Below are 101,454 nucleotides of genomic sequence, written 5' to 3'. Positions count from 1 at the left end.
GATACCTTGGAAAAGTTAACTTCTCTGAACCTCATTTTCTTTATTTGTAAAATGGAGATAACAGTAGTAATGTTATGAAAATTAAATTAGGTAATTCAAGTAAATCGTGTCGGATGCCTTAAAAAATGTTAACGCATTATGTTCTCATTGCCCAGTCTAGCTGAATCAGACCTAGGGCAGGAGACTCTAGTCTGCAGCTTCAGGAGAATTTGCCCTTCCTGTCAGTCTCCAGTCTGCAGAAGAGTGGGATCCTCAGTGGCTTCTGGCTGGATGCCCTCCTTTTGGAATATAAATGCTAACTGACAGGGAAGTGACAGCCTTGGCAAAGAGTTCCCTATTGCCCAGAGCTGCTCTAAAACAGGTTGGCTGGTTTCATTGTCCCAGCTGGAGCTTCAGCCTAGACTTCCCTGAGAGCACCCACCTGGACTAAGGAAATGCCCACTAGCCTTCCAATAGGTATAGGTGGTGAACTAAAAAGAAATTTCAGTAAACACCCTACAAATCCAATGCAAGCAAAAGTCCTACCCTCAATTCCCCTAGAGACCACATTTAACTTGAGGAGTTGTGTCTCAGTGGAAACAATGCAGGTATCACCCTCGCAGTGACAGAGCAGTTGACTTTGTAATAAAACAGCCATCGGGGCACCTGGGTGGCTCAGTTGGTTAAGCGTCTGCCTTCAGCTCAGCTCAGGATCCTAGGGTCCTAGGATGGAGCCCCGTGTGGGACTCTCTGCTCAGCAGGGAGGCTGCTTCTCCCTCTCCCTCTGCCTGCTGCTCTACCTGCTTGTGCTCTCTGTGTCAAATAAATAAAATCTTAAGAAAAAACAGCAATCAAAAGAGGACAGTGGACACCTAGACTTCAATTGTGCTCTAAGCAAGATCCTCTGCCCCCAAAGAACTTAAAACTGAGTCTGTGGGTGTTGCTTTTGCTTTTCTTTTTTTTTTTTTTTTTTTGCTTTTCATGAGCGTTTGCTGCATAGATATTTGAGGTAAGAAAGACTGGGAGTGGGGCGCCTGGGTGGCTCAGTCGTTACGCGTCTGCCTTCGGCTCAGGTCATGATCCCGGGGTCCTGGGATCGAGCCCCGCATTGGGCTCCCTGCTCGGCGGGAAGCCTGCTTCTCCCTGTCCCACTCCCCTGCTTGTGTTCCTGCTCTCACTATCTCTCTCTCTGTCAAATAAATAAATAAAATCTTAAAAAAGAAAAAAAAGACTGGGAGGGAGAGCGGCCTCAAAATCTAGTTGTTGTTTTTTTAAGCAACTGTTACAATAGTAAGACAGAAGAAACATTCCTCAGAAAACCAATTAGCAGTCTCCCCCAGGGTTGCTGCCCCACATAGAGTTAGACCATGGTGCTGGCTCCTCATAAACAATGTAGTTTCCCAACTCATTGGTGCTAAGGATGCTGGAAATTAAACTAGTTACTTGGGAAGACAATATGGCATTTGGCATTCTTACTTCCGTAGCATAGGGCATACTTCTGTGCATGCCTTCTGCTTCAATGAGTGGTTAAGAGTTGAGAAAACATTCTAAACCCCTCACAAACACTTTTTACAGTACAAATTGTTACTACCTGTATTTTTAAAAATTTGTTTTTTTCATTGCATTGCCTTGTAACCAATACTCCAATTAAGATACAGAACATTAAAAAAATAAAAAAGATACAGAATATTTTCATCACCCCTGAAAGTTCTCTTTTGTCCTTTCAACCAGTCCTACTCACCCCAGCCCATTCCCCAGCAACCACTGTTCTGATTTCTATCATTAGAGATTGGATATACATACCTATTTTTCTTTTTTAAAGATTTTTATTTGACAGAGAGAGACACAGTGAGAGAGGGAACACAAGCAGGGGGAGTAGGAGACGGAGAAGTAGGCTTCCCACAAAGCAGGGAGCCCGATGCGGGGCTTGAACCCAGGACCCTGGGATCATGACCTGAGCCAAAGGCAGACGCTTAATGACTGAGCCACCCAGGCGCCCCTACATACCTATTTTGAACTTACATAAACAGAAACGTGTTATGCACTCTGTTTCTGATTCTTTTGCTCAACATAATGTCTATAAGACGGCAAAGCTCTCATTTCTGTTGCTGTATTTATCAGTACTTCATTCCTTTTTTTGCTTTTTAAATCAATGTTATTGGGAAGTATAATTTATATACATTAAAATGGCTTTTTAAATATACAGTTCCACTAGTTTGTTTTGTTTTTAAAGATTTCACTTATTTATTTGAGAGACCGAGAGAGCACAAGCAGGGGGGAAGGGGCAGAGGAAGAGGGAGAAGCAGACTCCCCACTCAGTGGGGAGCCCAACGACAGGCTGGAATCAACTGAGTCACCCAAGTGCCCCCAGTTTCACGAGTTTTGACAAATTTATACATCTACGTAACCAAGACCCCAATCAAGATATAGAACATTTTGGAATGCCTGGCTGGCTCAGTCGGTGGAGCAGATGACTCTTGATATCAGGGTTGTGAGTTCCAGCCCCACGCTGGGTGTAGAGATTACTTAAAAATAAAATTTAGGGGCACCTGGGTGGCTCAGTCGGTTAAGTGTCTGACTTCGGCTCAGGTCATGATCCTGGGGTCCTGGGATCGAGCCCCACATCAGGCTCCCTGCTCGGTGGGGAGCCTACTTCTCCCTCTCCCTCTACTGCTCCCCCTGCTTGTGCTCTGTCAAATGAATAAATTTTATTTATTCATTTGACAGAGAGATAGAAAGCACAAGTAGGCAGAGTGGCAGGCAGAGGGAGCGGGAGGAGCAGGCTCCCCACTGAGCAGGGAGCCCGATGCGGGGCTCGATCCCAGGACTCTGGGATCATGACCCGAGCTGAAAGCAGATGCTTAACCAACTGAGCCACCCAGGCGCCCCAGAATAAATAAAATCTTTAAAAAAAAAGATATTTCTATCACCCAGGAAGTTCCCTTGTGTCCTGCTCAACCTTCCTTCATCCAGATGCATTGCCCCCAGATGATTGTTCTCACTAGAGATTTCCCTTTTCCTATTTTTGACTTGCATATACATGGATCCTACAGTATTGCATCTCTTGTCTGACATCTTTCCTTCAATACAATGTCTCTAAGATTCACCTACTTCATCATGAATAGTTTATTCCTTTTTATTGCTGAGTAGTAATTCAATGAATAAACATACCATAATGTGTTTGTGTTGTTTTTTTTTTAAGATTTTATTTATTTATTTGACAGAGAGAGACAGCGAGAGAGGGAACACAAGCAGGGGGAGTGGGAGAGGGAGAAGCAGGCTTCCCGCCGAGCAGGGAGCCCAATGCGGGGCTCGATGTGGGGCTCGATGTGGGGCTCAATCCCAGGACCCTGGGGTCATGACCTGAGCCGAAGGCAGACGCTTAACGACTAAGCCACCAGGCGCCCCTACCATAATGTGTTTATCCGTTCTCCTGTTGATGGACATTTGGGTTTCTAGTCTGGGGCTATTTTGACGAAGTTTGCTATAAACATTTGTGTACAAGTCTTTCCGTGGACGTATGTTTCATTTCTCTTGGATAGTAACTAGGAGTAGATTTGCTGGGTCACAGAGTAGGTGTAGGTTTAACTTCGTGAAAAACTGCCAAACATACAAAACCACTGTGCCATTTTACATTCTCTGCAGAAGCTTATGGGAGTTCCAGTTGTTTCTGACAAAGTTTCCTTGCTTGACCAAACTTTAGTCAGGTTCTTGAACCTTCTACTAAGCCTATCTGTGCAGTTCCTAAAATCCAATTTTAGCAAGAACCACCCCCCCCACACACACTTGGTATCTGGTCACCCTCAATATCTGATAGGTTCTTCATCTTTGCACCATCCCCCAGGTGATGTCTGATGTCTTACCCTTCATCAGCAAGAATCCTATTAGGTTAGCTTAACCAGAATTCCCCTACACCTTTATGTTTCCTCTTAGTAATTTTCCAGCCACTGACCACTCCCCACCACCACCACCCTGCGCCTGGGCTATAAATTCCCTCTCATTCATGCTGTGTCTCACCCTCACTGAAAAATCCCATTGTAGCAGTCCCTATATCTATCTCGTGTGCCTTACCATCTCTACCATGTCGTTGAATAATTTTTTAACATTCCACATTCTTACCAACACATGGTAGGTTAATTTTTAATTTTAGCCATTCTAGCAGTGTGCAGTGGTATCTCATTGTGGCTTTGATTTGCATTTCCTTAATAACCAGTGATTTCCAGCTCTTTTTCATGTGCTTACTAACCACCTTATCCTCTTTTGCAAAGTGTTCAAGTCATTCATACGTTTTGACATAAATGTTGCAATTAAAAATGTCCTAAAGTAATACATTTTGAACTAAAATCTCTATTAAATCTATTCATCCACACATTAAAAAATATCGAGAGGCTACTATATGTCATGAATTTTTCTAAGTTCACAAATTCGCTGTGACTAAGAGATAAAATTTTGCTCTTGCTTGAAGAGTTCATATTCTGGGGTGGGATACGAGAGATAGAAGGCAAACCGAAAGCAAACAAGATGATTTTTGATGGTATGGAGATGCTCACTGAATATTAATGATAAAACGTTGAAAACAACCTATATCCCCAAGGTGACAGAGGTAGGGGAGTTAGGTAATTTATGCGATATGGGTTTGATGTACTATTACAATGCCATGAAATCGATAATTATAACACGAAAAAATACTTAGCCACATAATAAAAAGGTCAAATTTAAAATTATATGTGTACGTTCAGGTCTATGTAAAGCACCCGTGCTTTGATGCATATGGATGAAGACTGGAAGGACCCAGAAGAAAAATATAACGCTGCTGTGTGTATTCGGAGTGGTGGAATTACGGGGGTCTAAGGGCTCTTGGTTTCGTTTTGATTTTTGTTGTCTTACATGCTACCGCGTTCTTAACAGCAGAAACCGGCCATCTACAGCATTCTCATGGGACTTACCTTAAGTCTTTAGAATTCACAAAGACACGTGACAGGCTTAAAATAAAACATGGGTTACTTCGTGCGAAGTAAGGCAATAAAGTGAGGACTAAGAGTTTGACTTCGCAGAGCTTGGGGACTTCAAGGCGCGAAGACGGTGCTCCCGGGCAAGTCCGAGGTAGACTCGCGTCGGCGGCGTACGACCAAAAGAGGCGACGCGGCAGTGCACGCCCGGCGCGCCGCGGAATAGTGACGCCTCCGCCGGGCGGGAACTGACGTCACTTTCGGCACCGTCGCTTCCGGTCCGTGTGGGGGAGGTTCTCGCGCAGGCCGGGGACGCAGGGCAGGTGTTGGCACGCGTGCGGTGAATTTTTTCGCGAGTCGGCCTCCCTTCCCGTCAGATCATGGCCACCGACTCGTGGGCCCTGGCAGTGGACGAGCAGGAAGCGGCTGTCAAGTCGGTCAGTGGCTTCAGCTCACGCGGGGCGAACGTAGCAGGGGCCCGAGCGGACCCTAATAGGAGCCCAGGGAGCTACCCGGGTTGGGCAGGCTTGTGGCCCACATCTCCGTAGAGTTTGCCGCGGGGAATCACGTAGCCCCGATTTGTGCCGGGGGCGAAAGAGACTAACGTCGGCCTTGTTCTTTTCATCTGGGCTAGTTAAAGACTTTTTTTTGCCCTGTAGCAAATTTGTTCCCACTTTGTATGTTTTTTTCTGTTGCACCGCCTTCTCGAGGGGGGGAGGGTTGTGGGGAAATTTAGATGGTGATTCTCTTGTGTGTTTTCTGAGTGATTTGTGCTAAACATTTTTAGGTTTGTGCTTAACATGGTTGGCAGTTTGTAGATCTTTGAAGAGTAAGAGATTCAGGTTTAGATTTAGTGTTTCAATCTACTGCAAATGTCGGCGGGAGGTCCTACAAATTGTTTCGTTATGTTTGAAGTGATGTTTAATTTCATATACTGGTTCTTTGATTAATGAAGATGCATTCAACTGGAAGGTAATTAGAGTGTAAACTGGTTTTCTGTTCTTATATCTTAGTTTAGGTTTGTTTAGTGATAATGCACTATTGATTTTAATAGTTTGTGTTAGTTTGATAGTCTGAAGTCTTATAACTTTTTAATGGCTAAGTTACATTTCTTTTCCAGTCATCCTTGATTACTTTGGGAGGATTGTCAGTTTGTCAGCAAATGTTACGGGCTAAATCCAGTGGAGTATAGGAAGAATCTTTACAGTCTAGATGGGAAGGTGAGAATGTGGGAAGTGCTGTGAAAATGGTAAGAATAATGTGGTAAGTGATCTCTGAGTGGGGAGAGGACGTTTATGAGTAGGAAATAGGGAAATTCCTTGTGAAGTTTACATTTCAAATGGATGTTAGAGGATGAATCATTTAAGATAGAGGTGAATGGCATTTTAGGAGAAAATGAACAAAGGGGCTGGACTTGTCTAGAGAGCAAGAATCAACTCATTTTTGCTGCAGCCTACGTTTATAGGTTGTAATAGCTGTACAGAAAATATCGTATAGAGTGTACTTTGCAACGTTAACTGAAAACTTAGGAGAGACTTAACTTGGTCGATCTGGGGATTTTTTGGGAGGATATGGGACAAGATTAGATCTGAGAGCTGGGAAGATTTATCAAACTACAGAGAATATTAGAAGGAGTGATGTCCGAAGGAAAGGCAATCAGTGTGGCAGTTCCTCTAGCCCAGAGAGGGCGTATGTTGTTGGGTGGTGGAAGTGACAATGAAGAGACGGATTTAGGAGAATTATGGCAGTATAAAGAGTAGGATTTAAGAAAAAGGCAAAGGTTGCTGTTTGCAGTCAGGAGCCCACAGGTGGTATTAGTAAAATGCTAATAACAGGACTAGGGAAGTGGGAGGAAGGGCAGATTTGACATGGAGGATTGGCTCTTCTGATTTTGAGGTAAGGAGGACATCTTGGTAAGTACCTGTGTTGAGAATCCCCAAGAATAGTCCAAGTTCAGTGATTTCCTGGGAAAACTCACAGGACCTAGCATAAAATTGTACTCGCAGCTATGATTTATTACAATGAAAAGATACAAAGCAACATTTGCAAAAGGAAAAGGCACATCTAGCAGAGTCCAGAGGAAATCAGCTTTCGAGAGTCCTCTCCTAGTGGACTTACATACTCAGCTTGATTAAGTCCTGCAGCAGCTAATTGTAACAGCACATGTGAAGTGTTGTCAGGGAAGCTCATTAGAGACTCAGTTCTCAGGGTTCTTATTGGGGGGGCGGGACAAAGTCACCCTCTGCCTAGCGTGTACCAAAATTCCAGGCTTGCAGAAGGAAAGCAGGTGTTTAACATAAGTCACATGTTTTTCAAACAGTTTAGGCATAGCAAACCCCCTCAGCAGTTCTAGGAATGGTGGGAACCCTTAGGAAGTCCAAGTCCCCAGATGCAGGACAGCGGCCAACCTTGCAAGCTGGCTTTTCTAAGGATAGGAAACTGTTAGCTGTGTTAACTGTTTTCTGCACAGCACCTATCTTGCATTTGGAAATGTGGCATTGGAGTTCAGGAGAAGAATCAGGGCAGGTAATAAAACTGGCTGTTACCCACAAAGAAATCAAAGAGTATTACAAAGGATAAGGTTCTGGCACAGTAGGATTTAAGATCCGCTGTTTCGCACCAGATCTTTCCTAAAAGTTACTGAGACTTGGTTTCAAATCTTTTTAAGCCTATGACTCTAATCTAGCTATGATATTATGGATATTGTAAATATCCATACTTGGTATCTGCTTTTAATCACTCTGCTTCTCAGGAGGCTGGTATAAATAAATGTGTTAAGGCACTGCTTCCTAGGAGCATCCAGGTGGCTCAGTCGGTTGAGCATGCGACTCTTAGTTTTGGCTCAGGTCATAATCTTGGGGTCATTCGATCTAGCCCTGAGTCGGGCTCCCTGCTCAGAGCAGAGTCAGCTTAGGATTCCCTCTCTTTCCCTCCCCCCTGCTCACGCAAGCTCTCTCTCTCTCTCTCTCAAGTAATAAAATTTTTAAAAACAAAACATTGCTTCCTAATAGTTGGGGAAGACCACCCCCCCTTTTTTTTATTTTACCATGTAGACTTGTGTAACTTAGCTTAAAAATAATTTATGATGTTAGGTTATCATGTGACCATGCTCTCAAGTGTACAGGTAGTGAATGAAAATGACAGAGAAGATGACAGAGTACGCACAATGATAAAGATCTTATGGGACGCCTGGGTGGCTCAGCTGGTTAAGTGTCTGCCTTCGCCTCGGGTCATAATCCCAGCGTCCTGGGGTGTAGTCCTGCAGGGAGCCTGCTTCTCCCTCTGCTTGCCGCTCCCCCTGCTTGTGTGCACTCTCTGTCTCTCTCTGACAAATAAATAAAATCTTAAAAAAGATCTTAACTTACACACAGTGAGGATTTTTGTTTGGTTTAAGCTTATGTAGTCAAGGATGTACCTTGAGTCTTCCCTGCATATAAAAACGAGTTTGGAGGGGAAGGAGTGGTATGTCCAGCAGTTTAGTTTGGATGCATTTTTAGGAACCCTGATAAAAGATTCTGAGAGTTTGAATTACTAGAAAGAACCTGATGCCAATTCACTTGTCACTTTTCATCTCTTCCAACACAAATGGCTTCCTTTGCTACCTCTTTCTGGCCATATCACCAGTTTAATTCCTTCCCTTTCCCTGATCAGCCAAAAACAAAAACCCAAAGGCAACCCTAAGAATTTTTTAGAGACATAATCTGACCCTTTTGCAATTAGAGTTGTCCTAGAGGTAGATCTTGAAGCCTTGTTGAAGTGTCTTTGAGTGCCTGAGTTCACCCCTTCATGGATCAGGGACTCTGAGACTGACGGAAATTTAGCCACCCTTCAGAGCTACTCTGTTAATTTGGATAGAGGAAGGATGCTTTTATCATAACTGAAAACCTGTGTCCAGTGTCAAGGACACTGCCTTCTGTGAGAGGCATGATTAATAATCAGAAGGTTCCTCACTGAAGATGAATACAGAATGAAGGAGAATGAGAGTTGATTGGCCTGCCTCTTTCCCATGGTGGAGTTAAGTCTCTCAAGATAGGAATACTCATCTGCCGGTAATTCTCCCCTTGAATGCAGCCAAATAAATGCTGACAAGTTCTTAGATCTTTCTAGCTTCTAAACACGTCATCTTTTGTTAGCACATGTATTTGTCAAATTATAATACAATAGATTTGGTTATGGTTTCATAACCATATTTTCATCAGGCAGGCTTTGAGACTAATCAACTTGGTTGGTTTGGGGACTCCAGACTGTCTCATTTGCATTTTCAGCCCATCCCAAGATTAGTTGGCTTCTGTGGATCCCTGTGTATTAGCCTAAAAATGAGGGTTCATCAGTGGATAAGTTCTGGTATAAAATACCTTCTCTGTTATGTGCCAACCTTCCTACTGGCCTTGGGAAAGGGTGTCCATCTCCAGTAGTGTGTTGATTTGATTTTTCTCTGGAAGACCTGGTTTTCAAAAGAGATGCGATGAATATCCCCACTGTGTGAGGGTGGACTTCTCCCAAAGACCAAGAGCAGGGTCAGTTGAGGGGTGGGGGAAGGGAGGAGGAAATATTTCTAAATACCCTCAGGAAACAATGGTGGTTATCATAAGGATAATGAATGATTGCATCAATTGAAGGATCATTTTGGGGGCAGGGCTTGGGGTCTAGTGCTTGATTTGGGGTGCTTCTCAGAACCTGACAACATAGCTTTATAATACCCTTTCTGTATCACACCCTTACTCTTTTTTTTTTCTAAGATTTTTTTATTTTTTTTTTTATTTTAAAGATTTTTGTTTATTTGACAGAGACATAGCGAGAGAGGGAACACAAGCAGGAGGAGTGGGAGAGGGAGAAGCAGGCTCCCCGATGAGTAGGGAGCCCAATGCGGGGCTCAATCCCAGAACCCTGGGATTATGACCTGAGCCGAAGGCAGACGCTTAATGACTGAGCTACCCAGGCTCTCCCTCACACCCTTACTCTTAACAATACCTTGAATATGGAAAAATAGGTCTCATGAGATTGGAGACTTCATTACAAATGTATAAATTATTGCTCTGCTTGCACTTTAATTTGCAGCTTAGTAAGCAAGTTTGCATTGACCAGGACTAGTGACCAAAATAAATAAATAAAAACCTTCCATTCACGTTTCCAAAATATTCTAAATCAGGAGTATGAATTTGTCGATTTTTTCATCGTAATAACTTTTTTACCTAACTCATAGTGGAGGTGGTTGATAAGGCAGGAAAGAAGGCTATAATTTATTTGCTAAGTGTTGCATTAATACAGTGTGGGTTTCAGGACTAAAAAGAAGGGAACAGTGAGTGTGTGTGCCATTGAAAGGCTATCATAGGTATTTAATGAAGGTAGATGTTCTAGAAAGAGCGTAAGTTGGAAGAAAAGTAGAGGTTTGAGATTGCTGTCAAACTTTTTTCCCATCTGCTCTGTTTAGTCCACCCCTGCCCGCCCCACCCCTTTAAGGTTCTTGAAGATATGAAATGATGTCTTCACCCAAGCCTGTAGGAATTCTGCTTGAGCAGGACAGCTCCCTGAATATAGGTGCTGCTAGACTTTCACTAGGGAACTTCTCTTTGCTCAAGGGACTTCCTTTGATTGGGTCATCTGCTTAACTGTGTTTCCTTTTATGGGTCATCTGCTTAACTGTGTTTCCTTTTATTCCCATTCAGATGAGTAATTTGCAAATCAAGGAAGAAAAAGTCAAACCAGATACCAATGGTGAGTCACTTGTAACTACTAGCTGGATACAAGCTATGCATGTGCTCTTCTGCTTTCCCTTAGGAGCTCCTGTGTGGAAAGGCACTTTGATTCAGCATAATGTTTGTCTCAAATACAGCACTGTATTTGAGAGCCAGTAAATTCGGTTGCATTACTGAAAAGGACACATTCGTTTTCCAGATTTTATCTAGTCTCTGACTCCTGCCACTGTTCATTTGATAGTGTTTCTTTAAATTTTTTATTTAATTTTTTGAAAAGTTACTCTGGGTTCAAAACTCAAAGTATAAACAGGTGAAAGGCTTCCTTTTTGTCCCGGATTGTCATTTAGCCAGTTCTTACTCTCTATTAGTTTGCTAGGGCTGCCATGCCAGGTCACAAACTGAGTGGTTTAAACAGTCAAAGTTTATTGTCTTGTAGTTCTTGAGGCCAGATATCTGAGATCAAGGTGTCAGTAGGGTTGGTTCCTTCTGAAGGTTTCAGAACTTACGTTCAAGTCTTTAATCCATTTTGAGTTAATTTTTGTGTGTGGTTAAGATAGTGGTTCAGTTCTGTTCTTTTACATATAGCTGTCCATTTTTCCCAACACCATTTACTGAAGAGACTGCCCTTTCTCTGTTGTGTATTCTTGGCTCCTTTGTCATAAATTAGTTGACCATATATGCATGGGTTTATTTCTGGGTTCTCTGCTCTGTTCCATTGGTCAATGTGTCTGTTGTTATGCAAGTACCATACTGTTTTAATTATATAGCTTTGTAATATAGTTTGAAATCAGGGAGCATGATGCCTCCAGCTTTGTTTTACTTTCTCAAGATTGCTTTGGGGGGGGGGTTGCTTTGGTTTTTCAGGATTTTTGTGGTTCCATACAAATTTTTAAGTTGTTCTATTTCTGTGAAGAATGCCATTGGAATTTTGATAGGGCTTGCATTGATTCTGTGTATTGCTTTTGATATATAGACATTTTAACAGTATTCTTCCAATCCAGGAGTAAGGAAAATATTCCTATTTATTTGTGTCTTCAGTTTCTTTCATTAGTGTCTTACAGTGTTTAGTATAAAGGTCTTTCACCTCCTTGGTTAAATCAATTCCTAGGGGGCACCTGGGTGGCTCAGTTGGTTGAGCGACTGCCTTCGGCTCAGGTCATGATCCCGGAGTCCTGGGATGGAGTCCCACATCGGGCTCCCGGCTCGACGGGGAGCCTGCTTCTCCCTCTGACCCTCTCCCCTCTCATGCTGTTTCTCTCTCTCTCTCTCTCAAATAAATAAATAAAATCTTAAAAAAAAAATTGATTCCTAGGTATTTAATTATTTTTAACCCAATTGTAAATGGAATTGTTTTCTTAATTTCTCTTTCCAATAGTTCATTATTAGTGTATAGAAACACACCAGATTTTTGTGTTTTTGATTTTTGTATCCTGCAACTTTACTAAATTCATTGATTGGTTCTAACACTATTTTGATGGCATCTTTAGGCTTTTTATTTTATTTATTTATTTATTTTTAAAGATTTTATTTATTTATTTGACAGAGACAGAGTGAGAGAAGGAACACAAGCAGGGGGAGTGAGAGAGGGAGAAGCAGGCTTCCTGCCGAGCAGGGAGCCCGATGCGGGGCTCGATGTGGGGCTTGATGTGGGGCTCAATCCCAGGACCCTGGGACCATGACCTGAGCCGAAGGCAGATGCTTAATGACTGAGCCACCCAGGCGCCCCTAGGCTTTTTATATATAATACCATGTCATCTGGAAATATTGACAGTTTTACTTCTTCCTTTCCAGTTTGGACGCCTTTTGTATCCATTTACATTTAATATAAATGGTGGGTTAAAATTGATATGGTGGGTTTAGTTAAGCAGTTTTACTATTTGATTTGTTTGTCTCTCATAGTTTCTCTACCTCTTTTCCTGCCTTTTGGGTTAATTGAATATCTTAGAATTCCACTTTAATTTATCTGTTGGCATTTTAGCTATACTTTTTGCATTATTTTATGAATGTTTTAAAGATTTCTCCATATAGGGGTACCTGGGTGGCTCAGTTGGTTAAGCGACTGCCTTTGGCTCAGGTCTTGATCCCAGGGTCCTGGGATCGAGCCCCACATCGGGCTCCCTGCTCCTCAGAGACCTGCTTCTCCCTCTCCTTGTGCCTGCTGCTCCCCCTGCTTGTGCGCTCTCTCTCTGTCAAATAAATAAATAAAATCTTAAAAAAAAAAAAGATTTCTCTATATAAGTCTTGCATATTTTTTGTTAACTTCATTAATCTGGGAGCAGGATTTCATCTTTTTAGTTGCTATTATAAGTAGTATTTTTTCAGTTATATTTCTGTATTTATGAAAGCTACTGATTTCTATTTATTTATTTTGTACCTAGCATTTTTATCTTTTGCTGAGATATGTTATTTTGTAGTCATTTTTAAGTTAATACTTAGTCCTGCAGGCTTATAATCCTGTAATCCACAAAAAGTGATCATTTTATCTCTTCCTTTTAATTTTTAATATTTTTATTTTCTTCTCATGTCTGATTGTGTTTGCTAAAATAATAGTATATTTTCAAATAGGATAAGCAAGTTAGAGGTGACATATTCTGAGCCCTGTGAAGTTAGCCAACATATCTAGAAAGTTGAAATTTTCTTATGTGCTTTCTAGGAATAAAAACCCACTAAATATAAAGAAATGCCAAATATTTATATTTTCATCACTTACCTAAGATTTAGTATTTCTGTTGTCACACCTTTTGGGTGGGTTTGAAATTTGCCTTTTGCATGATGACACCTGTTTTCTTGTGTAGGTGTTATTAAAACCAATGCCACTGCAGAGAAAACAGAAGAAGAAGAGAAAGGTAATTACTTTTTAAAACTCTGTAGCAAGAAACGGCGTATGACCCAGGATTTGCCTTTCTGGAGCCCGAGGCACTAGATCGAAGAGATGAGGAGGAATCACAAAGGAGATTGAGAAATAGATAGAAGGAGAACTAAAAGAGAGGGGTATCCAGAAACCAGAAGAAGGAAGTGTTTCAAAAGTAGGTAGTCAAATATAGGTAATAAATTGATTAAGAAGATATAAAAATGGACTGTTCACTTGATTTAGCCGTGTAGAAGCCATTGGTGTGCTCAACAAGGGCCTTTGAGGTCAAGTGCAGAGGCTAAATACAAGAGCCTATTCAGTGTATATTCAGCAGAAGGGGAGGACAGGAAGTGGGGACAATGAGTGTAGACAGCCTTTTCAGGGACTGTCCTATAAAGGGGAATAGAGAAATGGGGCAGCAACTGGTTGGGGGAAAAAGGAGGAAGCAGGTTTATAACGAGATGTTAAAATGTGTGCACATGCGATGGGGGAGTGTTCCAGTGTAGGGGGAAACTGATAATGCAAGGAGTTAGCGTGGGGAGAAATATCCTTATAGGCAAGAGGGGCGGGGACCTGTTGTACCAGTGCAGGGATTAGCCTTGAGCACAGGCTGTTCATCCCAGGTTACCGGAGCGGACGTAGAGAGCCTGCGCACAAATGCAGGTGGGTGTGTAGGTGTGTCACCGCAGTGTGTGGAGGTGCTTCTGATCACTCGTACTTCTCTGTGAAGGAAGACGCAGGTTCATCAGATCAGTGAGAATGTGGAGGGCTGAGAAGAGAGGTGGAGGTGGAGATCTGAGAAGAGTGAATGAGTGGAGAATAGAAACATGAAGACTTACAGGGCAGGGCAGCCCATTTGAGTCTAGTGGTCAAGAATCTGAAGTGAGACCTGTCAGTGTGATTGTTTTTCTCCAGCCATGCTCGGCTGCCCTGGTGCTGGTACAGAGCCAGGGAGAAAGAGATTTCACGAGGGTGGGTTTGCCAAATGAGTATGAAGACAACCTGCTGGTTTCTTCCTGACAGAGGACAGAGCTGCCCAGTCCTTACTCAACAAGCTGATCAGAAGCAACCTTGTGGATAACACAAACCAGGTGGAAGTCCTGCAGCGGGACCCAAACTCCCCGCTCTACTCAGTGAAGTCCTTTGAGGAGCTTCGGCTGTGAGTGTCTGTTCCCTGAACAGCTGTTCCTTGTTGGTCCCGCCTTTCTAAAACTTAGCATCTCAGAGCTCTTTTGGGAGTTTTACTTTCTATCTGTATTTTTAAGAATTTTAATGTATTTGCTTCTTTGACTAGTTAATAATTCACATGATTCGAAAGTGAGAAAGTATGGAAAAGTTTACGGTGATGGTTTCCCTCCCACCCTTGTCTCTTGGCTACCCAGTTCTCCTCCTCTTGGGAGGGATTTTTAAATGCCACAAATTTATTCATCATAGCTGAAAGTCTTTTTTCTTTTATGCTCTTAGAACTTTCAATAAAATATTGGCTGACAGGTGATTTCTGGATGTCAGGAACATTTCTTATTAGGTAAGCCCTTTTGTTAGACTACAGGGTTTACGGTCTTGAGAACACTTTATCTGCTTTTACATAATCGATCAAAAGAGTCTATGCAGGATTCCCAGTACCTACAGCGGAAAGCAGCCTTCAATATTCTGGAATTTAAAAAAAAAAAAAATTCAGAACCTGGAATTAAGCCACAAGGGAGCACATTTACGGCACTGTGCTAAGAATTACTTCTAACATCTCTTTATTTTAAAGGCAGAATTACGGAAGGTCATACCAAGTTTTTTGTTTCCCTCAGCATATTTAGTAAAGAAGTGTTTGTGAATCCCTGGTTTATGTAAATGCTACTGTGCTGGGTGTCATGAGTAACATAAGACATAACTACCGTTCTTGCTGCCTGCCAGGACCGGAATCATAGAAAATAGCTGGTGAATAAGAAAGTGGTGGAATTAATAGATTCTTTGCCTTATCAGTAAAATCTTTAGTATGCCCACTGTGGGCAAATAGGCGCTACATTCTTGCCAACTTATTACCACTGCTTTAGAGTAAGAGACATTTAAAATATGAGAGCTAACTAAAACCAAATCAAGTCATTAATGAAGTGATAGCTAAGAAAAAGTTTTTTAAAGCACGGCTTTTTTTTTTAATGTTCTCAGGAAATTATATTTTTCTATGTGTATTTCCTCTATCAGGGGCTTCATTCAGTGAATCTGTCATCTCTGCTTCTGTTTATAAACTATATCAGGGCAGTGAGATGTGCTCTTTTGTTTCCTGAAGTGACAGTTTGCTTTTCCAAGTATTGATGGTTTTTAAACCCCTTTTCATTTAAAGGACTTGAGCTCTCAGTCCAACCAGTGAGGAACTGTCTTCTCTGAAAAGTCAAGTTCTCTCTGATTTAGTAGTCGTTGGCTAGAGGAAACAAAGAATGAAATCTAAGTTGCCTTGGTTTGTTTTGTACTTAAAATTTTTGAGTTAATCTGCAAAATAAGAGAAAAATAATGAACCACTGGAAGCTCTTGGATCATTTGGATCTTCATTCAGTTGTGACTTTGTTTCCTTAGCAATCAAATCAAAATCTGCTGAGCTTCATAGCCTTTTCTTCCAAACAGAAGACACCAAAGGTTATGCTTTCAGAGGTCTTTGTATCTGAGAACCAACATATGCCAGAAGAATTTGCCACTTAGAGAGCCTGTTTACTCCAAGGAAGGTTCAGAGAACAGAAGTCTTGACTTGGTTTGACTCTTCTTTACAATCTGGTGGGATTTTTGTTGAACACCCTGTCAATGTGGAGGTAGCAGGGAGCTTATTGTAAATGCGATGGAAGAACAACTTTAGTTGATATTTGTTGTGCAGCTACTTACATAAGCTGGTGCTTTCCTGTTCTTGATTTTTGACTAGACATAATAAATAATAGCATTTGGAAAGTTCAGTATGGTATTTGAACACTCCTACCTATTTACTGTAAATCAGGTACTAGAAACTGGTTGAATCAATTTTCTTATTTCTTGATTGTCCTGAGTATTTGCACAGCTGGCTTTGGAAGGACCATGGAATACAAAATGACTGTGGTTCAATTTAACATCTACCCAAGAAATTAAAACTGAATCTTGTTCCTTAAAGGGACTTCTATATCTCAGTGGTATAGTAAGCAGTATATTTTTAGATATGCCTTTTATAATTCATTTTATGCAAATTATAAAATTTATATGAATTAATACATACCATTCTTGCGATATCCAGGGAACATTTGTCCTTCAAGGCCAGTCATATTTGTGGGTCTGCTGAAAGCATGAATTTCTCCAGGAACAGAAACTAGTCTGTATTTTCGGAATTGCACAACAGTTGCAGATTAAGGGGCACCTGGGTGGCTCAGTCAGTTAAGCGTCTGCCATCGGCTCAGGTCATGATACTAGGGTTCTGGGATCGAGCCCTGCATCAGGCTCTCTGCTCAGCAGGGAGTCTGCTTCTCCCTCTCCTGCTGCTCCCCCTGTTTATGCTGTCAAATATAAATAAAATCTTTAAAAAAAAAAAAAAGTTGCAGATTAAGATTTAGTAGGGAAAGATGGTGGCTTGGTTTCATTTTAGATATTTTTTAAGGCATTAGAAAAATATGTCTGACAAAGATAGGAAGCTTTATACTGTGTTAGATTTAGGGAAAGATAAAATTCTAGGCTTTTAAAACAACTTGAACAACTAGGAATCCATCCTCTCTCTCCCTGGACTTCTAGGAAACCACAGCTTCTCCAGGGAGTCTATGCCATGGGCTTCAATCGACCATCCAAGATACAAGAGAACGCATTACCCATGATGCTTGCTGAGCCGTGAGTATGCAGACCTCAAGTGTAGTTCTTCAGGATTTGGTTTAATGTTTTACACCAATAACTGTTACTGTTCTTGAGAACAAGATGGGATGTTTGGGACAGCATGTTTCTTCAGGGAAACCACTTGAGCAAGTGCAGAGAGTCAGTTGGAATTTGGTACAGCGTCTCCCTTTCCCACTTAACCATAAAAACTGATGGGGCACCTGGGTGGCTCAGTCAGTTGAGCGTCCAACTCTTGGTTTCAGCTCAGATTATGATCTCAGGGTTGTGAGATCGAGCTCCACATAGGGCTCCACACTTAGCATGGAGTCTGCTTGAGATTCTCTCCCTTTCCCTCTCCTTCCCCCTCTGCTCCACTCCCCACTCACACGCCCACTCGCATGCACATGCTCTCTTTCTCTCTCTCTCAAATAAATAAATAAAATCTTTTTAAAAATTAAAAAAAAATTTAGAAACCTGATAGAGAAGAGGGCACCTGGCTAGCTCAGTTGGTAGAGCATGTGACTGTTGATGTTGGGGTTGTAGGTTCAAGCTCCATATTGGGTGTAGAAGTTGCTTTAAAAAATAAATAAAAATCTTTAAAACGGGTGCTTGGGTGGCTCAGTCAGTTAAGCGTCTGCCTTCGGCTCAGGTCATGATCCCAGGGTCCTGGGATGGAGCCCCGCATCGGGCTCCCGCCTGCTTCTCCCTCTGCCCCTGCTCATGTGTGTGCACTCTCTCTCCCTCTCTCTCTCAAATAAATAAAATCTTTTAAAAAAATCTTTAAAACAAAACTGATAGAGAAAGCCAATGTTGTTATTCTGTGCAATTTTAAAAATCGGGTTTTTTTAAAAAAAGCTTTATTTGAGAGTGCACATGAGTGAGTGCCGGGAGTGGCAGAAAAGGAGAGAAACTCTAGCCGACTCCTAAACTGTAGATAATTGGCATCCTACTTTATGTAGTAACCTTTTCCATTCAACTCTTTTTCTTATTTAATGACAAAAATTGAGGCGCCTGGGTGGCTCAGTCGGTTAAGCGTCTGCCTTCAGCTCAGGTCATAATCCCGGGGTCCTAGGATCGAGCCCCGCATCGGGCTCCTTGCTCTGCGGGGAGCCCGCTTCTCCCTCTCCTCCCCACTTGTACTCTCTCACTGTCTCTCCTCTCTCGCTCAAAAAAATAAAACCTTTAAAAAAAAAAAAAATGACAAAAATTGTACCTATTTCCCTGACTGGGTTATGTGAAGTAAAATGTGAAAGTTCCCTCTAAAGCATCTGTTTGACTTGGTGTCTTGCATTTTCATAAAGAAGGGAAAGGGAACACACAGAGGGAGCCAAGTCTTGGAGACACATTATAGCTTCGCAGAAAATGTCTTCGGGGATTTGCTTTGGCACAGATTTAACTCTGCAGTGTTAATTTCCATGGGGCCCCTAGGGTACAAAATTAGGACACTCTACCTGTGCTGGAGTCTAGAGTGAAGATTTCTTGGTGTGAACCCATCTAAATCACTATGTCCCTTAATATTTAAGCAGTTTTTTGACAACATATAAAAAATTTATCATTGTGCTCAGTGCAGAAAACCTGGATTAAAGGGAGAAAGCTCCGTATGCCTACCACCCAGAAAGAACTTTTTGACACTGTATTGTGTTTATTAACGAATATTATTTTCATTTCTATTCTTCCTTGATCTAGCCCACAGAACCTGATTGCGCAGTCTCAGTCAGGTACTGGTAAAACAGCTGCCTTCGTCCTGGCCATGCTCAGCCGAGTGGAACCAGCAGAGAGATACCCCCAGGTGAGGGCTAGGGGATCCTGAGGGCCCTGGCTTGCCTGCCCTGGTAAAGGCAGTGCCATCTGGTGGGCGGTTAATGAGGGTGCCCCTAAAGGGGTCTGAATGTTTCCTGTGGCTCAGGCACAGCACTGAGCACTAGGCCACAATCTGGGTAGAATTCATTCGGAAGCAGCGGTCTTAAACAGTGGCTTCCGAAGGCATCCACCCAGCCAGGGCTCGCTGCTAAAGGCAACCTGGTTGGAGAGGATGTGGCTCCCTGAACTTTTGAGTAGTGATTAGATCAGCATATTGTTGCTTTAGGGCCTGTTGTCTAGTAATAGACAGAGGCTCTAATAAACTCAACCTTTATGATCTCCCTGCCAGTGTTTGTGCCTCTCCCCAACGTATGAGCTGGCTCTTCAAACAGGAAAAGTGATTGAGCAGATGGGCAAATTTCATCCAGAACTAAAGCTTGCTTATGCTGTTCGAGGCAATAAATGTGAGTATAAAGGGGTGAGACCTAAGCAGTGAGCAGGATAGGGCGGTTGGGTGTTTGAATTTTGAAGGTGTGATGATATTAAACTTTCTGGTTCAGTTGACCTTAGGGCCTACTGCATTATTTTCAGCAAATCTGTTTTAAACTTGCTATTTAACAGTCGTTTGTACTCTTAAAAGAAGATTTTGAGTTGTAAAAATCTTTGTATGGGTCATGGATTTCTTAAAGTCTGGCATTCTTCACTGAGAAAACAGGATTTTGAATTCAGCATGCAGAGTTCTGGAAGCTGCTTATTCCTAACAAGGGATTAGTAGGTGTGAGGATGGTAGGTTGGAGTCATATCCCTTTGTTTAAAAACAAGCACAGCTTTAGTAAGAGTAAACTAGGAGCACATACAGATACTTGGTGTTATCAAAACCAGAAATCCTTCCACCAGTTTTTTCTCCCTTGTGTTCTACAGAATGTAATGTAGAGAACATGGACTAAAGTGGAGGGGGGGGGGGCAGGTAGAAAACAGTTCATTAGAAAAGTTATCACAGTGTATAAAACTACAACTCAGTAAGGAAAAAGTAAGCAGTCTAAATAGGAAAAGAGGCCCAGTTGAACAGACACTTCACAAAAGAAGGGATTCAGATGTCCAGTAAATATGAAGAGATGATAAATAAGCCTCATTTGTCATCAGAGAAATCTAAGTTAACACCACTATATGCCTCTCAGGTGGACAGAAATGATGAAGTCTGATAATATTAAGTATTGATGAAGACGTCCAAGGATGAATGCCCATACACTCCTGGTGGGGGGTATACACTGGTACAGTTACTTTCTGGAAGCAGTTTCGCATTCCTTAGAAAAAGTACAGACAGACCTTTCTTTGACACAGTTTATAATTGCCTGGAGCAGTGATTCTCAAACTTTTTGGTTTCTTATACTCTTAAACATTACTGAGGACTCCAAAGCGTTTTTGTTTATACAGGTTTTATCTGTTGATATTTGCCATATTAGAAGCTAAAATTAAGAAATTTTTAAAGAACTTACTTTTGAAGAATATGAAGATAATCTGGCCTTTCAAATAATTTTTTTTTTAAAGATTTTATTTATTTATTTGAGAGAGAGAGAGAGAGAGAGAAACAGCATGAGAGGGGAGAGGGTCAGAGGGAGAAGCAGACGCCCTGCCGAGCCGGGAGCCCGATGTGGGACTCGATCCCAGGATTCCAGGATCATGACCTGAGCCGAAGGCAGTCGCTTAACCAACTGAGCCACCCAGGCGCCCCTCAAATAATTTTAGATACCCTTTTTGGAGGCTACACCAAAACTTACCAAGTGGTAATTACTTAAGAGTTAGTTCCAGTCTGGAAACTGAAATCCTGTTACTGAATTTTTCGTACTGTTAACATTAAAATACCTTGGTCTCGGGGCACCTGGGTGGCTCAGTCGCTGAGCGTCTGCCTTCGGCTCAGGTCATGATCCCAGGGTTCTGGGATCGAGCCCCGCATCGGGCTCCGTGCTCCGCGGGAAGCCTGCTTCTCCCTCTCCCACTCCCCATGCTTGTGTTCCTGCTCTCGCCGTGTCTCTCTCTGTCAAATAAATAAATAAAATCTTTAAAAAAAATAAATAAATACCTTGGTCTCTTGGAAAATACTGTCTTACTGAGTTACACAGTTCTAAATGTTGAGACATCTTATCATACAAACTTTTTAAATTGCTTGCCCTAATATTACCACCAAACTCATCAGAGGACTTTATGTACCTCAAGAAACTCAAACTTAGTGGCACATACAAGTCTTCCAAAACGCTAATTTTCTCTTGAAAGCTTAAATGTTATTGTGGCAGCAAATACAGTGGATTGTTTTCACTGAAGAGACAGCCTGTTCATTTTCAAGAAAGTGGATATCAAATTCCTGGCTTCGTTTTCTATAGTTTGTCAGTCCACAGAGAGAAATGGCTAGTTCAGCTCACCACATGATCACAGAGCTTTTCCTGGAGAAAACCATCATGCTTTGGCATGCAGCAAAACTACCTTACCCAAAAGTTATTAGGTTGATTATGTAATTTGTGTGTTTATTTGATGCCTCACACTGGTGGGTACATCTAAGTGAAGTTACCGGAATCTTGTAACAACATATGTCTTCTCTAGATTGTTTTGTAATAAATGGGACTTCACTATGTGTGAAGGGCTAATATATTAACTGTACTTACTTCTTATACTTATTTCTTAAAAGTTCAGTTTGGACTTACGGGCAGTGGAAGTTGAGAACTACAATGTGTTTGAGTTAATTCACAATTTTTCCAGTGGGTAGTTGATGAATTTCTAACCAAAGACCCTTCTTCTCAAATTTTAAATTCTGTTTTTAAAATAGTTAACACATTCGCATGTTTAAATTGAAAGGCCATGTGGTAGAAACTTCTTTCTCCCATACCCCCAACCAACTAGTTCTCCTTCCTACAGGCCCTCAGTACTAACCAGTTTCTCATGTGGCACACCAGAGGTATTCTGTGTGGCTCCAGGCACATAGTATGTATAAATATGTTAACATGTGTACACTCACACATGGACATGTGTTACATGTATTCTTTTTTGCCTCTTTTGGTATGCAAACTGCTCTGCAACTTTTTTTCACATTTAATAATGTATTTTGGAGATTGTTCCATATCAGTTCCTAAGCAGTTTTTTACTTTTACTGGATCATCCATTTGGCGTATCATATTTTGCTTCATTAGTTACCTTCTGATGCTTGCATAGCCTTGCATATGTGTTACTTCACGTGTTAATATACACACAGGGTTAATTCTTAATCATGGAGTATTGGTCACAGGCTGTGTGCATTAGTAATTTTGATAGATGGTTGTGCCAGTTTCAGCTCCCACCAGCTATAATTCGAGAGTAACATGTTTTTTAAACCAGAGAATTTATACTTAGAAAAACTGTCTACACATTAGAATGTCTAACAAAGCAAAATTTACTCATTGGGCCAGGATCCTGGGACTCAAAACTACAATTGAAGAAAAATCTGTGAACCGTGAGTGAATGTATGATGTGAAATGAGTAAGAATGGCACTGAGGAGAATGAGTGCGATGCTGTTGAATCACAGGAGGAAGCAGGAAGGGGACTTGGTGCTTATTGAGGGTTCACTCCAGAGGATTGAATCCTGACCACGATGCAGTGAGATGGGTGCCATTGTGCCTACTTTACAGTAGAAGAACCCAAGACTTTTGGATAACACTCCTGTGTGTATGTTTTGACATCTGGAATTAACTTGTTTTACTAACTCTGGAAGGATGGGCAAGGCTTTGATTTCCAAAGCTGGTTTTGCCATGGAAATACCCACAGAAAACATCTTGTCTCCACAGTGGAAAGAGGTCAGAAGATCAGTGAGCACATTGTCATTGGCACCCCTGGGACTGTTCTGGACTGGTGCGCCAAGCTCAAGTTCATTGACCCCAAGAAGATCAAGGTGTTTGTTCTGGATGAGGCTGACGTGATGATAGCTACTCAGGGCCACCAAGATCAGAGCATCCGCATCCAGAGGTAGGAACTCTTGAGCCAAGAGGAACAGCCTCCTGATCTGTAGCATCTTCATCTTTTCCTTTTACTTCAAACACTTCTTCTTGCTCCTATCAGGTTCTTTACTTTAGTACTTCCAGAAGCATTTGTTCGATGGGCCATTTCCTCATCAGCACTGACCGTGGGTTGAGGAAGGAGACTTAGGGAATCTAACAACAGCCCCATTCCTGCCCCATGGCTGCTCTCACCTCCTCCTTGCTGTTCTCCTCCCCCTTATGCCACTTTCCTGGGCATGTAGACCATGCAAGCTGGGGCGGCTTTTTCTGTTCCTTCCAGGGAAAGACTCGGGATCATGCCACATACCTGGGTCTTCCCTTGCAGGATGCTGCCCCGGAACTGCCAGATGCTGCTTTTCTCAGCCACCTTCGAAGACTCCGTATGGAAGTTTGCCCAGAAAGTGGTCCCAGACCCAAACATTATCAAACTGAAGCGCGAGGAGGAGACATTGGACACCATCAAGCAGTATTACGTCCTGTGCAATAACAGAGATGAGAAGTTCCAGGCCTTGTGTAACCTCTACGGGGCCATCACCATTGCTCAGGCCATGATCTTCTGCCATGTGAGTAGCAGTGGAGGCCCTGCCGGGGGAGGCGCTGCACCGGAGGGGGTGCCTGCCCCTCCTCTCAGCCCGCTCCTCGTCAGTGCTGAGGAGGACCAGGTGCCCTGTGTGGCCAGAAAGGAATGGTTTGTGAAGATGCAACATAGTTTCATCTTAGTATCCTGAGGTATAAGTGGCTTCAAAATCGAGTCCCTAGGGGTGCCTGGCTGGCTTAGTAGAGCATGCACGTCTTGATCTTGGGGTCATAAGTTTAAGCCCCACATTTGATCTAGAGCTTACTTAAAAAAAAAAAAAAATAGGGGCGCCTGGGTGGCTCAGATGGTTAAGCACCTGCGTGTGGCTCAGGTCATGATCCCAGGGTCCTGGGATCGGGCCCCACATCGGGCTCCCTGCTCGGCAGGGAGCCTGTTTCTCCCTCTCCCTCTACTGTTCCCCCTGCCTGTGCTCTATCGCTCTCTGTCAAATAAATAAATAAAATCTTGGGAAAAAAAAAGAAAAAGAAAAACTGATATATTACAAAAAAAAATAGAGCCCCTATTATTTGTAGGTGATACGATATTAGAAAACCCGAGAGAATCAACTGATATTTGTAGGAAAAATAAGAAACTAAACAAGACAGCTGGTTACAAAATTAATATAAGTTGTTTTCCAGTCTCAAACGGCAAATACTTAAAAAATAGAAGGTTAGTAACTGATCATTTGTTCACTTACTTATAATTCAAGAATGTGAAGTGAGAATGCACAAACAGATCAGTCCCTGTACTTTTTATTCTGCATACAACAACATAGTAGATTAACAATAAAAAACTTACTGTGTTTGTGCCAAAAAAAAAACCAAAAAGGAAGGCTAGGTTTCCACTGATAATAGCAAAAAAAAAATCAGGGATAAATATTTAAGATACTTGAAGAACACTTCAGAAATGTTAAGGGATACTAGAATGAGACAATTCTTACTCTATTATTGGAAGACTTGTAATTGAAAACTTTTTTAGAGTGTTACCCTCAGACTGAAAATTACAAACCTCCAGAAAAGATGAAAAAAGGAAAATGAACACTTTTATGCCTTTCACCTATTGTTAACATTTTGCCAGTTTGCTTTTATCCATGTGCTTGTGTGTGTGACACATCCATACTTTTTGGTTTTGGTGAAGTATTTTTTTTTAAAGATTTTATTTATTTATTTGACAGAGCGAGAGAGCACAAGCAGGGGGAACAGTAGAGGGAGAGGGAGAAGCAAGCTCCCCGCCAAGCAGGGAGCCCGATGCGGGGCTCGATCCCAGGACCCTGAGATCATGACCTGAGCCAAAGGCAGATGCTTAACCATCTGAGCCACCCAGGCGCCCTTGATGAAGTATTTTAAAGTTAGTTGTAGACATCAGGACAGTTCACACCTAAGTACTTCCCAAGAATGAGACGTGCTCCTACAGAAGCCCAACGCCACTGTCACTCCTTTAACAGTGACATAATAATATTATCCCCTGTCTAGTCCATCCATATTCCATTTTCCCCACTTGTACCAAAAATGTTCTTTATTGCTTCTGCCTGGTGTTGTTAAGCCTAAGAGCCAGTCAGAGATTGTTGCACTTAGTTGTCATGTCTCTCCAGACTCCTTTAACCTGGACCAGTTTCCCCACCTTTCATGACATAAACATCTTGAAGAGTCTAAGCTAGTACGCAGTCTTGAGAATTTCTCTCATTTCTCCCCCTCATGATTATATTCAGGTTAAATATTTCTGTGAGATAATATCCAGGTGACAGTGTTATTTCCTGTCACAACATATCACGTTAACAATTTTAGGAATTTTAATCCTCAGCTACTAAGTTTCAGGTAGAGTCTTCCAGATCAAAAATACTCTCTTCAGGGGCGCCTGGGTGACTCAGTTGGTTGGGCAACTGCCTTCAGCTCAGGTCATGATCCCGGGGTCCTGGGATCGAGCCCCACATCAGCCTCCTTGCTCCTCAAGGAGCCTGCCTCTCCCTCTGCCTGCTGCTCCCCCTGCTCATGCTCTCTGTCAAATAAATAAATAAAACGTTAAAAAAAAAAAAAACCCCTCTTCAGATACCTTCATTTCTCAAATGTTTCCTTCTCTCCAGACCCGCAAAACAGCGAGCTGGCTGGCAGCAGAGCTCTCAAAAGAAGGCCACCAGGTGGCCCTGCTGAGTGGCGAAATGATGGTGGAGCAGAGGGCTGCGGTGATCGAGCGCTTCCGAGAGGGCAAAGAGAAGGTGCTGGTGACCACCAACGTGTGTGCCCGCGGTGAGCAGGGAATGCGTCTGTCCGCCAGGCCCCGGGTCGCCAGGGAAGTCGTCCTGTACAGGGCACTCCGCTGGTTTGAGGGAGTCCACGTGGGGTTGGTGCTGGAGAGACTGGATTCCCCCGGCAGATAAGAACTGTCACAGAAGCCAGGGGCCCCGATGCTGGAAGGACACGGACCAGCGTCTCACTGGTTCAGGACAGTGCCTGCTCTCTCTGGGGCCCCCACTGAGGTTCTGGCCGCATCTCCAGGTACTGGTGTCTAGCAGAGGCTCGCTCACTGGCAGTGTAATTTTGTTAGCACCTGCCCAAGTTCTGTTTTTCCCTCTGGGTTCTGCTGCGTGCCCCCGTCCCCGAATCCCAGGGCCGGCCTGCCCCAGACTCGTCCTTCCACCTGAAGCTGGTGCGTGTCAGCCTCGCTTGGTTGGCGGTGGTTTTCGTCTCCCGTCCTGACTCCTCTCCACCTGTCTTTCATGCAGGTATTGATGTCGAACAGGTTTCTGTCGTCATCAACTTTGACCTCCCCGTGGACAAGGATGGGAACCCGGACAACGAGACCTACCTGCACCGGATCGGGCGCACGGGCCGCTTTGGCAAGAGGGGCCTGGCAGTGAACATGGTTGACAGCAAGCACAGCATGAACATCCTCAACAGAATCCAGGAGCATTTTAGTGAGTGGCTGGGAGTGGCCCCCGCCAGGGCCCTTCCTCACAGGGGGAGTCCAAAGGAGGGGGGAAGGGTGGGTTCTCCCGTGGCCCCGAGAGAAGCCTGTGTCCCTGTAACAGTCCCCTCCTTTCCTACAGTGTGGAAGTCTCAAAGAGCACACCTGGCGAGTTTTCAGGGCCAGGGACTCGAATGACAGTGCCCCCTGGCCAGGCCGAAGGGCCTAGGGTTGTCCCTCGCTCAGGCACCGGGAGTCTTTGGGGTCAAGGGAAAGATGGCTGTGGCCAGAGGCATGGCCCTGTTCCTAGGCCGGGCAGAACCCTGTGTGTTTCCTCTCTCCCTGCCGTGCTGTCCCTTCCCTAGGTGTGTGTCTCCATGGGAGCCCCGCGTTGATTTCTCTCCGAATTCTCATTTTTCTCCCCAGATAAGAAAATAGAAAGATTGGACACGGATGATTTGGACGAGATTGAGAAGATAGCCAACTGAGATGCTCCACCAGTCGCCAGTGTCCACCCCCGGCACTCCGCCTGCACGGGAGACCGGTGCTTTCATGGCACAGGCCTCGACAGTCCCACAAAGACAAAGGCAGAGGAGAGAGAAACTACCTACCTCATTTTAAATTACGTTTGGACTAGACAAAAATTGTGCAACTGATGGGGGAAGGTAGAAGGAAAATTTTGCATTTCGGAAAATGTAGTCCTCCCCTGCTCCCACCCTTAAGCCATGGTTTTTCCCCATCTTTATAATAATCTGGTCGCTATGGATAATCGCTGAGCCTAGGATCCCCTGCTTGTTTTGTTGCTGGGATGATAGGACCAACCTCCAGCCCCTGCAGAAATGGTAGATGTAGAGTGTGGGAGAGGCTTCACAGCACAGGCGTGTGAGCCCCACTGCACGGATGGAATGTGGGGAGCAGCGGCAGAGAGACCCTTGAGCTCTCCCCCTTCTCGGTCCCTGACCGGAGACCTGCCACCAATGTCTCCTGCCCTTGGGGCCATCTTCCTTCTCCTAAATCCAGAGATGTTCCAGCTGATCCCTTTTACCTCTGTTCTCTGTGCCAGAGGATGTCCCTGTTTCTCTCTGGGTGAGCATCTTGGGTACTTTTGTAAACCTCCGATTTAGAGAGAAACATGGAAGTCAGTGCATCTTCAGAGGGATTGGTCTGGCAAGGGTAGATGAATCCTTTGAGAATCTGGGCCTTCCTGTTCCTGCAGTTCTGTGTTTGCTCAGGCACTGGGAGTCAGTCGTGGCGGCCGGGAGACACTGGGTGAGTTTCTGACACACCTGGCCACGTCAGTGGGTTCTTATCCATGGGGTGTCACACTATGCCTGGAGGCAATCAGCAGAGTTTGGAAAGGAAGTTATGACCAAGTGAAAACTCCGATAGTGCTCTTTATCTGTAATAGTGGACCTGTTGGTTACTTTAATTCAGAGGTCATCTATATGAATAAGGACAGATAAATTTGAGCTATACCCATCATTCATTATGTTCAGAAATTTTAAAGTAATTATGAAAGGCTTTACTAATCATGACTCATTTTTATTTGTATTTTTCTGCTAATTAGACTAATATATGCTCATTAAAAAGGTGTGTGTGTATGTATATATACATATATAAGGTGCAAGTGCTCTCTATCCCCACCTCTCTGGAATCACCATTAGCATTTTGGTGAACATTTGATATATTTCCTTCTGTTTACATATCCACTTTTTTTACAAAAACGGTAATATTCTATTCAGGCTTTTGTGCACCCTGCCTCTTTACTTAGCAGCGTATCTTGGACATGTGACATGTCCTGCACACAGGCCCACCTCACTCTTGGCAATGGCATTGCTCTAGCATTAGCTGCCCCAGCATTTAGTTCATGGCCCCTCTAGCGACAGGCATGGAAGGTGGGCATGGTGCCACAGCGCGCAGCCTCACTCACCTCTGCCCTGTGAAAGTCGCTGTAGGATCTATTCCTGGAGGTACAGGTGCTGGGTCAGACAGTGGAGACCTTTATGATTTTAATCCGTTCCCAGTTTACCCTGCCAAAAAGTTTTTACCAATTTACATTATTATAGTGACACAAAAATACCTATTTTCTTTCCTGCTTGCCAATCCTCTATATTATCAATTTTTACAAATTTGCCAGTTTGAGTAGCAAAAAATAAATGGCATCATTGCATTTTGTATTTAGTGAGCGTTGGCAAATTTTCAGTTTATTGGATATTTGTATTTTGTCTTTCGGGGTGCTGCCCATTCTTGCCTCATCATTTTACTATTGGATTATCAGTCCTTAATGATTTTAAGCCACCACTATTTTAAGGAAATTAGACTTTATCTTAAGTGGTGGATGTTTTCCTAGTTTGTCTTTACAAATTCATTTTTCATAACATTACACGAAAGTTTAATTTTAATGTTACTCGGATTTCATTTTTAAGAAATCTGGATTTATGTCATGGCTAGAAAAGTTTTCCTCATCCCAGTGTCATAAACCCCAATTTATCCTGTACTCATTCCAGTATTATAAATTAATTATTCATGTTTCCTGTAGTGGCAATTCTTGGGGAGTAAATTATCTAAATTCTTGTAGATCTTTAAATGTTTTTCCCTGCTTACTTGCTGCAAGTGATTATTATGGTTGTGTCAAGAGTGAGTGGGTGGCAGAGCTGTGGGTGTGGGCTGGAGTCCATGCCCCCCAGGGAGTGAGGATACAAAGGGTCCATTGGGAACGGATGTGAGTGAATGAAAGGCTGGGTGTCCCCGCAGGTGTGGCCAGGTGCAAGAGAGTGCCTGCAAGCGTGTGAGGGGTGGATGCAAGCTCAAGGTGGAGAGGGGTTTGGAGAAGAAAGGTGGGCAAGAAGGGGAGCCAGATTGCAGAGAGATGGGGGACAAGAAGAGGGGAGAAGAAGTACTCAAGGGAGACAGGGCAAGGGGAGGAGATGGAGGAGGCCAGGTGGGGCACTAGCATTCCAGTTCAGTGATACCCACTTTGTCCCCAAAACAACAGTGATACAGGAAAGGTAAAAACCAGAAACACCCGCCTGACCCAAAAACAAGGTGGATGTTTCTGTGGACCAGCAATGGGGTAAAAATGCCAAGTGCTGAGGCAGGGCTGAAGCCAAAAGCTTGCTGGGCTCCGGTCCAGAAACAGAGTAGCTACCGGCTGTTGGGTCCTGTGGAGTAGAGGACACTGGAAGCACCGCATACAAGACCGGAACCAAAGCCAGGCGTGCTGCTGGGAGGGAGCTGGACTGGAACTTGACCTGCACGCTGGCTTGCTGGGAGACTTCTATTAAGACCCAGACCCATGAAGGCGGTGGAAGGACTTGGACTACCCACCCCCTCTTAGAACAGGCAGTTGACACAATCCTGTTGACTCTGCTTGTTCTGTGATATCCCCAGATTACTGAATGTCAGCAGACCTGGTTCTAGAATAAAAGTCAAAAGGGCAGGAGCTGGATGGAGCCAACTGCTAAACCCACCTGTGGATTGTCAGGGGGAAGAAATCTATGCTAAGAAAGAGTGCAAACAAGATCAAATTCACCCCAGATAAAACTACTTTTATGGAATGGCCTGATAAAAGGCTTTAAGTATGTTTGAATGTTTAAAGAAAAAAAATGCATTTCACTAGAAAAGAGCACAAAACTATTGAGTAGATTTAGACAAAAGCAGTGGCGTGCTGAAACTCAACACAGGCTGGCTGTTAAGTCACGGGTGCTGGGAGTGTTTACCACCGAAGTCAGCAAACTACCAATCAGGGTTCTGTTTTTAGACAATTCACCAGCATAAAACAAAACTAAACATTATTAGAAATTTTAGAAAAGAGGAAGGCAGTCATTGAGATAAAGTCAAATGGGAATCCTAGATTAAAATCCTAATTAGGGGCACCTGGGTGGTTCAGTTGGTTAAGTGTCTGCCTTCGGCTCAGGTCATGATCCTGGGGTCCTGGGATCGAGCCCCGCGTCGGGCTCTGTGCTCAGTGGGGAGTCTGCTTCTCTCTCTGCTGCTCCCCCCTTTGTGCTCTCTTGTTTGCTCTCTCTCTCTGAAATAAATAAAATCTTTTAAAAAATAAAACCAAATAAAATCCTAATTATACTCTTGAGGGTGCCTGGCTGGCTCAGTCAGTGGACTACATGACTCTTGGTCTCAGGATCATGAGTTCAAGCCCCATGTTGGGTGTAGAGATTACTTAAATATAAAACCTTAAATAAATCCTAATTATATTCTCATTTTAAAGACAAGAATAAAAACAATCCAAATTTCAGTAGATTCATATAATGAATATTTCTTAGGGCACCTGGGTGGCTCAGTCAGTTGAGCATCCAACTTTTGATCTCAGCTCAGGTCTTGATCTCACAGTTGTGAGTTCGAGCCCTGAGTTGGGCTCCATGCTCAGAGTGGAGCTTACTTTTTTTTTTTCTTTTTTTTAAATTTTATTTTATTATGTTATGTTAATCACCGAGTGGAGCTTACTTAAAAACAACAACAACAACCTATTTCTTACTTTAAAGTCTAACATGGAAGTCTAAAGGAAGACCACAGGGGTGCCTGAGTTCGAGCCCCATGTTGGATGTAGGGATTACTTAAAAATAAAACCCTTAAAAAATAAATCGGGGCACCTGGGTGACTCCGTCATTTGGGCGTCCAGTTCTTGGTTTTGACTCAGGTCATGATCTCAGTGTCCTGGGATGGAGCCCTTCGTCTAGCACCGTATCCCGTCGGGCTCCAGGCTCTGCGGGGAGTCTGAGGATATCTCTCCCTCTCTCTCTCTGCCTCCCTTCTCTTTCAAATAAATAAATAAAAATAAAGACCAACAGAGGTAAATTTTCATTTTCATCACATCATACCAAAGGCACATATAATCAACATGACATCAGTCATGACCTGGCAAGAGGTAGTGTTTGTCAGGTTTTTCCACTGTAATATTACTTTCTCCCTTTCCATACCTTCCTCTTTGAAAGGAAGTCACTACACACATCTAAGGTGTGGGGAGCCATGCTCCCCACTCCTTGAGGGCAGAGTAGTTACGTAAATTATTTGGAATTTTTCTATGTGGGAGATTTGTCTCTTTCCCATTTATTAGTTTATCCAATCATGTATTTACATAAGTATACACTGGTGATGTTAATTTTGATCACTTGGTTAAGGTGACTTTGATATTTAAAAAGTTTTTTAGGTATGCTCAAGTCTTAAAGTTTAGTCATCCTTCATAGCAAAGAAAGCTGAGAACTTCCCCTGAATGGTCTTCAGTGTGGTGGTTCATGGAAACAGGTTTCACAGGAAGAGCTGTGGAGACAAAGCCTGGGAGACAAGAAAAGTGGTCCAAAGGGGGCAGGTTTCCTTCTATGATCCCTTTACCCATTTTATGACAAGTTATAAATACAAATGAGATATTGCAGGAAGACCTTCCATGTTGTACTTTATATATTTATGAATTGTTTGAATTATTTTTGTAATGAATATTATATTTTTAATGTAAAAAAAAAAGATGAAGTTAGCAGAGTATAGCAAAGAGAGGATTAAACCCAGATCCCTCTGATTGTCGACACCATATGTTCGCTCTACCTCACCAAGCCCTCTCCCTGGAGAGAAGCCAAACTGCCAGAAAGAGCCTGTATTATTCTCCAGAACAGAAACAGTTGTTAGATGAAAGGTGTTAATTCTATATTCTTAGAGGAACAGGCTGGTCCTGATACCCATGGTTCAGCAAGAGTGAGGGGAGGGGGCATCTTCTTGCAATTTTGTGGGTTAGTTGTCATCCAGGCATAGACTTGCTGCAGAAGCTGTGATTTTTCTGGAAGGGTAGTGAGAAGGGGCACTGATTCTAAAATCACACTAAGAAAAGAATATTTTAATTTTTAAAAATACAGGCTTAGGATCTGATCTTTTCCCTCACCTGGCAAGGAAAGATGTTTCCTAACCTGGCCAAACATGTCACAGGAAGCAGCTCCTCGCCTGCTGAATGGCAGCCTGCAGCTGTTCCTGTGATGGGAAAAACCTTTAACCCCTTCCTTCCCTTCCCCAGATCCATCACAGATGGTACCACTACCAGTCTGGGTCCTTGAGTGACCATGATAAGCAGAGAGCCCTGGGGTGGAAATGCGGCTTGAGTGAGAAATAAACATTGCTGTTTTGAGCCACTAGGAGTTTCAGGGTGTTTGTTACTGTAACATAACCTAGCTCATCCTTACCCCTCCATGCCATGGAATGGCTGGTTCCCTGTCCAGCCACCCTAATGCCAACCCGAATAGCAGTAAACCCCATCCATGTACACAAAGTTCCCAATCAGTTTCTTGATCCATTATTTCAGAAGAGAAAACAATCTTCAATTCCCAATTATTTAAAAAGCCAGAGAGTTGTTCAATAAGCAACTACAATAAACCTACTCTGTGGAGACAGAGGGAAGCCAAGGAAGGAAAAGGTGTCTACTAAGTACATGAGTAAACATCACACATACCGAACTTTCCTTCCCACAACCCCTGTAACCTACAAGGAAGAAATGAAAAAGGGATCAACTCCCATGGACAAATGGGGGCAATTAATCAGTAGAAAAGGAATTTAACAAAATGTTTGGAACATACAAACAGGATGAAAAAGCTCCCATTTTTAGCAATACAGGGTACTATATAGAGCATGAAAAAAAAATCCCAATCCAAAAACCAGCTACAAAGCTGAGATATATATATATTTATATATATAATCTGTCTGAATATATCAAAGAGCTACCACTTCTGGGTTTTATTTTTTACATTTAGTTCTGATTCACTTGGCATTTTGGTGAATGGTTTAAGGTATGGATGCAATTTTATCTTTTCCAAATGGTTATCTAGTTGTCCCAATAAAATTTATTTAAACCTCCCTCTTTTCCTAAGTGATTCGAGACACCATCTTTATTGTTAACCACATTTTCATATGGACTCAGGTCTAGGCAACCAGGCTTATGAAACAGAGTAGAGTATCCAGAAATACTCAAGTGACCATGGGAACATCAGGGTAGTGGTCACCCTCAGAGGAAAGAAGGGGTTTGTGCTTGGCAGGGAAGATGGAGTCTGGACTACTCCCACAGCTTGGGTGGCAGCTAGGAGCATTCATTGGAACATAACTCGGTTAAGGAGCTCCACAGTTTTCCATACTGGCTGCACCCATTGACATTCCCACCAAGAGGGCTCCCTTTCCTCCTCATCCTTACCAGCACTTCTCTCTCGGTTTTTTTTTTTTTTTTTTTTCAGATTTATTTATTTATTTTGGGGGCGGGGCAGAGGGAGAGAATCTCCAAGCTGACTCCCCGCTGAGTGGGGAGCCTGACTGACACAGATGCCGGGCTCAATCTCACGACCCATGAGATCATGACCTGAGCTGAAACCAAGAGTTGCACGCTTAACCGACCAAGCCACCCAGGCGTCCCTCTCTCATCTTTTTGATAACAGCCACCCTAACAGGTGTGAAGTGATAACTCATTGTGGTTTTGATTTGCATTTCCCTGAGGATTAGTGGTGTTGAGCACCTTTTTTTTAAAGATTTATTCATCTATTTATTTGAGAGAGGGAGAGAGACACAGAGAGAGAGGAGGGCCAGAGGGAGAAGGAGAGAGAGAATCTCAAGCTGACTCCCCACTGAGCATGGAGCCCGATGTGGGACTCTATCTCACAACCCTGAGATCATGACCTGAGCCGAAACCAAGAATCGGCTGCTCAACCGACTGAGCCACCCAGGTGCCCCATGTTGAGCACCTTTTTATATACCTGTTAGCCATGTGAACATCTTCTTTGGAAAAATGTCTATTCAGATCCTCTGCCCACTTTTTAAATAGTCTATCTATCTATTTATCTATCTATCTATCTATCTATCTATCTATCTATCTATCTATCTATCTATCATCTATCTCTATTTACTATCGAGTTGTAGGCATTCCTTATATATTTTGGTTATTAGCCCCTTATCAGATATGTGGTTTGCAAATATTTTCTTACATTCTGGAGGTTGCCTTTTCATCTTGCAGATTTCTTGTTGTTGTTTTGTTTTGGGTGGGGGGGTTGCTGTGCAGAAGCTTTGTAGTTTGATGTGCTTTTGTTGCTTGTGCTTTCAGTATCATATCCATAAAATCATTGCCAAGATCAATGTCAAGGAGCTTTTTCCCTATGTTTTCTTCTAGGAGTTTTATGGTTTCAGGTCTTACATTTAAGTCCTTAATCTATTTGGAGTTAATTTTCATGAGTGATAGAAGACAGGGATCGAGTTTCATTCTTTTGCATGTGAATAAAGAACTATTCTATAGGGCGCCTGGGTGGCTCAGTTGGTTAAGTGACTGCCTTCCGCTCAGATCATGATCCAGGAGGCTCAGATCATGATCCAGGAATGTAGGCATGGGGGTTGAGGGGGGTCCCCCGCTCAGGAGGGAGTCTGCTTCTCCCTCTGACCCTCCCCTATTTCGTGCTCTCTCACTCTCTCAAATAAATAAATAAAATCTTAAAAAAAAAAAAACTATTCTATAACTCAATAATTCTATTTCTGGGTATTTATCTGAAGGAAATGAAGTCACGGTCTCAAAGAGATATCTCCACCTTCATGTTCAATGCAGCACTATTTACAATAGCCAAGACATGGAAACAACCGAAATGTCCATCAATGGATAAAGAAAATGTGTTGTGGTGTGTGGGTATGGGTATATACAGTAGAGTATCATTTAGTCATAAAAAAGGAAATTGTGCCATTTGTAATGATGGAACCTGAGGGCATTATGCTAAGTGAAATAAGACAGAGAAATAGTGTATGATCTCACTTTGGGTGGGTTTTTTTTTTTTTTTTTTAATAGGTGGAATCTTAAGAAAACAAACTCATAGAAACAGCAGATTGATGGTTGCTGGGTATGGGGGTGGGGGTGGGGGTGAAGGTGGTCAAAAGCTACAAACTTCTAGTTATAAGATAAATAAGTTGTGGGGATGTAATGTACAGTATGGTGACTATAGCTGACAATATTGTATGTCTGAAAATTGCTAAGAGTAGATTTTAAAAGTTCTCACAACACACACGAAAAATTTTAGCTATATAAAATGGTTAACTAACCTTATTCTGGTAATCATTTTGTAATATATACACATATAAAAGCACTATGGTGTATACCTTACATACTTACACAATGTTATATGTCGGTTATATCTCCATGAACCTGGAAAAATAAACAATATTCTACTTTTTCTAATTCTTCCATATAACATGCTCAACCACCTCTTTTCTCCTTTTCTTTAGTCCATTTCAATAACCAAATGGCAGTGGGAATTGCTTTTCCTTTACCACAGAAATCTATCTATATATCTATAAATATATTTATTATAAATAATATTATCCTATCTTTGCTTTGCCAAATAAATTTCCATTATGGAGCTTTTAAAAAATAATAATTCATGATCTATTTTTGCACATTTATCTTTACGCTCTTTATGCTCTTTTCTGCATATGTATTATATTCCACGACAAAAATAGTTTAAAAATTTAATTTAAAAAATTCATTTAGTGATTGGTACACCAACATCTTTGAGGAACTCTGTGGTGGCTGTCATGTGTAAGTCATAGAGTAATGTGATCCCAACATGATAAAGGCCAGAAAGACATGCCTAAGCAGTGCCTAACTGCTTGAGATGGGAGGCACATTTACCACAACACAACCACAGGATGGGGACTGGAGGTTTGACCTACAAGGATTTGGGACAAGTTAATGGACCATTAGGGTCTCTAGAAATGACATAGATGCTGGGCAGCCTACTAAGGTTCTGCTTAATGTGCATGGGAGGACAAATTCGAGGAGCACTGAGAAAACTGAGTCACAGTGATGGGGATTCACAGCTTCTCACCCAGTTCCTGGACCTAATTCAGGTCACACATGGAACCTCTTTTTCAAGGGGATCCCAGGGTCCTTTGAGGAGTGACTGACATAGCTCAGGTGTGTAGAATAAATCTTCCCCAAGCCTTTCCAGAGGGACCCATTTTCCGAGTGACAGCGCACTAGGGAAAGGGAAATACCCAGAGCTTCGGGAGTTATCAGATACTAGCTCTGACATCTGAATACCAAAGTTGTCCACCACTGAGAGGCTTATTATGGCAAATGACAGATGGAGCTCTGATCCAAGTCCATTTAATGGACTTGGTGGATTCAAGGAGATCACAGACCCATTTTAGGTACAAGCATACTTGGGGTGCCTGGGTGGCTCAGCAGGTTAAGCATCTGACCCTTGATCTCAGCTCAGGTCTCGATCTCCTGGTCATGAGTTCAAGCCCCACACTGGGCTCCATGCTGGGTGTGGAGCCTACCTTAAAAAAAAAAAAATGGGCACAGGCATACTTCTGAAATATTGCAGGTTGGGTTCCAGACCACACCAATAAAGTGAATAGCACAATAAAGCAAGCCTGAAGAATTTTTTGGTTTCTTAGTGAATATGTTATGCTTACACTATAGTTTATTAAGTGTGCAATAGTACTATGTATAAAAATGTTATATACCTTAACTAAAAATACTTTATTGCTAAAAAATGCTAACCATCTTCCGAGGTTTCAGCAAGCTATAATAATTGATCACTGATTACTATACCAAATAAATGAAAAAGTTTGAAATACTGTGAGAATTGCCAAAATGTGACACAGAGACACAAAGTGAGCAAACACTGTTGGAAAAATGGCACGGACAGACTTGCTTGCCACAAATCTTCAATTTGTAAAAAACACCACCACCAAAAAACCCCTATCTGCAAAGTGCAAAAATATTAGTCATGCCTGTAATTTCCTCAGTCCCAAAAGGAAAGAGAGACATTTACTACCAAGCAAAATCCCCATATTGGTAACCTAACCCATGGAATGAGGGTGATTATGAAGTATGGGCCAAACAGAAGTCCCTGGAACTACCTCCAAGATAGTAAGCCAAAAGTCAAACAAACAAACAAAAAACCCACACTCTGGCAGGATCTGTAGATTGGTGCTGCCATCAAACTTGAGTTATACAGGGGTGGATGATTTCTTCCTCATCCCATTTACTCACCATTTTGAGTCTTAGAAATTGATAGTAGTTTGGGTGCCTGGGTGGCTCAGTTGGTTAAGCGACTGCCTTCTGCTCAGGTCATGATCCCGGAGTCCTGGAATCAAGTCCCACGTCGGGCTCCCTGCTCAGCAGAGAGTCTGCTTCTCCCTCTGACCCTACCCCCTCTTGGGCTCGCTCTCTCTCACTCTCTCTCTCTCAAATAAATAAAATCTTTAAAAAAAAATAAGAAATTGATAGTAGTTTATTACAAATGCAATCAAATGGTACTGCTAAACCGTGGTTCCAGATGTGGTATCTTTGTGGGATCAAAGCAACACAGTTCTTGGCCAACATGGAAAAAAAAAAAAGGATACACAATTTGGTGGGACTCTTGATTCCGGAGCCAACAGGTACAGTTTTTAGGAGTTCTGCTTCAACCAATTACAGTGACCTGTAAGGCAGCTGAGTGGGATCCAGACAGGAAACGGTTCTCAGCAGCCCAGGCTATGTGTGCACTGTCCTGCCACCAGGCCTTAGGACTCAGCCAACCAAAAGCTATTAGAGCGTCTGTGGTAGGCGAAGATGTATGGGAGTCTCTGAAAACTCCAAATAAGAGAATTATAGCCCCAAGTTCTAGGGTTTTTGTAAAAGACCAATACCCCCCTCCACCAAAAAGTATTCTCCATCTGAAAAGCAACCCCTGGCTTGCTCTTGGGCATTGGCACAAACTGAATTCCAGGACACCAAGTGACTTTAGACTCTAAGCTATCCGTTGTGAGATCTGTATTATTTGATCCACTGAACTATAAAACTGGATGTTCAGTGGCATTACCTAGCATGATGGAAGTAGGCTGAAGGGGTCCAGATGGTCCAAGGAAAGGGTATGAGGAGGTGCCTCAGATGCCTGTGGCACTGGCTCCTACCATTCTGTCGATTTCCTGCCAACCCACACCTACAGCATCCGCAGAACCTGGAAATGTAGAGGAAAAGCCCCATCCTGGTGCCTGCTGGGTGTACATGCTATGGGGCCCCTGCCCTGCTGATCCACTCAGATGCCCCAAAAGACAGCGGTGAATAACCACCATTTCAGAGGGCACCTCTGGTAGTCCTGGGTTGGGAGGCCTCGTGTAGAAGGGGCGGGTGTCTGGGAGTCATTCTCTTCCTCCTTCATACATTCCACCCGATGTTCTTAGTCATTACTCAGTGACAGCCCCCCAGTGACAGATATGCCTTCTTTCCACAATCAGACCCATTTCAGAATAGACAAGTGACTATACAGTTTTTTTGTTCTTTTTAATTCAGAAAGAGAGAGAAAGGGAAGAAAATAAAAAACATCTGTTTAAATAACTATTGCAGAAAAGGAGATCTGGGCTGGATGCTGGGACCTACCTCTTCCAGAAAGGGGATTTATTAATGTTTTAAACAAAACAAAACAAAAAGAAGAAAAAGGAACAAAAGGAAATAAATTATTCTGCTCAATACTGTTTGGCATAATTGCATTGTTTTTTCATCTTCTAAACACTCCGAACAGCCTCTTCAGGAAGCACTGAGATGAGACTGGCAAGAATGGCTGGTGCCTTGACTTTCTAAAATGGTGGGGGAGACCCTGAGAGAGGCATTCCACTATAGGCCCCCCCAAATCCACCCCCACTCTTTACTCCTACTTTTGGAATTGGGAAGGAACAGACTCAAACTAAGTTCTCAATATATTAACTTTCGGCGTGCCCACTGCCCTGCCCCAATCCTCCTCTAATATACTCCCCTGCGTTACTGTTCCCCCAGCCAGCTGCAGGAACTACACCAATGGCCAGGAGGCTGCTTGGTGGTATCAACTCACTAAGATAAAGGGTGGTATTTGTGTACCTCACTGTTGGGAAGGGGGATCCTATTAGTGGTTTGGAAGCTTCACAGAAGCCCTTCCCCCCCCTCCGAAACTTCCTCAACCTCAAAGGGTGAGAATACCATCAGCAGCTTCCTCTAGGGACTTAAGCTGGGTTCAGTCATGCAAGTAACTTCCAGTTGTAACCCCTGTTAGCATCCCTGCCCTTCTAGAGCTGGAAATGGAAAATGGGTTAGAGCGAGGAGGTAGGAAGTGAGCATGGGGGAGGGGATGCATGGGCAGGAGAGGAGGCATGCAGGTGGGCAAGTCTACTCCTCCCCAGCTAGGATCCCAGCTATTTGCATGGCCAGCTTAGAATTTTAAAAGAATCTTTGTTGGTCAGCCATCCCTGGTAACCTCAAGTTAATTAAATTAGGAGACCAAAGCAAATTTCACCCCCAAGCAAGAGGTTTCCTACTCCTCTTTGGGGTGATGGGTGAAGGAAAAAGGTGCATGCACCAGGCAGCTGGGCTCCCCATCTCCAGGCTTCTTTCCCACGTGTTGCTTTCTCTCCCTAGAGCCGGCCGAAGACGCGCGAGTGGGGGTAGGGGGTGGAGAAGCAGCACTGCCCCCGCCCCCGCCCCATCCCAGGGCAAGTTTTGATTTTTTTTTCCCCCCAGGACAAATAGGCTGGTGAGGAGGCCCAGGGCCAAGGGGGAAACACTAAAAAAAGTTGTGCGTGAACAGTAAGGGGCCGAGAGTACACGAGAGTGAGAAGCACCTTACATCTCAAGTGACGGGGCTTCCTTGTCCCCTGCCTTGTTCCTTACACCTGTTCCAGAGTTAAGCCCTGGGCGAATTCCGCCCCCTAGCAAGGGGCTGAATACAGTTCTAGTTTTCTGGTGAGATGCTCAATGCCCTGGTCAGAAAGGCCATTCCATAGGGTGGCCAAAGGTGGGGATGGGGAGAAGAGAGGATGAGGGGACCCACACGTCACTGCATTTCTTTGGTGGGTTTACACTCACCCATCTGGGCCTGACACGTAAAGGAAATATGGGGTCCAAAATTCTCTTGAGGCCTGAAGAGATTTGAGAGGGCTCTAGCTTTTCCCCTGGGATGAAAGCGCGCTCCCTGGAAACCACCTTATCTCCCCTAGACCACCACAAACGAACGGCCAACGCCCCTCCGCCCCCCCCCGAGGCCACGAGGGCCCCCCCCCCGCCCCGCCCCGGCAAAGGAAAGCCCAGCCGCCGCTGCCCCGCACCTTCCCCACCGTTTCCTCCTCGGTGCCCCCGGCCGAGTAAGGCCGACAGGCGACTGACACTCCTCCTGCAGAGCCTGAGGAAAGTACTTCACTGAGGGCGGAACCAACCACACTACTCCTTAAAAAGCATGAAAGAAAATCCTACCCAAAGCATAGGGGAGTGGGGATTCAGCGGCCGCCGGCCCGCCTCCGAAGGCCATTGATTGGAGGAGACGGGGCCCGGCGCCGGAAGTTCTCCTTGAGTCGCATGATTGGTTGGGAGAAAGAGTCTCCGCTCCGACTGCAGCGCTGATTGGGTACCAGGCCCGGGCCAGCCCCCAGAGTCTCTTGATTGGCGGGGGACAGCCGGCGCTCGCTGGACTTGCAGCATGATTGGTCCAGACCGCGGCCTGGCGTCGCTCCCAAGGCCTGGAGACGCCCAACGGGGCGCCGCGCCCGGGGCCCTCGCCGAGGCCGGGGCCCTCGCCGAGGCCGCCACCCTCGGGCTGGCCCGGAGTCGCGGCTGGGCCGGAAGGGTCGCGGCGAGGCTGGGCTCAGTTGCCTCGGTAGACCTCGATCTTGCTGGCCTTGGCCAGCATGTCGATGATGTGGGCCTCGAAGTCGGCGTCGTGCACTCCCGTCTTCCGGAACTCGCCCGCGTACCGGTTATTCTCCCAGTAGTGGTGCCAGTTGCCCCGGCTGTCGGCCCCGAACCCGTACACGTTCACCTGCAGGGGAGGGCGGCGCACGTCACCCCGCGTCGGGGACCGGGAGAGCCTCGGGTCGTTGGTGGGCTAGGACAACGGGGCCGCGGCGACCCGACGGCAGCCGGTTCGCAGAGCTCGGGAGGCACCGGGAAGACGGGACACCCAGGCCAGGAGCTGAGGACACTCCCCGGGGAAGACCGCTACTCCCGGTTCTTCCGCCCGTCTCCCTGCAGCAGGACGCCTCAGTCTAGGGCCAGGACAGCTCTCAACCCTTGCTAACGTCCCTTTTGGTTTTGGTTTTGAGGCTGTTGTTGTCGTTTTGTAATGGAATACTTTCAGTATTCCAGGTCCACACACTGAATTTACTGGCAGAAGTAGGGGTGCTGGGCGTGAGCCTGCCCAGCACGGCACAGCCGCCCCGCTCGCTACTGAGAAGCGGCCCCTCGAACACACACACAGCAGGCTTAGCGCCGCCCACCGCTGTGGGAGAAGACCATCCGCTGGAACTTAACTACATTGTTTCCTTTCTATTTATATTTTTGATTACTTTTTTTTTTTTTTATGGCAAGTAATAACCAATTATGGTGTTAGGAGTCTATTTCCTTTTTAAATAAATTTAACTTTGAAGTGATTTCAGATTTGGAAAATCATGAACGTTAAGGGACTTTGGGAAATGAAGATGTATACTTTACAGCCTAGAAATGGGGGAAATCAGAGCCACTTGGTTTCTGCCTACAAAAACGCATTCCTCTTGCTCTGCTAAGTCCTAAGAAGGGCTGACTCCCTCTGCTCCATGGGTATCCCTATTTTACCCCTAACACTGGGCTACCCACCTCATCACACACATGCAGGGCAAAGAAGAGCACCAGCATCCCTGTGGAAGGGTACCGCCCGTGATGCTCTGTCCACCGGTCGTGGATGTACTTGAAGAAGGCTGGGTTATAGATCTGAACCTGGGAGGAGAAAAGGGAACAGACACATGAGGGGCTTTGGGGGCCTGGAGACTCAGGTCAGTCTCTGAGAAGCTTCTGCCAGTTCCTCCATGCTTGCCAGCAGACCTGTTCATCCATGTTCCCTGGTTCCTATGACCTCTGAGGGGGTCAGGCATACCAGCAGATGGGGGAGGGGATACTCTGAAGGTTCTGGAAGGTCACTGGGGGACACCTGAGCCACTGGACCGGGCACACCATGAGTCAAGTCTGCACTGTTTCCAATGACATGGGGATGAAGAAGGGGGAGGAGGAGGGAGCTTACCTTTTCTTTGTCCACTCGAAGGAAGGACTTCACTGGCGCATAGGTGCTTCAAGTAGAAAGAAAAAAAAACCATTTAGATGGCCCTGGGATCTAGAAAGGCCCAGAGATGCCTTTCTTCCCTCACAGGCTTAAGTGATGACAACCTTACAACAGATCCCCTGCCTCCGAACTGCTTCCATAGCACATCACTGCAATACCTTGCTCAGAAACCTTCAGAGGCTACCTATGTCCTTCAGGAGAAAATGAGGATGTGTTTTAGACAAACACTGGGGCCTTCCATTATCTAACCCCAACTTTTCTTTCCACAACACTCATCTGTGAACTCCCCACTTGATTTAGCCAATCATTTCACACCCACTATGTCTGTGTCTTCTGCCCATGATGACCCTCTCGATACTATCCTCACATTTGGCACAAATCCCTCCTTCCCTATTAGCCAGCCATGGCACCTATAATCTACACTCTTTTTCTAAGTATTATGGGACTTAAATTCAACAGCACTTATTTTAGCCCTTATGTCTCCCAAACATAAGATAATGTCTTAAGAAACTGTAACCTATATTTCTGTGTTTAAAAAAAGATGTGGTGGGGTGCCTGGGTGGCTCAGTTGGTTAAGCGGCTGCCTTCGGCTCAGGTCATGATCCCAGGGTCCTGGGATCGAGCCCCACGTCCGGCTCCCTGCTCAGTGGAGAGCCTGCTTCTCCCTCTCTCTCTGCCTGCCTCTCTGCTTACTTGTGCTTTCTCTCTCTGTGTCAAATAAATAAATAAAATCTTTAAAAATAAATAAATAAATAAATAAATAAATAAAAAGATGTGGCGTGGCGCCTGGGTGGCTCAGCTGGTTGAGTGTCTGACCCTGACTCCGGTCATGATCTCAGAGTCCTGGGATCCAGCCCCATATCAGGCTCTGTGTTCAGCAGGGAGTCTGCTTGTGCCCCACCCCCCCCCATTCTGCCACTGCTCATGCTCTGTCTCTCTCAAACAAATCTATTTTTTTTTTTAAGATTTTATTTATTTTTTAACAGCGAGAGAGACAGAGAGGGAACACAAGCAGGGAGAGTGGGAGAGGGAGAAGCAGGCTTCCCACCAAGCAGGGAGCCCGATGCGGAACTCGATCCCAGGACCCTGGGATCACGACCCGAGCTGAAGGCACACACCCAATGACTGAGCCACCCAGGCGCCCCACAAATAAAATATTTAAAAAAAAAATGTGATGGCGGGGGCGTCTGGGTGGTGCAGTTGGTTAAGTGTCTGACTCTCAGTTTCAGCTCAGGTTGTGATCTCAGGATCATGAGATTGAGCCCTGTGTCAGGTTCTCATTCAGCTCAGAGTCTGCTTGAGTTTCTCTCTTCCTCTCCCTCTGCCCCTCCCACTTGTGCTCTCTCTTGCTAATAAATAAATCTTTCTTAAAAAGATTAAAAAAATGTGGTGACAGCAGGCAAAAGGTGAAACAGCCTAACTGTCCACTGATGGGTGAATGGATAAATAAAATATGATATATCCATATAATGGAATATTATCCAGCTTTTAAAAGGAATGAAATCCTGTACATGCTACAACATGGATAAACCCTGAAAACATTATGCTAAGTGAAATAAGCCAGACACAAAAGGACAAACACTATGATTCCACTTACATGAAGTACTTATAACAGTCAGACCATAGAGACAGAAAGACTAGTGGTTATCAGTGGCCTAGGGAGTGAGGGAGATAGGGAATTATTATTTAATGGGTACAATTTCCATCTGAAATTGTGAAGAAGTTCTGAAGATGGATAGGGTGATGTTTGCACAACAAAGTAAATGTACTTAATGCTACAGAACTGTGTGGTTAAATACATTTTATGTTATATACAGTTTTTTGGCTTATTTATATTTTTGGTGGAGGATGTGGGCAGTGGCCTGAGAAAGTTAATTTTTACTTATTTTTGCTTTTTTAAGTAACCTCTACATCCAACATGGAGCTTGAACTCATGACCCCGAGATCAAGAGTCACATGCTCCACTGACTGAGCCAGCCAAGTGCCCCATATGTTATATACATTTTCACACACACACACACACACACACACACACAGAGTGAGACAGTGGGTTAGTGGTTGTTGCCTAGGGCTGGAGGGTGGGGATGGAGGGAGTGAGGGTGATGGCTAAGGGATACAGAGGTATCTTTTTTTTTTATTATTATTCATTTGAGATATATATAGAGAGAGAGCATGAGCAGGGGGAGAGGAAGAGGGAGAAGGAGAAGCAGGCTCCCTGCTGAGCCAGGAGCCCGATGCAGGGCTCAATCCCAGGACCCTGGGATCATGACTTGAGCTGAAGGCAGATGCTTAACCATCTGAGCCACCCAGGCGCCCCCAGAGGTATCTTTAGATCTTTAATCTTCATCTTTAAGAAGATGAAAGAGATCTAAAATAAATTCTGATGGTGACACAGCACTGTATTCAATAAAAGCCACTGACTTGTATACTTCATTTATTTATTTTTTTTAAAGATTTTATTTATTTATTTGACAGAGACAGAGACAGCAAGAGCAGGAACACAAGCAGGGGGAGTGGGAGAGGGAGAAACAGGCTTCCTGCCGGGCAGAGACCCTGATGTGGGACTCGATCCCAGGACCCTGGGATCATGACCTGAGCCGAAGGCAGACGCTTAACGACTGAGCCACCCAGGAGCCCTGACTTGTATACTTTAAATGTGTGAATTGTATAGCATGTGAATTATATCTCAATAAAGTGTTAAAAAAAATACTTGGTGATGAGGGGTGCCCGGGTGGCTCAGATGGTTAAGCGTCTGCCTTCGGCTCAGGTCATGATCCCAGGGTCCTGGGATCGAGTCCCGCATCGGGCTCCCTGCTAGGCAGGGAGCCTGCTTCTCCCTCTGCCTCTGCCTCTCTCTCTGACTCTCATGAATAAATAAATAAAACATTTAAAAAAAAAACACTTGGTGATGAAACTAATATGTGAGCCAACTATACTTCAATTAAAAAAAAAAAGAAAGAAAGAAAAATACTTGGCAATTGAATTTCCCAAGGTTCCTAGCAACTGCCTCTAAAGAAAACTCTCAGAAGGCAGAGGTCCCACAGTCAGGAGCCACCTCCTGGAAAGGACACCAAAACCTTTCCTCCCCTTTCTACCACCAGTATGCTGGCTGTCACTATGCAGGAAGCGACACTGAACAGGCTGTGGCCTCAGCTAACCCACCATTTTGGGCCCTCCCTACGATGGCCTCCCTCTTCACCAGCCCCTCTTAGTCAAAATATTCAGTTAAAAGAATTCTAAGAGCCAATCCCTGGGAAGAGTCCTCTCAAAATGCTCCTGTCGCCCATATTCCCCTCCCAGTCAGCAGAGTGACTTACAATCGGATCTGCCCTGTGGACAAAGCGCTGGCAATCCATAGTAGGTCCAGGGCTTTGAAGGGCACCAACACGAAGCTGACGTTGGCGGGCAGGTTCTTGGCACTCTCTGGGTACATGAAATGGTGGGTGGTTCGGCTGCCAACATCCTGCTCAAAGCCCACGGTTGGCGCCTGATTCATCCTGCAGGGACAAGAGGGGGACATGAGAAGAAGCCACCATGGAAACCGGTGCAAGATTTTTAGAGGACAGTTTGGTGCCAGCCATCAAAAATGTAAACGGGCGTACACTTTGACCTAGCAATTCCATTTCTAGATATCCTACAGAAATGGTTGCCTGAGTCTGCAAAGACATGTGTACAAAGATATTCACTGCATTATTTTTTTACAGTCGTGAAAAGGAGAATCAATTTAACAATAAAGAAGTGGTCAGTACATTTTGGCACACTCACATATGGAATACCACAGAGCCACGAGAATGAATGAAGCAGATTTACATGGGCCGGTAAGAAATAAGCCCAGTGAAAAAATCCAGGTGGTGTGAGGTATCTGTCCCACTGCTTTCCTTTTAATGTATATCTTTTGAATACTGCTATGTGCTGCAGGAGGGAATTAACAAGACACAAAAGGAAAACTTAAAACTAGATAGCGTGAATCCATTTTTTGTAAAAACAGACAGAAAAAGGAGGCAGAGAGAGAAAGGAAAACATATTTTTGTATATAGTATTAAAATTGGTAACAAAGTTTACTCTTGGGTGGGATGGGGAGGGATACTTCACCTTTCAGTGTATACATTTCTGGGGTTTTTTTCCCCCCAATAACCAGCACATATTACTCTTAGGCTTTTTTTTTTTTTAAAGAAAAGAACAGACTTCTACAGCTTCAACCTTACCTGGCTGTTCTGTCCTCTTTCCTAAAAGACACTGGAAGCACGGTAAGAAGCTGAAGCATTCCCTAAGCTCCTGGGCCAGACGGCAGCCTCACGCCACCAGCCCCAGCCCCTCTGTCCCTGTACTTCAGCTTCTTATCTACCTTTCCGTTCCAAGGCCAAGAGGGATGCTCCAAGTTCTGACAGCACCCACCTCGGCTGTCCCCTGGTGATGTGCAGTGTGGCTCTGTCTCTCCCGTGCTGCCATGGAAGAACTCAGAAACCCAGAGCGGTCTTGCTACCCTCCTGGGCATAACAAGCCGAGAAGGCTTCTACTTCCTTTCAACGGGTGCAAAACGTAGGATCAATAAAATCAAGGCTCCCTCTTTTGGTGAACATCTTCAAAGCAGGTGATCCAGCTTTGAACACAAACGTGTCGGTCTTTTCTGCTGTGACTGTTTATGAGAACATTCCTGTCTTGAGTGGACCACCTTGCAGAATCATGACTACCCAGGGAGGTGACCATAACCTTGCCTTCCAATGGGGACAAAGGGACCTGGGAGAGAGGGAGCAAAGCCTCCATGTGTTTTCTCTGCTTTTTATGCCTATTCTGTGAAACCAGTATGAACATTACGTGTCCTTACAGTGGCTGGCACCACTAGCTGGGCTTGGTGAAGACCTCCTGGGGCTCCCATTGATGGCACGACGCAGTGAGAGCATGTCCAGGATGCCCCACCACTGCTGGTCATATTGCTGACCTCCTACCTCTGTGCTTCCCTTCCCTTCAGGGACTGGAGGCTGTTTGGGGCTGGGAAGCCATAAAGCCTGAAAGTGGCCTGATTTGGAACTAGAGGGTGAATCTTTGTTCTTGGCCACTTCCGTTCTAGTCTGGTTCAAGCAGAAGCCTAGAATCTTCCCTATAGGACCAACTGTCCTCTGGCCTCCATTTCTTTAGGTTAACTGCCCCTTTACCTCCTGTCTGGGTGCCCCTCTGTTCTCCTGGTCTTTAGAGTTCAGAGATATTGTCTCTTAGAAGAGCCTAGAAGTATCTTTTCCCATGTATTAATAACCGTTGGCTGGGGCTCTTATAGCTGTGCACACAGCACTAGTGTGTCCTGAGGTCACCATAGCTTCAGTCTGGATTTGTCTTCTGCCACATCAGCCCTGGGGTCTTTGAGGAACAGAGCAGTTTGGAGAGAAAGCCTTAACAGGGACAGTGTTTCTCAGCTGCCTGGGGTACGTAAGGGGCAGGAGGCGGAAGACTTGGGTGGGTGACACTCAAGTTGGCTGGGGCCTGGACTGGGCAGGACTTGGGGTCAAGGTTCACTTTGGTGAGTACCTAAGAAACAAACCTCATGTCACCTGACATGGAGAGGCCAAACTGGTCCCACAGATCAAAGGACTGCAAGTGCCCCAGGTTGGCCTCTGAAGACACCCACCTGTCCCCATCTGCCTTTTCCCCTGCATCTGCAGCCACAGTTCTGACACAGTCCCTTCTGAAACCTGTCAGGCACTGTCGCTGCCTCCACCTCCCTCGGGTCCCTACCCCTTGCTGGGCAGGCACCAGCTTTCAAAAGTCTGGGAATGAATGGAGAAAGAGGTTCAAAAAGATGTTTCAGAACCTTCAAGGTAGAGGGTAGGCACAGGGCATGCTTTTGAGGACAGGATTTTGTGTTGAGGCTCTGATTCATTTTGGAGAAGCCAAGCCCTGGAAGGAGGCCAGAGCAGGATGGAGGATGAACTACATCTCCATGACTCAGGGGAAAAGCATTCTAGGATTCTATATGTTCCTGGTTGCCTCCACCTGCCAAAGAAGCACCTGAGGGCAGAGGCACGGGATGGGTGGATGTGGATGCATGCTTTGGGTTTGGTATCTGGCCACCTAGTCTCTTCCATTCATTCACGTATTTACAGTGAGCTGACAATCTGCCAGGTGCTTGTTTTAGGAGTTGTGGATCTATCTGCTGGCTGGCCGAGGCAGGACCAGCCCAACTCCATTTAGAGTTGCCAGCAGGGCTCAGAAGACACATAGGAGGAGGAGGCAGCTGGGGAGTGGCGTAGGGAAATACAGCTAGAGCCATCATTTCACTATAACCCAGCTTATATTGGTCCTGCTTCCAGAGAGCAGGGAGGCCTCCCCACTGGTTCCAAAACCAAGACATGCCTATCAGCAAAGAGTCACCTCCACTGCCATCTAGCTCTTTGTACAGATCAGCAAAAAGCCAATTCAATCTGGGTCAGCCCTTCCACAAAGCAATTCTGAGGTCCACTCCAAAACGCACATCTCCGAACCTGGTCCAGGTGAGGGAACCTCTGTAAATTCCTCTCTGCAGCCTGGCCTGACCAGGTACCACCCGGGTGTCATAGGAGCCCAGCCTTTTTGTCTGCTTCCACCCTGGAGCTTCCCAACCAGCACCGACCGACATGCACAATGAAAGCACCCACCTGGTACAGGTGGCAGGGCCGGCAGGAGCTTCAGGCACTCCACAGCATTTCCCTGGGCTTCCCAAGTGTCCCAGGGCTGCACGGAATTGATGGACTTCTCATTCCCCACTCACGGCCGCTGTGTCTGGGTGGAGAGAGCTCCCTCTCCAGCAACCAGCTTGCCTCCCTTACATTTGGAGTGCCAGCAATGGGAGGATGGGAAGAAACTCAGGTGGCTCTGGGTTCCTGGATGAGGCCTAGCCTCCCTCCTCTCTCCCCACCCCCCACCATTCTCAACATGAGAAAGGTTTTGCAAGGAACAGTGAAAGCCTCAGAGACATACTGCTGCCTTGGTGTTGCCATGGAAACAGCAACAGTTTCTAAGACAAAGCCCTTCCTTCTGCCTCCTGGGGAACCTGGTCTTTCTGCAATGCTGATCCTAAGAGATGCTTAGTGAAAACTGGGCGTTTTCAGCATCTTCACTCTTAAGGCCCTTCTTCCACCAAGGAGTGGGATGGAAGGATCCCCACTGTGGCATTTGCTGTCCCAAGTCAGGGAGGAGGTCAGAAAACACTGGTTCAGGAGCAGAATGAGCAGCCCATGTTCAAGTTACAAGTCTACCATCTAGGGCCACCTGGGTGGTTCAGTCAGTTAAGTGTCCGACTCTTGATCTCAGCTCAGGTCTTGATCTCAGGGTCATGAGTTCAAGCCCTGTCTTGGGCTCCATGCTAGCCATGGAACCTACTTAAAAAAACAAAACAAAAAACAAGTCTACCATCTAGTCCCTGTTCACCTCCAGGCTCATAGCTCTGTGTCTTTGAAATGAATGCCCCCCCAACCCCTCTCCTTTCGTCAAGGCTGTACACAGATGTCTGTTAAATGAATTTGCCCCCACATAATCTAAACCTTATGAAATAAAGGTAAGGGACAGCAGCCCAGAGCAAGCACTGAGCAATTCCTTTTCCTGCCCAGGACCTCTGTCTTCTGTGAGTCTGCCAGAAGGAATCATCTGTGGCTATTTATCAAGACACTAGTGTAGGGCCCTCACTCTTGGCCCAGCACTGAGGGGATCGGGCAGGTGGAAGGACCTCTGGGGAGAGTTTTCACCAGAAAAGAGCCAGGACTCTACTCTCAGCTCTTTTAGGAGGAGTTCAGAGCTAGAAACTGAGTGCTGGTCTCAAGCAGGGCATAGAATGGGAATTCTGCCTCCCCATCTACCCAACAAACAAGAGAGAGACCTGAGCCTTGACAGAAGGTTCTGGCGTCAGAGACTCACAGCAGCGGACAACTCCTCCACTGGCCAACAAGGCTAAGGAGACCAGTCCTTCCTTCTGGAGGCCTGTGCTGGGCCCATCCTTGGGCTCCCCGGGGCTCACCTCATGATGAAGTTGTGCCCATCCACATCTGGACCGTAGCCAGAGCCCCGCAGGTTGCCTGAGTTCCCCACCACTGCACAGCGCCGGCACTGGTGGGGGTCCCGGAAACGGTATGGGTTCTCGCCTGGTACTATCTGGAACAGCTTCTCCAGCACCTCGTTGGTGTTGTGTGACTTGAACTGGGGCTGCAGCATCTGTGGACACGAGGGGAGAAGGAAGGAGCGGGGATTATGCGAGCCAGGAGGGATTCTGGCCTGCCTGCCTGCCCTCACCCTCCAGTCTCAGTCAGGGAGAGAAATTCTCTCTCAGCAGCAAGGATGTTCCCCTTCTCCAGCAACAGCAATATCGCTTTCTGAGACTGGTGCCCTGCTCATCAGGGGTGCTCTAATGCACTGGAGGGGGCTCCGGGGCCAAGGGGTACTGCAAAGCAGAGAAACTTCTTGGGCTTGTCATGCCTGCAGAGGCCCCTGCTTTTCAGTCCTCTCAGCGAAGCTATGAGTCCCATGAAGAGTCATTCTGAGGTGCGGTTAATGTGGAAAACCCTGTGAAGTTCAGGGGCTCATTCCTAACCAGCCTACAGAGGGCGCCCCTGGGACTTAGCCGGAGGCCTCAGGGTTTCAAAAGGGGCAGCCGAGGCAATATCCACAGGATAACCGGAGCCACCCCCTGAGCCCTGGGGAGAAGGAGGGAAGGCAGCAACCATGTATAGGAATTCTTTCAAAGTCAGAATGGCTGGAATGAAACTCCTTCCCTGTGCTTCCCACCACCAGTGACCTCGGAAGACTATGACATGAGGCTGGGGCAGCCTACGCACCAGGCAAGCAAAGATCAGAGTGAGGCGGCAGATGGGGCCCACGGTAAACAGGAGGCCCCAGCAAACACGAGAGCCATCACCAACTGTTACCACGTGGTATTGTGAGCCCAAAAGGACCAAATTTTCCAGTTTCTTTTGAGAAGCTGAAAATATAGATTTCATGTGAAATATCCCGATTCCTAAATGTTGGTAATGAATGCAAATATTTTAAAAATATTGAGCAGAACAGGGGTGCCTGTAGGTCATACAGTAGGTTGAGGAGGTTGAGCGGCCGACTTGATTTCAGCTCAGGTCATGATTTCAGGGCCCTGGATCGAGCCCCATGTCGGGTTCTGTGCTAGACTTAGAGTCTACCCCGGATTCTCTCTCTTCTTCTCCCTCTTCCCTTCCCCCTGCTCGTGCGCACTCTCTCTCTAAATAAATGGAATCTTTTAAAAAAATTTTTTAAAAATTGAACAGACTGGACTTGGCCCAGAGGCCACAAATCAGTAAGGTAGAAACTAGGGCTTTAATATGCTCTGTGGGGGGTGCCTGAGTGGCTCAGTTAAGAATCTGGCTCTTGGTTTCCACTCAGGTCATGATCTCAGGGTGTGAGATTGAGCCCCACTGGGGCTCTGCGCTGGGCGTGGAGCCTGCTTAAGATTCAGTCTCCCTCTGCCCCTCCTCCACCCTCTCTTAAAAGAAAATGCTCTGTGGTCTGAGCCCTAACATGGGGGTTATGACTGAGCAGCAGCGGCTCGGGGGACAGAATAAATGAAAGAGGCTTCTCTGCCTCTTCTCTGAGCAAAGGAAAAGCTCCTAAGAACAAGAACACAAACTGAGTGTGGAAGGGAAGCTTGGCTCTGAGACAAGAATTTCTAAGTTCGGGGCGCCTGGGTGGCTCAGTCAGTTAAGCATCTGCTTTCGGCTCAGGTCATGATCCCAGGGTCCTGGGATCGAGCCCCGCATGGGGCTCCCTGCTCAGTGGAGAGCCTGCTTCTCCCTCTCCCTCTGCCTGCCACTCTGCCTACTTGTGCTCCCTCTCTATCTCTCTGTCAAATAAATAAATAAAATCTTTTAAAAAAAAAAGAATTTCTAAGTTCATGGCAAAAGGGGGTGACTGTGGGGAGCAGTAGAGAAGTGGCTTCTGCTGTGTCTTGGCCAAGGGACATGCTTGGTGCTTAAACTGCCCTGAGTTCTATTCCTAAGGGAAGAAGGAGGCTTGGCCTATCCATGGGTCGGCCTCTGCCTAGAGTCCTGTTCTGGCTCTAGATCGCCACCACAGAGACCTATGACTTTCGGCAAGCCCTGTGCACTATCTGAACCTTGATTTTCCCCACAAAATGAAGGCTGTGACTATGATTAACAGGCAGAACCCTTCAAGGGCTCCAGGCTGTCACAGGATTGGCCTGTGGGGCTCCTGGTGACCCTTGCTCTGTAGACCTCCCCATTCTTAGGGACTTGGACAGTGTGGTTCAGGAAGCGGGATCTCTAAGTTGTTCTGGTAAGCCTGATCGCGTGAGCTCATCCTTACTGCTTCCCTGAATGTGAGAAAAAGGGGGACTCGTCATCCTCCCCACTTGCCAGCTGGGGAAACCAGGAGCCACGAGCTGCCTCCCAAGTCCCCCAGTGGGGAATGCAGGCAGCCTATGGGCCCCTGGGCTAAGTACTGACACTGTTCCATCTGACATGTGTGGCAACCGGATGGCCCTGGTAGAGCTTGGGGAGTGACACTCCAGAGATGACAGGGATGAAAGGGAATTAAAAGCAGCAGAAAGGTGACAGGATCCAGAAGAGGGGGGAGGCTTGGACAAACCTGTCTCGTCATCCCCTCCCCTTCATCTCCCTTATCACCCAGAGGAACTGACCGTGTTTTCTTATCCCCAGCCCAGAAGAAAGTCTTTGCCAGCAATTGTAAAAAACCAAGTGAGTGGTCCTCATGGTGTTTAAAATTATTGTAAGCCAACATTTACAAATTAGGTTAGCAAAAAAAAAACAACAACATAGACTTCCAGGTTCTCTTAAAGGGTCAGAAGATGCAGCAGTGATGGGTCACATCCCTGCAAGGGCAGCAGCTGCCAGAACTAAGAGGGGCTGCCTCCTTTATAAAGGGCAGACCCTCTCCCTGCAACGGTCCTGACCTCTTACCATCTTCCTCCTTGGGGCCTGTTTCTCCTATGTGACCTCCCTGGCCAACTAGACATTTCTGGGCTCTGCCTGGCCCCTTATAGGCACTAGAAAATAGTTCTCCCTCCTTCCAGGCCAAAGCTTGCTCTGCCTTTCAGAATCTGTGTCCCTAGTAGATGGCTCTGGTCAAATGGACCTAATACTTTGTCAAGGCTCTGGGGGCCTGAAGACAGGCAGTCCAAATCCTGGGGCGGGGTGGGGTGGGGGTGGGGGGCTTGAAGAGTGACTCCCAAACAGGGGGACAGACCCCTGGAGAGGGGGCAGCAAAGGGGAGGCAGGAGGGGCTGGAGCTCTCACCATCCACCACCTCTGGACATCTGGAGGCAGATCCATGTTCTCTCGGGTCCACACGGGGGAAATGTTGCTGTTGAAGTGGCTGTCAAACCAGTCAGAGGCGCCAGCGTCACCCATGCAGCGGCGGCAGGCACAGCTCTTGCCGGTGAGCCCCTCCTTGCTGAGGCGCTGCAGGCCAGCGTAGCCAGGCACCAGCTTCACCCGGTGGGTCCCGCCCAGGGCCCCGGAGTCCAGGTAGGGCAAGGTGGCCATGCTGTGGTGGGAGTAGGTGAAGAGCAGTGACATGATGAACACCAGCAGGAAGGCCACGGAGAGGAACCACACCCGCAGGGAGCACTTCATGGTTTGGCGCCCCGAGGGGGCTAGACCACCAGCCTGGTGGGCGGGTGGGTGTCACCGTGGCCACTCCTTTCCCAGCCCACGGACGGGCCAGCCACAGTGTAGCCTGCTTCTTCTGGCACCACGTGCAAAGGGCATAGGGACACGTGCTGAGGAGGGGACAGAGGCAGGGGTCCCTTACCACACCCTCCCTCAACGTAAGGAGGAAGCACAGTAGGCTGCAGTGGCTCCCCTGTCCCTGAGCCACTTGGGTGCCGGCTTATGGCTTCATCGGGTCTCTCTGTCACTAGCTGGGCCACAGAGGCTCTGACTCTCCCACTGCCCTCGCGAGGGGGAGGTCAGTCCATCCCAGCCCTCTAGTCCCTTGGGGTTGCTGGCTGCCAGCTCTGGGGGCCCCCCTCTTTGGCGGCTCGAAATGGTCCAGTCTGGAGCATTCGGGGTCCTTGTGGTTCATGAGCAGACACGGAGGCGGCCCCTCGTCCCCTGCAGTGGGGAAGCCCTCGAACCCCAATCACAGCAGAGAGCACATGGGCTTCAGGTGGCCTGGATTCCATCCGAGAGTCGTCCCCACCTCGGTTGGCCCTCCTGGTCCAACCCCTCCACCAGAGGAGGGAACAAGGCCCCAGTCCTGAGAGAAGAGACCCAAGAAGCTCTGTGGATGTCCAAAAACTCTGCTGCAGAGACCAAGATCCTCCTTGCACTAGGTTCTGCCCTTCCGCTTCCCATTCGAGGTGCTGGTCCCTTCTCCCGATGGTCACAGCCCCAAATGTGGTTGCAGAAGGGTTCGCAGAGCTCCTGCTCCTGCTGTGAGGTCCTCCGGGGCCTGGGCACAGCAGCTGCTCAGCAGGGACCTGCTTCGAATGCCATCTGGGTCAGCTGAGCGTGTGCCGAGCTCCCTGCCAGGGCCCAGCCGTCCTTGGTGCCACTGGCCCAGCCTCGCAGGCAGGCTGCTCTGCCCATCCCCACTCCCCTGAGGCCTGCTGTCCTCCTGCTGGTAGCTCGTGCTCGCAGTAATCCCCTGGCAGGTTCCCCCTCACTCGTCAGGCGCCAGGCTGCCACAGCATGACCCTGGAATTGCAGAGAGGAAAAGTAATGTGCAGATAAATTGCACACACACACACACACACACACACACACACACACACACGTTCTCTCCCCAAGTCCCAGAGGGGACAAAGCTAGGAGTAGAGGAGACGCCCACTTAACCAAAGGGTGGACGAAAAAAAGGGCTTTCCCCTCTACCCACTCACAGATGGCTCTCAGGGACTGCAGAGGAAGAGATTAGCTCGCTCTTTCACTTATTAGCCAGAAGGTAAACAAGGACATAAAGTGATTTCCCTGGAGTCCATGGCGACTCACTGGAAGAACCAGGTTTAGAAAGTTCCTTGTCCATCTTTGTGAGGTTAATTTCAGGTGAAACTGAAGAGAAAACGGCCCAGAGGAAAGATTACAGGAGATTGCATATATGACTCCCCACCCTGGTGCTCTCTACCCTCTGAGTACCTGTGACAAGCTCCTCTGAGCAAGAGACAGGTTGGTGGGGGAGGGCCGGGCCTCTGCCCTGGGATTTGCCCCCTCCTCTCCTGGGTGTGGGCTCTAGATGAGGCATTAGCTCAGTGAACCATTAACAATCCTTCCAACTCTGGTATCAGGGAGAGAACCTGACTGTGTCAGGACGCAGAGGTGCTGGGCTCAGCGCCCCTATCATACAGCCGTCTGGGCAGTTGCCTTCATCTGTATGTTATGGATGAGATGAATGCCAGGGTCTCTGGGGGCACAGACAATCTGAGGCCTTGTGCTGTCCTGGCGGGCAAGAGCAGGGAGAAAAGGCTGGTAGTTTGGGGATGGACCCTGAGAAAAGGAGTCTGAATCCATTCCATGTACAAGGGAGTCGGGGCAAGAGTCAGGGACAAGGCTGAGAGTGGAGGCCCTGGGCCCTGGCTCCATGCCACAGGGATCACTTAAATTTGGGCTGCCTGCCTGTCCCCACTAGCTCTTCTCCAAATCTGGCTAGCCCCAGTTCTGACCTGGCCCCAGGGCCTCACAGCTCCTTGCAGAAAGCCCCAGCTCCAGCCAGCCCTGCCAGGGTCCTCCGGCTGCTGCCGGCAGCTTCAGAGAAGGCCTCTCAGACTCTGTGTTCAAGAACCTCAGCTGCCCCCTCCACTCGTGGCAGCTCAAATTTCTGGAGCCAAGCCAAACCATAAAGCCACCAGGGAATGGAACTAGCACATTCCAATAAGGAGAATATTGGTGTGTGTATGCATGGGCTTAACATGAATGATCAGAGCAGCTGCAAGGGAGAAATCAGAATCATGCCATGGGCAATCGGACGGCATGGGATTCCACTGGAGGAAGCAAGGTGCATGAAGGCACTTCACAAGGGTCAGCACTGGGTGACTTCTGGGATTTGGGGGTTCATGTCTAGGGGCCTCTGATGTTTCTTAGTGGGGAAACAACGCTCACAGAAGTAGAGGAACTTGCCTAAGGTCACAGTCTTGTGAGTAGAGGTGAGATCTGTGTCCATGTCTATCTGGTTCCAAAGCCTGTCACTGGCCAGGGCACAGAAAAGGGCCCATGAGTTCTTTCAATGACCAAAGGGCTCTGGGACGAGTGACAAGGAGACATGGAAGCTGGTTCCCAGGGTCAAGAGTGAAGCTTCCCTCACATGTCTCACCCGGGTACCTGGCTCTAATTCCCAGGGGCTCCAGCAGCACCTGCTCCAAGGTGCTTTACTTCGGATGTTTTACTGCACCCATTTGGAAGGCCAGACTCCATGCATGGCCTTTGTCTGATCGTCTGTAAAGAGGAAGCCAGGTCACTGTCTCTTCCCATTCTCCCTTTGCCCCTTTCCACACCCAGCATCTAAGGAAAAGAACTTGGTTTACAGGTCCTATGACCTGGGGAGAGCCAACCACAAGGCAAACGGCCCAAGAAAGCAGTGACTTTCCAAGGGGCCTCTCCACAGAGACCTGGTTTCTGGTGGGCAGCCTACGGTGGCCTCTGAAGGTGGGGGCTGGGCAGAAGCTGGAGCAGGAGGCTCCAAAGGAATGTCTCCCCCACGGGGGAAGTCAGTAACTCCTTGGGATTCTAACTCAATGAAGGGGGCACCTGAGGTAACCAGCTGCTTTGTGGGGGAGAGGAAAAGCCCTCGTTTTGTCAATGTGTTTGGGAAAAGCAAGGAAGTGGAGTAACCAGCAAAAGCCCTTGCTTTGCGAACCCCATGGCCAAGCTGTTCCCTGGAATGTGAATGGCTCAACATGTGTTGAGGGTAGAGACATGGGGAGGAAATGTTGCTGAAACTAAGAAACATCAGAGGCCCCTAGACATGAACCCCCAAATCCCAGAAGTCACCCAGTGCTGACACTTGTGAAGTGCTTTCATGCACCTTGCTTCCTCCAGTGGAATCCCATGCCGTCCAATTGCCCATGGCATGATTCTGATTTCTCCCTTGCAGCTGCTCTGATCATTCATGTTAAGCCCATGCATACACACACCAATATAAAAAAGCTGGAGGGAGGACACACACTCTGGTACCCACAAAGGGAAGCAGGCCAGTCTTCTGGGCCCATCTGGCTGCTGGGGACTTGTTTGTGCATTCCACTGATACTTAATGGGCCAGTGCTGGGCCACGGGGACAGTGTGGGACAGAACACACCCATCCTGTCCTCACCGAGCTTCTGGTCTAGGTACAAATACAAAGGGAAATTACAGGGAAGCACGAGAGAAAACAAAGAGCGCAAAGAGAACGAGAAGGAAACAAGTCTGACCTGTTAAAACAGAGAACAAGAGGCCCGTGAAGCAGGCGAGGGTGGCAAGGGTGGCGGAGGGGAAGGCGCAAAGGGCCGAGGGCCAGCCACAGGGGGCTTTGAAGGGATTAGGATTCATTATGAATCTGACAGCAGAGTTTTGAAGAGGGCTGTGTCATGACCTGATTTACATTTTAAAGTGAGCTCTTGGAGGAATTTTTTAAAAATTTTAATTCCAGTATAGTCAACATAGTGTTATATTAGTTTCAGGTGTACAAAATAGTGATTCAACAATTCTCTACATCACCCGTGTTCATCAGGACAAGTGCACTCCTTAATCCCCATGACCTGTTTCACCCACCTCCCCTCTGGTAACCATCTGTTTGTTCTCTATAGCTAAGAGTCTGTCTTTGGTTTGTCTCTCCTTTTTTCCTTTGCTCGTTTGTTTTTTAAATTCCACGTATGAGTGAGAGCATATGGTATTTGTCTTTCTCTGACTGACTTATTTCACTTAGCATTATACTTTCCAGCTGCATCCATGTCGTTGCAAATGGCAAGACTGCATTCTTTTCTATGGGTGAATAATATTCCACTGTATATACACACCACATCTTTTTTATCCATTCATCGATCAGTGGACACTTGGGCTGCTTCCATAATTTGGCTATTGTAAATAATACTGCAATAAACATAGGGGTTCATGTATCCCTTTGAATTAGTGTTTTTATATTCTTTGGGTAAACACCTAGTAATGTGATTGCTGGATCATAGGGTAGTTCTATTTTTAATTTTTTGAGGAATCTTCATACTGTTTCCCACAGTGGCTGCACCAGTTTGCATTCCCATCAACAGTGCACAAGGGGTCCTTTTCCCCTACATCCTCACTAACACTTGTTGTTTCTTGTGTTTTGGGTTGTAGCCATTCTGACAAGTGTGAGGTGGTATTTAATTGTGGTTCTAATTTGCATTTCCCTGATGATGAGTGATGTTGATAATCTTTTCATGTGTCTGTTGGCCATCTGGATGTCTTCTTTGGAGAAATGTCTGTTCATGTCTTCTGCCCATTATTTATTTTTTGGGTTTCGAATTGTGTAAGTTCATTATATATTTTGGATACTAACCCTTTATTGGATATGTTATTTGCAAATATCTTCTCCTATTCTTCAGGTTGCCTTTTAGTTTTGTTGATTGTTAACTTTGTTGTGCCAAAGCTTTTTATTTTGATGTAGTCCCTCCCAGTAGTTTATTTTTGCTTTTATTTCCCTTGCCTCAGGAGACATATCTAGAAAAATGTTGCTATGGCCAATGTCATAGACATTAGTGCCTGAACTCTCTTCTAGGATTTTTATGGGAAAATTAAAAACAAAAACAAAAACAAAACAAACAGTACCAAGAGCTGGGAGAGGATATGGAGTATTAAGAACACTTGCACAGGGCACCTGGGTGGCTCAGTTGGTTAAGCATCTGCCTTTGGCTCAGGTCATAATCCCAGGGTCCTGGGACTGAGCCCTACATTGGGCTCCTCCTTCAACAGGGAGTCTGCTTGTCCCTCTGCCCCTCCCCTCCACTGTGCTAATAAATAAATAAAATCTTTAAAAAAAAAAAAAAAGAACACTAACACACCACTGTTGGGACAATAAATTGGTACAATGCTTTGGAAGATAATTTGGCATTACTTAATAAAGACAGACATAGGGCGCCTGGGTGGCTCAGCTGGTTAAGCGACTGCCTTCGGCTCAGGTCATGATCCTGGAGTCCCTGGATCGAGTCCCGCATCGGGCTCCCTGCTCGGCGGGGAGTCTGCTTCTCCCTCTGACCCTCCCCCCTCTCACGTGCTCTCTCTCTCAAATAAATAAATAAAATCTTAAAAAAAAAAAATAAAGACAGACATAAGTATATCCCAGTGGTGTTTTATGTTTTTTTAAAAGAAAAATTAAAAACCATCTTTCTCACAGAAAACATGGTGTGGGAACAGAATGTGAGACTAGAAGGTTCCCCCAGCTGTCCTGGGCTAATTTACTTTATGACTTCCTTTGTGTGGACATCTTCAGAGATTAATCTCTGAAGATATTAATCCTCCTCAGGTTTGGGTGGGAATGAATGGTTTCTCTCTCAAAGGCTGAATATTTAGAATCACTAACAAATCCAGCGAGTTCAGCCTGCTTGTAATTTTAAGCAGATTTAAAGCTTAAGGTGAATCCTGACAACAGGTTAAGTACAGGGCTTCATTTACCCCCCAAATCTCACCCCCACTTGGGGCAATCTGCTTTTTTCACTGGGGTTTAATTCACATGTAATAAAATGTAGAGATCTTTCAATGTAAAGCTTGATCAATTTTGACCTATGTAACCACCCATTTGAAAACACAGCATTTCGATCACCGCAGAGTTAATTCCCTTGTGTTCCTTTCTAGTCAATACGCAGCAGTCCACCATCTTCTGAGTTCTCTCACCATACATTACATTTACTTGCTCTTGAAATTCATATAAACACATATTATGTACTCCTGTGTATCTGGCTTCTTTTGCTCAGTGCAATGTTTTGGAGACTCGTCTATACTGTACGTGTCTGTAGTCTGTTCTTTTTTGAGTTGCTTCCAATTTGGAGTTGTTATGAATAAAACTGCCCTGAACTTCTTGTATAAGTCTTTTTATGGACACTTACTCTTACTTCTCTTGGATAAATACCTGGGAGTGGAATTATTGGGTAGGTGTATGCTAAACTTTACTAGAAATTATGAAATAGTTTTCCAAAGTGGTTGTAGCATTTTACATTTCCACCAGTAATTTACAAGAGTTCCATTTGTTCCATGTCCTTGAAATTTTCTATTTTTAAAATTTTAGGCCTTTCTGATAGGTGTGTAATCAACTCTAGTATTTCTACTACCAGGTACATATGGACATAGGCACTAAGAGACATAACAAGGATGTTCAAGACACCACTGGGTAAGAGCTGAAAACTGCAAACAGAAAAAAATGAATGAACTCTAGTTTCAGACACCAGTAGGGATGAATGTGTCCAAAAAACTATTACGTTGAGCAAGAAGAATAAGTCCTGGATGAATGTCAATAGTAGGAGTTCACTAAAAGTTAGAAAGTATGCAAAGCTAAGTGTATGCCTCTATATATAGAAGATAAAACAATACAGAAAATCAAAGAAATGTTGTAAATTCAGAAAATTCCTCTGGAGGGATAGGAAGGTAGATAAGATCAAGGAGGGGCCTACAGAGGCTTCAGAAGTATTGGGTAATGCATTTCATTACTCCTTAATCTAGTTGGTGGAAACAGTATTTTAAATTTTCATTCTTTAAAGAATATATATATGATATAAAATTTCCAGATTAGGCAAATTCATAAAGCAGATAGTGGTTGCCTAGGGTGGGGAGTTGGGGGGAGATAGGGAGTGAATGCTAATGGGTTTGGCATTGTCTTCTAGGTGATGAAATGTTCTAAAATTGTTTGTGGTGATGGCTGCGTGACCATGTGAATAGACTAAAACCCACTGAACTGTACACTTGAAATGGGTGAACTGTATGTTATGTGAATTATAACTCAATAAAGGTGTTACCCAAAATAAAAGGAATGGGACAAAGTAGAATGGGGAGTTAAGTTGGGAGATACTGCAGAATGTCTGTATGCTGGTAGAGTGAAAAGTTAATGCTGCAGGAAAAAGAGAGGACAGTCAAGAAGCAAAATCCTTGAGTAGTAAGAAGGGATGGGACCCGTGCCTACATGGGGAGGGTCTACCTGAGAAAAAGGAGGCAAAGCAGAGCATGGGGCACAGACACAGGGAGTGATTTATTGTTGGGGTTGGACACTGACAGAGAACAGTGTGAAACAGTCCTCTAAAAGACAAGAGAAGTCACATGGAAAATTTAGTAGGTGGCAGAGCAATGCTGGATCTTCTGACTGGTTTGTGGTCACAAATTTAGCAAATTTGGTGAGACCACTCAACAATACATATCCCCTGAATGGCTGGCCGGCCTTGAGATGCTGAGGTGGAACAGAGGAACTGGTGACCATAATCCAGAAGGTCAGGGGCAGCAAGGGCTTTGAATAATGGATGGTCTCCCTCCCCTAGAGCCTTCTACCAATCAAGGGATGCATGCTTGAGCAACTAATGGAAGCTAAAGGGGGCCTATAGCTTGCAGATAGAGGAGAGGAAAAGCAGGTATATGGGATCAAGCAGCAAAGAGAACAGGGTGGGGGAGACTGGCTTTTGGAGGGTAGGGCAGTTTTAGAGCCTTTCTCTGGTCAGTTCCCAGGAGACAAGCCATCGAATTAACCTAATGAAACACAGGATAGCACAGCCTCAGACCAGTGCAGCTGAACACAATCTTCTTGGCAGGCAGAGAAAAGAAATGTCAAAATAAGGCTCGGAGGATGGGGGGAAGGGGAGGCTTGAATCTGGAAGGGGTGGGGAGGAGGAAAAAAAAAAACCCAGCAAGATGCTGACAAAGTACCCTCTTTCCACCCACTGACACACAGCCTGAGGTGGTGTCCCAGAGCCTCCATGTAAAGGCATCAAACCACAGATTACTCATACTGCATGATGTTATATGAGTTTCTGAGCATTCTGGGGCATAGCCTCTCACTTAGTATTCACAGAAACCCCAAGACTAACTGAACGAGGTCAGCCAAGCAGTAAATGACAGAGCTTTAATGCCACTCCAGGTCTGATGGCTCCAAGGCCAGTGCTCCTGTCACAAGCACCCACTGGCTACCGCAGAGGTTCTTCCCACTAACTGGGCTATGACAACTGAAGGGTTCTCTATGCCCCCAGATCCCTGCCAACCCAGCAACCCAGCAAACTCCCTGCCTCCTGGGTGTGGCAACAGCCTACCCCGGCAGAAGGTGCCCTGGGGGGGGGGGGGCAGTCATTATCTTGAGGAAGAGGCCTGATAGTCCCACCCTCACACACATCTCAAACCCAGTGAGGCATGCCCTTGACGTGCCTGAGAACTAGTTGCTTCACCTCTGCATGTTTGGCTAAGTCATCTCATTCCAACATCTTGGCACCAACCCCTGGCACAGCCCCATCATAGTTCTCCTAGTGACTCAGGCCCTCCTGGCGCCCCAGTGATAGACCCCCAGGCAGCCTGTCTCTCCAATGCCTCCCTTCCTTGACTTCACATCCACTCTGAGCCCTCAGCTCTGGTACTTCTGCAGCTGCTGCTCAGGGTTAGCAGTCAGGAAACCAGAGAGCAAGAGTGAACAAATTTCCTCAAGCCCATGGTCATCATTCTGGCTAACTTCCAATTAGGTCCTAGAAAAATAACCCATCAGTCTTCACTATGAGAGGATCCATGTTGCACCTTAAGAGGTAGGCTCTAAGGGTAGGAATGCCAGGCTGTGCGGGATGGGAGAGGGTGGGGCAGGGGGAGCACTGGGATGTGGGGCTCCTTCTGATCAACTCCCTGCTCCACTCTGGCCGAGCCCGGCTCCACACTCAAGGGGTCCCACTTCTTTGTTCTTGTAGAGGAAAAGTCCAGGAGTTCACCATACACATGCATGCTAGGGCAGGAAGCAAAGTCTAGAAAAACACCATTATCTGAAGAGCGAGGCCGATGAGGCCAGACAGAAACAGTTGGGGAGAGAGGAGGAAAGATGAGGCAAGGAACAGAAAGTCATTTAAAGAACAGAACCTGCTGGTGACAATGGCCAGAGCCGTTCCTAGTAAGTCCCTGACTCCGACAGGTCTCCCCATGCTCCAGAACATTTATTTGCTTTTTATCCGATATGATAGGTTTTTTTTTTTTAAGATTTTATTTATTGACAGAGAGAGAGAGAGAAAGAGAGCACAAGCAAGGGGAGTGGCAGACAGAGGGAGAGGGAGAAGCAGGCTCCCCGCTGAGCAGGGAGCCCGATGCGGGGCTTGATCCAGGGATCTTGGGAACACGACCTGGGCCAAAGGCAGATGCTTAACCGACTGAGCCACCCACGTGCCCCTAGGTTTTTTTTTTTTAAAACATGAATGTAATCCACCATATTTATGCATTTGGACTTCTGTTATTACCTTACTTTGTGTTTTCTCTTCACTATTTCTTTAGTTCTTTTTGCTTTCCCTGACTTCTGTTGGATTGACACGCTATGCAATCCCCGATCCCACCATTCTTTTTACTCCTGGCTTGGAAATTATGCTTCTCTTTTTTTTTTTAGTGGTTATCGTACATTGTTAGCATATATACGTGTTTTTAATGAAGTGTGCAAGTGTACATTTAACAATGAAATTCCCTACTTCATTCTTTTTTTTTTTTTTTTTAGATATAGTGTTCCATGATTTATTGTTTGTGCATAACACCCAGTGCTCCATGCAGAACGTGCCCTCCTCAATACCCATCACCAGGCTAACCCATCCTCCCAACCCCCTCCCCTCTAGAACCCTCAGTTTGTTTTTCAGAGTCCATTGTCTCTCATGGTTCTTCTCCCCCTCCGATTTCCCCCCCTTCATTCTTCCCCTGCTGCTACATTCTTCTTCTTCTTTTTTTCTTTCTTAACATATATTGCATTATTTGTTTCAGAGGTACAGATCTGAGATTCAACAGTCTTGCACAATTCACAGCGCTTACCAGAACACATACCCTCCCCAGTGTCCATCACCCAGTCACCCCATCCCTCCCACCCCACCCCCCACTCCAGCAACCCTCAGTTTGTTTCCTGAGATTAAGAATTCCTCATATCAGTGAGGTCATATGATACATGTCTTTCTCTGTTTGACTTATTTCGCTCGGCATAATACCCTCCAGTTCCATCCACGTCGTTGCAAATGGCAAGATCTTATTCCTTTTGATTCCCTACTTCATTCTAACCTTATTCTTCCCTGACACTGGTCAACAATTTGTTTTCCTTTTTTTTTTCTTTAATTAAAAAACAAATCAGACACTGGATTTTTGTGTGTTTTGCCATCTGTGGCAGGCCCTGCTGATTGCCTATCAGCAGCTACTTCCCTTTTTTTCTTGCCAACAGAATCCTGATTTTGCTCAGGCAACAAAGGAGCCAGTCCCAGGAGAGGAGGTGAGCCTGCTGGTGCAAGCCAACCACAGTAAGCCTGCTCCCTTTCATCTGGAATTGGTCTAAGCATGGACCAGCTAGGGCCAATGAGACAGAAGGAGACGTCTATAGGGGCTTTCTTGGAAAGAGTCTCCTTCCTGAAAAAGAGGCACGTTCAAAAGCTTCCTTTTGGCTAGCATCTCCTTGCCTTCCTGCTCGGGATGTTATGGGGAAATGATAAATGCCTGGAGCTGCAACAGTCATCTCAAAACCATGAGGAGAGAGATCTTACACCCTGAGGATGGCAGAGCAGGAAGATGGAATGATCCAGGGACCACTGCCCCAACCCTGGAATTCCCTACCTCCATATTTCTCAATATAAATGAATTAACTATTTTTTTTAAAGAGTTTAAGTCACTGTGTATTATTCTGTTACTTATAGCAGAAAGCATCCTGACATACTGTCCTATAGTTAATTAAACTTACCAACATTATGTGTCAGTTTCTGTGCTTATGATGGTGCTAGCAACCTACTTCTTTCCCTGGGCTTTTCTTCTTAATGAAGCATACTTTTAGTAGATCTTTTAGCAAAAGTCTGTAGGGGATAAAACTGCTTTAGTAAGTCCAGAAATATCTTTATTTCACCTCATTCTTGATAGTGGGTGGAGAGTTCTAGCTTCCCTAAGATACCCGTCTATCATCTTCCGGCGTCTATCGTTGATGAGATGTACATCAGTCTCATCGTCATTCCTCTGAATTCTTGTTTTCTCTGGTAGTTTTTAATATTTTCTCTTTATTCTTGCCTGCTATTTCACTATATTATGCCTAGATATCTCTTTATTGTTTGGTATTTATGCTATTTCTTCAGTTCTGGAATTCTCAGCCATTCTCTCTTCAAATATTAATTCTTTGCCGTTTTCTTGAGTCGTATCTGGAAATCCTCTTAGATGCATGCTAAAGCCTCTCAATCTGTCCTCCACGTCCATGCTGCCTTCTGGATGGAGTCCTCAATGTCAGCTTCCAATTCATGGATTCTGTGTGTCCAGGATAGAGTTCTATCTATTGTTTCAAATTTGAATGACACTATTTTTCACTGCCAGAATTTTTAGTACTTTTCATACTGACATTTTCCCGTTTCTTTTTCCTTTCATAACTTCACTTTCTTTCTTTCTTTCTTTTTTTTTTAAAGTAGGCTCCACACCCAGCATGGGGCTTGAACTCACGACCCTGAGATCAGGAGTCACATGTTCTGCTGACTGAGCCAGCCAGGCACCTTGGACTTCATATTTCTTTATCTCTCTGAAGGTCCTTAACCTATTTATTTTAAAGACACTTTCTAATTACTCTGTTATTTTCATTTCTTCTGGGGTAAATTTTTCTTTGATTTTTATTGGTTCTTTTTTCTCGTTAGTTTTCCTCGCATGTTTCTAAACTTTAGTGTATAAATTCATCTTCTCTCTCTTTTTTTTTTTTCATCTTCTCTCCTATATTTTACTTTTGCCTCCCGGTCTAGGGGTTTTCACCTTTGTCTCCCACCCCCGCAGGTCCTCTGGCTCTCCCAGGCTAGAATCAAATCTTAGAGCAGTGACTCAGCTTAGGTCCAGGATGTGAGGTTCTTTCTCTCTAGATAAGCATCTTTATAATAAGTTGTAGCCCCAGGATAGGGTTGGAAGCAACTTTTTTCAGCCTACTTTCCCAGCCACTGGGTTCAAGCAGTGTACAAACTCTAATCCCATGCTTCATGTGGAGAACTTTATAGCTCTGTCGCTCCAGATTTCCAGCTGCTTCTTCCTGCTTCCAGACTCAGAGACCAGCAGCTTCAGCCTTGCTCTCCTCTTTGTGTTCCTGCTCCATTTCTCATTACAGGGATGTTTGTCGTTTCATGTGTGGGGAAGGAGGGGGAGTGTATGACTATGTTTTTAGAATTTTATCTTTTTGTGTATTACTGCTATGTGTTTAGATATAAATTTACAGTGCCATCTTGACTGGATGAGTTGGATTAAACCATCTGTACCAAGGAACTGGGGATCCCTGCCAATATCAGTCTCCTGGGAAGGCATATCAAACCATCTCTAACAAGATTCACAGAACTCCAGCCAGCACTCTGAAGGAAGCAGACTGAGATAGCCGGGGGTAAGCTAATCAAGAGTCCCAATCAAAACTATTCTCCCATCCCCACCCCATTTTCATTCCAGTCTACCGTGGGTGTAGGGATGGGGTGGGTAGACATGCAAATAGGATCTTTCAGATGTGGTCTGACCAGGCTTTCACAGGGGAAGGCCACCCAAGCTGTCAGCTTCTCTTTCATACCACTTGACCACTCTGCAGTCTTTTTTCTGGGCAGGGAAAAATGCATATTGGCTGTAAGGACACCCCTGATGAAAGGCCCATCTGACTGAGTTCTCAGCCTTCAGTTTCAATTACATCATAAGAGCAGTGGATTGGGGCACCTGGCTGGCTCAGTTGGAAGAGCAGGCAACTCTTGATCTCGGGGTCATGAGTTTGAGCCCCATGTTGGGTGTAGGAATTACTTAAACAAACAAACAAATAAACAAATGGAGGAGGAGTTGGAGGAGAGTAGTGGATTCAGGAGCCAAATTCTAGTCTAGGCTGTCACCAGGCAGCAAGCACTTTCTCTTTTCATTTGTTTTCCTGAACAACCAGAAGAAAGCAATCCTACCTTCACCCTCTTCTTCACTGACTATCTCCTGTTTGGTCCTGCTGACACCACTTTGACTTCTAAGTCACTGCACTCTACTTTCTTGACTTGGACACTTCCTTGTTTCTTTCAGCTTGTAATGCATCCCGAAGGTTCTGCCCTCAGCCCCTTTACTTCTTTGCCCCATCCACTTCCAAATTCATTGCTACCCTTCTACTCTGGGTTTTATTTTTATTTTTTTAAAGATTTTATTTATTTATTTGTTTATTTGTTTGTCAGAGATAGTGCACATAAGCAGGGGGAGCGGCAGGCAGAGGGAGAAGCAGGCTCCCTGCTGAGCAAGGAGCCCAATGCGGGACTGGATCCCAGGACCCTGGGATCACGACCTGAGCGGAAGGCAGACGCTTAACTGACTGAGCCACCCAAGCGTCCCATACCCTGAGTTTTAGACCCACATTCTCAACAGCCTCTTTAGCATGCCCATATGGCACTTCAGACTTAACAAACTCATCATCCTCCTGCATCTGAAAGCATATGAAATGGGGTGCCCATAAGGACCAAGGTCAGGCTCTTTAGCATAGCATTCAGAGACCCCCAAACTAGGCCACCTCCTAAGCTTCATCTCTCACTATACCCTATCCTCTAGGGGTTATGAACTAGTTTGGATCACAGGCCAAATCTGGGCCATATTTATTAAGATCTTATACAGAGCCTAAAAAAGACACGTACATGTTCATCTCCTTCACTCAAAATATAAACTCTGGTTGGGCATGTTATTTAATTCATCATTTCTGTATCACTGTGGGACCTAGCACTGGCCTACATATAACAGGCATCAAAAAATACTTGTCCAGCTGAGTATCATCTCCATATATAACCCCAGGATTAGAAGAATGACAGGAAGTCATGGTAATGAAGAAATGCTTTGAAATCATTTTATAAATCATTATATAAGGATGCAGATGAAGTGATAATTATATTCTGCCTCCACTCTTCCACTTCTGACTTTATACAAGTGAAAGCTTTCTCCAATTTCTTGTGGACTACCAAGAAACATGTGGCCTCAGGTACAAACCAGATTTAACAAGTCAGAGGCAGTGGGAAAGGTGTGTGTGTAAACAGTCAAAGTGCCCCACTCTTAAATTTCTGTCAGCAGAGACACACCAGGGCTGCTAAAATGGAACTCTCTCTTCAGTCATTCCCCTAGGCACTGCAGACTGTAATTCTTTCCAGCCAGGTCTTGGGAGATCTCCCATCTGTTCACCCCAGCTCAAAGCCCCTTTCCAGTCAAGGCTCCCAGAAGAAGAAAGCACCCAGAAAAAATTGGACTCATCCTGGCATCACCACTTGTCAGTGATTAACCATTTAACCTCTCCGATCTGCGTCCTTATCTGTAAAATGGGAATACCATCCATCTCTGTAAGGGTTTCTATAAGGATGAAAGGCATAAAGCTTCTAGATCAATGCTTGTGTGCCTGGGTTGGGTAGGTTTAGGGTCACAGTTCGGTCAGCCCCCAGTTTGGGCAACTCTTCCAGGCTGGAGCCCCATGACCTTGGACAGGCATCATGAGGATAGCCTCCAATGCACAGCCCCAGCTCCGACTCCTCAGCACTCCCATCCTCACTCCAGCCTCTCCCGGGCCAGCACCACCAGGGTCTTGCTTGAGAGCTTCCTTTCCTGGCTAATCACAGGTACTGCCCCTTCCCCCCAGCCTGGCAAGCAGCCGCTCCCAGGGAGGTGGGGTGGACATGTAGACCTGAGGTCTCATAGTCAGCTCTGCCCTGGCTGACCCTTACCCCAGGCTGCGCAGAGAGGAGTGCTAGGTCTATCCTGTGGCAGAGCTTATGTGTCACAGGGCCTGTCACATCCTTCCTGACTGCCACTTCACTAGAGCATATAGAACACAGGCCTGCCCTGAGCTGGTTTTAAACAGCTCCCCGAGGCCCAACCATAGTTGTCTATGGGCTCTCTAGCCACAGATGGCAGCAAGATTCTAGAAAAGACAAAGTTAATAAGGAGTTTCTCCATAGGGCTGAAAACCTCAGACATTAAGAGAGGCAGGAGACAGGTGGAAGACCCTGAAGGCAGGAGATTAGACAATAAATCTAAGTTTCTTTGGGGACTTTTAGAGGAAGCAGGAGTGGGATGAAGGAATGGTGGCCCAGGGCAAGACAGAGAGGAGTCTGGAAAGCTGGGAGCTTAGATCTTACTGCCCAACTCTGCCGCCCTGGGACAATTAAACTTTACCGTCCCACCTCCCAGGGACAGGGGACTACGGTGCCTATAGTCTGCTCTGATTTTCTTTAGAGATAACGTTCAAAGTGCCAGGTGGTTTGGCTATTCATCACTGTTTATGGTTCAGATCTCAGTCATACCACAGATGTATACTGAAGAGCCGCAGAAAAGCTGCTGGGGCTTCCTTCTCCTTCTTTCTGCACTTGTCTCGATGTCTATGTTTTGAATCTCAAGAGAAAAGAGGATGCATTCGTTCAACAAATACTTACCACCACCAAGAAGTGGCAGACCCCATGGAAAGGACCCCAGTCCTCTCCATCCTTGGAAGGCTGCATCACTGCCACTTAGCAAAACCCTTCTTTCTACGCCTTGTGGATCTTGCTCCATCAAAGAGCAGAGAATGGAGTTCATCTGTTTTGAGGCCTCTCCCAGCCCCTCCAGACTGCCTGCCACCCAGGGCTTCTTCATTCTGCCATCCAGGCTTCCCCTAGGAGGGCTGCCCTACCAAGGGTATGCCATGGGGCAGATGACCTCAGAGACCGGCATTCCAAGTCCCAACTATAGGCCTCGCTCTCTAAAAAGGTGGGATCTAGTGATGTGTTTCCATGGCCTATCCCAGAGGCCTTTGGAGGAGCATATCAGAGCAATACCCACCAGCCAGAGCACTGGTGGAGGACAGAGCTGAGGGTACCAAGAAGGAAGAGATGAGTGAAGCCTCACCTTACAGCCCGCCTTAGGGAAAAAGATCATGCTCTGCATCAAACTCATTTTTTTTTTAAGATTTTATTTACTTATTTGACAGAGAGAGAGAGAGCGAGAGCAGGAACACAAGCAGAGGGAGTGGGAGAGGGAGGAGGCTTCCTGCGGAGCAGGGTGCCGGATGCGGGGCTAGATCCCAGGACCCTGGGATCATGACCTGAGCTGAAGGCAGACGTTTAACGACTGAGCCACCCAGGCGCCCCTCTTTTTTTTTTTTTTTTTTTTTGAGATTTTATTTATTTATTTGACAGAAAGAGATATTAAAGAGAGAGGGAACACAAGCAGGGGGAGTGGGAGAGGGAGAAGCAGGCTCCCGCCAAGCAGGGAGCCTGATGTGGGGCTCAATCCTGGGACTCTGGGATCATGACCCAAGCTGAAGGCAGACGCTTAATGACTGAGCCACCCAGGCGCCCCTACATCAAACTCATTCTTACCAAAGGGATCCCTCCTTGCTCTTTTCGGAAACATGGATTAATCCAATCCTCCTCAACACTGGCTCCCTGCAAATACACACACTCCCTCTACCCTGCGGTGGGGGGAGTGGGTCTAAGAGAAGGTTTAGAAGAGAGTCTTCTTGCACTCCATCCCCCTCACCAGGGGGAGTGAAAGGGAAGAAAAGTAAGTGGTTTCTCCAGGTAACTTTCAACCCTCTTCTCTCCAACCCTGCACCCACGTGGCAGGGAATCAGCCAGTGAAAACATGACCCACCATACCCGAACAGGTTCCTGGAACAATTCTAGGCAGGAACCAGCAGACTGAGAAGGAAGCTCCAGGGGCTGGGGGCAAAGGGCAAATGCGCTCCCAAAGGAATGTGATTCACACAAAATGGTGGAGAGGAGCAGGGCATTCCCTCCCTAAATTCCAACCAGCACTCTTTCTCCCAGCCCTTGGAGAGCAAAACCAGAATTCCCGACAGCTTTCTGGCTACTTCTGCCCTCTCTTTGGGGAAAGGAACAGGACTGGTGTTTCTGCTTTCTGCCATTGCTCTTTCTTGCCCCTTTCCAAGCCTGGACCATGGCAAGGGGCTCTGGACGGGGTTCACCCACCCCTCTACCTGCACGCACATGAAAGTTGGCCACCTGCAAGAAGGCTGAGGCCTAACTAGACCCCAGGAGGGGATGATGAAGAAGGGATGAGCTAGGGCACATACAAGTCTTGGCAATGCACACCTAGGGAAGGGAGAAGCTATTCTTCTAGAAGCTTCCAGGCCACAGTCGCTGTGGCTCAAAACTCCAGCTAGGCCTTGGCCCAGGCCGAGTTAAAGGACTTTTCTTAAAACTCTAGCATCTATCCCCACATCCTCTGTGAGAGGATAGGGGAGAGAATGCCAGGGAAGAGGTCCTAACCCAACTGCCAGCACTGTGAACCTGCAAGAAAGAGGTCCAGGAATCAGGGCGACTGACTGCTTCACTGGCAAGAAAGGCTGTGGGACGGGTCTGTGCAGTCATTGCATACGCATGACCCAACAGGATTCCAGGCCCTCAGCGAACCAGACGAAGACACCAGTTCTTCCTGCGTGGCATAATGAGACGGGCTTAGCCTAAAGCTCCAACACAGAGGACAAGCTCTGACCTTAAGAATGCTGACAGAGCTTCTGGGCCGCGCGAATCCAGAAGTGATGCTCTCTCGGAGTGCACCAGCTCTGGTTCCAGAATTCTCCTCTCTCCCAGCCCCGGGGCCGGAAGTCAGGAGCAGCACCCTCACTTGGCGAGGGCTGGTACTATGCGTGAAGGTACAGGAGAGAGAGGCTCTCTGTCATCAGCCCCAGTAATGTGCCACACCTCTTCCACTGGGCTGGTACAAACCGGTGGCTTAGCTTTTTGGTCCTCGTGGCCTAGCCGAGCCACCCGGGTGGAATGTCTGCCAGGGCCTCTGGGACCAGGCAATACCATGAACGGAACAGTCCGGGCTGCGGTCTTGGAGGCCCACTCTGCACAGGGCAAATTTCTCTAAAGGGCTCCACCCATAGCAGGGTGCGGACAGCAGGCTGTAACTGATGACAACCTCCCTTTTTCTATCCATCCTGCCCCCACATTTCCTTGTGAGGTGGTGGTTCTTTTGATTTTTTTGTGTCTTCATCTGAACGTTTGGTATGAAATGGGAGCGTGCATACCGGCAGGCAGCAGCGCGGAGCGTGGAGACCCGGCTCCTGCGGCCCGCTCATGCGCCAGGCAGGACACGGAGGCCGTGCTGCAGGCTGGAGATGCAGCTTTGTGGCCAGGCTCTTATCTACTTCCTCCATCAAGACTAGATGACTTCAAGGGGGTTTTTTTTTTGTTTTTTTTTTTTTTGAACACAAGACAGTCTTTCCCCCCATCCACCCCCAAAACTCCCATCGAACGGGCCCACTTCTTATCAGCTTCTATTCTTGTAGCCCAGCAGGAGGAAGGAACCAGGTGGGGAGACTTGTACAGTTCCTGACAAGATGCGATGTTGGAGAACCAGCAGCCCTTCAATGGCAGCTGTGGGCTAAGCTGGTGCATGAGCACCGTGTCAAGAGATGTGTCCTATTACAAGGCTTATTTAGAGTAAGGTATAGTTATGTAGGTGCCAATCCTCTGGTCCCCTGGGACCCAGGGACAGAGCCAGTGAGCCCTGGGTAGAGAGGAGGGTAGGCCAGGCACTTGATCAGGAGGTAGTCCAGCTTTCTTGGAGAGGATTCATGGTAGTTGGGTTCTAGGGGTTGCCTTACACAGGGAGACAGGTCAGCGCCAGGAGGCTGGAGACTCTGGTAGAAGGGCATGCAGAGGTACGCCGGCGTGGAGGTAGGTATCTCCAGCGGTGGAGTACTCTGAAAACCCTGAAAACAAACCTCTCGACTGCACTTTATGAGCCAGGTTGCTTTTATTCTCTATCTTTAGCTTTGTTTTGTTCTTCCTTTATATTTAGTAATGTTATTTGGAAAGGTCAGCCTATGGCAGCTACGCTAATGGAAACCCAAAGAAGTTGTTTGCAGCCATGCTTGGACAAGAGATTAAAGGGAAATGATGTCCTCACTCTCCCCTCGGAGTGGAAGTAGAGAAAAGTGGAGTAAAAGGATGGAGGAGCCCAGAGTCAGGCCCCTTGCTTGGTCACTGTGTCCTCTGGATGTTGCCTTTCCAACAGAGACCTTGGATGTTCCAGTTAGAGGTTCTGAGTCCATGCTCAGCCTGGTGCCTTCAGTAACTTCCAGCACCAACCCCGCATGTGGCTTTGGGAAGCACCCCCACCCTGTCCCCCCGATTTTCCCCATGTTACTCCAGGAGGCAGAGAGCAAGTGGCCAGTAAACTGGAGAGCCCAGCTCTGGGCTGGGTCATGTCCAACCCTTGCTTTCATTTCTCCCTTGCTCTGGCTGAGCAGTCTTCCTCTTTATTGAGGAGTTGATAATATGCTGTGACTGACTCAGGCAGGGCCCCTGAGATAAAGACCATCCTCCAGATTGCTAGGTAATGCACTTCACCACCTCTGCAAAGTGGCAATATCAGCTGCTATGAGAAGGGGCCAAGGGGGCCTTCCCCTTGCACTGCCTCTGACCCCTCCCTCCCAGGTGAGGGGTGTCATGGGTGTGGGAGCAAGGAGCCCTCCGCAGTCCTATTCTCAAGAAGTGACTCATCCCTCTGGATCTGGCTAAGATGATATCCATCATGACACGCATTACTGTTGTCAGCTTTGGGGGGATGTGGAAGGGAGGAATACACAGACCAAAGTCCGTTACAACGGTCCCCAAGGAGCAGTCTCTGTTGTCTGGCTTACTATGTCTTTTGTGGTCGCATAGGAATGCGCTTGTTTGGGACTGGGGCTATGCAGGGGTGAGCTGGGGGCTATGAAAAGAGGGGCCCAGGGCCTGCTTTCACAAGCCTTTTGCCTTCCCTGGTGAGACTGGGGCATCCCCACCCTAACATGTGCCTATGAGTTAACATTTTACAGTGAACTCTGGACTAAACCCAGAGTACCTCAATTCCAGAACTGGCTGTGTTGTTGGACAGTTGTGTCTTTGGGTAGATCATACCTCTCTGGGCCCCAGGTCCTCTATCTGTAAAATGAACATGATCGTGCCTGCCCCACTTGCCTCACACAGTCCCTGCCAGGATGAAATAAGCGATGACTGTAAGCTGCACTATGGACCCGCGGCAGCATGGCAGTTCAGCCTCGCGGAGAGCAGAGAGTAGACACTGTGGCTAAGCCAAGGGAACACGGAGGTCTGAGCCAGGCTGGGTGAACACTTAGAACACGGCCCCAGACAGAAACAGACAGACCAGGGGGCCTCCGGGAGATGAGCATGAGGGGCAGACAGAGCACACCGGCCAGTTTGGGCTAGCAGACAGTTTGGGAGAGAAGAACTAACTGGCTGTCAGCAAGTATCTGAAGGGCAAGAGGAAAGATGTATGAGAAGATGGTCAGAACGAAAGAGGAATTCTGTCCCAAACTCCGAACAGCGCCACCTCACTCTCTTAGCACTGAGGACTTGGTGAGAATTGCCCTCAAGCTCCTAGGACCTCCGGCATTTTGTTAATCTATCGTTCATGCTTTCAAATACCCAAAGCCCCTCATGGGGACAGCCTTCCCTTTCTTGATCAGAGGCCATGCAAGGCAAGAAGTCTGTGTCAGATTGAACTTGAAGCCTCCTCTTTCTGAGTCGGAGGCTTGAAGCCCAGAGCTCTTTCTTTTCTTTTCCACTTTTTCCCCCAAGATTGTATTTATTTATTTGCCAAAGAGAGAGAGAGAGAGAGCAAAAGCAGGCGGAGCGGCAGGCAGAGGGAGCAGCAGGCTCCTCGCTGAGCAAGGAGCCCAATGTGGGACTGGATTCCAGGACCCTGGGATCATGACCTGAGCCGAAGGCAGACGCTTAACCGACTGAGCCACCCAGGCATGCCATCGAAGCCCAGAGCTCTTTCTACAATACCTCATTCCTGGCTCTGCCAAGCTGGGTCTAATCTCTGTTCCCTCACAAATTGGAGGCAATGGGAAAGGAAGTCAAAATTGTGCTGTTTCTCTACCTGTACCTGAAACTGGCACCGTTGTCCTGGGTATCCTCTTCCAAGGGAGAGGACAGAGGGGCACAACTCTCCCCAAAAGGAAACAACCCAACCTAATCCAGAAAGTACAACAGCCTCAGAGCTACATCCTTATCCAGGCTCCACCAGGAAACAATACAGAGGAGGGTGAGCATTGGGGAAGCCAAGAGGACAAAGGCAGCACCAGGGCAGAAGCCTGCCAGAGTTGAGCCCAGTTGTTTACTAGGACCAGTTTGAAGCCACAGTGGGTGTCTCCCCCATCTCAGACAGACCCCTGCATAACACTATCCACCATGCAGATCGCCCTGGGCCACCACAAAGAAGGGACCCTTTGCCATAACCTGCCTGTGTCATCTCTACGACCTGCAGCCCAAGGGATGAATCACTCCTTGCGGATGGGCAGCTAAAGGGGCTAGAAAGCACCTAAAAAAAAAAAACAACCCACTTCACACTGGAAGTGTGAACCCCGCCCACATCAGATGACCTGGGTTCTCTTCTCAGTGCTTCTACCTTCTGATTTGAGGACAGTGGGCAAATTTCTCAACTTCTACTTCCTGATCTGTAAATAGAATGACTCAATGATTCTAAGTTCCATCCTACATTTCAGCAGTTAGCTTGTAACAAGGTAAATTAAATAATGGCAAGAAATCCTTATCAGTTTGTCTACAGTGGCGTTTCTGATATGTAAGTCAGGCCACAGAACTACTGCAAGATCTCCCGGAGTGCAAGTACACACCGTGCACAGCCTGCTGCCTGTTTTCCTTTGGGGAGCCACCTCTCTTCAAATTTCCATTTCTGTGCCATGTCACCCTCAGTCACAGTACTGGGTCTAGGGTTGGGTCCTGCCGGTAGGCCACTGGGGACTACCATGTGGGAAGTGAGAGTGGCATCACCACGGAGAAGGGCAGAGTGAGAGGGATGTGGTTTGAGTCCCTGATCTTCCTGGCATGCAGCCAGCCATACACTTAGGTATGAGTCAACGGATTCCCTTTTACCAATGGGCTCTTCAGGTTGGATTTTTAGCCTTTATAATTGAGTAAGTCCAACTGATAGAATCTTGCACACATGCATAGCCAGCTTCCATTTCATTTAAAGGAATTTTTTAAAAGCCACAACAAACTGAAGGTTGCCAGGGTGGAGGGGAATGGGGTAACTGGGGGATGGGCATTAAGGATGGCAGTTGATGCAATGAGCACTGGGTGTTCTTTGCAACTGATGAATCATGAAATTATACCCCTGAAACTTATAATACAATATGTTAACTAAATTGAATTTAAATTAAAAAAAAATTTTTTTAAGCCACTTACTATATAACTTGCCATCTGACATAGAATGACTGCCCTGAACCTGTCCCTAAAATCCCCATCCTTGATAGGTCAACCCAGCTTAGAAGCCACAAAAACAGAAGTGGTCCTGGGATTCCCAGCAGTGGTCCAGTTCTGGCCAGGACCCAAGTCCTTCTCCAGCCAGGGACTCTGCCCAGATTTGCAGACGGTGAGGGAGGCTCTGATATGCATAGTCTTCCTGGGTGGTCTGGGGTCAGCACTGTCTACTGCCAGAGTCCCTCAACCACAGGGAAGACTCAGCAGGGGAGGGTATTGTGCTTTTTGCTGCCTGGCCAGGATCCTGAACCAACTGAATCAGCCAGGGAAAGAGAATATGACCCTGACCATGGGATACAAGGGGAATTCAGGACCCTAGATTCCATTCCTTGTCTGGCAATAGATTTTGAGGGATCCCCTTCCAAACCTGTTTCTCAATCTGTTAAGAGTCACATCTGGTGTTTCAAATGATGCCAGACATCACCCTGAATCCCAAACCCATCTATTCCATTCATTTCTGGATGCTACCCCTTGATGACATACTTTAGAGGACCCCAAAAAACCTCAAAACTCAACCTGCCCCAAACCAAACTCATGCATGCTCTAAGCTCCTAAACCTCTCCTCTTTCTGTATTCCTATTTTCTGAAAAAGGGACATCATCCATCCAACCCTGACACCTGAAGGCCATCTATGACCCCCTCCTTCCTCCAACCTCCCTCGGCCAACCTAGTACCAAGTCCACCTAATTTTTATCACCTAGATCTCTCGTCTTTCTACTTTTCTCTGTGTCTATCACCATCACACTATCCAAGATCTGTCATCTTTCACCTACAGTAGCCTCCGGACTGCTAAAGCCCCAGACCTACCAGAGACCTTTCCAATGCCTTCTCCACAGGGAGGCCAAAGTGATCTTTGCAAATGCAAATCCCATCAGATCCCATCAGACCCCCATCTCTGAATCCTCCCAGCAAAATGGCCAAACCTCCCAATGCTCTGGGGCAAAGGAAGGACTCCCCAAATGCCTCCTGGTCCCAGACCTGGGTGGGTGGGTGGGTGGGTGGCAAGGTAATCCTGAGACCAGAATGGATCAGGCAGGTCTGGGAGTCACTGTTTAGCCCAGAGCACTGACCCCAACCTGGGGTCGCTTGCCACCCTGCGGTCAGGCTCAGAATTGGCATGGTCTTGCCAGGACTGACCCCTCCCCCAGTGCAGGCCTCATCTGACCACAGATGGGAACAGGAACTGGCGGCCAGGCAGGGGAAACCCAGCTGGGCTGAAGCCAGGGACTGTGTATTTCAGGAAGGAGAGGAGATAGACCAAGAGCAGTGCCACAATAGACTGTCAGTATCTGGGGAGCTGGCTGAGAGAAGGCAGCTGTCGAGAGTATAAAACTCAAGGAGTCTATCTCTTCCCTCTTATCAGACTGACCCTTGGCGGCCTCACAGCCAGGGGAGAACAAACAGTCATTAACAACCCCTCCCATACTTCCAGCATGCACAATCCTTCTGTGACCAGCACAGTCCTGCAGGAAAGCCTGTGCCTTCCTGCACCAGAGTGGGTCTTGGGGCCCATTTCTCAGCCAGACCCCTCCATCCTGCCCCTCCTTCTTTGGCAATTATCCAACACACGTTATGCTCTGTCCAAACCGGTCTCCCCAAGGTCCCTAGTCATACCCTGCCCTTTCAGATGAGGCCTTTGATCCTGCTGAGTGTGGCCTTTTCCTCACCACCCTCCTTCTCGCTCTACTATGAAGTCTTTCCCTACCCCCTTCTAGGTGTGTTCTCAACTCCTGGCAGACTTGCCCTGGATCCGTGCCACTGATACGCCCCCTCCTGTGATCAGCCTGTGATCTCATCTCCCACCCTGGCTTTGGGGGGGGGAGAAAAAAACAAAACAAAACAAAACCTGGCTAGAGTAGAGCCCGGGGCATAAGCAGGTGGAGGGAACTGGGAACAGAAAGAAACAGGAACCCTATAAACAGTCACCCTGGGGCCTAACCGGTGGCCAGTGTAGGAAGGGAGGAATGTGATGAGAGACCGGATGGGTTTTTCTGCCTGAACTCTGGACAGAATCAGAGCAAAGATTAGGAGGAGGGAAGCATGAGGACAATGGGAGGCTGGGGGGGGGGACGACACAGATCTCCTGGCTACAAGAGACCAAATTCTCCAGAGACACCCGAGCAAGCTGGCTGCTATTTAATGCATCTAAGCAGGTTAGAAGAAAGGTCAGACCGATTCCCATAAACGTCAAGACCACATAGTGGCATCCTGGGCCCCCAGCACCACTGCCTCATTCAGGACATGGTGTTCCTCTGTTGGGTCTACCAGATGGCTTAGGAGCAAGTCCCTGAGAAGGCCTTCCAACTCGATATTGCTGGAGGAGGACTCTGAGGCCTAGAAAGAGGCAGGGATTTGCCCTGAGTCACAGAGCATCAAACCCCTGTGGGTAGCGAGGGCAGCAAGGACCCCGTATGCATACAGCCAGACTGGGCCCTGGGCTGTGAAGTCATCGAGGGGGCCCCCTCACCAAATAATCTGCTTCCCCTTTTAGAAAAGCCAAATAGCCTTGCCCTGAGGCCCTGGGGTCCTCAGCCCCCAGGCCTCCACCTTGGCCTGTGCTGCAACCTGTTTTGCACAGCGGAAAGAGCAGGGTAGGCCCACAGACCCCAGATGGGTAGGAATTACTAGGACAGGTGGCTCGGGTGGAAAACGACACCCTTCAAAATACCTCACCCAGGTCTGAAGGGACGTGAGGTAGGTATCTTCTTGTTATGCATAGAAAATGCCACTTGAGAGATTAAAACTCCCATTCATCCTACAAGTTTGCCCACGGCTGCTTTAAGGTCAAGCGTGAATTACTCCTCAGGCACTGAGAAAATTCTTCCATCAAACAGCTGCCACTTTGGCCTTTGGCTGAACCTTCTTGATGTAAACTGTTTACCCGGCTCCCCATTTCACAGCATCTTCCTGTCTAAGGAAGACGTGGACTCCGCTCCAATGGAAGAGCCTGAACAGGGTCCCCATCCCTCTCCTCGCCCCCTTCATTCTCTCCTATGGTACCTAGGGTCTCTTGCTAAGTGATGCCGGAGGCCTCAGGAAGCCAGAGGCTGAAAAGGCAGTTGTGGGTCTGGGGACACACCAAGCCCTCCGGGACAGGACAGAACAGAGAGAAGGCCAACCCCTGGAAACTCCCTCACAGCCTGGCAACCCCAGACTTGTATGGCTCCCTAGAGAACCCAAGAAAGAGAGGAACCAGGAGGGGGTGCTCAGGGGCTCTCTCCCTTCCCCTGCTTTGCCCATACAGCCCCATTCCCTTAGGCTGTTTTACTGGCACAGCCGAAGGACTCAGCACAGGCCCACGGAGACTTTCATTTCCTCCTGCCTCTGGTTCTAGTTCACCATCAGCATCAAAGGATTGGTATTTTGTCTTTAACTGAACTTGGGTGGGAATGAGGATTGGAGGGAACTCCACTTACAAGAAGGGGAGATTCAAAGTTCTACTAATGTCCCTTTCAACCCAAGGAAAGCCTGAAAAGAAGGAAGGAGGGAGTGGGGGTGAGGTTGTGGGGGTGATAGGAGTGAGAAGGGGACATCTCCACCCCATCCCCCTGTCCCCTCACCTGCACCTCTTCCTACAGCCACCTCTGATCTTCCCCTCTTCACTACCCCTCTGAATTCCCTTTAGCCATACAAATAAATAACTTGTTGATTTTTCCTCACCAGAGCAGCTCCCCCTAGACCAATTAGCTATTTGCATTTGTTGCTGATTTTCTTCTTCAGAAGGCTACTGATCTGCCGAGGCTGGGAGGTTCTTGCCTACTCGTGGTGCTAGGACTTGACAGCTGAAGGATTCCAGAAAGGGCAGAGCAGGACCAGGACTGCTCTCTGGGGTCCTCAGGTCATGCCACAACAGCTCAGGGTCCCCTGCTCTCTCTCAAGCCCTGCAATGCTGCTCTTTTGGGAGCAGGAAGGGCCTCGCCCCCCAACCACACAGAAGTGGAGCTACTTTCGGTGTCCCTCTGGTATGTTTCCTACCCTGATCCTATGGAGGAAGAGAAGGAGAGAAAAGAGACCCTAATGGGCAAAGATGATAACCCAGGAAGAGATGAAAAACAGAGGACTATGGGACAGAGAACAAAGCCCCTCAGGGCCGCAGACTCACAGGCTCTGGCTCCCTTCCCACCTCAGCAGCCAGTAAATTGCTTACCCTCCCTGGGCTTCCTCACTTGCAGAGTCACATGCCCCTGAAGGAAGAAGCTGGGTTGAGGATGTTTTTAACATTCAATATCAAAACCATTTTTTTGTTTTAATATTACTATACACAAATAAAAATTTAGCACTGATATCAAAATTAAAATTACATTTCTCTCAAAATGTCTCTTTTCCTTGGTTCACCTTATTAGACATGGTACTATGCACTGCATTTATAGATGGCAAATGACCACATATATTTCAATGCCAATAGCTGGGACTGAGGGAAACAGTCCTCTTCACTCCAGGAAGATGACTGTCTTTCTGAGAATCTGTGGGGATCAAGTATCCTCGGGCACAGCTCCTCCCACCCTGGCCCCAGAGAGGACCCTGATCCCTCCCTCCCATTCCTGTAAGAAAAAATTTCCCCAGTTCTCAGCTAGCAAGTTGGGGTGGCCCGAAGCCCAGCCTATACTCTGGAGCCTTAGAAGGAGATCTGTAATGGCAACATGAAGTCTCCACTGACAATATGTTGTAATTACAATAATGATTTATAAATCAGCACCAAGAAGTACTCTAGAATGGCTGGTTAGGGACACACGCAGGCATGCCTGGTGAGCACAACAAAACTGGAGGAAAAGCCTGCTCTCCCCAGATAGCAAGTTCAGACCCTCTCCTTCTGAAATGTCACTTGGAGATGTCTGTCCTAATAGTTAGCAAGGACTTATTCTTAAAAAGCGTTCTGAGCAGAAAGGGAGGAAAACCCGAAAACCCAGGTCCCCAAGAGGTGAGCCAGGCCTGCTAGTTGATAAGGGCTCAGCTTTGCAGAACACAGGGTAGGGAAGCTGGGGCATGCGAACGGAGAGTAGGGAAGGGGAAGGAAGGAGAAGTCCACCCCAGGCTCATGGGTGGAGAGAGAAGAGATGCAGGCGTGCTCAGCCTCAGCCACAAAGCCCCAGCTACTTTCAGGATGTGCAGGGCTCCTGTGGCTTTGGGGCCCCACCTCCTCAGGGCTGAGGCCCCAAACCTCAGGAAGAGTGGAGTCAGGAGTAATGATCTCACCAAGGCTCCGGATGTGCCGTCAGCATCCTGTGTACAGCTCCTCCAAAGCAAGGGCGCATCACCTTCTCCGGCTAACTCTTCCTCTTCCTGACTTCCCCATGTCAGCTAAAGGGACCAACCTCGTCACCCATCACCTCATCACTGAAATGTCAAACCCCAGCCAAAAAGTGTCTGTTCTGCAAGATGATAGCTACTTTCGCAATCTCTCTAGAATCAGTCTCTTCTTTTCCATTTCTACTGCCAAATTCCAGCTTTCACTATGTCTCACCTGGACCCTATCTACCTAGTTTTCCGTTTCCTTCCTCCCTTCTTTTCTTGTCCCCTTACGACCAGCTATATATATCCTGCCGCCAGTCTGCCCCTTGCCTGCTCAGGAACTTGTCAGAACGAAGTGCTCCATCTGCCACCTGCCAATTCAAGTCGTCAAGTGGCTTTCTGGACTGATCTCTTGCAGTGTCCATTTCCTCTTCTTCTGGGGATTGTAATTTTTCAATACAGTCTGGGGGGATTGCCTACCATGCCACCAGCCCTCCCTGCTAGGCTGGGTCAACCAGACATCTCCGCCTTGGGATGTGCACCCCAAGCTGTGGTGACAAAATTACTGAGCATGGCTGCAACAGATTTATCCTGGCGACAGTGGTACCTTGAAGTCGGCTGGCCTTTGCTTCCTTCTGTACCCACTCTGAGACCCTGGAGGGGACATGGGCGTTGAGTCATCTCTCCGATTCTGGGAGTTCCCACAATCTTCTAAGGAAGTCCTTTCCTGCCAAACTCAGCCACGCTGTTGCTTGTAACCAAAGAGGATTTTCTTAGTACTTTTTGACATACATTTCCTATGTTCCAGCCAAAAGGGAAAACTCCCTAAAAGTGCCACGATGGTCTCCCTCAGCACCCGTTGGCAACTCTCCAGTCCACAGGCACTACTGAAGCTCTGCATGCCCCTCTTCTGAACCCTCTATGGGGATGGCTTCTGCTTCCTTTAAACCAACAAGCCCCTAGCTGCCCCTTCTACCTTCTTCCACTTTAGACACTGGGGTACCTGCCTTCGCCCCCTCCTAGAGGACAGTGACTTGGTCATTATCTCCTCCACAACACCCAGCAACCCAGCATAGTTTCAGGTTCGGTAAAATTCACCAGGCTCTGGGGGCAGACAACCCAAGGGACAATTACAGGTTTACCGGGCAAAACAGTTGGCGAGTGACAAAGAATGTGGAGTGTGCCATCAGAAAGACTGGAGTCTGAATTCCAGATACTCCACTTACTAGCTGCTGAGTTTGGGCAAGTCTCGTAAGTTTTGTAAGTCTCAGTACTTCATCGATGAGGTAGTGACAATAATGCCAATCTCGCAGTGTGAGGGCATCTAGCATGGTGCCTGGTGAGCAGTGAGCACACGGGTAACACCAGCCATGAGTCCAGCTATTAGTAGCTGGTTTAACAGATGCTCTATCGGAGGGCTGGAATCAGGAGTCCTAGGGCTTGCTGTGTAACCCCACCTGGATCTGGATCTGTTGTATAAACCTACTGAAAAACAACAGGTAGAAAATGCTTCACAAAGTAAAAGCACAATGGAAGTGATTCCTCCCACTTTTCTAAATTTCAGAGATTCCCAGGCATCCTGGCCAGAGCACGGCCATGGCAGGACTTCACCTTGCAAATACTCCAGCCTGCTCAGTCTGAGAGACAGAGTCAGGGCAAATGATGGTGTGGTTCCGCATCTGCTTCCCCCTGTCCATACAGCCATCCCTTTTCCAAAGCCTTAGTTCCTAAACGTCCTGCTTTCATGGGGCCTTCCTTCAAATAACCATGGGGTACTGTCTGCTATGTGGTTACAGGGGGGCTGGGAGCTCGGCACCGCAAGTCACCCCTACCATTAACCTCGTCAACACTGGGCAGCATGAGAATGAAAGGCAAAGGCCGATCCAGTGCAGCTGCCAAAACAAGCCTGGGTTGTGGAGCAAGGCAGAAGCCCCTCTTAAGACTTTTATCTGCCTAGATTAATCTCCCAATCCACTGTTAGAACCCAAACCAGTGGTTTTCAAAAGGTTCTGAGGATCTGAGCAGAAATGCAAATTCCAGGCCCCACCCAGACTGACTGAATCAGAAAAGTCTGGGAGTGGGGCCCAGCAATCTGTGCCTTAAACAGCTCTCGAGGGGATTCTGATGCCTGCTCAAGTATGAGGAACTTTGTCTTTAGCCTTTAATAGCATGACCCTCTGCCTTAACTCAAACATTTGCTGAACACTGTGCACCAAGGACCGAGCCAGATGATGCTTTCCAGAAATGAGGACACATTTGAAGAACTTCTGCAGTCTAATGGGGGCCCAAATCAAGTACACAAATACACTAGGCAGAGTGTGGCATAAAAGAAGTTTTATAAAGGAATCACTTTCCACCCCTCTCCCCAGACTCTAACCCTCAGACCTTCTCTTGCCATGACTGGGGAAAAGAGAACATCAGTTCTGGAAACCCACCCCCAATGCTGCTATTTTGGACTCCTCAACCGCAGGTTGCTTTCTCAAGAGGAGTGATCCTCACCCAGAGGCATGTCTCAGGTCCAGAGCCTTGACATGTGGGGATATGCTCCCACGAGGCCACACCCAGTGGTTCTTAGGGACTTGGAAATTGGCCCTATCGGGAGTTTGGCCTCAGAAAGTTCCTAGAGGGCCATGAACATGCCACAGCACATCACAACAATGCATTCCTGGGCAGGGTCACTCCCACAGGCCCCTGGCAAGCTTGCACACGAGTGTGCAGATACAGATATAAACCCACAGACAGCTGGCCCCCTGGCCTCCCTTCCTCTAATCTCAAGTTACAAGGTTAAAGGCATCCTATTCACAGCCAAGGGGGAGGGATCAAAGAGGGGATGCTGAAGCACTGAGCCATCTGGTTCAGATCAAGATTGCTCATTCAGGACCCCAGCAAACGCCCAGAGCCTCTTGAGCCTTCCTGATGGCTCACAGACTTCCCTCCCTCCCCCAAATTCCCACAGGGAAACCGAGGACTGGGCTGGAAATGGATGACCCAAAGGCAAATTTGCCAAAGGAAGACTAGAAAACAAAAACCTGAATTAGGCAAGTCTGTGCCACCTCTCTGAGCCCTGGTTCCCTCTTCCCTTCAGATCCTGAACAGCACGACTAAACTCGAGATCACCGCCTACAGACACTGTGCCTTCCTCCACAAAGCGCTCAGGGCACCTAGCAGGCATCCTTCCTCGACCCAGCAACCCCTTCCAAAGTTAGCAGCAGAATCAAGATAAGTTTTAGGGGTGTGGTCTCCCAGACTCCTCTTATGCCACCATCTCTACCAAGGAAGGAGGTTCCCTCCATTCTCAGAGGGACTTCAGACCTCACCAGGCATAATAAGAGGAAGGAATGACCAACCGGTGTCTAGACAATTGTCCCAAAGCAAGATAGGAGTGTGAGTTATAGGCTAGGAATGACTGTTTCCCAGAGGCCCCAGAGTGCCTTGAAGCCCCCTCGGAGGCTTTGGCTGGAAGAGGCTGCCACTCCTTTTCTGCCACTAGCACTTCTCTTCCTCCTTTCCCCCCAGTACCTTAGACTCTGTTCTTCAGTGCTTTACGCAGCTGTAAAGCAAGAGACAAGATGGGAGATGGATGCAGTTAGCAAGAAATAGAAATTGAAAGGCTAACTTGAGCAAAGAAGCAATGGGTGGGTGACTCTTTACAGGCAGAGAGGGCCAGAAGTGGGCTATGGGAAGGAGGAGGCAGTTAACAACAGAAGTGGGCTATGGGAAGAACGAGGCAGTTAACAGAAGTGATAGAAAGCTAAAGGGGAACCTAAAGTGAGCTCTGCCCAGAGCTGCAGCAGGGGGCTTGGGAAGTTTGGTCCAGTTACAGTGGAATGGCTGAAGGAAAAAAATGACTTCCATTCCAAGGCATGGGCTCAGACCAGCCCTCAAAGGACTGGGGCATGGCCTTGGCCAAGTTCCTGGTTTATGTCATGCCTCAGTTTCTCCAAAGTGGGAAGGAGGTCAAGCTGTTAGGTCTTATCAGAGAGGACTGGGCCATCGGGGGTGGACACGGGGCAGTGCCAAGTAGGGGAAAGAGGAGAGAGGTGCTGATGGTGCAAACACAGCCTGTGGCCAAGGGGAGCGGGGCAGGGGTCTCCAGATAGCTCAGAGGCCAAGAGCACGCAGGGGTTGGGGGTACGAACTAGCCAGTGGGCAGTAAGTCCAGACTGGGGCAGGGAGCGCTTCCCAAAGCTGGGGCTGGGGGTTGCCACCAAGGAGTGGAACAGTCGCGCCTCAAGGGCTGGGAGCGGCTTGAGGTGCAGAAGCAGAAGGCGGGGATGGAGATTGAGGCCAAGACAGGCGGACCCCCGCCCCCATGAGGGAACCCAGAGCCCCGACCCTGGGGAAGTTGCCGGGGTGGACCGGGCCGGTCTGGGCCGCTGGGCCGAGCCAGCCGCCGGCGCGGAAGGGGTTCAGGCAGCAAGGGGCCCGGGGCGCCCCGCATCCCGCCCGCCCTCATCCCGCCCGCGCACCTCAGTCAGCGCCGGGCGCCGCGCGGGCCATGCTCGCCGCTCCTGCCGCCGCCTCCGCCCGTGCAGAAAGCTGCCGCCGCTGGCGGCGACCGGACCCGTTAGCTCCGCGGCTCCCTCGTCCGCCCGCAGCAGGCCAGTCCCGCCCTTGCCGGCTCTGCCCTCGGGGAGCGAGCTACCGCCGCCGCCGCCTCAGCCCGGCCCCTCCCCCCACCCCAGCCCGGCTAGAAGGAAAGGGTGGGGGAAGGGGGCGGCTGCCCCCTCCCCATTCACATCCTCTCCGTCTCTCCCCACCCTCCTCCACCCGCAACCGCGCGGGCATGCTGGGATATGGAGTGCAGCCGGCGCTGGGCCGCTAGAGGTGCCCCACACCCAGGACTACAACTCCCGAAAGACAGCGCGCGCGCCCTAGGGATTATGGGCTTTGTAGTTCGTCCGGGGCCAGGGGGGGTCTACCGCGCAGGAGGTGGGGTCGGGGAGGGGGGGCGGATGGGAAATCTCCATTCCCAGAAGGCTGGGCTCCCGGCGTTTGAAACAGAGGATGTGGGGGTCTGCGGTGCCCCGGGCTCGGGTTGAATACCTGGATCCCCAGGGAGGTGCAAACTGTAGCCCAGGATGCCTCTCAGACGCGGCTGTGGCCAGCTGCGGCCGATCCCGGCTGAAGGGGAAGCCTCCGGGCCCCTAAACAGCGCCTCGAGTACAGTTCCCACTCGCGCTCCCAAAGAGCCATGACCTGAGACCAGCTTGGCCTCGTGCCCGGGCTCTGCAAGCGGGAGGAGCTGTGGTGGGGCCTTTGCGCTCAGGCGAGAGGAGAAGGGGCTCCAGGAGCTGCGTGGGCGTGGGGTTTTCCCCACCCGGGAAAAGGAAAACGAGTGACTGTGGGTTTCCCGCAGCACCTCGTTCCAGTCGCACTCTCTTTTGTCAGATGCTCTTAGCTCCCTCCCTACAGTTTAGGGTAAGGCGCACACGTTTAAAATAATTTTTTTCCATGTCTTCTCTTATCAGGGACCTTCCCCAACTTCCAAACCTAACTCAAACCCTTCGAGAAGCTCCGGGTCGACCGCACTTTCGCCCTCCAAGCTTCATCTCCTCTGGCAGCGCGGAAACCTGTAGGTCAGTGGTTCTCAAACTTTGGCGTGTATCAGATTCTGGAGAGCTTGCTCAAATAAAGCTGGCTCCCCACTCGCAGTTTCTGTTTCACTAACTCTAGAGTGTGCCTGGGAATTTGCATTTCTAACAGCATCCCAGGTGAGGCTGCTGGGTGCTGGTCTGGGGAACCACTTTGAGACCTGCTACTGTTGCTGTTTGTTTGCTAGAGTTCTGGCTTTGTCCTTCAAGGATAGGCCTGCTGTGGAATATTAGCTTCTGAAAAGCCTGGCGGTGTAAGGCAGGGTCCTAGCGTAGTTTAGCACAGGAGTGCTCTTTTTAATTGTAATGAATAAAACAAATCAGTTCATCCTGTAAAGAAAACTAGGGTGTGGGCCATCTGACTGAAAGGTGTTCCAGATCTTAGCCCTTGGTGTTTTCTCTAAAGCTGGGAAGGTTTTCTGGTGCTAACTGCCCCCCCTCCCCAGGCCTCCCCCAATAGGCCTCAACCTTGGCCTATAAAAACTACACTCCTCAACACAAAAGATTTCATTCATCCTCCTTCCTGCACAGTAAAGACTTAAACACAATAACATAGTTTCTAACAGCTCAAAGGCCACATCCCTGGGATGACCCTAGCTCTTCTGAAGTGTCGGCCAGATAAAGTTCAAGGCTGCCAAAAGGATTTATTGTTTGTTTTAGCCAACACCTGAAGATAGGTGACTACTCCAACTTACCCACTTACTACATAGGGCTTGCAACTGCGACTCCTTCCTCTGTCCCCTTGAGATGTATATGTATCTCCTGCAGCTCACGTGTGCCTTTCCCAAGGACCTGAAAGCCATTCCTTTGAAATTTAATCATCAGAAAGGATAAGGCCTCTGTCTCCCAGTTTCTGTGGGAGGATAGAATCCGAACTTCGATAATTGCCAGCTAACAGACACAGCTGGCCTAAGCATTTACACCGACCAATCCTTTGTCATTTTTCACTTCCCTGACTACCGCGTCCCTCTCACCTGCCTTCATACTCCCTCATTCTCTCTTTAAAATGCCCAGTCACCTCTACAAATTGAAATTGAATTCAGTTCACATTGGACCCTCTTCCTTATTGCAGTAGTATATTCCTGGTTAAAATCTGGCATTACCACTTTAGTGTCTAGCTTTGTTTATCTTTGACAAAGGTGGTGGGTACACTGAGTCCTCAGGGCCCATATTCTAGTCTTCCGCCCATCCACTGAGGGCCAAAAGGGTGTTATTCCTAGGTCCTTGGGCAAGTAGCCAAGTGGCCACCAGAGGCATTGGACCTTGACTAAGGTTACCTCTGGAATGCTTTTCTGTTTCTTTTGTCCCCATCACAGGCCAGTGGAGGCTAAGTAATCCACATGCAACCCCATGCTCTGCCCATAAAACCAGCTGCCAGGCCCTTCCTACAAGGGCTTAGCCTCTGCACCTGAGTCATGTGCAATGACAACATTCCCTCACATGCAGAAGGTACATGGAATTTTTGAGTTTACATCTATCTCCCAAATCTCTGTTGGCAGATGATGCAGGGAGAACTGAGATGTCCTTTCATGGGCAGGACAAAGAGACCCTCTCTCCAACAGAAACCTCTGCTCCAACAGAAACCCTCATCATCACCCTTACCACCTTCCAATTAGATGTCAGATTGGTTCACCCATTTCCCCTTGCTGGTTCTGCCCTGCCATCCCCTCCATCAATCCAAATTCTGCCTGACTGTCCGAAGTCTACCTTGAGTTTTCCTTCCTCCAGAAGGTTCTCCCCAACTGCCTCAGTGTAGCATTTGGATTTGAATCATTCATTGAAAAGCCTAGCTTTGCTGGTGAACTGTCCAGTGCAAGAGAGGAAGTGGAACAGGAATTTGGGAGTTGGAAGATGGCAGATGAGAGCACAGGGCTTTGGAGGCAGACAGCTACTAAGCAGCAAGGGGCAAAGAGGAGAGGGACGGGCTCCCTCGCACCTTGGGTTTCTGTCCAGGGGACAGAAGCTTAAATGGCAGCTCCCACCGCTAGTCCTGTGTGTGATCCACAGCAAGTTACACAGTTCTTTCATCTGTAAAATGGGAATAATAATAATAAAAGAGCTCATTTTTTAGGGTTGTTGTAAAGATTGAAAAAATACTATGATCTGAGATAGGAAGACTATCAAAAATAAATCAAGTTAATCTATAAGTTTAATGTGATTCCAGTACAAATACCAGCATGTTTTTTTGTTGTTGTTGTTGTTCATTTTTTTGTTCATTTTTTGGAGATGGGAGAGAGAAGTAGATAAATTGATTTTTAAAAATTATTTGGAAAAATAACAAGCAAGACAAGTCAGGAAATTTTTAAAAAAAACTAACAGTAGTGAAGGGTGTTGGCCCTCTCAGATATTAAACATATTATAAAGTCTGCTCTTAAAAGGGTATGATAGATCAATGACACAGACCTGCCAGTCTAGAAGTAAACTCAAATATTCATAGAAATAAGCTTAGATACTAAAGGAAAATTGGCATATAGCAAAGATACATTCTCAAATAAGTGGGAGAAAAGGCGAATTACTCTATAATGATGCAGGGATAATTGGAGAACCAATTGCTAAAAATTGAGCCAACACTGAATAAATTAATGGATCGAGGTAAAAATCACCAATGGCTCTCAGTGTCATGAAAAACAAAGACAACCATCTTCATTTGAAGACAATGGAAGTATGATACTCTGAAAGTAGTGTTGAAGAGAGAAATCACCCCAAAGCTGACAACACCAATGTACAGAATATGCTGGTATCAGAGGACCAGGTTATTTGAAACCTTGGAAGATACAATCAACAAATGGCCCAGTTTCTTCAATGAATACCTTGAAAATTAAAAAAAAAAAAAAAAAAAAAAAAAAGAGAATCTGTAAATTTTAAAAGCCCTGTCAGCCCATTACAATGTATGGACTTTATTCATAAAACTGAAAAAAAAAAGTTGTTTTAGAATAGGGGAAATTTGAACACTGACCATTGGGTATTAAGTAGTTGTTATTAATTTTAAGTGTTCTGATGGTGTCATGGTTGGTTTTTTGTTTAAGAGACCTCATTTAATAATATATCCTGAAATCGTATTTATGGAATGATAAGATGTCTAGGGTTTGTTTCAAAATAATCCAGGGTTGGGTGGAGGTATAGATACGATAAGGTTGACTGGATTGATCATTGTAGGAGTGGGGGGGATGATGGTTACTTGGGGTTCATTATAACATTGTTTTCCACTTTTGCATGTGTTTGGAGTTTTCCATAATAAAATGGTTTAAACATGTTTCAGTCAGATCTCTACCTCATAGCTAGCTAAAAACCACCACCACCACCATCAAAAACCAAGTTAATAAAAAATGGGAGACATTTTTGCAATTTATATTAAAAGGTGAAGAGCTAATATAAAGTGCTTTTGTAGGGCGCCTGGGTGGCTCAGTTGGTTAAGCGACTGCCTTCGGCTCAGGTCATGATCCTGGAGTCCCAGGATCGAGTCCCACATCGGGCTCCCTGCTCAGCAGGGGGTCTGCTTCTCCCTCTGACCCTCCCCCCCCTCATGTGCTCTCTCTCATTCTCTCTCTCTCAAATAAATAAATAAAATCTTTAAAAATAAATAAATAAATAAAGTGCTTTTGTAAATCAGTAAGAAGACCAAGAAACCAATAAGAAATGTGAAAATTATACAAAGAGTTCACAAAAAAAGGAAACACAATGGCTCTGATATGAAAAGATGCAGAGCTTCCGTTTTTTTAAAATTGTGGTAAAATACACATAACATGAACTTTACCACCTTAACCATTTTTAAATGTACAGTTCAGTGGCTTTAAGTACATTTACGGTGTTGTGCAACCATCACCACCATCCATCCACAGAGCTCTTTTCATCTTGCAAAACTGAGAAGATCTGTACCCATTAAACAATGACTCCTCACATTTTCCCCTCCCCCCCAGTTCCTGACAACCACCATTCTACTTTCTATCTCTATAAATTCGACTATGAAGTCATATCAACATGAGGACACTATTTGTCCTTTTGTGTCCGGCTTGTTTCACTTAGCATACTGTCCTCAATGTTCATTCACATTGTAGCATATGTCAGGACTTCCTTCCTTTTTCAGGCAGAATAATATTCTCTTGTATGTATATTCCACATTTTATCCATTTATTTGTCAATTGACACTTGGGTTGCTTCCATCTTTTGGCTATTGCAAACAAAGCCACTATGAACATGGGTATACAAACCTCTCTTTAAGTCCCCACTTTCAGTTCTTTTAGGTATATACCCAGCAGTGGAATTGCTGTATCATATGACAATTCTGTTTTTAATTTTTCGAGGAACCATCATAATATTTTCCATAATGGCTGGACCATTTTACATTCCTACAACAGTGACAGGGGTTTCCGTTTTTCTACATCCTCACCAACCATTATTTTCTGAGCTTCACTTTTTTTTTTTTTTTAAGATTTTATTTATTTATTTGACAGAGAGAGACACAGCGAGAGAGGGAACACAAGCAGGGGGAGTGGGAGAGACAGAAGCAGACTTCCCACCGAGCAGGGAGCCCGATGCGGGGCTCGATCCCAGGACCCTGGGACCAAGACCTGGGCCGAAGGCAGACGCTTAATGACTGAGCCACCCAGGCGCCCCTCTGAGCTTCACTCTTAATAAAATAAATGCAAATTAAAACCACACTGAAATATCATTTTTCACCTATTAGATTGGCAAAAACCAAAAAGCTTGATAACTATCTTGTCAAGAGTGTGGGGAACAGGATTCATATACGCTGTCAGTGTGGCTGGTAATTGGTACAGCCTGTAAGAAGAGTAACTTGGTAATATCTTCAAATTACACATGCACACACCATTTGACCTAGCAATTTGTAAGAAAGTATCCTATTTACACATTTTCTTAGTTACATACAGATATGGCTATTTGTTACAACATTGTAAGAGCAAAGATTAAAAGTGATCTGTATGGGGGCGCCTGGGTGGCTCAGTCGTTAAGCGTCTGCTTTCCGCTCAGGTAATGATCCCAGGGTCCTGGGATCGAGTCCCACATCAGGCTCCCTGCTCTGTGGGAAGCCTGCTTCTCCCTCTCCCACTCCCCCTGCTTGTGTTCCCTCTCTGGCTGTCTTTCTCTCTGTCAAATAAATAAAATCTTTAAAAAAAAAAAAAGTGATCTGTATGTTGTGGCACCTGGGTGGCTCAGTCCCTTAAGCATCCGACTCTTGGTTTCAGCTCAGGTCATGATCTCGGGGCCGTGAGATGGAGCCCCAAGTCTGGCTCCATCCTCAGTGGGGAGTTTGTTTGAGATTCTCTCTCCCTCTCCCTCTGCCTGCCCCCCACACTTTCTCACAAACAAACAAATAAATAAATGTTGATGTAAATAAATGTTGATGATCTAAATTAAATATTAAATGAATAGATTGAAGACATTTCAACTGATGGTGTCTTTTATTATCATTACCTCAGTGGATAAGAAACTATTAGAGAGCAGGGGACTGGCTTTTGTAGGTCCAAACAGACCTTCAAGAAATATTGATTAAATTAATGAAATTATTTCTTAGTCTCTGGCAGAACTGAATCGGCAGGCAGCTCAAGGAGGTTATGTGGCTCATCCAAGGTCATTCATATATAATATGTACTACCTGTTGTTTATGTGCAAAACACAGTGGAGGGCACTCTGAAATTGAAAAATTGGACCCTACCTTCTAAGAGATTGAGATCTAGCAAAGCACTCTGGCACACATCATTAAAAATATCAAGGTTTTTTTTTTTTTAAGACTTTATTTTAATCTCCACAACCGACGTGGGGCTCAGACTCACAACCCCAAGACCAAGAGTCACACAATCTACTGAGTGAACCAGCCAGGCACTACCAAAATATCAAGGTGTTTTTTTTTATGGTCCTTTCAGTTATATCAATGGAGACCATTGTTCTAGTGGGTAAATTGAGGCACAGATCAGAGAAGCAGTTTCTCAAAAGCCATACAAAACAGCAGAAGAAAGATGCTGACTAAAATAGAAGTCATCCTTCCATTTGTGCCCCATCCTTAGTGCCCTGGGGGACTCATTTCAAGGGAACCATTTCCTACCAATGTTCCATGCACTGGATCAGCCTTCTCAAAGGTGTGCAGGTCCTGTGAGATGCTCCTGTACAAAAAGATTCCCTAACCTGTGTGTGAAATGCTTTATACGTTAGTGTAAAGTTCTCCATGCATATAGGTATTTTTTCCCTACCTTTGTCCACCAAGAAGGCCTGAGACTGGTGACACCCCATTAGCAACTGAGCTTGTTGTTGTTTTTTAAATTGAGGTGAAAATCACAGAACATAAAATTAACCATTTTGTTATTTTGATTTTAATTTTTTTTGGAGGGGGCACCCAGAAATTAACCACTTTATAGCATACAATTCAGTGTATTTAGTACATTCACAATACTTTGTAACCAATACTTCTTTTTTTTTTTTTAAAGATTATTTATTTATTTATTTATTTGACAGAGAGATAGAGAGAACAAGTCGGCAAGAGAGGCAGGCGGAGGGAGAGGGAGAAGCAGGCTCCCCGGCGAGCAGGGAGCCCGATGCGGGGCTCGATCCCAGGACCCTGGGATCATGACCTGAGCCGAAGGCAGCTGCTTAACCAACTGAGCCACCCAGGCGCCCCTGTAACCAATACTTCTATCTGGTTCCAAAACATTTTCTTTATCCCAAAAGAAAATCCTGTATCCATTAAGCAACCATGCCTCACGCTCCCTCCCCCTAGCCCCTGGAAACCACTGTGTTCTGTCTCTATGGATTCACTATTCTAAATATTTCATATAAATGGAATCATAGAAAATATGGTCATTCATGTCTGACTTCTTTCACTTAGCATAATGTTTTCAAGGCTAACCCATGTTATTGCATGTGTCCGTATTTCATTCTTTTATGACTGAATACCACTCCATTGCATAGAAATACTATACTTTGTTTATCCAGTATATTGGTTTCTTAAATTTGTGAGAAGAAAATAAGCCTGTCTACCTTTGTTTAATGGTTCTATAGCCCGTCTGCAGCAACACTTGTTAACATCTTACAGAAGCGCTCTTTGGAAAATACTGCACAAGATATTTGTGAATGGCAATGGTCAGGCTTTGGGGAAGAGGGTCCACTTAATGATGAAGTACGCTTAAAATCTCTCCAGAAAGGGTTCGTTGTTTATTCTATCAAGTCTGTGTTTTAATTTTTATTTATTTTTTTCCTTTTATTATTATTTTTTTTAAAGTAGGTTCCACACCCTGCATGGAGCCTGATGCAGGGCTTGAACTCAAGACCATGAGATGGAGACCTGAGCTGAGATCAAGAGTTGGACGTTTTAAAAATTAAAACACTCGGGGTGCCTGGGTGGCTCGGTTAAGCGTTGGACTCTTGATTTTGGCTCAGGTCATGATCTCAGGGTTGTGAGACTGAGCCCCTCTGCTGGGCTCACGCTGAGTGGGGAGTCTGCTTGAGATTCTCTCTCTCCCTCTGCCCCTCCCCCTGCTTGTGTGCGTACTCTCTCAAATAAATAAATCTTTAAAAAATAACTTTTATTTATATATTTGAGAAAGAGAGAGAGAGAGTGCACGATCAGGGAGGAGGGGCAGAGGGAGAGGGAGAAGCAGACTCCCCACTGAGCAGGAAGCCCAACGTGGGGCTCAATCCCAGGACCCAGAGATCATGACCTGAGCTGAAGGCAGACATTTAACCAACTGACCCACCCAGGCGCCCCCCCAAAATAATTTTTAACAACCATAACAGCTTTTTTGTTTTCTCCTTGGAAGACCCAGCAGAAGAGTTTAATATCTTCTCTCCATTTTCCTCAACCAGTTAGTTCCCACGTCTCCTCTACTGTTCCTGTAGTAAATGCTGTGGGTTATACACTTTTACAGCAATGGTGCACCCATTCTCCACTTTTCTCAGTTGTTGTGTTGGCAGCTAATGACTCACAGTTTCACCCTTCTCCGGAGAATTGTCGTCAGTCCACATGAGCTGTTTCATCCAGACATACCTGGGAAATTATGCTCCTCCTTTCCCCACCTCCCAGTGGCCCACAGCCTGTGAATGAGTGATGTGGGGTACAAAGCCCAGCTCCCTTGCTTCTGAGAGAGATAAACCTTGTGTTGCATTTTATGCCTCGGAGCTCACTGTAGGATCAGACCGAGTCTGGACATCTTTGCTTGGTTTCTTCCCCTGCCCTATCCTGCTTCCCTCACTGCCCTAATAAATCATTTGCACAAGAATCCCTGTCTCAGGCTCTGCATCTAGGGACCCCAACCTAAGCTATCCCTGTGGGTAGTCCTGGCTCCCAGAGCTATTGCCTGCTACCAGCGGCAGGCATAAATTTCATCTTGGGCCTTCCAGATTGCACCTCCTCCAAGAAGCCGGACCTGGGCCCTCACACTCTGGCAGCATTCAAGGAAGTTGGATGCCTAATCTGGCCAGGCACTGTGCTAACCCTTTTGTGTGCATTAGCACATAATCCTCCCAACAAACTGATTAGGCAAATACTCTTGTATTCTTACAGATGAAGAAAATGAGGCTCAGAGAGATTGAGTGTCTTGCTCACACAGTAAGAAAGTAGTGGAAATTAAGGAGCATTTGTCTGATTTCACACCCTTGTATTTAACCACCGTACTCTATCCTAGATTATAGCATCAGGACTTTTATTTTTATGGGTCTATCTACCCCAGACAGTGGGACTATATACAGAGCAGAGAGCTACATGTTGTTATGTATATTGCTGACAGATTGTCCTGAGGGCTTCGCCTTATTAAAAATGTTCTTTTTAACAGGATCTCGGCAGGACTGAGCTGGGCCAGTGGCCTCCAGGTTTCCGATAGGGAAGAGTGTCGGAGAACTCTGCCAACGCCCCTGGGCGTCCACTGGCTGGAGGGGGCATTTGCAGATATCTTTGCTACTCAGACCAAGGAATTCTAGAGTGACTGTGGAGCTCCCCACCTCAGTATGCCTATCCTAGGAAGTGGGGTGAGCCCCTTTGCCTCTGAGCTCCACGGTTTTCCTTGAGCCTCTGCCAGAGCTGCAGTTATAGGCATCCCTGCCTTCCACTCTACTGCAGAGCGGGGAGCTGCACTGCTGAGAACAGCAGCAGGGGGAGACAGCTCATCACTTCCCTGGAGGCTTCTTGGGTTCACAGAGGAAAGAGCAGGCACTGAAGTGGGAGGGTCAGACCTGGGCCAAGTGAAGAGGGGTAATGACTCCAGGGGGAGAAGACCAAGGGAAGGAGAGAGATTGGGGGGAGGAGGTGGGGTAGTTGGGGGCTGACTAGGGAATTGTTGGTTATTCATTCATTTGACAAATTGTTTTAAGCACCTACAATGTCCTAGGCACTGTTTTGGGGACTGAGGATACAATCACGGACAAACCAAAGACCCTGCTTTAATGAGGCAATAGGAGGAGGACAACAATAAAAATAATCCTATTAATGGTTAATACTTTTTGAGCATTTACCATGGCGTCAAGAAGTTATCCTCACAACAATCTCAGGCTATGATACTATTATTAACCTGTTTTACAGGCGGTGACAAGGAGATACAGAGTAACCAAGTGACTGGCTAATGTTACACGGAGTTTGAGCAGGGTCCCTCATCTTCTTTGAGATTGATGCCAAGGCCTCTCAGGCTCCCTACTGACCACAGTAGATTCAGAAAATACATATTTGTAAGAAAAATTCAAACAATAGCGATGAAACTCAAGTTCTCCTTCCCCATCCCCATCCCTAGCAGTCTCCATACTTTTACAATACTACGTGTCCATATACATTATTTTTGACATGAGTGGCTTCCTGTATATACGGTTCTACAACTTTTTTCCCCTTAACAAAATATCTTGAGCACTGTTCCCTATTGTACACACAGTTTTACTTCCTTGTTTCTAACTGCTGCATAGTATTCCATGGCATGGATGTACCCTAGAGAAAAGGTGTTTCCAATTTTTCGCTATTACAAACAATGCTGCCATTCACAACTTTTCCAAAAGCTCCGCAGATCCTCTTCCTACTGCAAAGTTGGAAAGTTTCTTCCGGAAGGACCCATGTAATGAAACCCGCGAAAGCACTAGCCAACTGTCAATCCAACAGTAGCCGCTTAGGCTCGGGCAACAGCTGTTGTTATCTATCCCCCCACCCCTCAATGGATTTTATTTTCTTCCGAGAAAAGCAGCTGCCCCAGGTCCAGGCTAAGGAGCTAAACAGAACCCCAAACGAGAAACCTCGAGTCCCAGAAAACGAGCTTGCGTCTCTAAGACGCATTCGTTCCTCTGGGAGTTGTAGTTTTGCTGGGCAACGGAGCCCCCTTCTATTCTCACTTCCTTTCTCCATCTGAACTCACGTGCCCTTTAGGAAAGCGCTGCCCTCACCAGATCTGCGTACCCGTGCAATAAAGAGCTCGGAGTTAGTTTTTTGGGGAGGACAAGCCAGGACCGACGGAGGGGTGAAACTACATTTCCCAGGGTGCGCCGCGAAGGGGCAAGCAGTCCCGCGTTAAAAAGCCGGCGGCGCCGAAAGCCCAGCTGAGGCAGGTACGTCGGTCCGTGCGGGTCCCTGCTTCGCGCACCTTAGTCCCTCCCACTGTTTTTCGGCCCAGGCACTCGGACCCGCAGGACCGAGCTGGGCCAGTGGCCTCCTCCCGGTTCCCGATAGGGAAGAGTGTTCGAGAACTCTGCCGGCGCCCCTGGGCGTCCACTGCTTGTAGGGGGAGTTTGCAGGTCCTGCTACCCTTTGGTCTGGGTCTTTTCAGTGGGAGCTCCGGGACCTGGCCAGTGCCAGGCACTTGGGGACGCCTGGGACGCGGGGGGAGCGGGGGGGGCGGGGGAGTGGGGGTGGATATGGGCCCCAGAGGCCCTTCAGCCCTGAGGCAGGTGGGGCTCTGGATGCCAGCACTGCTGACTTTGCTTTGAGGCCCTGTCTCCTGCCTTAGTTTACCCCATCTGGGCTCATCATTATGCACAAATCTCGATTACAGGGCGTTTGTATAATTTACAAAGTGATTTTACTGCCAGTCAACTTCTGTCTGTCTTTTTATTATCCAGAAGGCAAATCAGATCCCTTCATGAGCCTGGTTTTGTTTTTTTTTTGTACCTTTAAAGTTCTAAAATGCAAAATCCCTGCCACCATCGCTCTTCAAAAAGCATATATGAAGAGGTTTTATTATTTTATTCTGTCCCTGGCTGCCGTTCCCTATCCAATTTTGAGATGGGGAAAATTGGCCGAGGACATTAAACGTGGCCTCAGTAGATGAAGTGTTATTGAAAGTGGGCAGAATATTGGAATAGAGCTCTGTATTCTTTTCTAAGTTTTCTGTAAATGTCAGGTATGACAGGGCATAGACTGCAGGAGAGATGTCTTGTTCCGACAGGGTGATGAAGAACATGAACTTTGGTGTTGGACACACCTGGCCTGCCTGTACATCTGTGTACGACTTTGAGCAGACTCTTTCGTCTCTTTCAGCTAGTTTCCTTATCTATATCATGTGTGTGATAAGATCCAATTCAAAGGACTATTGCGTGAGTCATGTGAGCTGATTCTGCACTGCCATTGGTGTTGGTCCTGAAGAAAGCACTCCCTGAGCTTTAACCACCAGTATCGTTCCACCTTTTATGTTATCATAAAATACCCTTTTGGCTGATCTGGCAAGTCATACTGCTTTGCCTGGCTTGATTTCCCTAGACCTTCCCTGATTTTTTCATCTTTGGGGGCATCTTTGACCTGGAGAATATTTCAGAGCCTTTACTCCCACTGGCTTCAGGGTCAAGTTAAACTCTCCTGTTCCCTTTCCCTGTTGGAGAGAACTACCACTCATTGAGCGCCCGCTGTATGCCACATCGTTTCCATTTTATTTAATACTGGCAACAGTCCTGAGAGGTTGGTGTCTTTGGCTTGCAGAAGTTAGGTAACCCGTTCAAAACCACACATAGGGAGGCAGAGATGGGAACAGAGCCCTGAGGGCTGATTCTCAGCCTGGGACTGCTCTTCTGCCCTAAGTCTCTAGTAGGGTGCAGTCCAGATAGGCCTGCCCTCCTCCCTCTGGTCATGATCTGTCACCTGTCCATGTCTCCCAGTCACTATGCTGAGATCAAGACTGGGCTCAGATTTCCTGGGTCATTGGACCCTCCTTGGGACATTTTTTCCTTGCTCCCTTTCAGCACCTTTGCTTGGGATCAAATATCATTACCACCATCACCTGAATAAGAATTGGAGTGACCCAGCTCCCAGTCATGGCTGCAGCATCCATTAGCTTCTTTAAAGTGGAAATAATAATACTTAACCCTGCAGGGATGTTGTGAGGACGAAAAATCATAATGTCTTAATGGTGGGCCAGAGTGGTGAGCTCAGTCCCAGCGGCTGTTATCATTAACATTATCCTCATTTCATTATCATCTTGTATTTGTTTAGGCTTTATCATAATGGCTAATATACACTGAGCACTTTCCATATATTTACTCCTTTTGTTCTTTCCTTGTTCCCACAAAGTAGGTTCAGTGTAGTGGTTAAGAGAATGGACTCTGGAGAAAAGTGTCTGGTTCAAATTTGGTGGTGCTTCTTGCTCACTGTGTGACCTTGGGCAAGTTACTTAATCTCTCTGTGCCTCAGTTTCTTAATCTTTGAGGATAAAGATAGTACTTCCCTGACATGAAGTTAAAGGTTCTTACAGTGATTTTTTTTTTTCCTTTGAAGGTGCCAAGAGAGGGATGATATTATACTCCCCATTTTGGTTCAGGTCCTTGGAGAAGCAGAGACCAAGATGGGACTAAACTTGCAAGAGATTTATTGGGGAAGGGGGAAAAAGGGGAGGGAGCTAGCAGAGACAGGGAGAGCTATCAGGCTGCTGCCTATGAAGGAGCACCAGAAGGAAAGGGAGGGAGGGAAGGAGGGAGGGAGGGTAGGAAGGATGTTTGACTGCCTTGCAGTTCTGAGACAAATTTCTCTTGGGTTGATGGGAACTCCAGGAGCCAAGCTTGCCTGTCAGAGGATCCCCATCTTGCAGGAATGGGTCTGTGTTCATGTCCCTGCTGCACATGGAGTCATTGATTGGTTGGGAACAGTTGGTGGGAAGCGTGGCCTCCATGTGAATAAGCTGGGGGCATTTGTCAGTTATACTCTCTGCCACAGGAGGCCTGAGAGTGTTAGGGTGCTGGAGATCACAGTGAGTTTGTGGCCAAGCTGGAATCCCACAAGGCTCCTTTACTGGAAAGTCCAGATGGACATCCTGGGGAATACCTTTTTCCTCAGGTGGCTGGCCAAGATCTCTAGCTCAGATTTCCCTCCTGGGCTTAGCAGGGAACAGAGCAATTTCTGTTAGTGGTGGAGGCTCTCCCTGAAAGCTGGTGGGAGTGTGGGTGTTGCTAGGTGGTGGTGACTGTCAGCCCTAACCATAGGCTTGATGGCATCAGAGTCTGGTGTGAGAGATGCTGTTGCTGCTGGCTCTTAGTTGGAGCGTGGACTAACTACTGGACACACACTCTGGGCACCCCATCATCCCTCCCCATGCTGAGCTTTGGAAGTCAGAGAGAAGAAGAGGTGGGGGTGGGCTGCTTTGTAGGACAGCAGCCGGACCCCGGCCAGAGGTGGATGCCAGGGTACTTTTGAGGACTTGTCTACAGATGGTCTTGGGGGCTCTGGAGTCAGATTGATTTC

General features: G+C 46.7%; 3 protein-coding genes across 10 annotated transcripts in view; 2 read left to right on the top strand and 1 right to left on the bottom strand.

Moving 5' to 3' along the window:
- Nucleotides 1-5,202: 5,202 nt before the first annotated feature.
- Nucleotides 5,203-28,514, top strand: DDX19A (DEAD-box helicase 19A). 2 transcript variants are annotated; one of them, XM_032424301.1, is made up of 12 exons: nucleotides 5,203-5,365; nucleotides 10,595-10,643; nucleotides 13,420-13,470; nucleotides 14,499-14,634; nucleotides 17,205-17,297; nucleotides 18,966-19,068; nucleotides 19,429-19,543; nucleotides 22,890-23,067; nucleotides 23,425-23,662; nucleotides 25,757-25,919; nucleotides 26,396-26,587; nucleotides 27,004-28,514. In XM_032424301.1, exons 1-12 carry the CDS (start codon nucleotides 5,309-5,311, stop codon nucleotides 27,063-27,065), a joined length of 1,437 nt encoding a protein of 478 aa, XP_032280192.1. In that variant the 5' UTR covers nucleotides 5,203-5,308; the 3' UTR covers nucleotides 27,066-28,514. The 2 variants fall into 2 exon arrangements, with proteins under 2 accessions (XP_032280192.1, XP_032280193.1); XM_032424302.1 differs by lacking the exons at nucleotides 5,203-5,365; nucleotides 10,595-10,643; nucleotides 13,420-13,470 and adding an exon at nucleotides 14,940-15,000 and having other exon boundaries at nucleotides 14,554-14,634.
- A 10,333-nt stretch (nucleotides 28,515-38,847) lies between these two features.
- On the bottom strand, nucleotides 38,848-86,950 carry ST3GAL2 (ST3 beta-galactoside alpha-2,3-sialyltransferase 2). The gene is made up of 7 exons (XM_032424282.1): nucleotides 86,691-86,950; nucleotides 53,891-55,294; nucleotides 50,614-50,807; nucleotides 45,950-46,129; nucleotides 42,594-42,639; nucleotides 42,173-42,292; nucleotides 38,848-41,360 (listed from the first exon to the last, which is right to left on the bottom strand). The coding sequence occupies exons 2-7, from the start codon at nucleotides 54,227-54,229 to the stop codon at nucleotides 41,187-41,189; spliced, it is 1,053 nt and encodes a 350-aa protein (XP_032280173.1). The 5' UTR covers nucleotides 54,230-55,294; nucleotides 86,691-86,950; the 3' UTR covers nucleotides 38,848-41,186.
- Nucleotides 86,951-98,173: 11,223 nt separating this feature from the next.
- The window catches only part of FCSK (fucose kinase), a 19,958-nt gene continuing 16,677 nt past the window's right edge, over nucleotides 98,174-101,454 (top strand). For all 7 annotated transcript variants that reach the window (XM_032424285.1, XM_032424284.1, XM_032424288.1 and 4 more), the window contains exon 1: nucleotides 98,174-98,339. The gene's annotated coding sequence lies outside the window, so the exon portion shown is untranslated. The remainder of the gene's footprint in view (nucleotides 98,340-101,454) is intronic.

This window comes from Phoca vitulina, unplaced genomic scaffold (assembly GCF_004348235.1).
Source record: "Phoca vitulina isolate PV1807 unplaced genomic scaffold, GSC_HSeal_1.0 scaffold30, whole genome shotgun sequence".
In the NCBI taxonomy this organism is placed as follows: domain Eukaryota; kingdom Metazoa; phylum Chordata; class Mammalia; order Carnivora; family Phocidae; genus Phoca; species Phoca vitulina.
This window is presented reverse-complemented; position numbering and strand designations above follow the sequence as displayed.

Excerpts from the sequence above, each read along its gene's own strand:
- DDX19A (XM_032424301.1), top strand. The coding sequence starts at position 5,309 with ATGGCCACCGACTCGTGGGCCCTGGCAGTGGACGAGCAGGAAGCGGCT. Across the intron at positions 5,366-10,594 it reads AGGAAGCGGCTGTCAAGTCG|ATGAGTAATTTGCAAATCAA; the intron begins GTCAGTGGCTTC and ends ATTCCCATTCAG. Across the intron at positions 25,920-26,395 it reads CACCAACGTGTGTGCCCGCG|GTATTGATGTCGAACAGGTT; the intron begins GTGAGCAGGGAA and ends TCTTTCATGCAG.
- ST3GAL2 (XM_032424282.1), bottom strand. The coding sequence starts at position 54,229 with ATGAAGTGCTCCCTGCGGGTGTGGTTCCTCTCCGTGGCCTTCCTGCTG. Across the intron at positions 46,130-50,613 it reads GGGCACAACTTCATCATGAG|GATGAATCAGGCGCCAACCG; the intron begins GTGAGCCCCGGG and ends TTGTCCCTGCAG. Across the intron at positions 42,640-45,949 it reads TCCACAGGGCAGATCCGATT|CACCTATGCGCCAGTGAAGT; the intron begins GTAAGTCACTCT and ends TTCTACTTGAAG.